General features: G+C 36.0%; 3 long non-coding RNA genes across 7 annotated transcripts; 1 reads left to right on the plus strand and 2 right to left on the minus strand.

Moving 5' to 3' along the window:
* The first annotated feature begins 2,796 nt into the window (after positions 1 to 2,796).
* Positions 2,797 to 25,730, plus strand: LOC310897095. The gene is made up of 3 exons (XR_014582071.1): positions 2,797 to 4,976; positions 17,643 to 17,731; positions 24,635 to 25,730. It is a non-coding gene; the product is annotated as an uncharacterized lncRNA (long non-coding RNA).
* Positions 25,731 to 34,792: 9,062 nt separating this feature from the next.
* LOC310897174 lies at positions 34,793 to 51,995 on the minus strand. Of its 2 annotated transcripts, XR_014582113.1 has the most exons (4): positions 51,371 to 51,995; positions 36,586 to 36,627; positions 35,223 to 35,292; positions 34,793 to 34,921 (listed from the first exon to the last, which is right to left on the minus strand). It is a non-coding gene; the product is annotated as an uncharacterized lncRNA (long non-coding RNA). The 2 variants fall into 2 exon arrangements; XR_014582114.1 differs by lacking the exon at positions 35,223 to 35,292 and having other exon boundaries at positions 51,371 to 51,971.
* Positions 51,996 to 55,846: 3,851 nt separating this feature from the next.
* LOC310898108 lies at positions 55,847 to 67,417 on the minus strand. Of its 4 annotated transcripts, none has more exons than XR_014582968.1 (7): positions 65,939 to 67,417; positions 65,764 to 65,854; positions 63,623 to 63,715; positions 62,677 to 62,795; positions 61,585 to 61,712; positions 60,788 to 60,899; positions 55,847 to 60,368 (listed from the first exon to the last, which is right to left on the minus strand). It is a non-coding gene; the product is annotated as an uncharacterized lncRNA (long non-coding RNA). The 4 variants fall into 4 exon arrangements; XR_014582969.1 differs by having other exon boundaries at positions 61,589 to 61,712; positions 65,939 to 67,416; XR_014582970.1 differs by lacking the exon at positions 60,788 to 60,899 and having other exon boundaries at positions 65,939 to 67,415.
* Between the last annotated feature and the right edge of the window lie 34,264 nt (positions 67,418 to 101,681).

The following is a 101,681-nucleotide window of genomic DNA, read 5'->3' on the forward strand; positions in this document are numbered from 1 at the left end:
AAATAGTTCCACTTTAACTCATTTCATTATAATTCTTGTAATCAGCTTCAGTTTCCAGGAATTAAATTAAATTAAGTCTAGTACTTAAATTATAATAAAGACAATTTTTTGAAGATTGTGTTTGTACATGTGAAATATTTTGCTCTACCCATATACAAGACACAATAAAGCCCTAAATGGAATGTATTGCTCAGGTCAGTACAACACAGGAGTCTCTTGTCATTTAGAGCAAAAGGTATGTTAGGCTGCATTAGCAAGGGTGTGATATCATTAACATGTCTGTGAAAATATTCAGTCAAGGCTTGTTCAGGTAGATCATCTGCTAGAGACATTAAATTCTAGCTGGCAAGAATCCTGCAAGTTGCTGGGTAGTTGCTTATGGTGCCAAATCACATATTTGTTTTCCTTAAGCAGTTTCACACTCTCACATTTACTTACAATAATTTCTTGGGCTGCCTTGGTGAGGTCTTATGACCTTTGACAGGGTGACCCCAAGGCTCCAGGCAGTTCCTCCTGTGCCATGCAGAGACCTACCAGAGGCAGAGCCTCCCACCCACCCATCCACAAATGCAGGCCACCTGTCTCTTCCTCCAAGCACAGGGACGTGTACTGACACCTACTGAGTGGATGCTAGTATTTGTCTCCTGATGGTTTTAGACTTCACTTCTAAAACAATTTTTCTGACAAAACAAACAAACAAAAACATTATTGGGATGTCATCAATGGGAGTCATAACACCAGCAGACAGAGCTAAATATGACAACAGAGTTCATTAGCACACACTGATTACATACTCAAGCTTCAAATCTCTTCAAAATATCAGTAATAAACAAGTGTTTACACTCAGACCAGTCACCAAAATCTCGTTTCCATCTTCTTCATGGAGAAGTCATCTTACAGCAAAGAGCAGAACATTTGGAATGGATTTGAAGGAAACTAATTCACCTGGGACTTAAGAACTTTCTGGAGTAGAAGGCCTTTGTCAGCTGAGTTAGTTCTCAGGATGTGGTGATGGAAAAAAGTTTGGACTATCATTTTCTACTGCTAAGTCAAATAAGAAGAACTTGAATAATCAGATGAGCTATACTACTTTAAAAGCAGTATTACATCAAGGTCGATCCCAGGCCTTCATCACCATAAGCAATTACGTAATACAAAGCTGTCACACTTAGATATAAGTTGGTATTTTGTCACTGTCCCATAACTGCCTTATAAACAAATATACTTTGAAGGGCCTCAGTAGCGCAAGTACAGCTTTTGAGATGAAGGCTAACAAAGTTTCTCTTCTAATGGTCCAGTAGTACTTCACTTTCCTCCAAATACATGGATATTTTATCTCAGGACAAGTGAAAATTATTGTTGAAGGCTTTTCCCTCTGTTTCTAGCAGAGTTTAACCCATGGAAGGTGAGGTCCCAGATCTACATCCAAACTGTACTTTTGCCCTATAGAGCCCTATCTGTTTGGTATGGATTGCTTGCCGTTAAAGATTGTTTGCTTGCAGTGGGTTTCTGTATAACATAGAACCTGCTCCTTTCTACAGTACCAAAGATCTTCAAGATTTTAGCAATATATCTTGAATATCCTGCTGTCTGAGTGTCTCTGTCTGCCTAATCTGTGTCTTTAATGGGAAAAAACTGGCTGGAAGTGTTTTGTAAATGAGGAAGAAAGAAAAAACATCTGTTTGAAAAATATGTAAGCTTTCTATTTAAAGCAGCTATTTATCATCTTGTTAAAATATGCAAACATATAATTCCTAATCAAAATATGCCCTAAATCAAGACTTTCTATTAAATCAAGTTCTTTTATACAATTTTTGATTGGGGAAAGGAAAATGATCAAGGCAAAAAAATTTCTTTTTGTCTCTACAGTGTTTATATCTCTGCACAAAACTGTTGGCATCCCAATTCCTTTGTGTTTCCCTAGTGAGAATATAATGACTTCACTTAAACAGCTCATCTTATTTAGAGCTATAGATAAAATTATGAAATTCCCTTTCATTTGTCCATCAGCTAGAAGTACTTATCCAGCCACTGTTTTTAAATGTTGCATGATCTCTTAAGAATAGCTGTAGTATAGGCACCTGGGTCAAACCAAGTTTTTAAGACACAAGTACTTCTTGGCAAATATGTTTTTATTGCTTCCTGATCTCCTGCAAAGTCAGCTAAGCTTCCTTGTGTATTGTTCCTTTGGGTAAGATTAAAAACAACACAGAAGATACTTTACTTTAAAGCTGTTGAGTGTTTCTGCTGGAACTCTATGGTAAAGAGAAAATTGTACATCAAGAGGAAAAAACAGTTGCATGGGTGAAAGAAGAGGTGAATACCTATTAAATTAGCTAGTGATGACAATTATCTGTGCAGAACATATGTGCATATTCAGTACACAGGTTTTTGTTTTGTTTTCTAGATTACTTCTCAGAATATTCTCTGAATGACAATAATATGCAATTTTTTTTTCATTGCTGGTCCAATTTTTCACAATTTCAAGACTTAGAAAAGCATACAAATTTTTCATTTGTAGCGAAGCAATCAGGAATATGTATCTAAGCATTTCTTCTGACATGTGCTGAAACCAACTAAGCTAAATTAGGTGTGGTGGCACTGTACCCTCAGTGACCTACATTCTTCATGGGTGGTTTTAATATAGCTTTGCTGTAACGTTGTTCAATACTGAGCTCTAATTAACTTCTTCTGATGCCACAGGACATGGAATAAGGAAGGAACAGTATTATGACCATTTTAAACACCACCAACAAAAACTCTTAATTGATGTGATGACAGTCATTTACAGGCTCAGGCAGTCATTTGCAGACAGTCATTACCTGTAACTTCACTATGGGACAAAAGATACTACTTATGGAGTGGGTTATAAGAAATATATGCTTAACACATAAACAAGATTGAAAATGTCATGATCCACAGGCTATTTACTGACATATGTGAATATTGTATGCTATAGCTAATTAGACTAGTTAAGCATCTGTTTACTTGATTTCAAATTTGAGAATATCTACTAAAATATTTGACATTTCAATAGAGGTGACGACAACGGCAAAAGTTAGTACTTAAGAGATTTGAATTTGTTTAACAGAACAGAAACATATACACATTTTTAAAAATATATTACTGGATGCAAATATATCACCAGGGTCTTTGTCACTTCGTATTGGGCACTGATCTATTTTTATGCCATTTCTATGCTATGATAAGAGAGAATTCAGACGCTTAGGTGTATATGACTGGCAGTCAGAAGAGCTCTGTTCTGTGTTCTCCACCACAGTCCCTTCAAAGGTCATCTGACACTTTTGTGCCCAAACCTTTCCAGCTGCAGTGTGATTTTGGGGCCTTACAGCATGAGGTATGTCAGGCCTGTGATGGAATCTGTTGCAGGTGTGAAGGTTAAGGATGAAAGCGATGAAAGACTCAGCACTGAAGGCATGCTGTCTAGCAGACTTCAGGCAGCTCTGTGTAACATGCATCCAAAGGACAATGTAACCACAAACGTGCAGTCTTTGCATCAGTTATGGAGACTTTTGGTGTGTGCCTGAGTTCAAGATCAAGGCAAATGACTAGCAGCTTACCATCCTCAGTGGTAGTTAGTAGAGAGGGAAGAGCTGCTAGCTCTTGGTGACTTTCAGGAGCATCTGTGCTGAGTGGGATCAGACCACCTGTAGCTCAGCACTGGTGAGGAGGGCATGGCTAGGGCTTAGACCCAGGGAGAGCTGGGCATCTCTGAATGGGCTCCAGACCCCACTCATCTCTCCATTAGCAAGGCACAGAAAGCACTGAGTATTCACACTTACAGGGATAATAAACCCATTATTTGATGCATTATTCAAGGTGATGTCTTCATGGGATCACTGACAGAAACTCCTCAACTGCTTATATGAAAGAAGGAGAACGTGATGGTTCACAACCCAAATACAATAATCCAATGGTTACACCACTGGGAAAGCATGATACCTTTACAGGTGTACCCTAACCACTAGACAATAACGAAAAAAACAACAACAACAACAAAAAAAAAAGCAGCTAGCCACCACCTCTCATGTTAAAATTTTGTCAGCTGAAGAAAAAGAGAAAAAATAAAAAGAAATTTCTTTAGGACACAGAGAAAAGCTGCAATTTTGTTACCTACTAAATTATTGGTTTGTAATCACAATTTAGGCAGTAGTTTTTACTCCAGGCAGTAATTCGGAGTAAAATACCAATCACACTTGGTCTTCTCCCCCCAAAAAAAAGAAAAAAAAAATTGAATTTGAAGGATAAAGGAATTGGATGTTTAATGTCTGAGACAGTCCTTGAAAGCATAAAAGCAGAATTTCTCTGCTGTTGAGAAATTGCATGAACAGTAACAGTATGAAGTGATAGTCAAAGTATTTACACTGGAACTGAGTATTGGGAAGAGTGGTAATTCCTTATATAATATAATTAATGTCTCCTTTCTTCATCGGAACACGGTAAAATTGAGGCTGACAGGACAAACATCTACCGAAATAACATGTCTAATTTCACCATTGTAGATAGCTACAGATAAGATACTGAGTGTGATACTGATTTTATAAAGAGCAGCTTGCAATGAAAACAACTCCTTGGAGGCTAGAAAACACATATAATGATTCCCGTTTCAAACATCTTTCTGCTTTCATCTACTCACTTGGTTTGCCTTTAGGAAAAATGAGCTTTTCTAGATTCCAACTCATTTCATGCTTGAAAGCAGAAGCGCTCAAAACAACTGGCATTGTAATCTTCTTATATTTTGTTCAATAACACCAACTAACTCACATGTATAAGTTACTTTCATAACAACAATACCTAAGAACTAACAAAAAGGCAAGATCTCTTTAAAATATTTATGCAACACATTTTCAGGTGTTACAAATGAGTAGGAAGAAATTCAGCTAAGAACTTTCTAGTTCCTAGGCTGTGTGTCCTGACCATGTCCCAGATGTGTGGGGAGTGAGACCCCCCTCCAGGTATGTAGCAGCTTTTGTGTTCCCTTTTCTGTCCCCTGTCCACATCCATTGATCATCTCACACTCTGTGTTCCATTATTCACTGAAATTAAGCCAGGTAATGTATGCTAGAAGAGAGGCACATCATGTAAGACAGACACAACCCTCAACTGATACGTGCCCTACTTAGAGGTCAGAATTAACAATCAGGCCATACAGATTGTAAATTGACATGCTATAGTGTACATTTTAGATTTCAGCTGTACTATGAGCAGGCATATCTGTTCACAATAAAGCTCAGGCCCATTTAAATATTTTTTAAGATCTTTAAAAAATTTTTAGAAATATTAAAACTCACCAAGAAAATCAACGTTTAGGTTCTGCCTTGATTTAAGTTGAGGCTTTGTATATGCTTAATTTTATCAGTGTAATCCTAAAGGGAAAAAAGAACAGTGAGACTTTTATCGCATCACTCCTAAGACCAGGCAGAGCAGAACTGTGTTTTGGACATCTAACTGCTAAAATCAAAATCTTGTAATCCAGCCTTAGTGACAAGCTGAAAAAGGGTCTGTAAAATCCCTGCTGACACCACCAGTTGCGTCACTGCTCTCATGTATTCAAGCATCATATCAATGTTTTCTGTGCTGAATGCAGCCATAGCCCAATCTCACCCATTTCTCAGACTCTGAAGTACAATAACACAATGGCACCTGCTTGGTGTTGTATGACTCCCAGACAAGCTAAATCAACATAAATTGTTCTGCCCAGTCTCTTACTGGATATTCCAGTTGTTGCTGACTTCCCAGTTACTGTATATACATACACTGAATAGTAAATGCTGATATATCTTCATCTATAGACCAAGAACACTGTTTATGACACTTTCACAAAGATCTCTAAATCATGACTTTTGGCTATGCATGGGTTTTACTACTACTTCTCAGTGCTATGCCCTTCATTTCTGAAGATCTGAAGTTATTTTGGTGACCTTAATGTTATCAGGAAATGTGGAACATTCATCACAAGATTATTGGACATTTTTACAAGAACAAATATTGCTCATAATTATCATGCTTCTGCATAACAGCCTGAAAATATAATATTTTACCCTGTGCTGGAATGTTTACAATGACACAAGCTTGCATATCACTCTCTAAATGAAAGTACAAATTAGAAAAGGACAATAAATGCATAAACTGTAAATATTGCTCACTGTGGAGACACTCATAACTGAGGTTTGAATACAATGAAAACAACATTGTCTTGTTTCTCATGATGTACTAAAGGAACAGCAACAGCTAATGGTTAATTTATATGGAGATTTCAATAACAAACTCCCTATCATATTTCAGATTCAGGTATTGTGTGGTCTTGATTAATAGCAAAATCTAAAAGCTTTTCTTTCACGACTGATTTATGTAGCTTTAGCTCCTCTATTTTCCATCTGATTTTAAATTTTCTAGTTCACTGGCTGAGCCAAAATGGCACATTACTCACTCTTTATTATACCAACTAGAGAACATTACTTGTCTATCCGTCTAAATATGCAGCTTGTTTGTTTTCTTTTTTCTCCTAAGAAAAAACTTCTAGACCTGCTATTAAGACAATTATTTGATTATTTCTTTCTCTAAATGATTTGCCTTAGATTCCCTCAACAATTTACAACAGTGACACTTAATTCTAGAGAGCTATATTTCTGATATAATAAAAAATATTACAGATAATTGCAAAACTTCAATCAATTCTTTGTCCTTTATTTTCAGAAATGAGAGATTTGGAAAAAAAAAAAAAGATGTGTGAGCATAAACTGAGGAGAGGAGATACATATGAATATAATCCAGATATAAATTATTTAGTCTTTAGATAGGGTCATTGTCCTGATTCACCCAAGCCTGGTTTTCCATCCCTTTTTGTGGAAAAAACTGATAGCTTTAAAATACTTTTATTTTTTAAGTCACTAGAGATAGAACACCACAAACCTAACCAGTAAAGCCTGACCACGAATAAATCTAAGCTAACAAATAGAAGGTTTCTAATTATCAAAGAAGAGAGGTTCAGGGTGGAAAGAAGTAGCTGTTTTTCCATTAAGTTTGATAAGCTTATCTCTGTGCTATATAAGACAAATATATGCAGGATCAAGGGATGAGATATCCAGTACAGGATCTTGGGCTGAAGTCTGGTACCAGGAAAGAAGACCATGTTCAACAATGGTGTTAAGTGTATTGTCTTTCACAACTAGTCCTACACTGATTGTCTATATGGAGACACTGTTCCAAATAAGTAAACATGCACAATGGAAATTCATATAATTTCTACAACTCAGTGTGGGAAAGACATTAGGCCTCAGCCAGGTGAGAATAATCATGACAAAGATTGATGAACGAAAAGTTCCTTCTGGCCCTATGGTTCTTTGCTCAATGTACTTGATGCTCAGGGGCATCACCAGTCATCTATTATAAATGCAAGATTTCTCAGTTGAATGCAGACTAAAGTATTTCAAATTGGGTAATGAATAAGAGATTACAAAGAGTCCAACTGATTGCTTTTTCTGTCAGGTAAGCTGAAGTTCTTTACAACAAACACTTTTTTTTCTCCCTCAGCACCTCCTTTTTAGCATGCACAAGTGTTTTCTGTGGGTGCCAAGTGCTGGTTTCTTTCTATGAGTTTGGTTTTGCATGCTGTATGCAATCTAGTGACTAGATCTCTTCTATCACATTCAGAAGACCGAAGTACTAATTAAAAAAATATGACATGGCTTATAGAAAATAAATTATAACATTCAGAATGCAATTGCTCACAGTCACTCTTTCTCTACTCACCCATAAAGGAATTTTGTCCGGGGTCACAAAGGAGAAAATATTGCCCAGCAATTATTTTGCCTAAATGCCTACCTGCATTAGCATACTTATACCTCTATTTTATTCTCTGCTTGCAGCTAGCAAATAAATGGAGAGTATTAACTGTTTGAATCGGTAGGTTCTCATACATCTTTCTCTGTCAAAGACCTTCACTGGTATTTCAATTAATTGATCTGGGCAGATTTTCTGTGGCTGCTAAACACTGTCATTTCCTTAAAGCTAACACGTCTTGTTCAGTAAAGATACTGTTGTCAGCCAGGCTTGAGCAGTAACAATGCAATCTAAGCATACCTTTTCCATCAGACACCAATTTCTTCCCTGATGCTAATCTTGATAGCTTGTTTCCTTTTGCCATTACAGATCTCAGTGACAGCCTATCACAGCATAAGCTCTTCCCTTCATTTACTTCTAACGTATCTCCTTTCACTTGTATCCCAGTCCCGTCAAGCTGCAAGAAGGACAATTTTTATTTTTTAATAAAAAATAAGAGATGGTCAGGGAGTAGCTGTATTTATCTCCTACATATTGAAATTCCTTCTTTCCTTTATTCTTCTTTCTGTCCCCTGGTCATACAAGGGGCATCTTTTTGCATACTTTCTCTGAGCAAAGAAATAAGACTCACATCTGTGACAAGTGGAGTACCAGGCTGGACATTCATGACATTCACATGTTTTATGAATTTTTTTTTTTTTTTCCAAGAAAAGCAATATAAAAATTCCTGACTAAGAGTAGTCTTCACTAGTAAAATAAGATTAGTAACAAAAAACACTTCAGGTATCTTGGTCTGTCTCAGAAGCTTGCTGGAGAATAAGTCATACTTTAAAAGCTAAAAATTAAAGCTGCAAATGAGAGTGCATTCAGAGCATAGAAGGGGACACAGGATTGTGTGACACTTGGCTTTCCATGGGACCTTGGGCAATGAAATCTTCACCCATGCTGCACTGTCTCAGCCAGCAGCTATGGCCACGCACCTGCTCTGTGCAGGGGTGCAGCAAATATGAGCTTGTAGTGATGGGGTTGTTTGGGGTGTCTCTGGTGGCAAGTGCCATATATCCATAGGTAATAGAAAGAAGAAAGATCTATTTCAATGAAATTTAGGTGCTGGGATTTACTGCCAAATGAAATAGAAGTACTGCCTTGACCTTTTCCTATTTCAGAGTGATGAGCTTCATTAACAACCTCTGACATCTTACCTAAAAATCAGCCCTTTCTTTTTAACATATTGTACAAGAGTACTGAAATGCAATTACAGCACCTACTTCCTTACCAAATGGGTTTCCTCATGAATATCAAATGATTTTCCAAGTTCAGAAAACCACTGGCCTGTAATCACCTTTAGCTGAATGCAGCATTTGGGCATCTCAAAGACTGAGCACTCTTTCTTTGAATGATTTTTTTTCCTATTTGTATCAGTATTCTGACAAAAGGACACAGGAACATTCCCCCCACACACTTTTTTTCTATATATTTTTCCTGTGCCTTAAAGTGCTGGTGCTGCAGTTGCTGTTGTAGATTGAATGTGGTGTCAGCAGTTTCTGGCAGGGTATTCCTTAACTTAGCCTTTACTTTCCAAAGATATGTTGAGTGATTTCTATGAAGACAGTGTTTTTGGAGGGCTGGATTCAATCCTGATGTACCCGAGACTTTCTCCGGCACCTACAGTCATTCTTTCCCTAAGTTTACTTCCAATTCTCTTCTAAGTAAGCAGCACATAGTTTAAAGGAATGTTACAAATGGCCCTGATCCTTCAGTAGTTATTTGTGATTTTATGTCATATATTAGACTATTGTGCCTTAGGTTTCTTTGGATACAAGCTCTCAGTCTGACTAATCTGGCACTGGCTCTGTATCTGCCATCTTCAGAGAACTGAAGCCAGCTGCCCATGTCCACCTGAAGCCAGCTTCACTCCTCAGAAATGTCTCAAAGTTGCCTCAGTCCTTTGCAAGCTTTCCTAAGAGTTTAAAGGCAAGCAAAAACCACACAACTGGGATTTTTTCTTTCCCTATCTCTTTAAACTATGCATCTAAAATCAAATCTCTTCTGGTGCACCTTCTTCAGTATATCTGTTGTTCAGCTAAAATGTAGTTTTTGTGATTGCTGGTTTCTTTCACTTATTTGTTACCTTTATAGCAGGTGGAAAGAGATGCAAGTAAGGGTCATGGCTTGCCAAGGCTTACTATATGTTAAAGTACTCAGTATTAAAATTTAATATGGCAGAATTAACAGAAAGTATATAGACAGCTACTTGAAATCACCATTGGTACAAAATATTACATCCTTTCAAGAATACTTCCACAAGACAAATTTTGAGAGCTTTCTAAAACTGTTTTTATTAAATGCCTTATTTTTTGTGGAAGTTATTCAGATTCTGGTAATGCAGCTTTAACAGCTTATAATGCAATATGCTAAGAGTACAGCAGCAACATTTATCTGAAGACTTGACAGTATTTATACCTTATTTCTGTTAATGCATTTAGCACATAAGTAAAATGTTCCACTAAGAGTTGCTAGAGTCATAAGGAGTTTGTTTGTTTGTTTGTTTTGAAGTTATGTTTCATTAGCTATAGCAATAACCAAAGAATTTCCTGGAAATTGGTTACCAAATCTTAATTCCTGTCATCTATAATATAGATTAATTATTTTAAATTTAGCCAATTTATCCTCAGAATCCAACATACAGGTCTTTACAACTGAGGTACCTGGGAAAAGGTACAAGGAAAGACTCGTGTTTTTGGCTTTATTAAAATACATGAAATGATGATTGTGATATAGGTCTTATAATTGATTCAGAGTGCCTTCCAAAATATCATCTTGTTCATAGTAGGAGTAATATTGTAATGATATTCATAGTTGTGGAATACATCCCTCTGAACAGAGATTATATTGAATATTTACTGGAGAGTAGCAATACATATTCCATTCCAAGAAGATGCCATAAATTTTGTCAGGAAAATAGTACTTTTGACAATTTATAGTAAGGCTGAACTTATTGTGCTTACACATCTTTATAATATTCATGTTTTTATATATACTGCTAATAACAATGATTTGAGATATACTATTAAAATTTTATCATTTAGCTAAAGAATTTTATGATTGATATGTTAAGAAAAGAATTGGAAATGATGCTTTTATGATATGACTTCCTGTGATTATTATAACTGTGCATCCATTCAACAGAGCATGCTACGATTTGCTCAGAAATCATTTTTGCATATGTTAGCTTTGACATCTCCAAAATGCTGGATTTTAGGCCAGTAAATATCTAAGTAAACAAAGAAACAAAACCACAAATTAATGTAAATGAAAGATAAAATTGTAGTGAGAGCTAGAATCCTGGCTAAACAATGGGTTCTTCTTGGACCTCAAGAACAAGAATGAAGTTTACAGAAAGTAGAAACTAGGCCAGCTGCAAGGGGAATATGAAGAAGTAATAGTATGGAGGGACAAAATCAGGGAGTTCCGGGCAAAAGATAAAGCTAGCAAAGCACATAAAAAGTGTAACATAGGCAATAAGAGGGGTAATATAAGCAAGAGGAGGAAATGCTTTTAAGAAATATGTGGTGCATTATATGCTGTAGGAAAATGTGCTACAGCTAAAAAGAAAGGGAAATTTATTGGTAAATGGCATCAAGAAGGTCAACAGATATTGCAACACAAGTTTCAAGAAATGAGTAACATTTGCAATTGGGTGGCTAATGCGTGATCCATTAATGACTATAAAGTATTACTTTAGCTTGGAATAAAAAAAGCAGAAGGGTTTGTGAACACACACACACACAAAAAAATATTTTGAAATTGTTTGCTACAATGACCCTTATCGTATGCTGTTTTAAATGGTTTTCTAAGTAATATGTTTTGAATGTAACCCTAAAGATCTCAGAACACGGTGATGACTTGATGATTTGTCTGCTTTGGGTGACTGAAAAGGAACAAAATAACACTTCTCCAGAACACAGAGAAAAGCATGACCTGAAAAAACTACTTGTACATTAACAACTTAGATTTCATTTTCCAGAAAAATAATGGGAACGAGTGAATAGCTAGAAGAAACAAAGATGATCAAGAGCCAACATGGATTCATTGAGAACAAATCCTATCAGAGAAATCTGACTTCTTGCTATAATAGAGGAATAGGATTCATGAGTAGAGAAACAGCAGCAGATGTAAATTATGTAAATTTTAATTTGATACTGTTTCACAGGAGACTTTCATAAGCAAGCTAGGGGCTTGTGGTCTAGATGACACTATTAGAGGTTGGCTATGAAACCTTTAACTTAGCCTGCTGTCAAAGAGAAGAATGTATTGACTATTGACATTTCTACAAGTGTCTACTGACTCTTGGTAGCGCTTGCCGTAACTAAACAAAATGAAACTGGAATGGGATGGGTTACAGAAGCAGAACTGAAATGGGTCTAAATAAGCTAGAATAATGGCCTGAAAAAATTAAGATGCAATTCAGTAAAGGCAAATTTAAAGTTTTCTACTTCAGCATGAAAAATTGGTAGCATAAATACAAGCTATGAAAAGCAGTGTTACAGGAAAGGTCTTTGGAGAAAAATGGATCACAACATGAGCATGAATCAAACATGAAAAAAATGGATATACAGTATGTATAATTAGTAATATAGGTATAATGTATAATTAGTAATATAAATAGTGATTTTATATACATACATATAAAGTATAGCTTTACCTGAAGCTTAGTGCCCAATTTTGGATGACATAACTCATGAAAGATGTTGATCAGGAATGCTGTGTTTACATCCTGGTTTTCTATTTTATTCATAGTATAGCATTTCAGTGGTAAAGTGAGGTGGAAAGTTGAATGTACTCCTACTGTATTAAAAACCCTCCTTGTTATTGAGATCAATGTCTGTAAAGACCATGTGGTTACTTCAAATGTTATAAAAGTCATAATCTGTAAATTCTATGAAAACACAAACAAAACAAAACAAAAAAAACCCACTAAATTTCTGTGACTTAGCTTATTCCAGAAAAGTGACTTTCAATTGTTAAAGAACAAGTCACCGTTCCTGAGTCCCAGCTAATGACTTGCTGTTAATGATATGCAGGTTATTCTATATTGCTTGCTTCCACAAGGAAGCACAGAGAGTCCTTCAGAAAGAGCAACTAAAGTCATCCAAAATAACTAATTTACATCATTTTCGAGGCTATCATTTTAGCCTTCATAGGAAGCATAATGGAGGGTTCTGGTCTGGGAATCAGATCAATTAGAGTAACGCCTTCCTCCCTCTCTGATGACACAAAGATCGTACTTTTTTTCCCATTACCAATTGTTGAGGAAAATTCACTGCTGACGGAGCAGTCATTTACTTCCAGATTTGGCATTCCATCCCTGCAACCTAACGGACTGCTAATATATTAATAAAGCATTAAATTATTTCCTCAGTCTCAACAGAATGCCAGTTTTTCTCCATTTCCTTTTCTGAGTATCCAAGCTCTATCTTCACGGCTCAACACACAGCAATATCTATCCTTTCTTCAGCTTTCTCAAACCTCATTACTGACCCAGATATTTCTACTCTGAATATATTCCAAACAGTCATATATAACACATATATTTTCATCTCTCTGTCAACAACATTATGGCCGTGCACCTGACATTTGTTTGCTGGGTTCCACCTACTGCTAGAATTATGCTGACTGTTGTGCATGATTTTTGAACAGAAGTTTCAAGTGCTGGTTTATATAATTTTTATGCACTTTCCAACAGCACAAGATACTGTTGGGACAATTTTTTGTTTATGACAAGAAAAATAGTATGTGCATTTTTTATGAGTAGAAGAAGTAATTTCTATAAGATCTCTACTTAGGATGACACATTATTCTTTTCTCAGAAATATTTAGACAGCTGTTGTTCAAAAAATGTTTGTGAGCCCTGAAAATTTCATTCACTTTGGCAGGAATAATGGTTACCTATTAGTTGCTTGTTTGAACCATTCAGCATCCACCTACATGCACTACCCAAGATCAGTAAAACAAAACAAAACAAAACAAAAGATGATGAAAAAGGGTTACATTCTTAAAAAATGCATATTATCCAAAATGCAACTTGTAGGTAACTTGAAAACATTTAGTACTTGAAAGAGAGATGTAAAGTACAGGTGTACTTAAAGGTAGCACAGATCTAAAATGTAATAGCAATTTGAGTTTAACAGTTGCCTAGCATAACCTGAAGCTAAATTAGGCAGCAGAAAAGCTTACAGGACTGGTGCCCAGGTCACCATTTCTTTACTATAAGCTGTCTGGAAGCTGTTGTCATAAAGGTTGTCAGAAAGAGGGGTCTAAGCTAAAGAATCCAGATTTGCATCTCTCACAGAATTCATGGGTGGTTATGTCAAGTAGTAGTTAGTCAAGGAAAGTCAAATAATTGAATCCTTTAAATCTTTTTTTCAACTCTTTGTAAAATCCAGACATACAGTTTAACAGCATGGGATGCTAAACATAAGTGTTTATTTAGATCTTTGGCTTACTGTGCTCACAGAAATCCAAGGGATCAAGCTAGTACTGAGAATATTTCTGTGAATTAAAGAAAATGCTATCATAAATAAAATATTTAGTACGCATTGATCATAAAATGAATTCAAAGATTTAGTCAAATCTTGCCATGCATTAATATACACAAACACTTAAAAACATGTTGCAAATAGTAAATTATCACAAATATCCATGGATTAATCAGTCCCATATAAAGTTTTATTTTGTGTACAAAGAGAAAATATATTTACTTAAAAAAAAACAAACAAACAAACATGTAAGTCCCAAACTCAGATTGCTTCCTTCATTTGGAAACTCCATAAATTAAAGTGACCAGAAAAATACAGTATTTGTAAAAAAAAATTCTAAATGTCTTTTTATCTGAATTGGCTAAAAACCCCTTCACTAACTTTCCTAAGTAACTATCCTGCTTAAGGTATTTTGTTGTTGTTGTTGTTTGTAGTTTTTTTTTTTTTTAATCATTTACCTACAGCTACTATTAGATAAACACCACCAAGTTCAGGACACAAAAATCAAATGATTGTAAATGTGTTTATGAATGTCAAAGGACCTGAGATGAGAATAAGAGTTCCTGTATGTCAGTTTGGCCCATAATTCTCTTATACTTACAAAACATGTCATATGAAGATCATTAATGTCACAAATGAGTAAATCTTCAAAATTAACATCTCCCTTAAGAACCACTAGAGTAGTTATTCATTCAACCTTACAGGACCACAGTGTTTTAACAAATTCAAGGGTCTGTTTCTTTCTTTCCTTTTTTTTTTTTCTTTTCTCTCCTTTTTTCCACAATCACCATGGCCAACACTTTGATTATTTTGTAACAGCTTTTTATTAAACTGTTAAAATGATCCAACTAATATTGTCTGTTGCCAGTAAGAAATAGAGTCAAATAAAACTAAACCAGGTGGAAGGAAGTTGGTTTGCTTTTCTAGCAAGATTACTTCACTTCTAGATTTCTGAACTTGTTCTGCTAAAGAAAGAAACCTATCTGGGACCCTCCTATCATGTATTCTTACACTTCTGTACTCTTGCCTGGCCATTAGTATTGAAATCAGCTCTTAAATATTATGTTTGAAATTCAGACTCAATTAAATTCCACTTCTAGTTGTTGTATTGCAGTGAGTTTTTATCCAATTTGAAGTGGCATGCTCTAAGTGTGCTCCCAAGTTATTTTCAGTTTTGTAAAGTGGGATTATAGTGCTATGTGCAGGCATCTGGGGAAGAGAACACTCTAATGAGCTGATGAGACTGACAAAAGGAAAAACAGACATAACAGTGATAGAGTTTAGGAAAAATGCATGCTAAGCATTTACCCAGAGAGATTTTAAGCATTTCAAGGATTGTTTGGATTCTGCCTGTGAGATAATTTAATATAGAATTTTATTCCTACATTTTTCACATGTTGGGTATATTGATCCATTTGTGCTTAGAAGTCATTAGTTGTATTTTATAATTTAACATTTATGTGCCACTAGCTGCTAAAGAAAAAAAAAAATCTGTGTGCCAAACTCAGGGGATGCAACTTCAATTCCATTTAAGTGAATTTTACCTGTGGCATCATTGCAGATGTAGTTCACTGAATGCTTAAGGAATCAGGGCATAAACAATCCAGCTCACCTGTTGGGATGAAATTCTGGAAAGCCAGAAGCCAACTTAAGAATTAGAAATCTGGAGCTGGAATCAGGAATAATACAATTACCTGAGAAAGGAAGACAGTTTATGAGCTGAGGAAATGTAGGGTGACTCCCTTCAGCTTCTGCTCAAACAGGTACATTAAGAAGAACTTCACATGTGGCCTTAATAAAAAACTAATTCACCCAATTAATTGTACTGGTATGCAGCCCCACTAGCAGTTATGGCAAAACTTTAAAAACCTTTCATTCAGCTATTGATAAGATATATTTATTGTAAGCATTTTGGATGCATTTGAAAAAAAAAAAAAAAAACAAAACAAAACAAAAAAAACCTCACCTTTATCCAATAGAAGGGATGCAGATTGTTTTTGGGTAATAAGCAATGAAGAAAAGAAAGGGATAAAAGCAAGGTCAAAACCACTAACCTGGAAAATATTGCCTCTTAAAGCAGCTTGTTAAGCACTCAAGAAAACAAGGCAGAGGTCGAGTGAGATACCAGACCATTTCTTATATCTGTCATCAGGGCTGGCATGTGAAAATGCTGTACAGCATCTCACAAGCTGAACACTTCTGTTCCAGGATGCTAACAGGCCAAAGCTATAAAGAGCTTGTGTCTTCCTGATGATATTGCTTATACGAGTAAAACTAATAATGTTTTTAAGTGTTTGAAAGTTTTAATATATTTTCTTAGCCATATTTTAGAAATATTTCAGATTAGATTGTTAGAAACTTCTAAGCATTTTTAAATGTAGAATTAATCTATATTTTTCTCTATAGTCCTGAGATTTAGCTTCAGATTCATAGAGAAATCTTCCACTAACATCTTGCTGAAAAAGCTACTTACTGTCAATTTGTCATGCGACTAGTGCTGGTTACTATAGAGAAATCTGTTTCCTTTGTATTACCTTAAAGGTATTGATATATCCTTATAGATCTTCCAGAAAAGCATCTGAGGTGTGGAAGAACTCTCTGAAATCCATTGCTTTAAAGGTGCAAAACTTCCATCTTAAACATTTTAAATATTTTCATAAATTGTTGCTTCTAGTAATAGAGCAGGAAAATATGTATTTAATATTTTAATTAACTCAGATTAAAGTTATTTTGTTTTTAAATGTTTATTCAAATTTAGAAAATGAAATTAACATTGCAGAATAAACTTTTTATTATGTTTTGTTTTCAGCTGACTCTTTACAAATTATGTAGTGCAAATCATATTTTAGTTCTGTATTCCAACACTGTCAGATATTTAGAAAATCACTTTCTGAAACAAGAAAACAAATGTTCTTGTCAGGATGCCATTTACCTTGTTTATTCAAAATAATAAATTCATTTCACATTAATATGGTGAAATGAGCCAGATTCATCAGAAATGAGAAAGGTTTATCAGCCAGGGAAAAAACAGAAGCAGAGTCTAAAATCCAGTCTTCATCGCTGGTAATTTATTTCCCCTTCATTAACAGAGTCTGTGGGGCTATCACTCCAGTGAGACAACACTGAAAAGCATGGAAAGATCAACTGCATACTCAGAGTATATGCATCTGGACTGCATAGAAACTTACATGTCTCTTGTCAAATGTTGAACATACGGACACAGATTGACCCTTGATTTTTGTTTTCATTTAAAAACAATTTTAAGTGAAATGCCAAATTACTCTCTTTTGGTCATTACAGAACCATCTAAACCAAAACAGAACAAAAGCAAGCTGTTGGTCCTTCCAAACATTTAGCTCTGACTTTGAGCAGAAGAGAGAATAACTGTGGTAAGTAATAACCTGGCACCTGCTTCCCTTCTATGGAGATAGTTTCAGAGGTGGAAAAAAAAAAAAAATTACTCCCTTGCAACAGTACATTAGAAAAGAGCTCCTGTTCTGTCTATTTTGGCTGAGAGATGGCATATTGAATGTGTCAGGCTTGGACTCTGCACCTTCCTGAAACCTCACAAAAAACTAATGCCTGCACAGTTCTGAGTCAGATTCCAAGAGTGACAAAAGGGCTAGCTAACCGCTTGCTGCTGCCTCACTGGCAGGCTGTCACTTCACTGTCAGGGTAGCCAACCTGACAGACATTGTCACACAGGAGGAGGAGTGATTACAGAGAAAAAAGCAACAAACAAAACTGGGCTTAAAGCAAGCTAATGCCTCTAAAATAAATTAGTGTCAAATTTAGGCATCTTGCCCTACTAATTGCATGAGATTTTGAGCGGAATTGCACCCACTCCATTCAGGCCTACATTCAAAACCTTTCTGATATGGTTTTGCTGTAGGACATCATAATATCATCTCAGAGGTTCATTCCTTTAAGTGCTGCAGTGACACCTGATCCTCCATTGCCTTAAGAAGTGACTTACACCCACCCATGTGAAGCAAACATAAGGAAAGCGTAGATGGCAACCCAACCAAAATGCTTTCTTTTTTTGCATCATACAGACAAGGTTAGGCAGGGGTTTGGTCCCACTGGTGGGAAAGTAGAAACATAGGAAGAGAGAAATAAGAGCACATAATGTTTATTCCCTCCTTTCTGCCAAGCAAATGCACTGAGGAGCATTGAAAGCTCTGTATCAGTGTATGTGTTTGTGTATAACCAACAAATAATGCTTTTAATCTTTTTAGCTGATTTACTTTAGGTTATGGAAAAGGATACCTGCAGTGTGTGATGCAGGTCTGTAGTACCATTTACCCTGTCTGGTTCATGACAAGGAGAGCTTGGGCACAGAGGCCCATCTGTCTCTGCTGCTCTTGAGATAAAGAGCTGCTGATTTTCTGCAGCTCTCACTTTGGCTGTATAATAACTGTATATGATAACTGGTGAGAATGGCAAACAGGCTAGAAAGGCAGGGTCCCACTGATCCTGTAAAAAAACAAACAAACAAACAAACAAAAAAAGCAATTTGCAGGCAAAGCCCTGTGCTTGTCATCTTTGGTGGCTTCCCACAGCTATGCAAGGCATCTCTACCAGCCAGGTAGGGAATGGAGGACCATGGAGAACAGAGTGTGTGCTGCTGGGGAGAAGGTTCTGTAAACATGCTGCTGAATTTACCTAATGTTGTAATATCTTGTCCCAAAATCTTGTCCCAGTTCTTTTATTTCATGGGAGTTCTCCTAAAGATCTCTAGTTGGAATATCAAACTGTTTTTCTCTTTTTAGTTGTTTTGAGTTAAGAGTGTGTATACCTCTTTCCTTACACAAATCTTGGGAAGGATACACATGCCAAGAAAGCTAAATGTCACTATAGGTCCGTTCTGACAACTTGTTGCTAGCTGCATTCCTTATAAATGTAGATAAAGCTTTAAACCATATTTTGTAAGACATTGTTCTGACATTAGAAAAAATGACACTGACTAAACTTATCTCTACAACGTGACTTGTATCCAGAAACATTAACTGAACTAGAACTAAATAAAAAATGCATTTAATATGCAATACTATCTAATATTCTTACCATCTGCCTTTATTTATTTATTTATTTTTTTCAGCATTGAAACAAATGGAAATATATTACAGTCTGAGAACCTCAAACCTTACCTTCAGCACAAGGGGAGTTTTGGGTATGTAGGCACTATCTCTGTCCAACATTGCACCCTCCTTTTGAAGCCAGCAGTAAATGCTCAGACTCACTAGTGGGCCTTTCTTTGGAGAACGGTAAAACAAGAGACAGCTGCTAGAAGTTAAAAAAGCCAAGCTGAAATTAAAAACCTAACCCATAGGAGTGTTTAAACACTGGAATTGATAGGAAAGATGCTGACAGGCTCTTCTTATCAGTTGCCTCTTAAACAGAGTTAGTTGGGATCACCACAAGAGAATGATATTAGTTTGTATAGGAGGTAATATGGAAGGGAACAGGTAAGATCAGAACTGAACTTATGAGGCTTATTTTATCTGCTAGGACCAATGTAGTGCAGTTGAAGCACCCACTCCCCAGAAGTTATGTAGCTACATTAATCCAACTAAGTGACACGAGGACTAAAAATTCAAGAAATTCTAAACTAAATCTCCTAAAAATTCTCACCAACTTGAAATGCGTGATCAGCGCTAGACAGAAGAAAGCAATGTGCCCTCATCTTCTTCCCTCACTTTGCTGGCTACTTTCCCCAAAACAGAAGAGGAACTAAGGCCATTCTGTGTCTTCCTGATACCCCCCTGTGTCTGGATCCAGAGCCTTCCCAGGCTGCAGTCTGGCATGGAACAAGCTGCTGAAAAGACAGACCCCAGCCGCTGCTCCATCACCCTCCAGGGAAAGGTGGGGACTTGCCACCTGTGCCTTCTCAGACTGCAATATATTTCCACTTGTTTCAGTGCTAAACATCTCTTAAACATAAAGGGAGGGATGGTGTTAGACTTCCACTTGGAGCAGGTGTGCAATATTTTAGAATTACTAATGGAGACAAGTGAGATGCTCTTTTTGGATAGCATAGCCACTTTTCCTGGCATTTTAAAATTATTATTGTGACTCTGTATTAGGATAACTATTTTTTTTTTCAAATAATCATAAGAAATGTTGGTGGTAATCAATTACTTTAATGAATAAAGTTAATTATTACTGCATTGTTACCATCTGTTGAGGTAACATGCTTCTTAAAAGTATCATGTCTCAAATTACAAATCCCTGATAAGCTTTCTAATATTAAATGGTATTATATTATATATATATGCCATTGGCTTTTTAAAGGATATATATGAGTAACTGGGTCACTTATTTTACAATGAAAACAAAATCTCAACACCATAAGATTTTTACCTTTATAGGCTTCACTCTCTTAATGTTGTCTTCTATCTTTTCTGTGGACAATAATAATAATAATAATAAAAGAAAAAAAAAAAAAGAAAGGCTAAAAAGAGGCTAAATTAGAATCTAACTCAAACCTGATTAATCTCAGTGGGGAAACTCCCACTGGCTTTAGTCATTTTTGGATCCAGCTCTTAAATTAGGTAATTAATATTTTGAATCAAACTGATTCTAAGTACTTCATAATTTATATTTAGGAATTCTTCTGACTTCTAGAGCATTAGGGAAAACTGCCATGAGAAGAAGTGCCTACATGTCACATGAGACAGTGTGCTGTTTTGCTGCCAAAGCACAAATCTTGTTTTATTTTGCTGTTTGCAAACAGGTTGCCTCCAGGTAATTAAATGACACAGTGGTTGAAGGCAAAGTGGTCAGATGTTTCTTTCTCTTACAGAATAAAAACATTTTAACCAAGAGAGTTTCTGTCTTCCAGTGTTGTAGGAAGTATAGCAAGTTCATCCTGATACTCAGAAAAGTTTGTTCAGATTCTCAGTAACAAATGTAACAGAGAAAATAAATCATGACTCTATATCTGTGTCTGGGATGGGGGAGGTTTCATTTTCAGCATTTACTTTCCCCATGGTACCTGACTTTAGCTCTTCTAAATGAAAACCTAAGCGATGTGATCAGTAAGTTCAGTACCTATGAAGTCACTCCTGCAGTGTCACTGAGATGAAAATACGATCCAGAATTGTAACATCTACTGTCTATGCAAACTGAACCCTTCCCTTAGGGCTTTCTTAGGGCACAGTGCTTTAAGGTTTGCACCTCAGGTACTGCCAGACAGTGCCTTTTGTCAACAGCAGCCCTGGAAAAAGACTGTGGTAATGGAAATGATGAGCTTTACCACTAATACAGGAATTAGTGATTAGTCTGTTCAGAGCAATAAGAAAGCCTTGTGCTAGGTGCTTAATATAATTAATTGATCAAGTTCTGCCTAAAATAAATGTTGGTATAGATCTAGATAGCTCCCAGAGGGAGCCTGGTATATAAGTAAGTAAGTAAATAAATAAATAAATAAATAAATGTAAAGTACACTACTCCTTGTTACTATGAAGCTGCCACTGGCTGCAGCTGTAGCTACAGAAGACAACAAGACACTAAGGGAGAGTGCAGTGCCTAGGATCATGGAGAATCATCCTCTGTGTCTGTGACACAGATAGTCTTTTAGTCCCCTTCTGCCTGTCACTAGCTCCTGCACTTGGCAGAAAAGACAGAAATCTATAAAAACTCAAAGTACAATACCCTTTCCCCTCTCTGTGGCTCCCTGTATGTGTTTTTTTTAGTATAATTTCCCAAATACTATGTATATGTGGGAAGTAAATTCTTCTATAGTACACATATTTGAAAATTTGAATTGTTTATTCCAGATGAAAATTAATGAAAAACCTTATGGGATGTTCTTCTGCAGCCATTTTGATTAAGTGTTAATAATGACACAAGCACTACAGATGGAAGAAGAAGAGACACTGAATATTATGCTGCGTGATTAGAGTTAGCAGAATTAATTTCAAGTACTTGTGTCAAAAGATATTTAAACTAGTAGTACAAAAGATTATTTGTCCAAAAAAGGGAGGCTGAGAGAGGATGAATCCAGAGAATATGATAGCCTAGACAGTACCTGTTACAGGAGACAAACTTGCGGTTCTCCCGTGGTTTTTTGAGACAGCTGTCTATTCTAGAGGATTTTCTCCTGCATTTTTACTAACAGAAAACATTTCCCATTTTGGTTCTTTTGATACTTGTTGTCCCTCTCCTACCTTTAGCCAAAGCGTAACTGAAGAAATTATCTTAACCCATTTATATTTCACACACAAAGTTTTCTGTGCAGATTCAAGTCTTGAGAATAATTTTTCTTGCACTTGTTTTCTGTGAGTTTGCATATAAGTCATAAATAAGCATTTGTGACCACTTAATCCACTAATAAATCACATTGTCAGGGATTGCAACAATTATTAATGGTCTGGTGAGGAAACAGTAGCAAAGAGAGTGCTCAGTGCTTCTCTGAAGATATGTTGCTTCTGCTGATGTCTTTCCAGGAGCAAACATCTTCAGAAACAGTTATCTACCTTTCTCTGCGCTCCTTGGCTTTCCCAGGCCTGCTAAATCTCTTCTGGCACAAGTACCTTTTTATTCATTTAGAACTAAGTAAAACCCATCATGTATCAATTCTAAGTGTCATCTCTTGCATTCATAAGATTCAGAGTTCTTTAGAACTAGGGTCTCTGAACTCTTGATATCGTTGGATATATTTACTGGAAATTTTTCTCTCTTGCCCAGTTATGATCAGGAAATTTGTTTCCCATTAAATCTGGAAAAAAGGGAATTAGGGATTCACTCATTTAGCTGCAGAGCTTACTGTGGTAATGCTGCAGCAATGATTCACTTTTTCTTCTAAGCTTTTAGCCACAGGCGAGAACAGTTTCAGGTATCTTTTTCCAAGTCTTCCATCAGCTTGGATAGTACTCTCTGATTGCTGAGAAATTGGCTGCTGCAATAATGTTGTTTTTCACAAACAGTAGAAATATCAGACAAGCTGAGGCTCATCAGCATAAAAGGCATAGCCTAAGATCTTTCTTCAACAAGACATCCAGCATGCTGGCTGCTGCATATACTGCATCAGTTCTTGAGCCTTAAAAATAAGCAAGATAAGAAAATGACCAAAGTGAAGTTCTAGCAGCTTACTGATGAGAAAAGAGGGAAAAGTCAGAAGAAACATATTTGTCTTTTAAACTCCAGACACAGTAAGATGCATATCCGTTATACTGTTACATGTTTATACCCTTTTTGCAATGACTTCTTACTGATCTTTGAAGATATCAGACCAGGATCCCAGTACATTAGCAAACATATCTCTGTTATAGCCCATTTCAGACCATGAAACTATACTGATTGTATCTGAATCTATTTAGTTCTCTGGCCTCCCACATCCTGTCATCTGTTAATGGCTTTTGTTTCTTCGCTGATGTCTTTGTACTCACAGCCACATCCCAGTAAGTTTATTTCCAATCCATGGTAGAAGCTGAATTTCTCTAACAAGGGATGCAAGACTCTTAAATGTAATTAGCATTCAAATAGGCCAATTATTTTATACTTGTGTATGCAATAAGATTTTTCCAACACTCCAAATGAACTAGATGCTTCAGTTCTCAGCAATAAGGCAAAAAGATTAGTGGCAATTGTGCTGTGAATATAAAAATTAAACTGTCATTACTAAAACTGAATCAATTAAGTGTGCCACCATGACAACTGTAGTGTGCACATATTATGCAAATGCATAAACCATAACCTTTCATTGCTGCTTGGAATTGACTAAAATCAAAATATTCTGATCTGGTGAGACTAAAATAGTGAACAAATTCAGAACACTGTGAATTGCTAATTATCTGACACTTTCCTCTGTAATCTTTCATTCTTTAATTCTTTTCAAAATTTACATGCAATTTTTTAAACCTATATATTGCATATTTAATAAGGGGGGCGGGGGGGATGTGACTGAAAAGGTCCATTTATATAAATTACCATCCATTCCTTTCCTTTCAGAGACTTTTTTTTTTTTTTTTTCCTGGAAAACACATGGTATGACAATGTTTGATATACAATATTATGATCTACAGCTAACTTTGGAAACCAATCCAAGAAACCTTTCTATTATTCAAAGTTTCTCAGCACCATCATATTTGTTTTTGTGTATGCCTACTGTCATTATAACCCATGCTGATTGCATGCAGATGATTTATTTTCGTTCTCGTTCTGGGTATTTTTTTTTCACCCCATCCACCTTACATTTCTTACATTTCTGTCTTTTTAAAAGAAGCCTGCATATATTAAAGCACTTTACCATTCGCGATTTTATAAATTCTCTTTTTTTTTTTTTTCAGAATAATGTCTTTTGTTTAGAATCAACATTGAAGATGGGGACATCGAAGTCTTATAAATACAATTGTTTTGACAGAATCTGACTTCCTTATTCTTGCTGAGAATCTCATTAATATCATAATGTTATAATGAGTGAGCAAGGACATTACCACTATAGTGTGTATATACATATTTTTTTCAACTGGTCATACATTTTACAAACAAAAAATCAATTTTGCTCAATCTTTCATGCATAGTATTTAGAAATTTTATTTCTGTTGAAATAATTGCTAATGTTAAAGTTTCTTAGCAAGAAATCATCAAATCAGTTTGGAGAAACCCATGTCTACAATACTCCTGCAGTGCTTCTGCAAAGTCTCTCTTCAGGCAATCAGTGTATAGGATAGATTCAACATAAAGGCTAAGAATAGCTGAATGAGGACTTGAGGCTACCGTGTATTGGAAAGAGAAGTCATCCTCACAGTGCAACTAATCCGGGCTTCTGTACTGATAGATCCCCAAGAAAAGTTTTCTTTTTGCCCCCATGATATTAGAAGATGACTAGAAATATTAGCTGCATGAATCCCTTGATGGTTATCATAACAAGAGAACTTATGCTAACTGTTAATATCTTTGCAAACTATCATTCTCCAGAGTAATCTCAAAAGCAAGAAACCATTGTAAAAAACACTCTGAGGGGTATTTTTGTAGTTTGAGTGTGTGTGTGCATGTGTGTGTGTACATTTTTTTTTTCTCCTTGGGAAAATGCAACCCAGGGAAGTAAAAGCAAAATATAAAAGGCAATTTTCAGTTAAGAATACTGTGACACTTCTCTATACCTGTGTGTTTATTCACTAAAATAAATACATTAAAAAAAAACTAACAGAGAAACAAAACTGTGAAGCTTAGATTTAATAAAGACTGCTACTCTGAATATTTACCTTGTTTTATAGAGATACATACTCTTGTATGCATTAGGGAAAATATTACTCTATGAAGTGCCTCTTGATCAAAGAGATAGATGTATTTCCTTTATGCAAACCATTGCCGATTTAAAGCTTCAATGATTTCCTGTGCTATTAGTTATTCCATTTGCTTAGTAAAATACTATGTAATATTCATGGCCCATAAATCTTTTCTCAAATCTTCACCCTGAAATTTATCAGTATTTTCTTTTCAGATACACTGTAAGGGAAGATAAGCAGAAAAGACTGGAAGGAACTGTGCCTTTCTCTTATAATGTAGAAGGTGGAGTGCTGCAAAGCTGCTCTGCTCACTGGGCTGTGACTCAAGAAGGCACTTTTTATACCAGCAGTTTTTTAAAGATCACTGCCCTGACTGAGCTTTACTGTGCTCTGACCTTGATCCTGGCAGCATCAGCTCTCATGCTAAAAGAATGAGACTTTCCATGGTTTTAAAACACAGGTTTCTAAAATTTGAAGCACAGCTGGTCCCTTGTGTAAGCTAAAGGTCCAATTAATACCTAATAGTTCAATAAAAATGATCGTACCTGTGGTCATCCACAGAAGTAGTAATGTAGGCACCTTAAGTTTTATCTGGAAAACCTGTTACTGCTCATAGTTCTACAGAAAGCCATGTAAAGAACAGGTCTGGGGCCTGTTCTCCTGGATTTGTTACCACAAATTCCATCCGCACTACATTTAAATCCTGCATAATATTCATATTTATGTTTTATTCTGTTTAATTTCTACCTCTTTCATATTACAATAATTTAACTTTTGTTTCCTATCTCTTCTGTCTCTGCCAGAATTGATTTACCTTAAGTTTTAAAACTACTCTTTTGCATTAATTTTACAGCTATTGTTTCCCCCACAGAGCTGCACATTGGTATTTTAGGGCTGGTACTTATTCTTGTTCAATTTACTGCTATGCTACTTTAGGGAGTTTCTTGTTCCCTTGAGCAGTTGGTCAGTACTTAGAAGTCTGATGAAATTAGCACTTCCTGTTACTTTCCCAGTCACTGGGCTTCAAATATCCAGGTGTTATTCAACTTCTCTCTGGTCTCCCTTTCAGTTGTCATCAATTTATCCCTGTAACACGGTACTACCTCAGTTTCCTGACCCCTTCCACAACCTTCAGACGTATGTTAACAACCAAACTGTAGAGGATGGGACAAATTTTACAAAACTTGGCAAATTAAAGAGGGGATCTTGGGTTTTCTCAGCTAGATTCTGGCATTGAACTCTGAAGTATGCTTTCCTGTGTGAATAAAGACTGGTAGGATGTTCCATTGCACACTAATGTGAGCTGCAGATCTGCTAGATCTGCATGGGGTGAAACAGGGGAGAAAGCTATTGCTGCAGCTCTCCCTGCTGTCTACCTTGCTATGGGTGAAGCAGGTGGCCACTGTCTCTTGTGTAGAAACCAGCTGTGACAGCAGAAGATCATCAGCCACAGAGGGGGTCTTCTCTACAATGTCACTCCCCAAGTAGCCTTGTTGAAACTCTTCTTTCTCTTCTTTTTCTACAGTACACTATTGCTGAAGTACTTGTAAGGTAATCAGTTAAAGTACTCAGTCCTTCACAAAAGTACATAGTGGGATGCAAAAACTAGCTTTCATAATTGTCCAATATATGAATAATATTGTATTATATTTTTGTTCATTCATTCAGATATGAAGAATACACTAATAGTAGTTTAAAAAAAAAAAAAACACCCATTTTTTACCACTTACTGCATTCATTTTTCTCACTGTAATTAATTTTGCAGTTCCCAAGTCTTAACTCTCAGGAAAACATGACTACATTTATATTTCTGGTTAGTACACATGATTTATAGTATTATGCACATATTTTTAAGGTTTAAAATACCTTGTTTATGTGTTTTACTACTGTTATGATGGTTTTGGCTTTACAAGATCTGAGTGTTCTTTGCAAAGACTCTCTGATCCACGTTCTTAAACTTTCAACAGAATTTATCTCAAAAAAAAAAATCACATATGATTTGGTTACACAAATGAAACACTTTTTAATACCTTCTATACCTGTAGTTTCAGCACAAAAAGTTATTCTTGTTTTGCAGTTATAATGCTCTGTTTACATGAAATTCATAATTCTATGTAGGAGTGTTCTCTCAGGATAGAAATAAAACTGATTGTTTTGAAAAGCAAATGGAGTTTTCCACACCAATTCTTCCTGATAGAGGATTTGAAGAAGACTGCCACTTTCAGTGAGGGAGGTTTTCTTATTCTTGGAGATATCAGCACCATCAGCAAGTATGCTAATTTTCCCAATTCTTAATATTTTTCTTATCATCTTTAAAAAGTTCCCATTTAAAGGAAGTGTTAATCAGTCTCCACTACCATCTTATGGTCTCCCTGTTGGCATAAGCACTTTTTTTGTACAAATGTAAATCTGTAATAGCAACTATGGGAAAAGCTAAGACAGTCAAGCATATTCAACTTTTCTATATATAGAAGGATAGATATTAGATATCCACGTGCAGAGTTACTTTTATAATAACTCAGACCAGATACCAAAGACTTCAGCAAACTTAGGACTAAATCATAAAACAGCCCTTCTCTTTTCTTAGCAGACAAGATTTTTTTTTTTTCCTGTGTTCATACATTGTGGACCCATCTGCAGATGTATATTCTGCATGTCAATACTTTGTTTTGATATTAACCTTTGATCTACATACCTATCTTTTTTCTTCAAGTCCTTCAGACTGCACAGTTAAGATAAATATCTAGAAATCTCTCTCTTTATTTTACCTCTCAGTTAGCCTGGAAGAAGTCTGTTTTGTCTGCAAGTAAGACTAAGAGGAAACAAAGATCAATTATCTGCTAGGAAGGCATGATTTGTTTTCACTTTCACTGAAGATAGCTTCATTTATCTGTTGAATCTATAGAGACAGCTAGGCATTCTCTGTGCTAAACAACTATTGTGAAATACAAAAATGAGTTCTGGCTGCAACATCTCTTCTGTTTTCTCTGTATGTGGATGGCAAACAAGGTTCATATGAAATGAGCATCAGCCAGTGAAAATGCAGCTGAGTTGCAAACAGACTAGATTAGGCTACCAAATATTGCCATTAAAATAAATAAATAAATAAATAAATAAAAATCTTCCATAAACATTATATATTGCATCTAAATCATTGGATTGTCAAATGGAAATTGGAGAAAGAGCTACAAGGATAACGAAGAATGGTTCCCAGCATCTCTTACTTGTTCATTACTAAGGCAAAATACCATATTCAGCAAAAGTTCTGGAGAGGAATAACTTCTGTTACAAGAAATCAGTATTAAAGTCAGCAGGATGGATGATTCTTACCTGATGATTTTTATTTGTTATAATATGAGATTAGTGTAAATCTTCACCGAAGCATCAGTTTCCAAATGACAGAGATAGACACATTGAGGACAAACAGGAGATAGAATGTGTAGATACCTCTACATATATGTACGTGTACGTACAAACAAACATGAACTCATATGCATATGAATATACATGAGCTCTATAATTTCATAAGGTAGATGCTGGTATTTCTCACATCTTGGCTCAGAAGGCATTGTTTTATCAACAACAGCATGCAGTTCTTATTTGGCTGCTTCCACCCCTATCCTGTCTAGTTTGGTATCAGCTAAGCCGAACTATTTTTTTCATCATCTGCTAAACTTTTTAAATTTCTTCCGCTTGTATTTAATCCAGCCACAGACTTTGTCACAATTACTTTCAATTTCACAACTGCAACTTTCTAGATTAAAAAAATAAGGAGCAGTGTGGTGACGGAGAGGCAGGCTGTGTTACCCAGACAGTGTCTAGTTTCCAATGAGACCTGGGCCTCACTGGTGCAGTATTGGAATTGTGCCTCACTCCTCCGGCTGAGCAGTTTCTCCATGCTGAAGAACAGATACAGAGAAAACATGGCAGTGTTTAGGCATACCTCTGTATAACTCTGTTAGTCTTGTGTGACAGTGGGGTTTGTTCACAAACAGGTGACTGACACATGGTGTGCCCCAGTCCCCTTTCAGCCTCCTCGGTAAGAATGAACACCACCACCAGGCTGGGTCTAGGCCTATGCCCCTCTATCACCTGGACCGTGAGTGCTCCACCAGAAAATATAGCAGATAAAAGTAAAATACACTTTCTACTTCAGCTGCTAATCCTGTCTTTTCGCAGAAAATGTTTGCAGCATGACTAAACTGGTTGAAAGAGGGAGAGGACACAGTGCAGGCCACATCTCCTCTCACCAGTACTGAGGCAAGAAGCGCAGTCTGCTGGTGCTGCTTTCCCTGCAGGACTGTGTGAGGGGAGGCAGAGGCTGACACCACAGAGGGGACGGGGCAACTCCTGATGACCACGCAATGCCACCCCTTGGTGCTATCTGTGAGGCAAAGCCGTCTGGACTCACACATGAGCGTCACAGGATAAGAGGGTGTACTGAAGAAGAGCAGAGCGGGACAGGCATCAGTGCACTCTGAAATGAGGGCACTGGGAGCAGCATCTCTGCTTAATTAACTTAAAGCAGAATTGGCTTTTTATGGATGTTTGCCAACACTTACAAATAATGGCACACTAATTAAAGATGTGTAACAAGGAAACTTGGCTGGAAGCAGACGTTTCATCAAACCCTAATACCCCATTACATCCTCCAGGATTTATTTTTTTTTCTCTCGGTCCTATGGGCCATAAATGATGTTAATTAAACTGACTGAGACATACCTCTCTTCTTATTTCCAACAAGTAGTGTAATGCAGTACAAATTAGGATTCAAATGAAGATTTTTTTTTTTTTTTCCTGCAGTGATTATTCCTTTTCTTTAGTAAAATTGATTGTTTGATTATAACTGAAGTCAATTGAAAGGGTCGAACTGCTAAGTTTCTGTAAACATTACGAAGAACCAGACTTAGGTTATCCTAAGCACGTGGCCTGTGAAGTTTTCCCCCTCAGGAAGTCATAGTTTGCCACACACACAGAGAAGCACTGTAGTTATTTTTCTAGTTGGGGAATGTCTTATTAGGTGATGATCCTTGGACTAACCAGCTTGCAGATGGGGACAATCTCAAAGCAGAGAGCTGAGCTGATGATGGCCTGGGTGACAGCAACATGTTGTTCAAACCTCTCTAACTTTTACATTTCTAATTTGTTCATTTATTTTTGAGCAGTAACAGCAGGACAGTTTCTCTCTGCCCTGAATGGATTATTTGCTGTTTTCTATTTGCTGATTTTTAAAAAAGTGCCATGAACAAGTGTGTGTGTAGGTGTGCAGAGGGAAATGTGTACAGGCACATGCCAAAACTCTTTATTTTGATACACATCTCTTATGCATATATGCATATTTATTCATATATTTTATATATACATATTTTAACAAAATCTACCATAACCAACAAAAATAAGGCAGAAAGTCACATGGCCAGTAAATGGTAAAACATATAAAAATAAGTGTATTTTTTCCCTGTTACTCATCACCCTAGTTTATTCTAATGAAGGATATGAATTATTCATTTTTAAACACAATGAGAAAACATTTGTAATTTTAATGGCCCAGGTAGGATACCTAACGAAGGACTTGTGAGTCAGGTTCATTGTAATGAGGAACATTTTTACAATAACAGGTACTAAGTTTGAGAAATAATCAACTTTTTGTTCAGGGTATGGTCGTGAAAACAGCTGTATTTTGAATATTGGTAGAGAAAATGAAAAACTGATCACAATTATTTTTTTTTAATATAACTCACTGCATTTGCTCCCAACTAGTAAACCACACTAACAACAAAGCATATTACCAGCATAATAACAAATACACAAAGGAAAATTATTTTAAAAATTCAGATTAAATATAATGATTCTGGACAACAGAGATACGAGATTATCATTGATTATCATTATCAGAGATTATCATTGATACAAGATCAATGATAAAAATAATAATAATTATAAAAAGTTAGATCACGTGATTCCTCTCCAGAATAACGCTCATTTTAATTATATGTTGATGTTATTACAGGTTAGGGAACTCACTGGGCATGGAAATAAATTGATTCCTGTGTAGTCCTGTGGTCCCTTTTCCAGGTTGTCTGTGCAGAGTTCTCCATGATGGTAAATAGCCTGAATTGCATGCCTAACGCCTGTTGATGAACAATGAATTACAGGATCAGTATAGTTTAATTCCCATTCAGCTGAACATTACCTCAGAGGAAGAGTCAGTGCTTGCCAGTTTAAGAACTGCACAATTTTAACTGCCTGTTAAAAACAGCAGTATGAATATAATAGCTGCATCAGGTAGTGAACATATTAGGTCCATCCTTCCTACCCTGGCTATGTCACTCCTTCCAGACTGCAGTATGGCTGCCAGCCTTATCCAACATGCCCTCTGCAGGCTCGAGGCTGACTGTTCCCTGTACAGTGGCACTGAGGGCACTCAGCGTGGGGCTGAGACACCATGAACGGGGAGCCATGCAGCTGCATCCAAGTGAGGCTGTATGTTCAGCCAATTCACCAGGACACCTGAGGGCAGTGGGATGTGAGGAGAGAAGTAGGAGGATGACCAGCATACCAGCCACACCTGTTGGGCTGCGTGGACCTGAGGCCAAGAATCAGATTTAACCGGTATTCATGGCTTGTGTGTATGGATTTGGAGATGACTTTAAAATTGATTCTGATTATCAGGATTAACACAGTCATTTCAACTCTCCCTTTTTCTATATGAACTGTAATCCTTATCTGACAATGACATTTCAACAGAAAACTGAAAATCTATTTCTTTTTACCTGCCAGAAAAAAAAAAAAAACACCAAGAACAACAACAAAAAACAGACTTATTTTAACTTTCCTTTCCGTTTCTTTTTTTTTTTCCTTTCTTTTTTTTTCTCCTTTTTCTCTTCATCTGGAAGAATCACCATCTGTAATAAATATTTTTTCCATCATTGAACATAATATTATTTCAAATAAGAGACAATTTTTCATAATTTACTTGACCTATTGTTTTATGCAAACTCTAATTCTAATGGTCAGGGTAACATACTAATTCAGTACAATACTAACCCATGCATTGACCTGATTTGAAAGGAATCTGATCCAGCATATGTTTTTAAATTTCTAGTCTACTCTTACTTAAAGCAATGTAAGCCTACACGGTGATAGACTTAAAGGTGTGTTCCATTCAAAGGGGAAAAGAAGAAACGCAAGCTCCTGAATTTTCACTATGACTGTACTCTGCAAAAGGAATGGACACAGTAAGTCTTATCAAAGCAAGTACAACATAGAGACTGATATTCCAAAAAGATATTAAAGGGTTTGATATAGGTCTCCTACGCAAAAAGTCTAGGATTGTTGCAGTTTGAAAATTAAAATCTCTGGCACTGTTGCTGCAAAACCAAGGACCTGACTGGCTCAGGTGATTGTTAGGATTCTACCAATCAGTATATGGGTGATATCAAAGAGAAAGGAAGAGGAAGTCAACGTTTCTGAACCAGAAGATCTCCATTGCTTGTCTTGTCTGGAAAATACCAAAGCCAGTCAGTGAGATGGGAAACTCTGGGACAAGCTATCTGCATTTCAGTAAACTAAAGAATTAACGTTGTCATTATGGAGAGGGTTGTACAGAAATTACACTGATTTTTGCCTGGATTTAAGGAAAAATAATTAGATCTGAAATTATTTTACTTGCCCCTCTGCCCACCCTCTCCCTCCCCCTCTCTCTCCCTCCCCCTCTCTCTCCCTCCCCCTCTCTCTCCCTCCCCCTCTCTCTCCCTCCCCCTCTCTCTCCCTCCCCCTCTCTCTCCCTCCCCCTCTCTCTCCCTCCCTCTCAACTGATGGTAACAACACAGTCAGCAAAATGTCCTGTCATTTTTCAGGAATTGTGGAAATGTGGTACAACAATTTTTTATTTTTGTTTCCCACAATCAGAAGTAAATTCATGGCTCTGGGAAAGGATTTATGTTATCTTTTTTTTTTTTTTTTTTCCAGATCAGGATCCCCAGATATATTCATTCATTATATATATCTAACTTGCAACGAGGCCACTCTCTTGCTGAAAACAATAGAACCATTTGTGAAAAATAAAGAAAAGTTTGAGCCAGACCTTGATCCTACACAAACCGCAGACTGTGTAGTTCCTGGGGGAATCAGCGAACAGTGGGCAGAATGTGGATCTAACAAGTATCAGAATTGTCTGGGTCAGATTTGGGGCCACTTGTATTAACGTAATATTTTAGGATATTTTTCCTCACAATTTATCTTCTTCTGGGAAAATAAGTAAGTCTTTTGCCTCTTGAATTACCATAACCTGAAATTACATGCTGAATGTGACCTGGAAAACTAGTGCTACAAACAATCATTATGGAAAAAGAAATGGGCTTAATAAGACAGATGGGTATAAGTTTAGCAATAACACCACCACCTGCAAATAGGCATGCAACAGACATGTCAATTAAGACTTAGGATTTAAGCTCAGTGAACAAAATTAGTTGTGGCTGCTCTGAGGAAGACATTTTCTTCATGTATTTTCTTCATCATTCTGTATTTTGAAATTAGATAGACCATAATTTGAAGTATCCAATTAACTAACAAAATCCATCTAAGGACAGAGACCAACTTCCTACTAGTTCCCAGAATGTTTTTGATTCTCACTACTAAATTACTTCAGTTCAACAGCATTTCTTTAAGACGTTTGCGCATATCTTCCATGTGCAGACATTGTAATTTCATCTTTAAAACTGTTTAATCTAAAACAGGGCAATTACTCACTCTATACAAATCCACACCAGAGTTCTAAACAATTATTCCAGGTTAGCTTCTTGGAATTAAGTTCCGCACCTAAGCCTGATGATTTTTTTTTTTTTTTAAACATGCATAAGTGATTTATGTGTATGGGGTATGTTTTAAAGGTATGTAAGCCTTTTAAAACTTTTGTAAATGTTTAGATAGATGTTAGATATCAAATGCTTAGATACATATCATCACATTGCCTTGGGCATCCATCAAGTTCAAAAATTATTAAACCGTTTGTTTTGTCCAAGTCACAAAATGAAATCTGTCATAAAATGCCCTGTAGTAATTATACTTGTGATTATAAGATCTGATTCTTTCTAATTTTGCTTGCTGCAATTCCCATTTCATTTTCACAGTTCAAAGTATTTCTCAGTGCATTTTAAATAAATAAATTCAGTCGTATCACATTATTTTCTACTTCCTGTAAAACAGCAGTAAAAATAGGCATCCAGCATATTTTAATTGTCATTGTACTTTCTCAATTTGTTTAAGTACATTCAGAGAAATGCTTGTGAGAATGTGATGGATCCAGAGGGAGCTCAGCTCATCACTTAATTTTCTTTGTTCACTCTGAGAGAAAAAAAAAAAAAAAAAAAAGGAACATTACTTTTTTAGTCTGCAAAAAGAACGTTGATTTTTCAGCAGAAACAGTGCATATGAACCTTATTGACATGATGTTAATACTTCAGAAATAAGTCTATAATATTTGTGCAGAAATGGTAATGCAGTGTTTGACTAAACTGAGAGAAATCTTAGTGTCTTTCAAAATGACATTCTTTATCTCTGAAGATGCCAAATGAGCTTTGGGATCCTTGAATAATAGCAAAGAGTGGAGGTTGGGAAAGAAAACATTTTACAGAGCTATTCTTACCTTGAGAAGTGATTATAGTATTTCTTGTGCCTAGCACGGGATCCAAACCAAACAAATCTGGAAAACCAAACTGAAATATATACATATATTTTTTTCTTCTCTTCCTTTGTCTATCACATTTCCTTCCTCCAATAATCCCAGGAATAATTTTCCCATTCTTTAAGGGCTTCAAAGTAAAAACACTTTACTGCCATTGAAAATTGCTCATATAAAATCTCTTCCCTGACTACTCCTGTGCTATATTCCTACTTAAATTCCTAGCTCAGCAAACATGTCCATGGTCTGCCAGAGATGCAAGAGAAATATTAAATCGCACAAGACACACTACAGATAAATCAAATACGTTTGTCCCAGTGCCTTTAAGGCTTAAAAGACCTGTCAGGCGTGGGCATATCTGTGTGCTTAATTGCTTTCTGAAGTCAGAGTCTAAGACAGATAAATATACATATAAAGAAGAGTAATTCCAAATAGCTTCTGCATCATAACATGTAGAACTGCAACCTATAATTCAGGCTCTTCCACCAGACACTTGCAATCTCTCTTTGTGTAAAGTTTTCTTGCCCATTTTCAAAGAGTGAAGTTACCCGTGTTCATTCAGAACTTTCTCCTATTCATCTGAACCATTTCTAGAGCATGGCATGTTACACAGCTAGTTCTCCTGGCTGCACCAGCTGTCTTTTCCATCTCTGTGGATGAGCTAATATTGTTTACTGTTACATGTCATTCTGTAAAATTTTATTTGATTAAGTGTTTTCTGGTGTAAAATGTGCTACAGTAAAATAAAAAGGAAAGTTTTAAACATTACAAATTCTCTGTTTTCTAGGTGAATTTTAATATGTGCTCTGTGGTTTGGGCAAAAGTTCTCAATCCAATGGAATAAACAAAGGTTTATTGGGACAAAGAATGATTTGGATATGCAAGTACAGACTATAAAGTAGATAGAGAAAAAAACATGAGCTGGACAAATTCTTTAGAACTTTGTGAAACCTTTCTCCTGTACTGCCTTTACTGTGACCAATAATACACTAAATAAGGGTGAATTTTTAATTGTATAAAGACATTTTACCATTAAAACGTTACATTGCTTACTTTGCTTTTTAACAAGGAACATCACTTAACTAAACTTGTAGTTCTGATAATGATTATGTTCTTTATGTGCACCAATATGCTTTTCTCGGAAATCTCCTGGTTATAACAAAATTAGCAACATTCCAGAGTGGTTTAAAGTCGTTTACTGAGGCATGCGATGTCCCCACATTTTGGCAGAAATTCATGCTTAAGAGCTAAGTTCTAGTACAGAAATTAAACAGATCACTTTTACAATACTAGAACTAGGCACATTTTCAGTTCTTTTCACACTGACCTTATTTTTTCCTTCTGGTTTATTGGCCATGACTACTCCTCCCTGAATTTTCAAACACAGGAAAAAATGTTAAATGAGAAATATTTAAAAAATAAAAACTACTACAGGAATAAGATCTTCTACATGTAGCAGCTTAATACTGTAGCTGAATGCACATAATCCTCATGCTGCTTACCTGTCCAGTAAAACTCCCCTGAAGGACAATTCTACCCAGCCAGCCTGAACTCATTAGTAAAATATAAGAGCAATAGAAATATCATAGCTTTTTTTTTTTCCTCTTTTTTTTTTTAATATAAGGAAAATATCAAATAAACTATAATAGAAGAAAAAGAAAACAACTAAATACTGAAATACTGGCAGATAGAAAAGCAATCTGAAAGCCTTTAAATTTAACTTCCCCTGACAATCTGTCTTGACATCCATTGTGAAGATGGAGGAGACCTGTAAAGAGAGGAAATCTGCTGTCAAAACTAATGCCCCAGGAATCAAAGACTGAAAGCAGACAAGGAAGGCTGGATGAAAAGTCTTTGAAATATCTGGAGATTTCCTTGAGTGTAGGAAGCCTGGCCTTAAAATAAACAGCTGTTTTATGAGTATGAGCAATGTGTGTAGCTTGCTATAGTGATTTCTCTATAAACAGATTTTTATGAATATTCAGGTTGCTCATGTAACAGAAATTATCTTAGCAATATGAAGATGCTGAAACAGGAAATTCTTGTCTTTCCTCACTTTATCACTTTAAAAGGAGCATAAGAATCTCTTTACAAGACATCTTTTAAGATGTCTTCTTGACATCTTGAACATCCTTGCCTTCTTGAACATCCTTTTTCAGTGTTGGGGAGGGCTAAAACAGTGTTTTAACAATTTTGCATAACCAGATGATCTTGAAGGTCTTTTCCAGCCTTAATGATTCTATGATTCTATGATAATAGTGTCATACAGAAAATAGTACCGTGCAAAATCTTTAATCATGCTATTCTTTGTGTGATAGAAATAGGAATTCTGTATTTCTAAACTTTCTGAAGAACCCAGTAGAACGGGGAAAGTCGTCTCCATACACAGGTTATAGTCAGAATACACCTTAGCGTTTCTTTGCATCTGGAACTGTGGATTTCAATATTGGTTTATTCCTAGGCCTTATGTCTTCACCATACTTTAGGCTAATTTGATTAATCCAAAATAAACTAAACTGAGGAATAAAAAGACTGAATGGTTACATTGCCTTCCAATAAAAATAGTCATTTTTCAGTTGCCAGATAATTAGCAATCCTATTGTATCAAGCCTTATATTATAGAAAGACATTCTTCTTTAAAAGAAATTAGTCATTAAATGTACCACCTGGTCCCAGCACATGCAAAATGAGATCTTAAAGAAGGTTCCTAAACATGATAGCAATGAGTTTTTGAAAAAAAAAAAAAACAAAAAGCAGAGAAGGTTAGGAGAGAGGGCAGCCTGGCTGGTTTTGGAGAAGACTTGATCAGTGTTGAGAAAAAAAATAAAATGAAATAGTTGTTTAAAATAACAGGGGTCACTCTAGAGATCCCTTCTACCTGAGTGTATTGACAAGAATAACTATAGTATACATATACATTTTTAAATGTATTGTTTGTTTCTGATGGGAAAATACTAGGAAGGCAGGGTGAATGAAGGGAAATTTGTTTAAATCTATCATGTGTTAAAAACAACAACAGAAAATGTACTGCAAATCCTGTTACCCTTATTTGAGCCGTGGTTCTTCCAAGTCAATGGCAAATTTCCACTTGACTGGTCTGAGTGACTTCAGACTGGAGATCTGTGATTCCTTTTAGGGATATCCTGTTGTAAAACTGGATGAAGGGGTCCATAAGAATTTAAGCTGACCTACCAAAAGAGTGTAATAACATCATCACACTGCAAACCTCCAACTGTCTTCTCTTGTACTGATGCTGACAAGGTAATTCATGAGGCTATGCCGGAAGAATGCTAACCCTGCAAAAAAGGCACCATTTTCTTTCACTTGAGCTTCTTGATCTACCTTACTACAAGACTGGAGAAGCATGAATGCTGGAGCACAAGCTCTGGGTGGTGGAAAAGAGAAGAAAGAGAAAAGGTGAGACCTCAAAAATAATTTTCTGCAGTTGGTGTGTTTTCAGAACTGGGGTCTGAGACTATAAAAACTAAAGAATGGAAAGGATCAAATCTTATCAAAGAATATGTATAATTATGTATATATATATATATGTATATTTTAACCATCATTAATAACAAGTGGATATGTACAGGCTAGATGACAGATTATACACAAAAATAATTGCTTTGGTACCTTACAATATTTACAAGTAACAGTTAAATTTCATTTCCAGTTGATTTGTACTGATGAACTGTCACAAGAAGAGGTAAGGATATGGTGGTGGGTCTCTGATTTCCAAAATGAAATGTCAGGATTTTTAACACAGTGAAAATTATTATTAATTAGAAAAACAGTGAGAAAGTGTAAGATGTTAAGCATTTACTTGCAGAAATCTGATGCCCACTTCAGAACAGAATAAGATTTATCCCCAATTTATTTAAGCCCAATAGGTTTTAAAAATGTGCTCTGAGCACCACATCCTTACAGTCACCCTGTCTGGTCGTGGGGGAGAAGCTCTCCTGCTATGTGGGCGCAGATCTGGGGACCAGGAACATGGTCTTGCCCCACTCCTCTACCAAATGTTTTGGCATGGGCTTGGGGAACTGCATCTGCTCATTGCCTGGCCTAACCCAGACTCCTGCTTGGGTTGTGCACACACACAGCTTTTGCTTTGGAAAACATGGTTCAGATGAGGAAGAACGGGAGAATGTGCACATCTACTTTTTTTTTTCTTCTTCTTCCAAAACAGGAAGGTAAGGGCTGACATCTAGGAAGTCTCTCAAGGCATGCCTCCATACAACTCAGTTTGAATGATGTGCCTTATGTCCCCTCTGTGCCCTGACTTCCCTCCTCTGATGCTAAGGACTTTGTGATTAATCATCAGGAGAGGTTGCTCATACTCTGAACATCTTTTAACAAATCATAAAGTAGAGATAGATAAGTCTCAAGTTCAGGAAAAGCTATTTAATTCTTATTAACCCTTAGGTTATTTTCTTTAAAGTCACCTCACTGAAAATTTTCAGTAACAAATTATTAAATTTTATACCTCAGAATTTGAGTATATAATTTCAGACACATATTATACCAAAAGTTACTCAAAGTAAACAGCCAATGAATAGTTTGACTAAGTTTTCATATCTCTTCCATCAAATATAACATTTTTTGGAGGCTTTTCTCTTCCACATCACATATTTAAAATCTGGAGGTAGCCTATAACATCCATTAAGTGTAAGCCATGGTCCTTGAAACTAATAAAGGAAAGTGCAGTGAATCATAACTCTGAAGTTGTTACATTTAACAAATGAAAATCAATTATTTTAGAAATATCAGATGTCACATAACATTTGTTTCAATATATTAATTTTGATTAAACTTCACTGACGTAGATCATTTTCATGATTTTTCCCCTCTAGGCAAAGTACTGTCATTTTACTCATTTGGAGACAGACTCTTTTGAATTAATTTTAAGACAGTTTAAAAAATATGCTCTCAAGAAAATGGTATGAAAGAGTGTGAGATAAAAAGGGATGTAATGTAATTGTGTTACTGTAAAGCCTTATTTTGAGCATCCAGTACTAGATTTACTAAGGAATTCAAATCAGTTTGTCTTTTAGCTTGTATATCAATTTTTCTTTGTGGAGAAATGAACACCAACATTCTTCCCTCCCCATACACACACTTTTCCTTCTTGCACATATAGCTCATTATGCCACTGTATTATAAACACAGTAGTGAATGGTGGACTGAAAATCAGATGTGCTTTACACAGTATAGTTCCTTGAGTAGCAGCAGCCACTGAAAGTTATATTTTTAAGGGATGTAAATGACTCAAGATGCAGCTGATATTCTAAAGATTTTTCTCCCACAAAAGACCTTCCATCCTTCTATTCTGAATTCTTCGTTGATCAATTACTGTCCTAGGATCTGGTAAAAATTTGCATACAGTCAGTGACAGGGCTGGTCTTCCAGGCCATGATGTCAGTTCTCCCTCTTTATGAGTAACCAAAGAGTCAAAAGACAAGATTACATTATTTTGAAAGAACTCCTTCCACTGCTATTATTATTTTACACAATATATATATATATAAATATATATATATACACATATATATTATATATCTCTCCTTTGTTGTTGTTTGTTTTTCCTATTAACGTGGACAAAATATCAGCTTTCTCTTTAAGTATGTAAAATCCTAATAACATCTCACACATGAGTGCAAGACACAAACATTCTTCCAAGTCTGGTCAGCTTATGGCTGAAGTTTTAGCTCATGAGTGCCATTCAGCATTGCCTTCTCTGGTCTCCAAAATCAACCTAATGCCTCTGAGACACTGAGTTACCTGCACCTCCTTTACTTTCATCAGGCACTTTCAGCTTCCTGGCTTAACTACTGCTTTTGTTTTTCCAGTTGGAAGAACTATTTTTACTACGGAATAAAAATTTGCTTTCTGACATTTTCAGCTGCTGCATATCTTCACCCTTAATCTCTCATAAATTGGATATCCCTGGACTGAGGTTGAAATGCATCTAATTATTTGATCCCACAGGATCTACTGATTGAAGCTTTCCTCACTTCTCTCAGGGACATCCTGTGTTGTTGTTATTGACTGTTTAATCTCCAAAAAAAAAGACTTTGGGAAAATGTCATATAAACCTGAATTTCAGTGGCTCTTTTTTTAATCCCTTCTTTATCTCAGCTATGCCAGTTTGGCCTCATCAGCAATACCTTCCAGGAGTGTTCAGACTTTGATACCAGCAATCAATGAGGAACTCTGCCAAGCCCAGTTCCCAAGTAGAGCTTTCAAATAAAGCAACGCAACCTTCACAGAGTGGGCCACAAGGCAGCTATCAGTCACTCACCACTCTTTTCAGTAAACTGAGTATTCCCAGTAGAGCACTGCTTCTAACTTCATTTTTCCTGTTCATTCTCCTGCCAAATGAGGACCTATTCTAAACTTCCCCAGGGTTCTGGGAAAAGGAAGTGGCCAGCTGCCTGCTGGAAAGGGCTGAATCAGGGAATTCTCCAAGGGACAGTGGAAGATCACATGCATCCAGTAGAGCAAGCATATTTAGTGCCAAAGTGAGTAATCTCTGAAGATCTGTGTACTGGGTACTGGAGTGCACATGATTCATAGGCTTTAATTCCCATGCACTAGAAACATCTTGTGGCTGTATTCTTTTCCAAGGAGAAACCACTAAAGTTAAGTATTGCCATATTTATTTGCAATGCTGATATGTTACTGTCCCATGTTAGACCTGTTTCCATCTAAGAAAACAAAAAGCATTTGTGTTTATAAATTTAATTTCTAAGCAGAAGTACAAAGAACATGGCTGTTTATATGAAAAGAGCATGGTATGCTACCTTCCCAGCAGCACTCTGTGAACAAGATAAGACTAGATTAAAAACATCTTATTTCAGCCAGGCGAACCTCCACCTAAGTCATCAGAATTACAGTGAAATTAAGTTATAATATTTGCTAAAGTTAAAAACAAATATACACACGCCTTACAATCTATTGCTGGACTACAAATGCGTAACATTTTCTCCAGCAGATGTAAAACACACAAGTAAAGAAAATGGAACGACTCTGTGAATAAATATCTGCAAGCGGTACTGATTAATAATTATGACTACTGTGATGTTTAAGCCTGGCTGGACCAGAAATGTTGCCCTATTTTCACCAGTAAATTTCTTAAAAAGCCAAAAAGAAACAAAACAAACAAACAAACAAAAACAAAACAAACATAAACACCACCAACAACAACAACAAAACCAGAAATCTTCAGTGAAGAAGGGAAACGTAATGAAGTATTCTGTCCTGGTCAGTAACATCAGAACATGGAGGCTGCAGGACTCTAGTGTCTGGCCAGGGTTGAATAGAAATGCCCTGAAATTCTCAATGACTGTAATGCTATGATACATATAATTTTTTTTTTTTTACTTTCAAAAAACAATGGACCATTCAAACTAGAAGTTTCTTTTTCTACTAGTACTATTAACTGCATAAATTGTTCATGAAATCTATTATTATCATTGCTTTGCATACATATTACAAACAATCAAAACCTCTCAAATAATATCACAGTTTTATCACAGTCATTTATGATACAGATTATGGTCACAGAGGTGAAAAAGTCCATATACATTTAATACTTCCTCTGTCACTTCTTCCTCTGCAGCTACAAAAGACATTGAAACAGAATATGTGGTTTTCTGTTATTTCATATATTCTTCGCTGAAAATAATGGCAATTTCATAAGAAGTGGTATAAAAGAAAAGAGGAATACCTAATATTAAGACAGGGAGAATGTTGCTTAATGTTTATGAGCTATTTAACATTGGTCTCAGTAATACACTACTATTATTTTTAGGTAAAAATGACACTAAGTAATTTAATGAACATTATATTTTCTATGAAAATTGTCTTAATCTAATAATGTGAAAAATACACCATGATGTCTGCACTTAGTAGTTTAGTGTTTTCACACATATTATATGCTTGGAAGGTTTTAATTATGACTCAGAAATGGACCTTGCAGTAATAAAATTTTATTCTTCTGAATGGGAAATTGTTCTTTTCTCTCCACCCTTTTCATTCATACTTTTTTTTTTCTTCTCTCTCCTTTTTTTTTTTTTTTTTTTTTTTTAATTCTCATGACCCAAATGGTAATTGACAGAAAATTTCCATATCTCTGAAACAAATTACTTCAAATATGATTTAAATGGCTTAAGAAGTCCCAGGCTACTCCCTTCTGCCATTCAGGCTTATCACTGTATGAGTGTATTAAAGTCTGAATTAAAGACTTACCAGCTTGAATTAATAGCTCTTTGTGAGATATTTGAGTTTCCCTTCTCTCTTTGTTCAACCATACACTCTGTTTTTTCTCTCAGGATAATTATTTTAGTGGATCCATTGCATATCACAATGGCAGGGTATTTTATACATTATTCAATGCAATCATCTTCCTAATGAAGGTAATGAAGATCTTCCTAATGAAGATAATGAAGAATAAGGTTTTAACCTTAAGAGAAGCGGAATAAGAAAATCATAGAATAATAGAATGGTTTGGGTTGGAAGGGACTTAAATAACATTTAAGTCCAACCCTCCTGCCATGTGCAGGGACACCTCCCACCAGACCAGACTGCTCAAAGCCCCACCCAACCTGGCCTTGTACACTTCCAGGGATAGGCCATCCACAACTTCTCTGGGCAACCTGTTCCAGTGCCTCACCACTCTCATAGTAAAGAATTTCTTGCTAACATCTAATCTAAATCTACCTTTTCTTAGTTTAGAAACATTACTTCTTGTCCTATCACTACACTCACTGACAAAGAGGCCCTCCCCAGCCTTCCTGTAGGTCACCTTTAGAAACTGGAAGGCCCCTATAAGGTCTCCCTAGAGCCTTCTCTTCTCCAGGCTGAACAGCCCCACCTCCCTCAGCCTGTCTTCATAGAAGAGAAGACTGTCACTTTTCTCTTGGCTTTTTATATTAGAATATTACATAAAGAGAAACCTAGGTTAGGTTATTAACAGCCAAGTCCTGGAAAGATCAATACTTAATAACTCTGAAAATAAGCAGTCACTGAAACATAATTCTTCTCCATAAAAACATAATCTTTGCCACTGGATGTATGTTTTTTTTGTGTATAAACAGAAAACTTTCAGCAATGATCTCGTTGAAATTCAGAAGTTTAGTAACAAAATTCTCAGATGAGAGAATGAAAATGATTATACTTTTTATATATATATATATAACCTATTTTTGGTTTTGAATAATTCATTTGATTTTCATGAATCACAACTTCCTATATCACCAATTAATACAGCTTACTTTGGAATTTTTGGAACATAAGGGCTCTTTATAACAGTCTGTTCAGTTCTGATAATCGCACACATTAAATATTCTTTATTCTATGACTTCTTTATTTACCACCTTCTTATCAGAACTTCTCAGATATGTCTGTCTAGATAAAGTTATGGCAGGGAATTCATTTAAGACCTACCAGGGGACCAGCTCCTCTGGTTTCACTCAACATCTCCCAGCCATATTCCCATAAAGAGATGCTGCCTCAGTATATGAGGAAAAAGCAGCCCCCTAAGATTTTTTTCTGTTTTTTATCTGACTACTCCCAAATATTTATCAATGTCCTCATGTATTACTGATCTAGATATTTAAAAGATGAACCAACTGTTCTCTGCTCTGACCCTCTTCGCAGCTGTCCCCTACCGGGAGCTTACCCTGAATTCCTCCTGGAAGGGATGGCAGCAGCCTGTGCTCCCACTGCATCTGTACTCCACCTCTAGCCAGAATGTGAAATAGCAATAGCTGAAATCTTCTGCAATTGAAAAGTCAGCATTGAACTTCACCTACCACAAAAGTGGATACTGCTCATTTACTAGCCTGAAATTCTAATTTTTAGCTGGAGACTAGCCTGACAGATTTTTTTTATAGATAAGATTTTTATGTATTGAGTATATATATATATATTTTTTTTTTCCTAACTCCCCCTTATAGATGAAATTAGTTACATTCAGTCCTAGACTTCCATTAATTTCTCATTTCCTTGTGCTTGCTGTGTCATCTCCTCTCTGTGTCTGTTGTCCTCACTAGACCCGGGATTTTGTTTCTGTTCCCTGTTTGGATGAGTGATCAAGTTCTCCTGACACTCATGCTTTCAAATTCAGGTTGCATTGTCAATGTGTGCTCATTCAAGCGAGTTCAAAATTCTCTTTACATAAACATTTGTACCTATAAAATTGAGTCAGATGAATGGTCACAGGAAACAAACACAAAGGATCCATGAAGCAGATTGGAATAAACTTATTAAACAAGAAAAATAAATATTCATATAGCCAATTGTTTTTCATTGTTTGACTGGTACTTCTATACAATGAATTTATGATAAACTAAATAAAATTAGTATGCAGATTGACAGGAAGAGAAAAAAATAAAAACCACAAACATTGTGGATGCAAGTAAGATTTAACAATATTAAATGTCTTGTATAGTAGAAAATAGAAATTTTACTAGAAACAACATTTACCAAAGCACAGATTTCAGACAGGAGAAGAAAACATGGTCAGGTTGACAGTACTGTTGGATGCCTCAAGCATATCCTCATTTTGTATGCATTTGACTTTGCAGTTCTAAGTTCACATTTCATATGAGTCCTACACAGGTTAATATCTTAAAAAAACAACAACAACAAAATCCTTAATACAGTTTAAAGAACAGTTTCAAGGGAATGTGTTTGCATTGAACTAACACCAGCTGCTCCATTGTATAAACTAAATGTAAGCCACAGAGGATATTGCTCACAAGGCAAGAAGGATGTTGATCTGTCAGAGCGGGTCCAGAGGGGAGCCACAAGGATTATCAAGGGACTGAAGCACCTCTCCTACATAGAAAGGCTGAGAGAGCTGGGGATGACCTCATTGCAACCTTTCAGTACTTGAAGGGGACTTATAAAAAAGATGGGGAGCAGCTCTTTGCTCAATTGGATAATGACAGGACAAGGGAGAATGGTTTTAAACCAAAAGAGGGGAGATTTAGATTAGATGTTATGAGGAAATTCTTCACTCAGAGGGTCGTGAGGCACTGGAACAGGTTGCCCAGAGAAGTTGTGGGTGTCCCATCCCTGGAGGTGTTCAAGACCAGGTTAGATGAGGCCCTGAGCAACCTGATCAGGCAGGGTGGCATCCCTGCCTATGGCAGGTGGGTTGGAATCTATGAGTTCCCTTCCAACCCAAGCCATTATATGATTCTATGATAAGGGCATCTGGTTTCAAGCAACCAGGCCTATTATACAGTAGTAAAGTGTTAATTTTGACTAGATCTTGTACAGTAAGAAGCTGGCAAACACTTGGTAGTTTCAGATACCTACTAAATCTCTACTCTGAAGAGGCCTAAGAGTTTAAACTCAAAAATAAGACACTTTTGTGGAGCAAAGTTCATAGGAAGAAATATGGTTTATACTAGCAACTGATGTAATGTAAGAATGACAAGTTTCCAGACATACAAGGCTTTTTCAGGTTTTAGACAGAAGCAGCACACTTCAAGCTTGATACATGTTAAGAACAGTTGTTCTGACTTTAATTATGATAATTTTTTTTTGCAGTACCTGAGTAGACATTTGATGATTTGTGAAGTGGTAGGTGAGTACTTACAAGACTGAGAATAAAAATGCTGTGTAAATGTGCTTAGCAGAGCAGGAGATATAGTCTCAGTGAAGCAGCCTGTAAGGACCCAAGGGAACACCTCTGGTAGCTGAGCCCAAAATGGCAATTTCATGACAAGGTAAGGTAGTGAAATGTGTACTACCTTGTCTTGAGCCACTGCTGGGTTGCCTTTAGTCGACAAGGATACACACGCAGAGGTGTACCTTAAACACAGGGGAAAGACTTCCCTCCCTGTGCTAATCCTAGGAAATCAAGAGAGTTTCTCACTAGTGGTTTCTGATTTTAATAATGTGCAGGGAAATGCTGAGGGCTGAAACTGGGGTTCTGACCAGAAGTTTGCATTTATGTGTGTGACAAGTGCACTATAACCTTGAGCAGGCTGCTGCCTGGAAACCATAACATTTCTCAGTTCCAGAGAAGAGAGGGGAAAGAAATTATAAAGGAGTAGAAAAAAGGCCTTCTCAACCTTTGGCAGAGGCCTGGAGTTGTCTCCAACTAAGTGTATCAAAAAACAATGATCACCATTTAGGCCTTGGACATCTAACACCTTCTTTAAGCCATTGGACCACATTGGGACCACAACGCACTTCTTGGCTTGAATTGAGGTGCTTACATTTTAAAAGACCCACAAAATGAAGTATTAACACAATTGGATCTTTAGCCATTTTTCCTGATCAAAACTGATAATAATGGTCCAGTTTGTACACAAGAGAGCACAACAGGCTACCTGGATGGCAATCTAGTTTCTTCTGCTGGAGACAGTGCTCTTGGTCCCTCTCATGGTTATCCTACCTTTACATCTTAACAGGGAAAGACAATGACTTTTCCACAAGCTTAAATAGGCTATGTTAATTTATGGCTCCATAAAAACATCTGAATCTATGCAGCAATCAGAATCCATTTGCAAATTCAGTTAACATTTTATTTGTACCTTTCTCATGTCAATATTTATGATTTTAAAACTAGTCTGAATATTAGTACCTGTGGTATTTTGCTGCCTTCTTCATACAAGCTCTGTGATTATCAGCTTTTATTATCCTTATGTTTATATAGCACCAAAATTATGGCATGCTTGTTAAAGCCAGCTTAGACCCCCTAGAAGGTAAAAGCTTTTGTGAAGGTACTGACTTTGTATTTACTGCATCCACTTGAATCTCAATCTCATCTACCCAGCCACCATTTTAACAACTCCAACCAGTCAGACATGCCCTACCTAATACTGAAGCCAAGTTGTCCTGTTCTTTCTACATGTGGATCAAAAAAGCTGTAAGAGAACAGCCAAGCCAAGTGGCTGCTAGATGGAAAGGGCTCTGCCCTGTGGGTATAGGGCCTGGTCTCAAGGCAACAATCAATGCCAGATGGGGAGGCACCAGGGAAAGCTCTTGGTCCCCGCTGCCTGTGGTGTTTCATCAGGAAGAGAAGTCTGGCTCCTCCAGGGGGACATTGGTTCTTCCCTGGGCACTCATGCTAACCCAGTTCAATCCCACCATCAAGTCATCTGATTACCACGTCTTCATTTCTCTCTCTGCAAACAGGCTGGATTGCTTTGCCACACACCAGTGAAAGCTCTGATATGGAGTACTCACTGAATCTTAATAAACAAAGATGTCATCTTTTTACTGGCAGTGGAAGCCTCTTGAGGCCCTCCAGAGGTCCCCAGTTTTCCTGGTGAGAAGCTGGAGCCTCAAGCAGACCACTCTATGCTGTCGCCTATCAGAACTGGGATACCAAGTCATTCTCATCATTGACCGCTGTGGCATCTAACATCTGCTTTGGGATTTTTATATGATCTTTTAACTCAGATATAGCACTGTGATAAAGAGCTATCAGATAGTTGGGTCCCCAAGAGGTTTTCGATTATGTTGAATTGGCAGGAAGGAAAAGTTTTAAATATTGGTTGTTTTAAAAATAAATAAATAAATAATCTTATTACTTTTAAGTTTTGCTATGAAAAAAAAGAGACTGTAGATTTATTGAATTAAAGAATGCTCTTCTGTATCTACATCTTTCAAGAGATGTAGGTATAATGACAACATACAGAGCAATTTAGGTCATGAAATTGATGCTGGTGTTGCTAAACATCAGATGGTTTTACACTGATAATAATGTTATAATTTCAAACAAAATAATTTCACAGTCTGTGAAAGCAAGGAAATAATATTTAGGTGAGAAGGAATAACAGATGCCCTATTGCACCAACTGCTGCGGCCAAATGACATCTGAGTATATTTAGTTTAAGAAATAACTTTGGACACATTTCAGGGATCAAAGTTTTTTTGTTATATTAAACAGAATTTGTGATTATTCTTATTCTGAAGTCTGTTAAAAACACATTAGCAGATTCTTTTCCATTCCAGTAGGCAATTGACTTATAAAATATTTGAGTGCTCAAAAACTACAGATCACATTTCCAGCATCTATAAATTGTACCATGCAGAATCATCTGAAAATATTTTGAAGGATGTAGGCAGATGGAAATCTCTTAATTGTTGGCTCACCAGCTTAAGTTTTGTGAAAATGAACATTTGCCAGACTCAATTACATGTCAGACATTACCCCTGTTTTACCGCTCAAGTGAAAGAGAGTGTTTTCAAAGAAAATTAACTAAATTTGTTACATAGATTGGGTCAAACATACAGAGTAAAATTTATTAATACTGATGAGAAGGAAACAACCATGGGGGATTTCACTTTTGACTCAAACTGTATTATGACTTTGTTCTGCTGAAGTTTTTATTACAGTTACCATACTGAAAGAGCATATGGTGGAAGACAATGGAAGTTTCTTCTCAATCTGGGACATGTCCCTTTTTATTTTCAATGGAAAAAATATCTATATATTTATGCAAATTAAGCATTTCATCATATATTGTTTTTTTGAAACATAAGAACACATTTGTGAAAGCATAATTTATTAGATATTTGAATTTATTTATTTATTTTTCAAAATACTTGGTGCAATTCTGAGAAGTAACAACCAGTGAGAATTTTATATTTAATGTCATAAACAAAATTCTGAGATTATGGAAGTTCATAGTTAAAATACTGTTTTAACTATGTTCACATAATTGCAGTTAGAGAACAGCATCTTAAATTTAATATAAACATACATTAAAGAGCTAATGGTAGACTAGTCAGCTTTTATTATGTATTGTGGAAATATATTTGTTTTGCAAATGTTTGAGAAACCAGTTCTAATATTTTGAGACACTTACTATACCTTATTTTTTTGTATAGATTGTTCTACTTACTGATTTTTGTTGTTGCTGTGCTCTGACCATTCATAGCTAAAATACATTTTCAAGAATAGTTTGGAGTTGATTATGCTAGGATAATATTTTAGGTGGGAAGAAAGGGAAAATTTCTGCATCTAGTCTCTTTTACATCCAGTTACACATCACTGCCCAAGGTATATGGAGATTGTTATTGATTATATAAACGTTCTAACTTTGGATTTTTATTCACTCTTTTAAGGAAGTGACTTTTAAGTCTTTTAAATATTGGTGTTCCCACTGACTCATTAGGTGCCTTTAAAGTCTTTGCTATTTTAATACATAGTTCAAAATGTTCATTGCACTCCATTTTTTACTTAAAGGTTAGGAAAAAAAAAAAAAAGAGAAAAAAAAAAAGGAAATAGCATTGATCAAACACTCAAACAGGTCATTCCCCAAACAGTATATTTAAAGAAATAAATGTTTGTTTAGCTAGCTTGAAGTCAGTCCCCAAGTGTAGACAGAGGTTAATGGCTTTAAAAAGATGCTAGCTCTGATCATCTCCAACCATTCCCCTGACATGAGCCAGGGATCTTTACAAGAAAAGCTGTTCATCTAATCTCTGCCCAACATTGCCAGGCTCATCATGTTGTCGACAGAACAGTGGTGAAAACAGCCCTTGGAAGGGCAGCAAGGCATGTAAAAGCTAGGGTTATAGGATCCCTTGGGATAAAATTCCTATTTCTTTCCTCACCACTACAATAATGGTGGAATATTACAAGTCAGAAAACGTCCTTCAGTGGAGATGGAGGAAAGTATTTTGTAACTTATGATAGCTATCAAAAGTGAAAAGAAGTTTGATTAGTAGTTAAAGTGGACAGACACAAAAAATGAAGAGCATTCAGTAATTCAACACTAATATTTCCAAATAGACTTTTTTTTTTTTTAAATACCTTTGTAGAATTGCATTTTCTCCTTCCCATTATCAAAATAAGAAACCCTCTATCTTTCATTTGGAAAATAAATTTAAAAGCAATTAAACATAACCTCAGAGAAAGGACAGAAGTCCCTTTTCTAATGTTTGTGGAATGGTTTGGTGGCAACCAAAATTTAAGTAACAGCTACATTGTAAAAGAAAACCAGAAGAACTATAATATCCCATTTGAAATAAGTCACTGAACCACAAAATTTGCTCTGAAACCATCAATGTTGATAAAGCAGTAGTAACAAAGTGGCAAGAGCAGTCCATTCAAGCAAAGAGGAAAATAAAAATCACTGTACCTGCTCTCATGTTTTCTCTTAAGATGAGGCAATTTTGGGGGTGCTCTCACAGCCCAGCCTTGGCAGAGATGTCTGGATGACAACTGCTGATCAGGGGTAGTAACATGAGTGTGAATAATAGATGTGAATGGCATATACCAACTGACTGCAGAGTACTGTGTTCCCAGCTGATCACACTTAAGAGGAAGATGACCACCAGCTCAATTAAAGAGAAATAGGGAATAACAAAGTCTATGGAACAAAAAATGAGTTGGCTTGAAGGGAAGTGTGAAAGGAGGTATGTGCAAATAAGGGACTCACATACACAGGATAGGTGTATGTGCTGGTAACTCCATGTACTTCTTATAGAAGGGTATTCAGAAGTTTGTAAGAAGTTAGTAACTGCAAGTGCTTAGAACTGTGGTGTATCTGTTTTGTTACTGGTGGTGACATTGTGATAGAAGGTGAGAAAGGAGTGTTATAAGAGTTATAGGAGAGTAAGAAAATTCTTGTGTATAGGTGAAGGAATTCAGACACAATCTTTCACTCCTAGTTATGTTTTTAATACTCAGCTATTTTAGAAAAGGGGAGGTATGAGTCCAGCTACCCAGTTTCCTCTTTGCAACAGAGCAGACATTTTATTTGAATGCAGAGGTTGCATGTGTTTGGTGGTCCTCAGCTGCAATAGGTAGAGGAACACCTTGGCAGGATCTGTCAAGCATAAGGTGCTAGAGGAACCTGTCTCCACACTGACTAATAGCTGAGGGGTTGAGAGGAGAGAAGGTTGTCTGGCTACCCTTTTTCTAACATATGTGTTAGGTCTCTGTGGAGAATACAGCTCATTTAGGAAGCTGTAGGATCACAGACTGCATATTTAAAAATTCTTTCTCCTTTGTGCAACAAAAAGTATTTTAAAATTCAAAACTTTTGAGGACCAGACAGATTTTATCTTCTCCAGAAATCCTCTGGCATACATGAATTTATTTTAAATATATGTTTTTAGAAGAACATTCTGATTTTTCCTCAAGTGTTACTTTACTTGTTAGAAACTGGATTATTGGCAGATGTTCATAAAACTGTCTATCCTTACTATTTATCTGTTCTTTCTAAAGTCCTTCTTTTCACAGTAAAATAAAGAGCAAATATTACTTAAGAATTTATGAGACTAGTAGCTTCTCTAAAATGTCATGGATAAGAAGCTAAACTAAATATTTCAAAATAAGTTTTTCATGCATTTAAAATGTAAAAACATGAAAAAAATCACTAGCAATGTAGAAACGAGATCACAGAATTTTCTAAATAATTGGCAATTCCAAATATTCGTGGATCTTGATGGTTTTTGAATTTTGGGAACTTTTCCAGGAAAAAAAAAAAAGTGAGTAGGTGTATGTATTGTAGACAGATGCAGAGACTCATTCCAAGCCTTTCTGAACCTATTCATGTATTTAGATTTTTTTTCTTTGTAACCTTGAAGCTGAAAACACATTTAACAAAGAAGGCAGTGATTCCAAGATCAATAGAATCCAGGTGTGAAAAACAACAACAGCTATTGAGAAACAGGTAATGCTACCAGGAGACCTGTCAACTATTTTCCACACCACTCCTGAAAACCTAGCCATTTTCTTGTAATTCTTTTTTTTTTTTTTCCCTGAATAGAAAAGTGAGATACAAAAGATTAAGTTAATCTTGAATGTTAGCTCTTCTATTTCTTCATTTGAATATGAACACATTTCTATAGAGCTCTACTTTATTCCTCTGTATTTTTTATTTTGACCCTCTCCTGAGAGTCTCAGAGACTGTTAATTGAAACATTTCACCAAACTTACATGATGAAACAATATTATTTTAACCTTTTGACATAATTGATCCACTTAATACAAAGTGAAACTGATGAAAATAATCCAGTGACTCAGGGAATGCATCTACTGAAAACTGCCTTCACTTTAACAGTAACAATTAATCATGTTTTCTATGAAATAAAATGAAACCATGTTTTTTTTTTTTTTTTAATAAATAGAAATTTTTAGACATTAAGAAAAAATGGTGTTAAAAAACAAATTTGATATGCTTTGTAGCTTCTCACATGGAACAACTGAGTTATAGAGACCTATGAAATAGGAAATGGGCAAAATGAACAGAAGAGGGCAGGAGATTTCTAAAATGGATTAGCCATTGGGAGCAAAAACTGCTTCCATCAACAACAGCTCCATTTTCAGTAGCTTTTAGTTCTATCCTTCAGTTATGTCCAGCTTGAGGGCGTAGGAACCTCTGTGAAGGCAGTGTGATATTTTCCCCCTTTCTTTTTCCATTAAAGAAATAATTACTTTTCTGATTACAAAAAAAACCTAAAATCTGTCTTTCATTCTTGTTCTCACATTCTCAGACAACCTGTGAGGGTTTTCTTTCAGGAGGAAAGGGGGGAATCTGTTTTTGTATTGTTTGTTTGGTTGGTTCACCACCAGGTGGTCTAAAATTATCTGTATTTGAGGAGTTTATAGGTGCACAAAACGTTCCTTTCTGAACAGCTGAGGAATGATTAGACCAATTATTATTTCACAGAATTGTGATAGTAAAGCTTAGACTTCCATTGTAAATAGAGGAGTAAAGAATTCCATTGAACGGTTATCAAAATTTCAGTAAGTCCAAAACAACAAAGTAGAATTTTCTCCAGCAATTCCTTTAACACTTAAAAAAAAAATGTGTTTAATCATTAATACTAATATAAGGGTCTTCAAATCTATCCAATATAAATCATTATACTAATTGAATTCTGTGGTGAATGATTCCTCTAGATGTAAAGAATTAATTCATAAAGCCATTTAATGTTGCTTTTTCGTTGTATTCAGTAAATCCTGTGTTTGTGTCAGTTTGCACAAACAGTCTTGTTATCATATACCAGCAGTAACAGGTGTGATAACTATCAGAAATACCTGACAAAAATGCCTCTCTAAATAGATAAGGATGTTAATTACCTCTTATTTTCAATATTTTTTTCTGAAATATAAGCAGCTAAATTAAAAAAAATAAAATAAAATACATTCTTAGCCAGTATTTCTAATATTAATTTTCTAGCAATATTTGAATTTAACTTGAATACCTCATCTCATTCCTGCAGATGATTTAATGAATACCTCAGATTACAAGCAAAGAAATAAACAAACATTGGTAGGTCTTTATCTTGTGAATAACTAGGTGCTGATGAAACATATTCTTAAAGCAAGCATCTCATATACTGGCTACTTTCCGTCATTTTAATGTTAAACCCTTTAATAATATTATGGTTTAAAACCATAATATTAAACCCTTTACCGTATTTATGGAGAATTGCAAACAAAACAGGTTTAGCCGTGACCTAAGTTGGTTAAAATGAAACCCCCAAATTTTTATTCTCACGCATACAAATTTAAATTATTTTTTAGTGTGTGAAAAAAATATTTTAACAATAAAAATACTACCTGAAAAATAAGAAAGAATATTGATGTGAAAATGGTATTGGTCAGTAATGTTCTTTATAATACATTAGTTGGTAGTTGATAAAAGCAAGCTTTGCTTCAATCTCAATAATTGTGCTAATTGGGATGTATCTTATGGAAAAGAAACTAAATATATGCCAGAGGGACTAGTTTAGTCCTAGTCCTTACTAGTTAGTAAAATACATTCCAAGTTTCTCTATCCCTGCCAACATAATTGTAAAGATTTTGCATCCTTAACATAAATTGTTTTTGTAATGCATTGCAGCTGTTAGACCCTCAGATAAGTTTTATATACCAATTTGATTTACTTGGTGTAATTTCTCCCAAATCATCTTCCAAAAACCTTTGAAAATAGTTCAAACAAAATGGAAATATCCTGACATTTCTTGAGAAACCAGTGTCAACATAAGTTACTGTTCGCCATGTGGCAGAATCCAAATTTGATCTTTTCCCCTTCATGCTATTTTAAGCCATTCAACAGATCCATCAGCAAGTATATATTTCTTTGTGGTCCATAAGGGCTTATAAAATGCACCCACATTAGAGAATTGTCTGTCAATTATCTCCACCTCTGTTATATGACTGTGAAGCATGATAGAGAGCTCCAATTATTTGTCAGATGGACAGGACATAAACCACATGGATATAGTGCCATCTAATGCCATGGAGAGTTCAGAGACATTATGCTGTCATCACCTTCAATCTCTGAAAAAATGAAGGATACAAAATCTTTCAATGATCAACAGAAAATGTAAATGAAAAATGTTCCTGAAATAACAGGAAAATTTTCCATAAATAACTAGTGTTGAATGTTCTTTTCTCGCTTTTCCAAAGTTGTGTACAGTTTAAGTACAGTTGAGTGATAAGTAGGTCCTGCTGGTCTATATTCAAAAGTAAAGATTTTGCTAGATCAGGTAAGAGTTAAGGGGTCTTCAGAAAAATCTCAGCATAATATTGAAAGAAAGCATAAATAGCCACAGCTTATTGCCATAGGAAGACATACGGCTTTATATATATATATATATATATATATAAAATTATTTTTTGATGTAGGATGGCTTTCAGGCTAAAACTTCCTTGTCATCTAGTTACATTTATTAGTATTTCCCATTTTACACTTAGTGAAAATTCACCCTGAAGGTATTTCACTAGCTTGATACTTTTAGTAATTTCCTACTTTTCCCCATTTTGATTCATTATTCCTTTTATTTTCTTCACAATGTTAGTTTCCTATGTAACACTCTCTCCTCATCTCTTATGCATGAGTAAGAATGAGAGTTGTCTTTTAATGTATCATTTTCTGCTAGCCACCTTTGTGCTATTTGTGAGAATCTGCTGCAAAGCCAGTGCCAGTCGCCTATGACTTTTAAGCCTATGCATTTTTTGTTAAAGGGCTGTATCAAACTGTTTTAATCAAAAAGAATATTATGTAAAGCTGACATTCTCTTAATGCTACCTAACTGCTGTGAGATTCATCAGATTTCTTGTTAATCAATTGACAGAAGGTTCTTACCAATATCACAGATTGTGAGTTTTATTGCCAGTAGATTTCAGAACTGGACAACATATGACATTTCATTGCAGTATCATACATAACCAAGGTACATAACAGTATGATTCCAGAGTACAGAAACTATCAGTCATATTCCTGTTACCAAAATACCTTATGCATTATGAAAAAAAAATATATATACATATATATATATATCAAAGGATTAGCTGTCCTATATCGGTTTGCCTTTCTCGGCTTCTAGTAAGCTGAGAGCTTTGCAAGAGGGCAGGCAATCAAAACTGGCAAAACTTTTCCATATTTTCTTTCTGACTGCTTGTATAGAAATATGTAGATGTATGGCTAAAGAATTAATAAATTAAATCCATGAGAAAACAAAAGTAATTCATTCAATGAAATTCCTTCTGTTATATTTCCACCACAGCCAAGCTTTACTGCTTGGTGTCCAAGCTATATGTGAATTCCTAACTCCAAACACAACAGAAGTGTAGGGTAACACAGTCAGTTTCCTACAGTTGTCAAGCCAAGTACTAAACTCTGAGAACTGCTCCTCTTCTGTACATGAATTATTCAGACTCAGATAGCTGTCTGTACCCTATGTATAAGAGTTAACACATGGAAGGCAGCAGAAATTTTCAAGCCAGTCTGAAAACTTGGACTGGAGTTGCAGGCCTGGGAAAGGCTGCCAGCTGGTGCTCAAAACCCCTTGGTAAAGAGATACTACACCTTCCTCAGGAAACCTGCTTCAGTAGTTACCTACGCTTTGCCTCTGCTGGCACATATTTAAAGTTTATAAATATTTAAAGATTTATTCTCACTTTCTTCTTTATATCCCCAGTTCCTTTATCCTTTCCTCATGTTGTCAGGCTTTCTAGACTTGTGATGATCACTTTCCTCTTGATTTTCCAATTGCTCTGCATCTGTCTTTCTTGATGGATGTAGAAGAGGGATGAGATACTCCAACTAAGACCTTCCTAAAGCTGAATAATTAAAAGGTTGATTACTGTCAGATAGGTGTATTCCTACATTAACCCATGTGGAATAATTGCTGGAGGTGACTTATTGAGACTAAACATTTGTCCACATCTTAAGAGAAAGTGTAGTGATGAGGAAACTTCCAGGGTGAGATGTAGCAGATATGTAAGGAATCTGTTCCATGATGGTCCCCTTGGCAACATAGTCTGCAACCTTAGGTATTGATAACACCAGGGGAGCTTGGTCTGTTGACTCTAAGAGATATAGCATGGAGGGTGGAGCAGAATGAAGACACCACAGCCAGGCTCTGTGCTATCACTTCAGGGATGGGGAACTGAATGGTACTGTGGAACTGATAGACTTAGACTACATAGGCCAGCCCTGACTCTAACTGATAACCAAATCATGTCCTCTGGGTCAACTTTGGTCATTATAATCTCATTACAGTGCCGAAACACACCTCCATCCCAAAGGCTACCTACTTCCAAAGTGCTACCACCCTTCACTGAGCATGCAATCTGAATTTCTCTGAGCCTATACCTTTAAAAAAGGTGAGAAAAAATTATACCAATCACAACAAAGACACGTATGACTAGAGTCACGCAAGCTCCACCTAAAAGTAAGAAAATAGTATAAAAGTGGCCCAAGAGAAGGAAAATGTGGAGGAAGGTGCCATCGCAGCCAAGTTGGAAGGACATCGGTGACTTCTGGAGTAGTCAACGGGCTGAACCTCTCTTCTACCCCAACAGAGATGCCTATTGGGTGAGATTCGGACCCTCATTTATACCAAGTGCTTCCCTGGGAAACCTAACATTCTCTATAGAGCTGTTTCATAAGTTACCACATGTGTAGTTGGTTATGTTTGTCATATTCTTGGTATTTGCACGTGTTTTGCAGACAGCTTATTTATCACCAGCAATCCAAAAGTACTTGTACTCTTGTTGCTTCAATAAACTACACCAGTTATTTACTAGACTGAAAGTGTATTGTGCTATTTGTGAATCTGTGATCGTGATTAATGTGACCAAACTTATAGTGCCGATTGCACTATTTGTGTATCCATGATCATGATAATTTAATATATTGAATGTGACTGGACTTATAGTGCTAAATTGGGCATCACTCAGAATATAAACCCAGCCACCCCTAGCCCCTCTGATATCTGAGGACAAGCTGGAACACAAGAGGGTTTAGGTCTTGCCAAACTTCCTTACCCTTTAACGCAACAACCCATCTATGGGATTTGCTTTTTACTACAGCAAAATATTGCTGATTCATGTCTAAACATGACTAATTTTAAAGCCAGGGTGTTTTCTGCTGTTTAGTCTATTGTTCCTTATACTGAATGGCCAACCATTTCTGCTGAAGTATAGTATATTGAACTTGTTGTATTGTATTTTCTTTTAAATATTCTTTAATTTAACAAGGTCATTTTATATTTTAAGTCATATTTTTAAGTAGCCCCTCATCAATTGGAAGCATCTACAAATGTAATTATCACAATCTGTTCTTTCATCTTGCTTATTAATGAAACACTAACCTCTGCAGAATCTCACACATTCTTCCCTTCTGATACTGAGACTTTGATACATGCACTCTTATAAAGGGTTTTCCAGTCACTGGGTACATGCTGCAGTGTTTTCATCTAAATATTTCCACAGAATACTTATAAGATTTACCAGATGTTATTTGATTTTAGTGGTCTAGATTGAACATTACACATTTAATTGTTATTCTTCTAGATGTTCAGACTTCACTTGTTCCAGTATTTTTCTAGAGGTCAAAATTAATCTGATTTAACCTATAATGCCCTGAACTCCCACTTTTTTTTTTCCATCCTGAAAACATTCCACTCTATTTTATTTTATTTTTATTTTATTTTTTTCAATATGTTCCTGAATGTTTACAGACAATGCTATGATTACTGAGATTTCATTAGACATTTCTTTTAGTAACCTGTAATGTGCACACCTATAATGAATCGGAATACCTTACTCTCTTTATTTCATTATTTGAAAAACAACACTAACTGTTCAAATTATGACTGCACACTCCTACATTTTCCTCATAGTTCCTATGATATTTTCTAAATATTTAAGGTGTTTAGTAGACAAATAATCATTCTTCTCTTACTTTGATGCTGTGTTTTTTGTTGTTGTTGTTGTTTTTAATATCACTTGTGTCCATATTACCTCTGTTGATACTTACTGTTAGGCTATTATTAATATCTTTTCTTTCCATTTTTTTCCCTTTTAAATCTGGAAATTAAAAAGCCAAGGACATGCACATGGACGTGCAGTTGTCTTCTTGCCACATTGAGATTAATGTGTTGTCTTCTTCTCAGCCCCTCAGTGAACATGTTTCTGCAGTTACAGCACTTATGCTCATTCACAATCCCAACTGCATAGACAGCCATTCATCCTTTATCTAGAGATACACATCCCAGCAAGAGCCCTTATTTATCCTTAGTCTTTTGCTTCCATGTCAGACCCTCTCGTATCTCATCTACCTGCATAGATTCATTGTCAGCAGTACAATGTCATTGTCAGCAGTATCATTACTATTTACATGAATGACCAGAGTGATTTAATCAGGGGTCTTTACTGACCATCAAGGGTTTGTTTTTATTGTCAGGGCATATCCTTCTCATGGGGTATTCAATGCTTCCCAATATAGTTCTGTGATATCTCTCTTCATCAGGAGGCCACTGCATGATAGCTCTCTAAAACACCACATTTACATTGATAAAACTTGTATATAAGGACATTATTATTCCTATGCTATGGTTTTATGCTGTACTTTCTTATGAAACAAGAAAGAAACAACATCTTAAATTGCTTTAAAAATATCTAATTTCCATAGAGATTTTCTACAATATGGTTTGCTTGCAGGATGCAATTCTCATCCCCAGATTGATAGAAAGTCAGTAGAAAATATCATTTTAATTTCTCAACTCTTTAAGTATTTTGCATAATCAGACTGCTGGCTAAGAACATCCTCTTCAGCCCTACTTTGGAGAGAGGTAATGATGACAGTCTTACAGTCATGTTCAGCCTTTCACCTAGGAGGATGAAAATAAATAAATAAATAAATGTGGAGAACATAGTTTTAAAAGTATTTGCATTTTAGTATAATTTTATCTGCTTCAATGATATGAACAGTGACAACGATTTAAGAATCTTACTCCAGGAATAAATAAAATACTATATAGAGAGACACAGGAATTCTGTATTTTGGTGAATCAAAATGTAAAATTTAAAACAGCTGGTGTCACATATTATCAAGGATATTCTAAGAGTATTGAGTTAATTTTATAAATGTTAAATGTAAACTTTTCTTCACTTGCATGAATCTAAGTCTGCATGGGAGCTGTTAAGTAAAGAAAACAAAGTACTGAAAAACTAGTAAAAAACTATACTGAAATATCACATACAAACAATTTAGGAATAGCCATGTAGATTATCTGACTATTGCCCTGACCTTGGAGGGAGACACCATTGGAGAATCCATAGATAAGAAACAGTAATGAGAAGAAATCTATCCCCTGGGACTTGGCACTTTCTGGGGCATCCTTGCAAAGGATGAGTGACTACTAAATAATGGAGACAAATATAAAAAGCAGCTGTCATTTCAAGGTAGGTTTTGGTTTTTTACATGTATTAAAAAAAATAGTATTTTGCTTAAGGAAAACTCACTGAATAACCCTTTCTTGTCCCTGAAAAAAAATAATAAATAAAATAAAAAGAGAGAGAGAACAACAAAGCACATACAAAGTAACAGGTGACTCTCCTCTTTCACTCTCACCCTGTTAGTAAGATGATCAAAGTGATTTTAGGAACCTGTAGGAATCAGTGCTTTACAAGATAAAAATAAATAAATAAAAAATAAATAAATAAAAACATTGATTATATCTTGAGAAAGAAAAAGCAAGATCATGAAGAGCTAGTTTATCAGAGAGAAGGGCAGTCTAAATTTGAGTTGAGAGATGGAGCACAGCTGATCAAACTACCCTAGGTAACCCACAAAATGTCACAAGAACTTTGATGCTAGAGGTCAGCTGAAATCATCAGAAATTTAATAGAAAGAGAAACCTGTTCAATATCACAGCACACCCTACCACATTTAAACAAGCAAACAAACAAACAAAAATATAAATCCATTATGTCAGTGATGCCATGGAAAGAGAGGATATTTAGACTTTGCTGCCAATATTTTATGGAGCATCTGATTAAACACCATAATATAACAACAATAGGTATGAAGGATGAAAAAAATACTTGCTGTTTCCTTGGGAAGTAGATATGTTCCCCAAGTAGAATGAGGGCAGCATGGGGCACTGATCGCCCTTGATGCTGTGCTGGTGACTAGTCTTAATTGGTTCAGAAAAAAATACCACATCTTTTATCTAAAAGCAGAAAAGGGAGAATAATCATATACCAGAAGCAAACGTAATTGGATCTTAAACATAGAATAGGCAAACAGGTTGTGTTTTAATTCACATCTAATCCATGACATTTATAGGTCCTTTATTTCCATTACAAAATTGTAGCAACTCTTATCGTGATTACTATACCAGTGGCTTTTCTCAATGTCTCTCCATGCCCCATGCTCTGTACGATAACCTTTTTATGTCATGCCCTTTCATTTGGTCTGCTGACAGAGAAATTCCAACAGCTTCCTGCTGAGGACTTTCTATAAAGGAACAACAGTTGCTTTGCTGGGGAAAAAAGACCTGTTTAGAGAGGTATGTTCTCATAAACCATCTCAAGAACAGCAGAAGACAGGGGGGGAAAAGACTAAACAAGTTTTCAGGTTTCTTTATGAATCATATGCTATGTTATAATTTACAAATATTCCTGATATCTCATCTTTGCCTACACATTTTTACAAAACCAATGCATTTCAGTGAAACAGGTTTACTTTTTTCCTCAGGATGCTATCTGGACTCCCTGTCTAGTATCAATGGCTGGAATATTATCTCCAGTTTTGTTTTCTTACACAAAACTCTCAGAATTCAACTTAAAATATGAAAAGTAGAACTGTCATAGTTTCATAACTTAAATTCCTTATATCTGGAGTTATCACTCACCACATATTAACCTCAAGGAAAAGCTTTCCTCAGTCCACGGTTAATGCATTTAAAAGCTATTTTAATAGGAAACTTGGAAGCCTCTTAGCAAGAAGACTAACCTCTAGGAAAGTACAAATTATAATTAAGGTATTAGCATTAGGAGCTGTTATACCGTAACATAAAGAATTTTATCTTTCCTAAAGTTATTTTAAAATCTTAATATATATTTAGTTTTACTACAACATTGAACTTTAGCTAAGACTTCAAAATATTTAGAAAATAAAAGTATCATACATACAATTTAGAACAGGTACACAATGAATCCATGCTGGACACAGGGCAAATCACTCTGCTCTTTAGTTGTTGTTGTTGTGGTAAGGTGAACCTGCTTTTTCACAGATGTTCTGGTATTGTTAGCTTGGAATACAAGAAATTTGGAAAGAAAGGAGTTTATCAGATTTTTTTTTCCTGCGAATAATATTGAAATACCCCTGAGGCATTTAAAACGTATGTGCCAGACATACTCACTGAACTGTTAATAACTTAGCAGGTATACTGTTTTAGAAGATAGACTTGCTTCAAAGCAGAAATTCTGACTGAACATTGAGTAGAAAAATATATGAACTGAGTAGAGGAACATTTCTGAGCTAAAGTAATTTCTTCCCACTCTCCACCAAATACAATCAAAAGCTTATTAAAAATGTTAAAAAAACAGCAACTTGAAGGGATTTAACATCTGAGGCTATAATATAGGTTTTTGTGATTTTTTTTTTTTTGTCACAAAGAGCATGTGGAAAGTGGTGGTCCCACACCAAATTTGCAGAGGAAGATGTGGAACATAAGACATGAAGCTCACCCTCTCTGTCAAAGTTCAAAATGGGAAGGGTAACAGTTGACAAAGTAAATGAAAGAAACACGGTGTCCTAAAGACTCTGGCCCTGATTGTGGTTCTGGTGGTGTGCTCTGTAACCAGTATGCCACATACATTTAGATTATACGATTTAGATACAAAACCTTTCACTGCTGAACACCAAATAATCTGTGCAGAAGACCCTATAAAAGCTGAGTGGTTTGATAGCCATTTGAGAAGGCAAGAATACACATTCTGGAAACTTACAACAGAAAATTTTGTAATTAAAGAGGAAGAGTGTGACAGACCATATTTCTCCAAGAAATTTTGCTCACAAATGCTCACTTCTCATTTTCTCTAGGTAAAAACAAAGCAGACTTAAGACAATTCTTACATCTTAGGATCATCTCTCTTCTTCTTCCCTCCACCAGCAGGGAATTTGTTTGTTATTTCTTAAGCTTCTGTTTCCATTTTTCAGGTAGTGAGCCTGGAACATATATATATATATATATGTAAATAAATTTCAGTATCTACATAAAAGCATAGGAAGAATGATGTGTGTTTAAAATCTGAAAAGCTGTGTATAACAAGCATTAGAGCTCAGATATTTAGTGGATGTCTGGATGTCTTCCAATTTTGTGCAGTAGTTTTTAGCATTGTCTGGCTCTCTCTATTCTTTCCAGTAGATTTTTATGCTGAGTCTTTTTTAAAGAAAACATGGATTTCAGGTAAGCATAAATGCCATTATGTATGATGTAAGTTGTATATACTGATAAGTTACAGTCATGTGAAAATATTATATAAGCTTAATTTAGTATAATTATGGAAATTATCTTTTTTCCATCTGCAAAATGTAGCTTTTAACTGAGGACATATTAAGCACATAATTCCAAACCATTAAAAAAGTGGGAATAGCTAGTAAAATATTTTTTCTAGCAGGAGAATGTGCAAAACAATAGAAGTTCATATCTCTAAATATCCTGGCGAATATTTATCTGTCTTTCCTGTGTTTAAGTTCAAGTACATTCACTTTTTGATTTCAGCACTGAACTGAATTGGTCCTGTGCAAGGTGGTCTACACAACTTACACTACCATAGTCTTTTGTGTGTGCATTTATATATAAAGCTTTTCTATTTTATCTTTTAGCTCTTTAAAGCCTGATCAGGATAATTTGATATACTGAATATTTTATCTAAAAATCTCTTAAACAACTGTGGAGCACGTAGACAAAAGAGGAGCTGGAGGTGCTGGATCAATACACGAGACAAATGTGTCTTGGAAATGGATATTGATTCCATTACACAAACATGCTGCAAGTGAAAGGCAAAGGCTTTTCTTCCTGATATATGTAGATTATTATGAGTAAGCTTTCCAGAAAGAATAGTTAAGCCTCAAGGCAGAAATGTGTGGCTGCTGCTCTAGACAGGGTTGTGATAGAAGTGAGCTGGTAGCAGCTGAGCAGAGGCACCCCTGAATGTGTTGTGGAGGATTTGGAACATGTATATGCACCTCTGTATTTTACTACGACCCTTAAAACTGCTCTGAAAATGAAGTAACCAGCTATGGGCAGAGAGGAAGTCTATCCCCAACAGCTTTGAAGCTGGGAAAGGCTCAAGAGTTCAGTGCCAGCAACAGACAGGAGGCTGGGCTCAGAGTGAGGACAGCTGAGGACTGGGCACACGGAGCGTCTCCTCCCCACACCTCTGCGCCTGTCCCTCTGGCACCCACACAGGCATCACCAGGCATCTGGTTGAAACCATCAGGACCCATCTGCTGCAACCCAAAGAAAAGGCATTTTGTTTGCCCACAGGCTTTTCTATTTGCTTTTGAAGGTCTGCTGGCAGCCTGGGAAGCATGAGAAACCTCTCTCAACTCAAAATATGACAGCTTCTCAGTGCACAAGAAGTCAACGTTGTTTCAAAATATTATATGAAGGTGAAAAAAAGGCAGGTTACATATTAGAAAACACATCTGTATACTTATATTTGTCCATGTATATACATATATGTACACATATAAAACTATGTTTTACAATTTTTACACCCCTGGCTTAACTGGATATGACAAAGCTTCCAGCACATCCACCAGGTGAGTCAGACTACATAATAATCCAAATTACTTAGCACGATTTCATTCTCTGTGTGTCAGTGCACCCCTCTGGATGGAGCCCCTACCGAGGTACTTAGTCAGACACCTTCCTGTGGGAAAATCTTACTTCTCTTCCAAAATAGTATGTTACTCTGTAATTTCTTAGCATATTTTGTGCTACCTGTGTATGTCTGTTGAGTCAATTTAAAGGAATGCATGCAATGGCAAAATAACTCTTCTTGTTAAAAAGAAATTAGTTTCTCCCTTTTTTCATTAAAATCTGTAGAGAACAATGTAAAGCAATATTTAAAATTGCATGATACATTGAGGTCAACAGGATACTGGATAATTCTGGCAATCTTACAAGAAGCAAAACCAAGGAATCAGAAAAAAAAAAGAAAAAAGAAGAAACAATAAAGATCAATAACGGTTAATGTACATTTTACCTTCATTTTAAGGTAGACAGGCAGATACATCTAAACACAGAAGTGCTTAGATGCCGTTTCAGGCACAGCCGTTTGCTGCCTCTAAAGACACCTGAGGAAAAAAAAAAAAAAAGATTCCTAAAAAAAAAAGGGTTGGGGGAGGGGGGTAAGCAGCTTGTCGGTTTACAGCTTTTACCACCCAGATCTTAATGTGGGATCAGCTCTCTTTCCTGCCTGCCCAGAGACTGGGTCTGGCCTGCAAGAAAGGTCTATGAAATGCATACTATATCTCACAGCCAAGGAATAACAGATTACAGGGACTAACACCAAGGTATTAAAAAAATATAAATTAGAAAAATCAAGATAAAGTAAAATTAACCCACTTTCTTCACCTCTTTCCTGATAATTAGAGATATTAGCACTTAATTAGAACTATTAGCACTTAATTAGCACAGATTATGCCTCCCCGGGAAATTGATGATGAACCCTCCTACTTCCTCCATTATTCCCTGCAAAACTCAGAGCCAACCAAAAGAGCTTATTCTAAGGGAGTGTAGGAGCACACTTTGCATGTTCTCTGTCTCTCTTTCCTTCCCTGTTTCTTCCCCAATACACTAGCAATGCTTGTCTTCCTTTCTGAACTTCTGACTTATTTTATTGCCTGGAAAGCTATGTATTGTAAATTACCAGTCCCTTCAAGGTTGATTTCTTGGGATGATGCTGAAAATATGTCATCATTAAAGAGTTACATTCCAACACCAAATATCTCAACTATGTTTGTAAACAGGCCTCGAGTTGCATGAGATACTTTCCCTTCCTCCAGCAAAACAAACATCTAATGTCTGTACTTTACTTTCTTTTTTTCCCATCTTTCTCATTTTAAAATAAACTTCAGTCAGATTTACTTGCCATTGACATAACTAAGTGTTATTAATACAGAAATGCTCCCTTGGTTCATTTCCAGCATCTATGCTTTAGAAAACAGAACAAAAACAAATAAACCAAACTAAACCAACAAGCCAAACCAAAACAAAAAAGGCCCTCAGAGGAACTAACAAATGGATCTTGTGCTGATGATGTCATCCACAGACTGCTTCAGGCTGATCTCCTGATCCAGAAAGAAAGCAATCCACATTTTATCATTTTATTTGCACTCTTACAATCAATGGATGATATCAATTACTGTGTTTTGGTTTTTTTTTTCCAGTCATAGCAGAGGAATGGACAAAAACAAAAAATACAGCTTGTTGAAATGGGAGTTATATTAAGAAAAAAATTAAAATGAACCTCCTGGGCCTGACTTCTAACTTTATCTTGCATTTTGTTTAGTGTTCAGCTCAGGATACGCAGGGGAGAGTAATTTTGCCCTAGCTGTGAATAATACAGATGCAGGTGAGGACTGAGATGCATCACTGCTAATACTCTCCATTATTGCTACTGGTGCCAATTACAGTGGGTAGTGGGCAGCATGGGGTGCTGACCTGCTGGGTCCCAAAGAGATGAAGTGGCTAAGGGGAGATGTGAAACCCTGGAATGGGCAGGATCCCTTCCTGCTGCCACAACTGGCACTGGTGGGACAGTGGTGCTGTGTCCTTCCAGCCCTTCCTGCTGCCCCCAGCCCAGGATGCTCTGGGGCTGTGCAAAGTGATGAAAGTCCCCATGCCACACTATTGATTAATTATACTAAAATATAAACGTAAATTTTAATAAACATACATAAGAGAGGATACAGAATTCAGCTGGTCTCTTTAAAATGCTTAGACATGTTCACATATTCAGGAAACAAGTTACAATCTGCTGTATGAAGTGTTCTTTTTTCTAGAGCAAAAAAAAAAAGATATTTATGGAGTGAAACAAATTTTTTTTTCCCAAATGTCAATGAGTATACTTGTCTGAACTGGTGTTCGTTTCAAGCTTTCTTGTCTTCACAGAGAAAATAGAAAATCCCTGCCTTTCATATGCTTCTGATGATATTTTCTGTCTCTTCGTATTTTTAAGCAAAATAGAATTTGGAGGTGGAGGAATGTCATGTGTCTGCTGAGAGGCAAGAATATTAGTGAAAATGGAAAACCTCTAAAAAATCTTTAGAGCTCGTAATAATAAGACCTTTCCCCAGAGATCCCCAAAAGACACCATCAGTTATTCATCTAGAAGTCTAGTAGAACAAAAGAACATAATTTCACACCAAAGTGAAATAACAACTGAGTTTTGTATTGGACTCTGCACTGCAGAGGTTCTACTAAAAAATATTTCAGGTATTAGATAAGGGAATAAGATAAAGACATAAGGGGAAAAGTATTTTTTGAGCTTTCAGGAAACCTCTTTTCAAGGACATAGCAGAGCTGTCTGCAAATACAGTGGTATTTTTCTTTAACATATATCTATTTTATCTAGAAGAACTTTCTTACTCTAGTCTGCAATTGTTCTTCCTCTATTCTTCCAGATAAACAATTAACAAACTAAATCTCTCAGCAATGTAATTTTCCATAAGTTAACAGAAGCTGCAGATGACTTAAATAAGGGGAGGAAAATGTTCTAATAAATACACATACAGAGAATCTGCTATTTTAAATTGTTTTTCTGTATAAAGAAGAACATTTCTTAGTGCTACATTTGGGATAGCACTTCCATAGGTGTATATTTAGCCATTTAGCTGTGGCACCATGAGTTTCAGTGTCATGTTCCTTGATGTAATAAGTTTTTTTCTCTCTGTTTTCCAATGCTGCTTGATATTTTCCAGCACCCAAACTAACTTATTGACAATCAATACGTTTCCCTCTGTTACATTACTGTCTGCAATATCAGCATGCTCTAAAACTGAAAAGTTAAGGTGAGGAGACTATGTGTTTGAAGAGCCAGGTTTTTCACACAGGAAAACATTTTCCGTCTATTAAGGACATGAGTGTATTGACTGAGCTGTGGTTAGATGATGCACAATGACCTGTAGAGTCTGATGGTGAGGACAAGTAAGACAGGCCACCCAGAAAATCAATGAAACATTTATTTATTTTAAAATCCCAAATGACTGGCATTGAAAGTAACTTGCAGTATTTAAGATGGGAGAAAATACAGTAGGAAAGGACAAAGGCTCTGAGCTAAAAATTCTTCATATGTGCTCAGCTTCTCATGCAAAATTGTCCATTAAACTCCAGTTGGAACATGTATGCATGTCATATTAAAATATGAATATAAAATAAGTATAATATCCTTACAGACCTAAAGAATATTTTCATGTATCTATAGATGCCAAACCAAGAGAGATCCTAGAAATATGTTTCACTTCTGATACTTTAGGATATGGAGGTTTTAATTAATTACTTATTAATATTAATATGGTTGTAACCTTCCGAAATTAAAAAAAAAAAAAAAAGTAGCCTTTGGGAAATTTTATCACTTATGGACGTGTTCTAGGGAAACAACTTTCCTTTTGGGATGCAAGCAAAGGTTAAATTTTTCAATACTGTTCTGCAATTTCTTCAAAGGACCTGCCAAGTTTACTAAGCACAGCAGTTCAGACTCCTCTAAACTAAAAGGATAGGAAAATAGCCCAGAAATTTGTAACTCAGAAGCTAAAATATAGCTGTGCCTGTGACCTCTCTCATTACTTCATTTACCAGTTGTGTATACTTGTGAGAGAACAGTTCCCAAAGATCACATATTTTAACAGTTGCGTAAAAGGAGTTGGTTTTGTTCCAAACCCAAGAGATGCAATGGAGCAGCATAGTCTGCATTTATCATTTATTTTAGCTGGTGATGAGAGATCCACAAGACTAACAGAATCAGAAATTACCTTCCTCCTCTCCTTTCTTTCTCAGCCACTGTGGACAAGACTTGCATGAGCATTACAGTCATGGCCTCAGACAGCTTGATCCTTGCCACTTGGCTTGCCCTGTGAACTCAGATTCTTACACATTGTTCTGAGTATCATAATTCTTTTTGTGTAAAAGCTGGCTTTTTGTTGTGGTTGTTGTTTGTTTGTGTTTTTTGTTTGTTTGTTTATTTTGTAAACACCCATGCCCCCCTCCCATGAAATCTCTTATTTTGGACTTTGCCTCATTTCTGGATTATTTAAACCCTTTTCTGGCAAAGAAGGCTGAAAACCTGCCATTCTCAGATCTACTCAAGATACTAGTGAGGAGATCATAACTCTGGCCACAAGAGTTTTTCACCTTTTTCCACCAGCCAATCTTCCTCCACAGCTTCAAAATCTAGCTGTGGCCAAACCACTCTTCCTTCATTCTGCAGGGCAACGTCTGTCTGCCTGCACTTCTTATGACACTTCCAGAATGACAGCAACATTAGAGGGGATTTTTAGATAGCATCAGGCTGTAGATCCTAAAAAATAAATTCTTTCCTGTTGTAAATAAAAATCCTATCCCATGTATCCAGAGAAAATTAAGCAAGTATTATGATCCCCATTTTAGAGCAGTGAACCTCATCCACACAGATATGTGTGAGATAACTAGAGAGCCTTTTCACTTATCTGCCTACTATATTTACTTAATACATCTTGTTACTGATTTTCTGAAGTTTTGGGCAAATTTAGATCTCTTGAAAACACTGGGGAAGGGAGGGGGGGAGAGAAGAAGTGCTGGGATATTTTGCATCTCTCCACAAGACCATAAATAATCTATGTCACTGGTTGAGCTTCCAGGAAACAGTGGCTTAGACATAGTCCCCAGTCATATGAATGGTTTAGACATAGTCCCCACAGTCACATGAATGAGATTTTAATCTTAGTGTGAGTTTCTGCAGTTCTAAATCATGTTCAGAGGCATGTTTCAATTAAAGTTTGTAAGACACTATATGAAAGCCAAGCAGTAGAAAAGTTCAGAGTGGAGCTGAGGAGTATCCATGTTCATCTCTTTGAAGAAATGATTTCTTTCCTCCTCTGTCAGGACCCAGAAAACTGGTGGGCTGCCTAGTCCAGAATAGAGCACAGCCACAAACTGAAAGGGCTTTTCATGAAAATTCTTACCAGCACCAAACCAAACAAGGTAATGTTGAGTCAAAAGCTCTACATACAAAAGCTTTCCACTCTTTAGAAGAGGGAGACAGTATTCCCACACATGTTCTCCTTAGTAATTCATCTTAAAATCCTTTCCTGTGCTCAAAGGCTGTGGTTAACCCTTTGTGTATTAGGAATTAAACCCTATTCTTCTGCATCCCGTTTTATGAAAGTGTCTTGAATTTAAAGGAAAAATGTTTTCAAGAAAGCTTCTGGAAAATAATTAGCTACAGTAACTAGGAGTATTGAGTGTAAAATATGGGAGAATAATCACATTAATGATATGTTCAATTATATAAAGTTGATTTATCTAAAAATGTATATGGCTATGAGCTTGATTCCTTTGGCTTCAAAATATAGGAGTAATTTATACATTAACATAATAATAAAGTGGGAGATCTAGATAACAAACTCTGGAAGTCTTTACTTTAAAGACAAGACATTAACTACCTGTTGAAGGGTTAATGTCACATTGTATTTCACTTTCTGCACATGCCTTTCTGCACATAGGGAAAGATACAAATTGTATTTTCCTTCTACACAAGCCTTTCAGCTGCACTTTCTCAAGCTCTTTTGCATACAATATGAATTATTTTAGGTACATTTCAGCTTTACACATAGGCATCAAAACACACCAAGCTGGAGCAAATAGACTTCTGAGTCTGTGGGGTGGAAGGTGCAATTTTCTTCTTATAGGGTAGAAGAGGGATTTTGAGAAACTGGGCAGTCTGAGCAAGAACTGGGTGGCAGATGTTGCACTTTCCTGCAGGCTGCTTTCCCAGTGGGAAAGAAGAACTCTCTCAAGCCTGGAGAGGGTGCACAATTTCCACCTAGAAACATGTAATTGCAGCTGCCTTGGACAAATGGCAGAAGCATATGCTGCATTTCAATATCAGACAGCACTACTGGAAATCTACATGATTTTGCGATTGGAAGCCCATAGCAAAATTGACCTGGCAGCTTGAAAAGTGTCCTGATGGAGATTCAGAGGAAACCTTTTCAAGGAAATGAACATGGAATGACCTCCACAGTGTGAAGAGAGGAAGAGAAATATATTTCAGAATTAGCAAGATTGAAGCTAACAGGAATTTGAAAGCAAACATATAGTCCCCACTTACCTAGGAACAATAAAACATAAACAGGTGTCAACTGCATTACTGCTGAATATCTGTAATCCTTCCTTGAATATGGGACTTACCTGCACCATCACAGAACTGCCATTATTTCTCTGATTAGCAAAATTCTTTTGTAATAGCTAGAAGATGTATGTTCTACATATGATACTGAAGGGAATGTTTGTGCATTTGATAGTACTGAAATGCTATTTAATTTAATTTCCACTGCTCTGATGTAGGCTAGGTAGCTTGATAATCAGGTGATAACTAGATAGATATACCCAGGGAAATTAGAAGGGATGTAAACGGATTTTACTGTATTCAGCAGAGTAATTATAGTTTCTTTTCTAGATAATCTGTCTTCCATCTATCTGCTCTCAGAAGATTGTATACATTTCCACTATTTTTTCCACCCCAGTTGTGGAATATGTTACTTGGAAGCAATCAGTCATTTGCAGTAACACAAAAATAACATTTTCATGCCTTTGACCAATCAACATAATTCTAGGTAAATAAAAGAAAAAAAATAGCTCTGAGGCACTAAGCTTTAGACACTTTTCAGCAACATTCTGTGAACAAAAATGGGTATTATAGTTTTGATGCTTTAAGGGAGAAATATTGTCAGTCCTAATTACAGTTAAGAAAATACACTGGATTAAATTTTAGGTCTATATCACTTTCAATGGTAAAATGGAAGTGATGGTACTAGTCTGTAACAATACAGAATATGAATATTACCAGTACGTGAAAGCTCCATAAATTGCCATGTGTAAAACCAAAATCAAAGAAAAAGTGTGTGTTATTGTTGTTGATTTTAGTGGATAATAAAAATAATTTTTGAACTGTGTTTTGAGTTTGAAACAAATATAGTGAGCCAAATCTATGCCATGTACTTGATGTCAAACTGAGTTTTGAATGACTCTTTCTATGGGAGTGTGGCCATGGGGGTCAACAAGCCCCATGGTTGGTGATAACATCGGACTCTTAATGATGAGGCCATCAGGAATGTAAAGAGTTTAGAGGGAGCAAAGAAGGGTGATTCAGGAGACGCCTTGTTGTCTAGGGTTGCTGTTTCTCCAGCCGTTAAGGCATGGAAGCTGCTGGGTGTTTGCTGTTGCCGGGCAAAGTTGTTGACCAATGAATAGTTAGTGGAAAAGTACTGCTGTGGGGTGAATGGTATAAGAAGGGAGCTGTCCTCGATACGGGATCATGAAGTTGTGCTCTCAATATGAGAGATGAAGTTAAGCCCTCAGTAAGAGAGAATGAAGTTATGTCATCAATAAAGAAGTAGCAGTTACTGATCCTAAAAGAACCCTGGTGTCCGTGTGGTCATTACGCCACACCTTTCTACCAACATTTGCCATACTTTTGAATGTTACATTCCACTACAGAAATTGAAACCAGCTGTGCCTTCTTTCTTCTCATCCATATGCTGTAAAAGTTTTGTCAAATAAACTCCATCACTTTGCCTGGTATGATATCTTCTTTCCCATTGTTGAGCAAAGTAATAGAGAGAGATGAAATTTGGATATTGCCAGTACCTGAGTTGTCACACAGTTACCAGCCTGGGTAATGGGGTGCCTCTGTGATTCTGTATTGTATCTTTAGCCATGCTTAAGGTCTATACAATTTTACAGTAGCCAAAATAGCCCACTAGTTATCATTTCCTGTCTTTTCTGGCAAGAAAACACATATTACTTTAGAGAATATTATGATTTATTTCAGTATTAAACCCTATTTTGTATAGAAAACCTAAGAATATGTTCGCAGTGGCACAGACCAGGCTAGAAGCATGGACCAATCACGGAACACATAAATGTCCATCTGTATTAGTTTTCACCTCTTTTTTCAAATGAATACCTGGGGTCTGTGAAGAAGCTCTTTCTATGAACATGAAGTTGTGCTCTGAATCAGAAAGAGAAGATTCAAGATCTGGAAAGTCCTAAGGTCTAATTAAGGCACAAAGAGAATAATACTTAAATACTTAAATAATTTTCAGATGTAGATATTGAAACACTTTTAATATTTTTCTACCAAAGTTTACAAAAAGAGTCCTATCTCTGCAAGGACTGTGTTTGAGTAAACTTGTCTAAACTAGGAGTGTCAGGTTGGGCATGTTGTGGATCAGCAAAACATGATCTTGGAAATGGACTACAGATTATGTCTGGTCATCAGCTCCATCACAAACAACTGTTTGAATTGTGGACAGGTCTCTCTTATTTGCTTCCTGCACTGAAAGTCTCCCTGCTGTTAAAAAGCAGAAGTTATGACAGTTCAAGCTAAATATGTTTGCTGTGGTGTCGTAGTATCTCTTATATCTCATGGATCAGAATAAAAGAGAACAACAAATATTCACCAGCAGGTTAATTTGTCATTTGTTTTCTAAACACACTGAACAAAATTATTTGTCAGCATCTCATGTTAGGTTTATTAGTAGCGGAATCTTATTTATGTCTATAGAATTGAGTCAAAGTTTAGCTAGTTAACATGATTTTGAATAACAGATCTCTCCTTTTACTACAAATTCCCTTGAGTCTTTATAAAATACAAATACAAACAACAATAAAAATAAAAATAAAGTGTTACATGCGTTTCAGAGAGAAAATGACTTACAAGAAATTTATATGGAACTAGATAAAAGGATTGGGTCACCTACCTTTATGAACTCCCTGTCTCTTCAGAGTCTTAATATTTTTTCTGCTCTTGCACTGATGAAATCTAATGTCCTTTGATGATAATAGAATTTTTCATGTAGTCACACTATGTGATAATTGAGTGAATGCAATTTCTTCTGAGCGTTCTGCACCCACTGGAGTAGAAGGCAAGTGGAACAAAATATATAAGTTGGGAAGACTTCTGAGAGGAGGCAGAAATTGTTTACAACACAAGTGTCAAGAATCTCTTAGCAAGGAGATATCCCAATTTAAGTACAATTTATTAAATAAGTAGAATGATCAAACAAGTGCAAAGCAGAAGAATGTTGGTTTTGTGTTTTTTTGTTTGTTTGTTTGTTTTCTTTTGTTTTGCTTTGGCAGTGTCCCAATGACCAAACAGATAAACTTCAGACGAGATTAATTTAGAAAGAGTGCTTGCAATGTTTAATTCAATGTAGGGCATATTAACTAGTGTTTGTGGTAAGGAAATGGAAATTATGAGTCTGAGTTCCTTTTCACAATATACCTTTCCCAAGCCACTTAAATCAAGATTCTGCAAGTGTTATTCTTACAGCATTATATTTCACAACTCTCACTGTTTTAGTAGGTCTAGTAAAAGCATCTGTGTGTTATAGTGCAATGAAAGTCTCAATATAAGAACAAGCAGCAAAATGTAACCTTGAATCTATTGGGGTGTCTGTTTACATATCTGTAATATTGATGTGGTCTTGTGAAGTTTTAATTAAACGTCATTGATGGAAAGAAGTTTAAAACAAATATTATGATTTAAGGAAACAGCAGAAATAAGTCAGATACTATGCTATTAACACAGGCTCTTCCACCTTCCTGTTTTCAACCCTCTCCTTTTTAGTACATGCCAAGTCCTACAAGAATTAAACAAAATGTTCTATATATTTCACTTTGAGTAATGGAAATTCCAGGGCTTTTGCGAGACTCCTCTCACACACCACAACCTGTCCAGAAATGTTCCTCTTTGACAGATAGTTTTTAGAGGAACTACTAGGTTCTTTCACAAAGAATGTTGAATACTTTCTTGAGAAAATGTAGGTGTCAGATCAGAAGCCACAATTGGCTGTTTGTATCTGAATTTACTGCTCATTTTTACTAGTTCCCCTCTATGTTTACAGAAATATTTCTTCTTTTTATCCTTATTATTTAATTATTTTTAATTGGCAAATAAGATACTTTCCCTCTTTCTTTTCATCGTCTTTTTTATTTTTATTGTTTGTTCTCCTTCTCTCTCTTCCCCTTGTGACTCAGTCGGGGTTGCCAGCATTCCCTATCTTCATCAGGCAGAAGATTTGTTTTCCTGCTCCATTTGTTTCTGGATTGCAGAACCTGCACTGTTTTTCTTTTTGGTGCCTTTCTTCACAAGAGAGCAGAGCAGTGATTGCTACTCACTGGAAGAACCTTTTTACTCTTTGCGTGAAGGGCACATGAGGTATCAATGACTAGTAGCCACTCAGCTATAGCTATAGCTATAGCTGCTCCAGGAGAGCATGTGTTAAAAGTTTTCTTTCAATCTGTGGAATTTTCTTTGTTTCTTTTGAAAAATCTAAGTCCCTATTTAAGAAAGCAAGCAATATTATATGTCAAAATGAGAACAAACACAAAACTACTTACAGACCTGTGCTGCCTCTGTATACAAACATGCTCCCATGACACCGGTGATAGTTCTTCAATTTTCTTCAAATTTTATTCTTTTCAAAAGAAAACTTAGTAGTCAGACGAAACCAGAAGACCTGCTGCCAGATTTTTTGCTCACTGCCTCCAGTACAAATCAGAAGGAAATACATCGAAGCCAGAGATTCCTGAAGAAAGACAGAATAAGCAAAAGAGAATACTAGCTGTGTCTGAGTTTCCCCATATGTCAGAGGTCACATTCTTTTAATGCAAATGTGCTGTTCAGTCATGCTTCTAGTGCATCTTCTTTCAGATCTATTATCCATATGTCTAGAACATATGATACCAGATGAAAATGTGAAAATCCTGTTGAAAGTTTGATTGCCTGAATGTAAAAATTAAGAAAGAAACAAACAACAACAAAAAATCACAAACATCAACAACAAAAAAACTCCCAACTTACCTATATTGTGATAATTCTATGCTCCCTCCTTTTCCAATGCACACAGTAAATCCTCTGTTGCAAAACCGGCGTGCTTGTCAGAAGAAATATCAAAACCAGTCAGCACTCAGGACACAGCTCTGATAGTTTCTTTACAGTATGAAGGGACTTTCATTGTCTGACATGCAGAGGGCTCTTTAGCTGTCACCAGCGGTTTATACATAAGGAACAAATGATGAAAGCAATTTGAACTGTTCATTAGTTTAACTTGTGATATCTTGGGAAGACTTGGGATTGCATTTTTCATTTCAAGCCCAATGTTATTGCATAATACTGCAGAAAGTAACTCCATAAGCCTTGAAACAACAGAAGCCTAGTTTGCCAAGGTTTTATGCCCTGAGGCACAGAGCTTTGTCTGATGTCTAGTAAGTATGAAGTGAAGACAGAAGCTTTTTGTCAGAGCACTAGTAATGTCTCCATCTCTTTGCACTCACCTATTTTCAGAACAATCTGTTGAGTTTTGTTGAAATTGGTCACTGAGTTTATGGATGACTAGTTCAAATCAGATCAGTAAGAGGATGTGTATGTATACTAACAGCAAGAGTAGACTCACTTAAATCTGCCTTCTCTCAGAATTTAGGCTAAAAATTGTAGGTAAACTATAAACTTTGTTTGTGTCATTAGTAAAAAGCAAACAACCAAATAAAATAGAGTGACAAATAGCACTGAGAGCCTCAAGAAGGTTCTTCAAAACTACTTGTCCAAGAGCCTTTAACTTCCTGTAACTGATTCTCAACAGCCACATCAAAATATCTTTCATCTCTCTATACTTCCATCTTTCTGTCTATCTAGGTCTCTAGCTGTCTATCCATCTACCTCTAAGAAAAATATCTAAAGGACTGAGTTAAAGGTTGCTTTTATATTAACTTTAATAGTGAAATATGTTAGCTTTTGTTTAATTTACCTGAATGCCAGAAAAAATTCCTGGCTTTCACTCTTCAACCAGTTTACATTTGTTTGTCTTTTTTTTTTTTTTTAAATAAAATTATGTCATTTTTCCACCTGTAGGGAAAATTCACCCTTTTGAATTCAGTCTAAGCAGAAACACATTACTATTAGTCCTTGAACTGCTCCTGGAGCTAATGGTAAGTGAAAAGTATCAATTGCTATAGTTGTCTTAAGTCACTCCTTAATTTTTATTATTTATTATTTTATTATTTATTTATTTATTTGCTTAATTATGCATTTTAAAAACAGAAGGAGTATGCTATTCTGATGTACCACAGTTTGATGCCTGAGAGTAGGTTTTACTTTCAGGTTATGTGCAGTCCATTTGAATTACCCTGAATCTTAAAAGGATGTAGAATTGAAAGGATTTCTCTGCAGTAAATGAAAAGTGTGAAAGCTATTGCTGACACCTGAAACTAAAATGAAACTTTCTAGATAGCCACAGGATGAAGTTAGAAAATAAGAAACAATACAACCAAAGCAAGTCAATCATGTTCTCATTAAAGTCAATGGGTCGTTTGTCATTGGCTTTGATAGCTGTGGGATCTGTCCCAAATTCTTCACTTTACCCATTAGAAAAAGGAAATTAAAATTCTTGTTGCCATTTTACCACTCCTAATCTCATTTCCTCATTTTCCTCTCTCTCCCTCAAACCTTCTTCTCTAGGGAGTTTCTGAACAAAGTAGCAAGTATGAGTGGAGGGCTCCAGAAAGGATGTGATAAGGATCATAGAACATGTAATATAGCTTAAGTTTTGCTGGCTATTTGCTGCATCAAAATGTGCTTTTCTTACAGATTCCAAAACATTGTTTTCCTTTAAGCTGTACTGTGTCGGACAAAGATACAGGTGTTTTACAGGCAAACAGCATCATCCTCTGACTGGTTGCTTGAGTAACATTTTCACCCCAGTGCTAAAAAATTGGAAGATATTTTAATACCACTGAAAGCACTGGGGGGCAGTATGATCTAGAGATGATCTATGATCTAGTGTGCGTTTGCACAGATACCCTGCCATCTGCCTTGGGTATCACTTTTTTTTGGTCTGGCAACTCTGCTGTACTTCCTTGAAGGGCTGAGTGTAAGCATGTGTTTGCCAGCTCTAGGGGGACCTATTGCAGTGAGGCGATGAGGCACTATAAAACAAGCTATAATGTAACGTAAACAAAGACTGACAGTCTCAACAGTTTGAGCTATGAACTTTTCTGCAGCATCAGAGTCATGCATGAATCCCTTCAATCAGGTGGTTACTTTTTTATCTGTGGGACCATTTGAACTCTAAGAACAGCTTGGGAAGTCTTCAGTGTCTTTGTCTATGATTGTGTCTGGCAAGAGAAGAAAATCTTGCCTCTTATCTCCAAAGTATAACTCTTCCTGATAGTCCTGTATAAAGTGTGCTGCAAGTTTTTATCAGTTGTTGTATGTTGTCTACTTGTTTTTGTTTATAATTTATTATTTCTTATCTTGCACAAAAGCAAATAAGCAAGCAGACTAATCAACTATATAACATCAGCTAGCCTGGAAAACAAACAAAGTGACTGCAAACACAAGGGAAGCAATAAACAAACACGGCATTTCCCACAAGGTAAATATGTGAATTATTGATTTTTATTTTTAATATCAGAGGGTACTGCTGTTCTTATTGGCCTTTTATTTCAGAAATGTTGCCTTGTAACACTTCACTGGAACAGTTAAATGATTCAGAGATGTGGAAATCTGGTAGTTTCTATAGGTAATTCCTGGTAGTTTTCCATAGGCTAGGCCCTAGAAATGGAATTGAAGGGTAAATTCCACTCAGGAGTCTTAGAAGGAATTCTGGCCTTGGATCTTTCTACATGGCATTAACGTAAGATGCATTGTATGAGATAGCTTGAATATCAACGGCAGAATAGTAATAGTCTCACAGAACTCTTTCATGTGGTGTATTGCTTCCAGTCTTCACTAAAAAGTCATATCTACGGTCAATCCTTTTCCTCCTGCAGTTTTTCCAAAACAACTCCTAAAGCAAGAGTTGTGATGCCCTCTGTACTATGCTCAATAGCTCTGCTGTTGGCATTAACTGCTCTTGACATCAGTAGTTGCACCTATGTTTTCCAATAGACAAATACACTTGGAAAATGAATGCAACTGTTATGAGGAAAGCTGTTTATGCACTCTGCTCACAGATTGTACTCAATAAAGAACAACCACATCTTACTTCCATAAGGCTCCCCTGAAGTGTGTAAGGCAGCCCTAACTAAACACCCTATGAAATGAAACTTAACATGCTTATTTATTTTTTTTTTATTTTTTGAATATTCCTGTGTTAAATGCAAATAAAACAGAACAAAATGAAGATATGAAATAAAATTTTCAGTTCGTTTATTATGGCACTATTGCTACCCTTGTGGTAACCCTTTAATACAACATATTCAGTCATGACCCATACTGGATGGACATTTCGGGGGAAGCTGACTTTACAGACATATTCTTTTTGCAGGCTCATGTTCTTGATTAGGGTCTATTTGTTTTGCATAAACAATTTTAATTGTCTTTTGCTACACTTTTATATAACTGTCTAAGTATATAAAAATAGAATATGTGGTCATGTGCATGTTACATGTGCCAGACACCAGGATTCACATGCAAATATACATGGGCTAAAACTAAGACAAATAGACCACCAGCCTCTCTCTGGTACAGAGAACCACCTCTAGGAGCAGAAGCAGTGACAAAGGCTAGCATGGCCAGGAATGTAACCCATATTCAGTAAGGTTCTGAGAAAGGTTGGGAGCAAGGTTGTAGCCGGCAGAGATAGACAGATGTCCAGCAGTGGTAAGCTGTTGTTGTTGTTGTTTTTGTTATTATTATTATTATTATTATTGGCATCATCAAGTTTATTGACTGGTCTCTTATTTCTGAATAATACCCAGGAAACAACAAAATAAGAAAAGAGCTACAGAAAATGCTAATTAAACGTGCTCTCACTCTTTCAGCCTTATTAATACATGTAGAGGTTAAGTTCTGGACAATTTAGAGTATAGCATAGAATGTTCAGCTTGGGGAGTGCAAGAACAAATACAATGAAAAAAAATAATCTCATCATTTACATTTAGCAGCACTTTAACTGGAAAGTGAATTTGGTTCTGCTCAATGTGAGTTGATGCATTAGGCTTCTTTCTATTTCAGCCCACCTAAAATCTCCAAGTAAAACCCATAAAGTCACAGAGTTCCTTTAGTCATTAAGAAATGCAAGAAATCATGCAATGTTCAAGTCATATGGCCAAGTTTACTCAAAATTTCAGGCACCCTTAGAAAGCCATTCAAATTGAGAGTGTAGTGCTTACTGTCTATAGATTACATAGAGCAGCTTCTTCAAGAGAAGGCGGCTTGGGATTCAGACAATGGGAATAGTAGTTAGGGGGTGTCACTGAAATGCTATCTCAAACCAATTTATTTATCTGAATCTCAATTTCTTTTTCTAAAGCCACTTCAGATGTTCGCAATGTAAAAGCTAACAAATTATTCCTATTATTCTTAGTTACCTTCTAAATTTTAAGTCAGGGAGAAAATACTAATCTGGCAAAATTTAAAATAAATGTTTGAGACATAACAGTGAGAATGAAATTAAACACAGTAATCTCAGATCCTTCATAGTGACTCTTTAGAGAGAGCATCTCTGAAGAGATGTGTTATAGGTATCTGTATACTCACTATGAGCAGTCTAGGTTCTCCCCTTGATGTCCAGATGAACTGGAAATAGAGTTGGATGTTATCCAAAAACATCCATATTTCTCATCACACCAGTTGAGTGGACATGAAATAGATGAAGTTAATAGCACAACACGTATCAAGAGTCATTGAAAATGCATATTTCAAATGACAATGTTTGTACGGTGTTTTCTGAGAGCTAAAATTGGTCAAAAATATCATTTAGAAGGTATTTATTCACATGGAACAGGTCACTGCAGATTACATTTACACATATACATGACATTATCAATTGGAAAATATCTTATGTAGTCAGTATAAAAGTTACTGAAATCTAAAGAGATTTACTAGAAAGTCATACTATGTAGGCTGAGTTAAGTACAGTAAAGTTGACAGAGGAATCTGTAACTCTGCTTTGGATCTTCAGAGTCTCATCTATTGGCATAAATTTCCTTCCTTGTCAATCAAACTTTAGTTAGAGCTATTGTCAAAAGCAATTTTATTCTGGTAGACTTTAGCAAACATATATACTTCTAGAGACAGTGTCACAGACGCATAAAATAAAGAAAATTGAGAGGATGTTATGGTAAGATGCCACCAAGTATATACTTTCATTAGCTGGATAATATTGTTAAGACAGCAGGGCACCTAATGAAATCCTTGGAAGAGCATTTGGTTAGAAGTATGCTTTAAACACCAATGCACAGTATTTTTAAAATCTGCAGGGAATCTTTCAGAGGAGTTTCTGTCACTGCCCTTTGGTAAAGAATTATGTACATTTGTCACTAATTTTCATAACTTTTCAGCATTAGTATGTTCCTCATAATCTGACTCTGTAACTCCAAACTACATACTTTTTTAGTGGACTCCAGAAATTTGCATATATGAAAGTGATCTGTACCCAAGACTCTTACTCTTATGTGAGTGAGGTGTGTAAGTGTCAGTATGAGTCTGTACCATACAAAAAAAAAAAAAATCAAATTTATATATCAGTACAGGGCAGGTGTAAGTGTTCTGCTAAGTAAGGTTAGATAACCAAGTGAGAACCTGGAAATCAAACAAGATAGTAGAGAGAAAATTCTTGAAAAAGACATTTTTTGATGAAGCATATTATTTTGAAAAACTGACGTTTTCTTAGTAAAATGTTGATAGCAATTTTGTTTGGAAAAAATTATGAAGACTTACTTCTTACAATTCATTTTAAAACCAGTAAAAGAATTCAAATGGAAATAAATCATTTTGATTGACCCCAAACCAATTTATATCAGCTTGGAAAATCTTTTTTTCTGTTTGTTTTCTCTGTGTAGTGCACTATGATTATTGTTTAGCTACATATTTATACTATGTTATACTCTTCTATGCATTATCTTTGTTTTGGGTCATTTAGTGACCCCCAAATTCCATGTGCATGTTTTAAAATGACATGATGTTTATATTTTCGTTATTTGAGAGCAAAAGTAGCATTACTTGAATAACCATGGAGATGCTATTCTTTGCAAAACACTTCCATTTTTTGTCATAGCTGGTACAGTTCTTGTGTGTTTCAGAAGGCTCAGCTACATATGCTGTGCACTTGGTGTACTCCAAGCTTCAGTAATTTACTGTATTTTAAGGGAGGCAATCACAGTGGTAAAGCAGGAATTCATAAGCAATTGCCATTTAGGCAAAGGCATAAAACTTTTGATTAGGCAATTCAGTCATTGTTTAAACTGAAGTTGCAATTAGGTAACCTTCATTTACTTAATATATCATCATTAATTTTAATCAGGCATATTTGTTATTTTTGGCATTACAGACAGGATAATTAAATTCTAATTTTAAATTTACATCTATATCTTGATGCAGTCAGTTGACTGCAATGTTATTTTAGTGAAAATATGTCTATTTCTCTTGGCATTCTGTTAATGAAATGACCCTAGATGTAAAGCTGTGGTTCATAGAGATAAATTAACAATCCTATGTTTTACAACTTCAAACTAACAAGGAGGTTGCTCTCATGCTTGCTTTGAATGGAATAATATAAAGTTTACACTGAACTCTATTGTGAAATTTAAAGCAATTCTTTTTAATAACATGTTAGTTGGGTTACTAATTAGTTTTCCTGAGATTTACTTTGCTGATGTTGAAAATTATTCATCTAAGTTTCATGAAGAATTCTTCATGAATGCTGCTTCTCCAAGTTCTCATTTTAATGAAGTATCATCTACATGACATCAGTTTCCAAGCTGAATAACCAAAATGGTATAAATCCTTGCTCTTACTGACCAAAAACTGTTTTCTGTCCTTTTAAGCAATCCCACCAATCTGTTCTGGTTCTGATGCAGAACACTAGTAATTAGTGCTTAAAAAGAAAAAGAAAAAAATCAAAAAAGTCTACTGGTGGAAAAAAAAAAAAGTCTGAGAAAGCTTGAAATTTAAACAAAGTCCCAGCCTTGTATTACAAATAAATTTCACTGCGGAAAATTCCAGATATAACCAAACACACAAAAAGGAAAGAACACAGGTTTTAATGTTGTAGCTATAGGAAGGGGGTGACATTTTAAAAAATGTTTTTGAAGTATTTAATCCATGCACACTAAAAGGCAGAGGGGAAAATAACTGGCAGATTCTGATATCTGCAAATTTTTAGGTGTTATTAATTCCATATCTAATAGTTTTTATTTATGTATTTAAAATTTGTTTACTAATCATTATTTTAAGACACACTAAGGATAACATGCTTTTGTCATGGGAAAAAAAGGTATCAAATCTGCACTGAGAGAGATTTCAGTTTTGATAAATCATTAAATCAACCTGATGATTGAGGGGAATTGGTTTTAAAGGGTTTGAACAGAATAATTCAGTCTATGCACAGAAAGAATAGTTAAATTCAACCTTAGGCCTCTGCTTGAAATTTTTATTAGAGTGGTTTGTAACTAGCTGTCTTGCTCTGGGACATTGTTAAATGCATTTCTCCGAAGCCTTTAAGTTTAATGATTTGAAACTGCCCTTCTTTAGCACAGCAGGAAACACATGTAAATCTTTGTTAGAGTTAATAGTTTAGACAATTACAGAAGTTTTCACATTTGCTCTTTAATTTGACAGATAATTTAGAGGACCAAGAAAATGTGTCACTTGTGAAGCCTATCAAGAAAATGTTTTTTTACTCTCCACTTTACTATTCTCTGCTCTGCTGATTGAACTGCAGAATGAGAATAAAAACATCTTTGCAATATCAAAATCATTGGCAAGATACAGCAGTTCTGTCTGGCCATTTAAAGCTTTTTGCAGGAATATGAGACTCATGGAGACAGAGCAATGTTATCCTATCATAAGCACTTCACTGATTTAGATTTTTGGCTCCATTGGTAAAACTGGTTATTCAAAGCTTAATACATTCAGATGTAGAAGATTCAAGAGATGATTCAATATCTGATAAATGAAAATATATTAAGACCTTTATTAAAGAGCTGTAATTTCACAGCTTCATTTGGAAGAGAACAACAGAATTTTGGCAACTGCTAACACGAGAAAAACTTCTTTACTGTAGAATATAAGCTATATACTTAACTGAAATGTAAGAACCACAATTGTAGCCTTTCTGTGTTTTATGTAGTTCAATCTCAGCCATTGACTCCCAACTGGACCCTGACAGACTGTAAACATGTCATTTCCTGCCTCTTAGAAGGTATACTTTATATACCTGACTAAAAGACTAATGAGAGGATTGACTATAGATGTATCAATATTTAATGCAGAGTTCAGTAACACTTTATCTATCATCTGTAGATATAAGACTTACATTAATGATTGAGACACAGAATGTTACCTAGTCCTTGATGGTTACCAGGTGAGAAAATATATTAAGAAGCCTTTACAGGTAACAGAAAAGGATATATTCTTTACAGATTTTTATACGTAGGATTAATTTATAATGTTTCAGATGATAGACACAACCACTAGATAAGACGCAGAAAATGCAGAACTGGCATTATAACGCTGATGTTCTAGTTGCAATAAGCACAGTCTTGCACCGTTTAAGATAAGGACACTTATTGCAGAATAATATAGAAGGTACTTTAATTTCTTTCTAAGAATCCAACTGGAGATCCAACATTGTACACCCAGGAAGGCCATTACACCATGCACTGTGAATGCCTGTAAACAAATGAAATGGAACCGTTCTATTTCACAGCCAAATAAATTTGTCTTTGCTTAGGTTGCTCCCACCTTCTCACAGTCAAGTTTACTTTGCTGAAATCTCATTGGAACTTAGCCAAATTTAATTCTATCACCAACCATGTTCTTTTAGAAATCTTTATGAACACAACACCAGATGCACTTCACCTTCTCGCAATATTCATTCAGTTCCCTCAGTCTTTCCTGGTGGTCTCCAGAGAGCTGAACAGGCAAAGTATACTTCTGTAAATGTTATTTTTTAAGGAAGCAAGAAAATATATAATTCGGGGTTGCAAAGCATTTCTATGTGCTATGTGTATATTTTGCCTGGCAAAAGGGTGAATTACGTTAGCGAGACCATTTGGGAGAAAAAAAGAAAGTTGCCATATGGGGAAGTGCAGTCAGAGCTCTGCCCTCCAAAAACAATCCTCTTGTAAGCTTTGGTGCCATGCATCTGCCTGTCCAAGCTGCACGGCATGGTACTGTGGCAGACCTGACCATCCAGAACTGTATTCAGCTTGAGATCGTGCACAGAGGGCAAACCATGGAGATAAGATTTTTTTTTTCCCCTCTTTTTCTTTAGTTGTCATATGAAGTAATTCATATGACATATAGGCCATTTAGCACCAAGATGTTAAAAAGTACAGCTCCTCTTTTACCTATAATATGAAACTGCTGCATCCTGGATACAAACGTGTGACATTATCTGGCTTATTTTTGTAAATTGCATTTGCTTTTAGACATATGAAACTGAGAAGAATAAAAGTATTGCATTTAAATCTCAGACGTGGGCTGGGTAGCTAACAGCATTTATTTCAGTTTGTTGTTGTAAACAAACTTGAGACTGGGATTTGAATGTCAACTCCATATGGATCACAATGATAGAAGTTATATAGTAAAAATAGCATTTTCTTTTACACAAACTGCAACAAGTGGGTGCATGTCTATGTATCCTTTAAATCTATTTAGCCACAAAGACTAGCAGTGATAGTTGTCTTTTTGGTAAAAATAAACAAATATCCATATCTAATGAAATGGGGGGACAATTATTGTAGCAAATTTGATCATTTCTAAAATTAAAAAAAAATCCTGGATAATCAAAAACTGGTATGCTGGGCTGCAGCAGACAAGTTCCTGAGACATTTTATCCTATGTACCTAATGTACACAGCCTGAAGCTAATTTCATTCACTGTGACTTGCAGAAGAAAAACAACAGTGAATATCACTTAACCATAATGAATATCTAGATCTAGTTAAGCTCTTAACACTGCTTTTCTTCTTATATGTACAAAATTAATCTCAATTTTCTAGAGAAGGCAGGGCTATGTGAATTAGGTTTCCTGAAATGTCAGTAGATGGTAGCAAGTTGAAGTTGAAAAATGTTTTATATAGGGGAAACCGACAATACTATTATTATTGTTGTTGTTGTTGTTATGTTTTATTAACATAATCCATACTTGGAATTTAGCTTAATTCAGGCAGTTGAAAGATTTTTTTTTTTTGGGGGGGGGGGGGTGATATGTGAATGCCTGTGTTATGTTTGCCACATGATATTGTCAAAGAGAAGTGTTGGTAAGAAATTTTTTTGTTGTTGTTTGTTTGTTTTCATTTCTGCAGTGCATTTAAAGTTTTTTCGTTGTTGTCGTTTTGTTTTTTTTCCTTCATGATCATAGAAAGACAGCTCATTTTACAGTGAAAAACAATGAAAAAAAGACTATAGGAATGGAAACAGAGGAAAAAATCATTGAATTTGGCCAATTTTAAACCTCACTGGCATCCTGCACATTTAGAATAGCTTCCCATTTACTGGATAGTCCATGATGCTGAAAACAAATGCAATTGCAAACCAAGATCTTATTTACCACAGCCTATGCAACTGCAGATATAACCCTTACAGTAACTGCTCACATAACATGGCTTACAGCTGTCAGAAGATATCAACAGTAGTATAAACTGAGAGCTAATGGAACGGCATGATCTTGATAGCAGAAGCTGTCATCAGTCAGCTGTGATTCCTTCATAATTGTAGCTCATGCTTGCATAAGAATCCAGGTGGTACCTGCTGTATCTCCTGGGTGTTCATGCAGAGCCTAGGGGAGAGGGGTGGTGCTCTCTGCAGGAAAACATACTTTAATGTCTTGGGAAAGCTTATGTTCAAGAGGCACATCCTTTTCATGATACTCCCAGTGCACCACACACATAATCTACAGAATATAAAAATTGTTGAAACGGTGAGAACAAACTTAGTAGGAAAGCCCTACTCCCCAGTCTTTTATTCATCAATTGATTGAAAGAAGTAGCTCCAGACACACACACACCCTTAAATTATACTACTTGTCACCCTTTTGTTAGAAGATATGACAGTTTCTCTATTATGCAAAATCTTTAAATCCTAAATTTCCCTAAATCTGTTCTCTAGTTTTTGAAACCTATGTGTGATGCAGAATGGAATTCTCTGGATTGTGAATATATAAGATAAAATGGCTGATGTTAATGTTCCTTTTATGATAACATATCATAGAAAAAAAAAAAAAAAACTTCTGCCCTGGAGGGAAGAGCAAGACTACCAGCAGGACTTTCCCATCTAAAATTACATAAATCAGTAAAGCATATGTAGTATTCCCAGAAAGTACTGGCGATTGTGCTTCCAGGAACTACTGTATTGCTCAGAGCACAGGACTTCAGGTTTTATGATATTTTAAGGCCTTTCCATAAAGTTGTTTTTTTTTTTTTTTAATTCCTTACTATAACCAGAGTTAAAAACATTAAACAAACAGACAAACAAACAATGAACAACAACAACAAAAGTATATGATTGAGAGGAAAATGCCAGTAGAAAAATATAGATTTAATGTAATAAATTTGTCCATAGATCCATAAACCTAAAACACAGTCTAATGTATAATTTTTCCTTATTCAGGGATAATATTTATGTAGTGTAAAATGCTCTCATGTTTGTTTTCATTTTTTTTTCTTTAATGAAAATATTTGTCTGTAAACAGTTTATTACTCGATAGTACCATCAATAATATAGCATCTTTTTCAAAATATTGTTTGGAATGGGCCAAAATGTTCTACAGACGAGCTTAACTTCATCTATTTATTTATAGGAAACAAAACAAACCAATAAAAAAAAGGGGAGGGGGAAAAATGAAATAGTGATCTTTGCCACCAAGACGTCTAATAAAAGCCAGGTTGATCAAGCAAGTGATGTTCCATGCTATAATAGCTTTCAGAGAAACTTTGAAAGAAAGAAGTTCCTAGGATGGAGATCTCAAACTGGGAGCATTTTTCTTCAGTTTCTGATAGAGCACATTTAAAACCACCACAGAAAACAATTCCTCAAGGAATTCTTCAATCCTCAATCACAATGATGCTTGAGGAAGGAAGTCTTGATCAATCTTCTCCTCTAAGTGAAATTCCCCTTACTTCTTAATAACAAATCATAACATAAATAGCTGACTGGACATATGTTAAAATAAATAAACAAACCACCAGTGGCAGAAAACATCAGTGGACCTGTAGCTAGGCTCTGGTTCTCTGCAACATTATTCTGCAACAAGAAGGACACTGGAATTAGTTTTTAATTAAAAATTAATTAATTAATTTAAAATTAATTTTAAAATTAATTAATTGAAAAATTAATTTAAAATAAATTAATTAATTAGTAGCAAATGTGACTTCAGTCTTCACTAGTGCAGAGCCAGTGGGCAATACGTCCTAAAGAGGAACAGCCTGGAAAATCAAAATTCTCCAAAACAACCACCCAGCCCCACTGTTTCAGGAAAAGGAATGATTTAGTCCAGTTTTTCTCAACTACAAGCACTAAGTATATCAGCAAGTTTGAAAATGAAATAATCTTTGCAGGCTGATGACAGCACTGAATATTACCATATCTACTTTTCTTAGGATCTGTCACAAGGTCCAGAACCTTAAAATTCGTGCTGTGGACAAGTCTGAACAAGTTGCTGTAGAGTTAGTTAGGACACTGAGATACTGAAGTCTCAGCATGGGTGAAAGCCATGCGTAAAAAAAATTTGTCTACAGGATTGTTGTTTAGTGTATGCCTTCAGAAGCAAGGTATGCAAAGGCTATACTGAGTATAGTCAGGGCTTTATTTACTTTGTCAGCTGCTATGTAAAGGATTTGTTATGAGGAATCACAACTTTGCCTACTGCTTCTCATTAGCATAAGTTCATGCTCCATCCAAAATTTACTAGTAGCACCCCTGGTTTTATACTGTTCATTTCAATCCTGCTTCTCTCCAGTTCTTAAGATACTCCTGTATGGTGTTCTGGCCCTCCTGTATGCCTCTGTAATTCAGATCATAAGAAAATATTGTTCACGTTTCCAAATTAATTGATAAATACTACCAAAAATTCCAGTATGTTGAATAGGATGTCCTACATGACATATACACACTCCATATACACTCATTTTTCAGATGTGGAAAAATGGTCAAATTAGTGATGTATAAAACGTATAAATGAAATTTATCATTCTCTCTCCAAAATAAGCAGAATGGGTACTTGAGAAATGTTTGACATTTTTTTCTTATTCAATTGTCTGTATTTTATTGCAGCGGTGATCTTGAGTGACAGTTTTAAACTTTACCCCATTCTTTCTCTTAAAATAAGAATGTTTTTCTTCTCTGCTTTGTTAAATGAACAAAAGCTGCAAATACTATGTTCCAAAAAAAAAAAAAAAAAAAAAAAAAAAAGAGGGGTAGCATTGCTTAGAAATTCATAATTGTTCTATGTCATTCATCACTCTTTCTTTCTGAATGTCATCCACTATTTAGACATATGGGATACAACTTAGGACACCAAGCTTTTGGAACTAGATTATTTATATGAAGGTTTTCTTCCAACTTCTAGTGACTACTTTCTATAGATCTGTCCTTCCTATCATGACTAATGCCCAAACAAACTTAATTTATGCCAGCATGTCTTCCCTGGGGCATGTCTGACCTTGGTAAATTCCATTTTTTCAAACTTTTCTTTATTCTACATAATAGTTGTCATGTGAAATCCATTGATTCTCACTGTAATCAGGAGGAAAGATGATGAAATAGCAGGAGTGTGAAACATGGTTTAATTTTAAAGAGCTACTTTTCTCATTTCCAAACACATGTTCACAATAAAATTAAATTATAAGTCATTTTGTACAAGAAGAGAAAGAATTTCAATGTTATCACAGTCTCTGTGTGTTTGCTATTCTTTACTCTAATATTTTATTGCCATGAAAAGAACTAAATACTATAATTGTTCCCTCCTTTTAAATAGTAATTTTTTTGGAGGAAATAAATTAATTGCTGTCTACATCACCGACTACATTTACAAAATCTAATAGAACAGTCTGGACACCATAACTGGCATTACAGTTTTATTCAGATACTGGTTCTTAGTTATCATGAGTTCAGGGATTACTAGAGAGAATAGCTGGAATCAGTGTAAAAGTGTGCTGCAAAGCGGTATGAACCAAGATTAGTGAAATTGCTAATTGAGTCTTTGTTTTCTTCTCCTTTGGGTTTTTGAGTAGTGACAGAAAGGCCCCTACCTCTAGGAAGGGACTGAGCTGTTGAAGAAATGGCTGTGAGCAGACAGAACTGAAGATAATAGCCATATTCTCTAGCAAGGTTGCTCCTCCAGTGACTTCTTTTGTACTTCCATCTGACAAAATTGGCAGAAATGCATCATTAGACAGACAGAGAGAAGGTTTCGCCATTTCTCAGGCTCTCTTTTTACAAATACACTGAATATATAAAGCATACATGGATTTAACCCTTTCCTAATCTCCTGAGGAGTATTGCAGACAACATATTGCAATCTATATCTCTTTTTTTCTAGTTATATTTTACAACGGCAGTACCAATAGCCATAGCTGAGGATCTTGAGCCAACACCACAGTTCAGTCTCTCATAGTGATTTAACCATGGGTCTGACCTCAGTTCAGTGGTTTTTAGCCTCTTTTTTATTTTCAGTCATTTTCTTGATGAATCTCTGAATGAGACAGGAGGCCAGGGAGGTTAGATAAACAAAATATTAAAGCAATTGTTTTCTAATGCTGCCAAAACTTTGAGTGGAAATGCTTGCTGTTCTTTATTCTGCCAGATTCCTGGCTATTAAAGAAAAAAATAAAGTGAATACCTAAAAAGAAAATCATAAGACAAGGATCTTTGTTGAAATTTTAAGTGTATTTTATGCACTCATTTTATGTAAATATTTAATGCAGTTCTACTCTATTCTTTCAGAGCAGAAGCTGAATAAAATACAAAAAAAAAAAAAAGCCTCAATTTTCAAAGAGTTAAAGGGAAATAAATTCTTTGTGCTATTGCTTGTAACAGGAACTAAATATTAGTTGCCTGAGACCAATGTTTCTGAAAAAAACAGTCAACCATGGTTACAAAACAGGAGAATTATTTCTGCTTGTCTAATTCTGACTTTGAATGGAACTATTACTTTCAAGCTACAGAAGACAAACCTGCATACTTTGTTTCTACTGTTGTGTCTGAAAGCACAAATTACCTCCCCTGCATATGTAATAGAAGGATTTTATGGCTTTTCTTTTGACTGCAAAGGATAGAGATGAATTTGAGACACTTCTATTCTACCAGTATTGACGTAAAACAAGTATTATTTGACAAGTTAAAAACACGTTCACATGCAAAATATTTTGTTTCTCCCAAATGAAAATTTGAAAGCTCAAAGGAGAATCCAAAATTTAAACTAGAATTCTCCTGGAAATACACACATATTTTATGTTTCCTTATGAAAATTGCATGTCTGCTTTAAGGCAATTAATTTATAGTATGAAGCATTCCATGAAGATTTAAACAGAAAGGATAGACTAGCATTTAATCTTGTTTCAAAAAGCAGAACAGAAAGAAATCATTAAATTATTTGTGTGTAGTTCTGGTTTAATTAACCACAGACAAAATACTTCAGGTATTCATCTGACTTCAGCCATGTAAAAGTGAGGCATTAGAACCTACTTTCTATTTCTAAACACGGAGTTTCCTTTATGGGTGTCTGACAGTCTCAATCAGGGCCCGAAGTACGTGATTTTTTTAAAATCTTTTTTCTTGGATGACTTATTTAATTAACCAATTTTGAATTCCAAGTGGTTATTAAGAAAAAAAAAATCATTAGCATTTGTACTAATGAACTTAGGTTTTCGAACATTTCCAGATATAGCCAGGGTATAATAACCTCATATATGAATGTTCAGGAATGATACAGCTGCATAATTAGAAATTGTGATGTTTCCAGAATACCTTTCCATCTATTTTCTCAAAATTCTGTTTTCACTGTATCCAGCCATCTTATAAAGCCATAGGGGAAAAATGTTATAATATTGTTACCCAGATGTATTCCTCCCGGGTTGTATGGATGCCCGCTTTCAAATTCTGCAGTAGCCAAAGGGAGCTGAAAGGATCCTGTACCTCAAAACCAGAGACCCAAATAGCTGTAAACAACACTATGTGATTTTCAAAATGTCAATAACAAGGAAGGGTTGTATGTAGAATTAAAAAAGTTGGGAAACTCAGAAATAATTAAGAAATCAAAATTAAACTTACACTTCTATGTTCCCATTACAAATGAAATTTAAAAATAAAATAAAATAAAATAAAAAATATCATGCTGAAACCCTACTGCACCAGATCCAAGAATGTTTGGACAACACTTTTCTTCCTCCTTTGCTATTTTACTTCTAATTTTCACCTATTTGACCTCAGAGGTATGTGCTGAAATTCACTGGAAGAGGAAGAATGAAATAAGAAAGAATAAAGTTTCATGAGAAATCCCTCATTTCCTTAACTTGAAAAGAAACCTTGAAGCCCATGTATTTGTTTACTTTACTTTTGTTAAATGTCTGGAAATAGAAACTCCTCTTAAAAGTGGACTAATCCTTCAAACCCGGATGTTTGTCATTGCCTGTTTCTCTTTAATATTAGATATTAGCAGAGCTTTTAGCCAGACTTTAGTGCTGTCCAGCGGTTGAGGTATTCTTTACCAAGTACTTCATTAGGCAGAACTGCATTTATCTTGTAATGTTGTGCTCCTGACAGAAAGGCATCTTCAGCAACCCACACTTGAGAGCCTAGCAATCCAGGGCAGAATAGCTGTCAGTGAAGCCTTTCACCTTCTGCATCTCAGTTAGCATGCCCCTAACTAACAAACATCCTCACGGCCCATTTGTGAAGAGCACACATCACACCCTCAAAACAAATCATATATACCCTGCTAAATCAAAAGGTCTTCTGCACAGTAATCCACTTGTATTTGTTCTGCAGTTAAACACTGACTTTATTTCTGCTGGAAATTAGTAGACGATATCTTCTCAACCACCTTGGTTCTTTTCACACCCCATCCTCTCCAATTCATGTTTCTGTTGCTCTGTGTCCACCCAGGCATCATTATCCCCAAACAATGCTCTCTTGCCCTCCCTCCGGCAGAGGAGAGAGCCCTGCTCCATGGATGCTGGCACAGCCTGACAACTCTGTACTACAGAGACTCAGCCTCAGGACACTTGTGTTTGTACTGACTTACATGAAAATCCTAGAGAACAGAGACTCATATTCTTTGTACCACAACTGCAGACTAATTGCAGCTTTTTCTTATCTCCTGAAACAATCCCTAAATTTATTCAGATTATAATCATATCTCTGCCAAGCTGATTCAGCTAATCAGTCCCCAGAGCAGCAATAGCTCAGACGTTACCTGCAGTCATGTTTACAGCTAGATCTCTCTGCCTATTGCCTGCTCTAGAGAGGCAGGGTCTGTACTTTGATTAATTTACTGAGCTTGTAGCAATGACTTCAATCTCTTGGAAAAGCACAAAGCAACCTGAAAAGTGAACTGAAAAGGTGCTTTCTTTATAATCTGTTGTTGAATTATTCTTCGGTATGGAAAATGGTGGGATTGAAACTTGTTTCAAATAAAAGTGTTAAGCTTCTGTGAGCTGGAGAGGTCAAACAAGAAGTGCTTTAGGCTGCAAAGGCAGCAGAAAGGCTGATTTCTGTGGAATGCTTGCACTGTGATTTCAGTTGAAATTGAGAGCAGTCATTCAAAATATATGAAAAACATTAAGCTTTTTAAAAGAGCACGAGCTCTTTTTTGATCCTGTTGCTGATGTATCTTCTCTCTTTTTTTTTTTTTTTTTCCTCAGCCAAGAAAAATAGATCCTCTCGCCCCTTGCTGCTCGAGCAGACAAAGCAACAGAACTTCGAGGCTGAGGAGGCCTTCAAGACCAGTTTCTGACCACCTAGGAATCTGACACAAGGTTTATCTCCCAAGAGCTCCTGCCTTGTAAAGAGTGCTGTACTATGCTCTTTACAGATAGGACTGGAAGAGAGAAGAAAGCTGAGTACAGGAGCCTGCTCTTCTGAGCTCTGGTGCTTTATCTCAGATCACAGCCTTTGTATCACAGGAGCTGCTCCCCAAGCTTCTGGCCTCTTGACAAATCCTATTCAGTAATGTATACTAAATTACTGCAGGTTTCCTGATAGTAACAGCCTTTTCTTGGAATTAGAGCTGAGGCTATCGAAGTTGCAATTCTTCACTTAGAGAAATTTGATAAGAATAATTTTTTGGTCAGGTCTGGGCAGAGCTGATTTGCAGACATAAGTGCTGCAGGCAAAAATCTATTTAGATAATCTAACTCACCAAAAAAAGAAACCTGAGGCTATATAAAAGCTAAATCTAGTCTTGTAGACCAATAATATAATATATGATGTGCGAGTTGTTTTTGTTTAGTTCACTTAAATTCAACACCCAATTAGATGTATTTTTGAATTTCTGAAGTAATTAATTAAACAAAAAACAGGCCACAATAATCTGCCTTGTGTTAGAATTTTTGTTTCCTAATGCTGACCACACTTTACAGGTAAAATATCTGTAATTGACAAACGTGAAAAATAAAGTATTGTAAATAGAGAATGGTTAAAATGTGGGTTTTGATCTCCAGTTCTCTCTCTAACATGAAGCAGGAATTTAGCCAAGTTAATTCCTTCTCTGTGCCTCATTTTCTGCATCTGTAAAATGACACTGTCTTCCCCAGTTAAGCATTTTGAAAACCAGACAAAAAAAAGCCGTAACTGTACTTCTAATATCGTTGTTTAATACTATCGTTAATGTTATGTTAAAGAGTAGTTAATACATCATATTAGATTTACAGAAGCATAGTAATTTCTCCTACTGGAGTAGATAGAAATTATGTAGTAAACTGCAACCAGAACAAAATTAAGCAAAACAAATTATTCCAGTAAAATGCCTACTGAGATTCCATACCTTCCTTCAGAAGCTGAAATTCCAACTTCTAATATCTCTATATAAGAAGGGTCAAAGTTAACATTGATATCTATAGTCACCCTGTTCCTACGAATGTCTTTCTTTAGTCCTTGTAAAGGATTTTCTTCATCTTCACTCATAATTTTTTTGACAATTATTATTTTTTTTCAGCATTGATTCTCCCAAAAGTGTTTAGGAGCCACAGAATAAAGGCAGTTTTGAATACAGCAATTGCCTGAAAAGAAATTACTTCAAAAGTGCAGAGGCCATGTTAATTGTAGGTGTTCCTATTTTTCCTTCCCACTCCAGCTGCAATATGTGAATTCCCACCCAGATCTAAATTAAAAGCCAGATAGATCCATAGCTGTTAATACAAACTAACTCTATAAAAATGTCAAAATGAACATCCAGTACAACAAAGGCAATGAGCCCCTGCAGCTTAACAGGTCATACAGGTTTGGTGACCTAAATGAAGACAAAAGCTCTGTGTGAAACTGGCTTTTACTACTGAACATATAGTCATAGTTTTGTAATACTGAGGGGAAAAAAAAAAAAAAGACAACAAAAAAAAACCTGCTTGAATCTGAATACTGTCATGAATATCTTGAGGATGTCAGTCTCCATTGTGCGTACATTGTTTCAAGCACGCTTATGGGGAAATTAGTTCCTCTTTCTGGTGATGTAGATGTTGCAGTCCCATAGTCACAAACATGTATTTGGTAAATTTGATAATCACTGTGATCTAGAGATGTGCTTTTGTGGCACATCTCATCTGATTAAAAAACATCATGTGGACATGATGGCAGTATCTCTCTGCCTCTGAAAGGAGAGACAAACTCTCAACAATAGTAAAAGGTAACATAAGCTTTTAAACACATGTAAAAAACTGATTAGAGGGAAGATCCTTGATTTTCGAGTAAAAGTTAACAAATCTGAAGTTGGAAATAAGAAAAGAAAATCAAAAAAAAGGATGAATTTTTATTTGAGATCTCTGAGATCTATCTGTACTCAGCCAGGGTCTTGCAATTTTATTACCATACACTAAATAACAACTTTTTATTTCATACACTTGTCCTTTGTCTCAAGGGCAAGAGCTTTTTCCTAAGTAATAATGCCATTGCTGCAGATCAATTGTATTCTCTGCCAGCTTCTTATTTTTTTTTTCCTTGGGGCATTGGAGAAGATGACTAGACAGAAAAGTTTCTATCAATTTCATCTTCCTTGTGAAGCCTTGATAACTCTGTTACAAAGTTGATAGAAAACAAAGATATGAAAGACATCTTTTCCCCTTCAGAAAAAGGTGACTGTACAACAAACTACTTTTTTGTTTGTTTGTTTGTTTTCATAGCAAAATCTATTCTGCCCAGGTCTGGAGTTTGTTTTTTTGCTTGTGTAATTTATTTATAAGATGTATTAAATATTTGTAAAGCCTGCTTTTGGTCTTGTGTTGCAAGGCAATATAGAAAGAAACTGATTGCTTATTCCTCTTTCGCGATTTTCAACAGGAAGCTTTAAAAAAAATAAATTATAAGCAATGCTTCATTCCACATGTAATTTCAGTTTAACCCATCTCAGAAGTTTCACAGCTGAAATAATTCTATCAGAGTGGGATGTTTTGCTAATACTAGCAATTACTAATACATAATCTTAGAAATGAGCATAGAAATACTCTGAAAAGGCAGAATTAATTTAAGTTCTTCTGAGCCTTTCCAAAAGCTCATAGAGACTTAGATAAATCAGTTTAGCATACAGAGATCCCCATCTTTCACTTGCTTTCCTGCCTAAACACCATCCAGTGCTCTGCTACTTTCTTGGCTTTCTTGTACTGCAAATATATATGAATATATGCAGATGAGTATATATGCAAATATATATACACACCCTCAAACGGATCTAAGACTGAGGTGGATTTTTTTCTTGTAAAATTCATGGCATCACTTTGTGGAGCTCTTTGGGACTGGTGAGCATTCTTGTTTGGTTGGTTGGAGTGGAAGGGTGTACCTGACATCTCCCAGGGAAGTGGGTACTAGTTGTGCCCAGAAATAGTACTGTGTCCATGCATTATCTGAGGAAGATCTATAATAAAATATCCTTTTTTCATGGAATTCTGTTGTTTCTGTCCTTTTTGTGTGTCTGCTCACAGAAAAAGTCAGAAAGCTTGTTAGTTTTATAAGACTCCCTCTTCTGTTAAAATTTTAACAATCAATTTTGTCAATCAATTTGGAACATTTATCTCTAAAAACTCAGCCTAACTTAAATATCTAAGACTTAAAGATTTCCCTAGGCAAAATATTCACTTATCCTCTGCTAAATTATCCAGAATACCTGTGAAAGGTTAAAAGTCAAACACTACCCCTAGCCCTAAGGTCAGGACTATTTCTTTGCGAATCCTGATCTTACTAGTCCAGCATTTCTCACAGTACGATCTAGAACAGACGAAGTTTAGTCACAATACTAAGATTTATCCAGACGGATCAGAATATTTGTTTGGAGAGCTCTTACACTCAGGAGAGTCATGTCCTTATTTGAAGACTGCTGATATCACTGATTCACAGGTGAAACTCTTGGCATCCATCGTGTTACTCCGAAGCACCCATGGGAAGCTGGACAGGACCTGCAGCCTCTCATCTTCTGGATCATTACACCACTTCTCCCCTCCAGTGCACCTTGAGCAGCCATACACAAAGAAAAAGAAGAGGGAAGCTCTTTGTACGGACTGGGACCCTGACATTTATTGGCACTCAATATTGGATGAAGGGGTGAAATGCACACAGAGAGCAAACAGGCCTGTGAGGGAGATGCTTCTCAGAAAGGTCTGAGTAGAAGCCAGATGTAGAGGGGTTAGCAAGCATGAGTAAGAATATTTTAAAAGTCAAAGATGAAATATGTAGTACCCTGCTTTGTAGTTTTTCCACTGGGGTATAAGGAAATGACCTTCCACAGCGCCTTTTCTAGTCACTTCTCTTGCTCTCATTCATCAGTCAGGATGGTTTAGTAATGTTATGGGGAGACTGAGAGTCCCACAGACAGGGCTCCCCAGGAGTATCAGGGGCTGACCAGGGCTGGAAGCACTGGGCCTCCCACCAGGCCCCATCTCACAACCCTAGCCAGGAGCAGGGTAGTCCTTTGACTGGAAACTGGGGCAGCCCCTGGCATTAGGTGCTTCTTAGGGGACACACTGGGACAGGGCGAGGACAGGACATGGGCCCATGGGTGGGCCCAGTTCAGCAGGGCCCACGGCCAGGCAAGGCAGGCCTGTGGGGAACTATAACACTGTCCTGCTGTGGCCTCGATGTGGCAGGGGTTGAAAGCTTCAGGACTAATGTGGGGTCCTGGGGCAGGACAGGGGAGGCCTGGGACACTGGGCAGAAACAGCAACACCTGCTAGTACCCTCAGCATCCTGGCAGCATCTTGCTATGAGATCTTCTCAGAGTTGAATACTCCTGGAGAGACCTGCCTTCAGCAACTCACATTGGCAATATCGGCCTAATAATATCCACCCATATTTCTGAGATGAGAACAGTATCAGATCTGAAGGAAACCTAAAATTAGCCCTAATAACCAATTTTCAGTCATAAGCAGTCAGCATTTCATCTGCAAAGGCAACACCTTGTAGAAAATCCCACCTGTAAAGACTCTGCAAACACAGGCTGGCAACCCCTGCCTGATGTGATCTTACTTAGACACTGTCTGGCCAAGGTAAGATTTATCAGACCTTTGATACAGAGATGTGCACAGATGGGAACTCGGCATTTGGATTCATACTCCAAGTATGTATGCTGTTGGGAATGAGGTATTTGACAAGTCCTTGCTTGGGTCCATCCTTCTTCCAAACACAAAACAGTTTCAATGAATGAATGAAAATCCTGGAGGCTGATTCTGGTGCTTTTTCATCTTGACATATCAGGAAAACATTTATGTAATTAGAAATGCTCCTACATTTTCTCATAGACCATAGCATCCTGTGAGACTAATTAGCAAAAGACAGAAACCTCCCTAAAGATTAAGTCAAGAGGAAAGATGAAGCATTCTCCTTTTCTCTGTTTGTTTCAAATGATTCAGCTGAAAATGTATCAAGTAGCAGGCAAATACAATAAGGTGAGAATGATCCATCTGTTGCATAAAACCCTGTTAGAAATAAGTTTGCAGTTTACACTGCAGGTGATCTTAGCTTTATTGCCTAGTGTTTTGCTTGCTCCCTCTTGCAGTATATACATGTCTGGAAACATGTCTTTTAAGCCATATTCTCTGCAACTACCAGATGAGACCAACATCTAAACTAGGTTTACATGATATTATGTATTTTTCTTGAAAGGGCTGGAAATATTCACCCCTAACTAATCAGAAATGAAACAAAAATAGTTTAGCTTTGTCTTCTCAGTTGTTAAGAGATAATAGTCCACAAATCTATATGAAAGTTACTCTGTAACATCTGCAGTTCTTTCCTCAAGAAAAGCTTATATTTGATTTAGCTCTGAAACCAAATTACTACTTACCTTTCCAAACAGCAATTAGAAGCACCTGCAAACTGGTCAGAGAGGTATATAGAAGCCACAGGGATAAAGCAACTGTGCCATACCTCACAGCAGCAAATAAAGTCCGTCACTCAGACTGAAAAACATCTTTGTGTCTGCTTGCTCTCATTCTTTCCTTCCTCTCAGTAAGAAGAGAAGCATATAGCAAATGCATTTGTTGTTGCCCATAAAAACAGATAAGGAAGATTAAGATAATTTAATTTTGCCCACATTCCGTTTTTATACCAGCCAATGGATACAGCTCTGCTAAAAATAATCATCATAGGAAATGCTTAGGAGAGAGACAACAGAGAGAGGAGAGAGACAACAGAGAGAGATACTCACCAATTTCCTTAACACATTTGATTACTTAGGAGAAAAACATATGTCATTACCGATCATATTTGGTTTCCAAATAGGAAAGAAAAAGTTGTAACATAGCAAAGTGTTACCTAGGAGAAAGAAAAGATGGATGGTATATGATCTAGTTGGACTTTAATATTGTAGAAATAACAGGACACAATGAACTGGACATCTTGAGTCACTCTTTCTCTTATGAGCACTCTAAACATTTTTAAGTAGGTTGTCATCCCACCACTCTCTTTCCAGTCTAGTCTTAGTTCATCATTCCTCCTAGCAGGACTTCCTTCCCACAGTCAACATGTACTGGTAAAAGAAGTGTGACATCCAGGAACCCACCTCCAGTATTGCTCAAATTCTTTCAGAAATGGCCACCCTACTGTTGGATGCTGCACTGCCATGTCTTACCAAAAAGAAGTCAGCCTGGACTAAAAGAGAGCTGCCTGATGATAAATGTGATGAAGAATATGGTGGCATTTAAGGGGAAGATTCAAGGAATGTTCTCTCTTATACACTTTTTTTTTTTTTAGAAATACTTTACTGGCTCTGCCAATTTAAGATCTGAGCACATTGGAAGTAATTGCTAAGGTATATGATCTATTATTGCTTATTGCAACCTCAAAACCGAACATCCCCTCCCTCTTTCCTTTTCCTCTCCTGCTTTTCTCAAAGGTCTGGAACACTTCTTTTCCTACTAAAATTTTAATTTATCAGTGATAACATCGAAACCACTAATTCAGTGTGGTATCCATTGATACCACTGGGGTATCTTGCTTTCAAAAATAAGTCATAAGAAAAAAGGCACACACTTTTTTTTCAAAACGAGTGACTCATTAACCTCTAACATTACCTATTTGTTTGACATTATAGATCTGTGGGCTCATGATAACTCAAAATCTAACTCCAAAGAACAAGATGTCTCATATGCACTTACCTCAAACACAAGAAAACAAATATTCTCTTTAACTTATATGTCTAACCAATTAGGATGGAGGACCCACTCCAGATAAAAGATAACAGCCTGTATGACACCTTCAGTTATGCTTTTGTCTTTG

This window comes from Anser anser, assembly GCF_964211835.1.
Source record: "Anser anser genome assembly, chromosome: 3".
In the NCBI taxonomy this organism is placed as follows: domain Eukaryota; kingdom Metazoa; phylum Chordata; class Aves; order Anseriformes; family Anatidae; genus Anser; species Anser anser.